Source organism: Hordeum vulgare, chromosome 5H, assembly GCF_904849725.1.
Source record: "Hordeum vulgare subsp. vulgare chromosome 5H, MorexV3_pseudomolecules_assembly, whole genome shotgun sequence".
In the NCBI taxonomy this organism is placed as follows: Eukaryota; Viridiplantae; Streptophyta; class Magnoliopsida; order Poales; family Poaceae; genus Hordeum; species Hordeum vulgare.
Genome location: NC_058522.1, coordinates 186,666,499 through 186,810,677, shown reverse-complemented (window position 1 = coordinate 186,810,677; position 144,179 = coordinate 186,666,499).

Here is a 144,179-nt window from a genome sequence, read left to right as displayed (position 1 = left end):
CGATATTCTTCTAATAACTCAAACTCCTCACTGACTTATAGAGCATCTGTACACTCACAAACATATCAGTATCTTAACCTATAAGTCTTCAATCCACCAAAATCACTAAGGGGCACTAGATGCACTTACATGGATACCCGTATTGACAATTGGGTATTCTATTGATTCACTTGATATATGTTATGTCATGAACTTCCGGATTCTGGTGACCTTGTGGATCTATGCTTAGGGGTTAATTGCATGTTTTCATACTATGTTCTCCGATAGGAATCCTCAGGTACTCTTTGAATTGCTTGGTGTCCTATTGAATCTGATGAATCTGAAATTGTTTGATGCATGTCCTATAATTAACCCACGGACACTTGAGGTGAAATTGGAGTATCTAGGTAACATTAGGGTTGATTGATATGTATCATGGGAGTTATTCTAGTATAAACTCCAGGGTTGTTTGTGACTTACAGGAATAGCCCAAAAGATTGATCAGAAGAATAACTTTGAGGTGTTCGCTGCCTACAACTATTTCATCTTATGTTCTGTGCTACTTATGAACTTCGAAGTGATTCTTTGTCGCACGTTGAGGGATGACCATATGTTTCTACTATGTTAGCATTATTGAGACATTGCACTAGTGTAAGTGTGGACCCCACGCCTTATTTTCAAGATTTTATAGAATGTTTTGCTCTCTATTCTCTACTTGCTACCTGATAACCCACAAGTATATGGGATCGCGATAGTTTTTGAGGCTAGAATATTCATCCCAAATTTATAGATTTGACACAAGGGGAGGCAACGAATATTTGCAGGCACTAGCGACTGAGTTTTCAATTCAACCACATTTGTAGATTTAGAGTCTGCAGCACACTGATCAGTAGCATATTAATATGATAGTTTTGAGAGCAGTGGTAACAGTAGCAGCAATAACGGTAACTCTAGCAGCAGTAACGGTATCAGTGATAGTAGTTTCCTAGCAGTTGTAACAGCGGTAGTAGCAGTAGTAACTTAGGAAGCATAATACGGCAAAAACTGAAAGGCACTGCATCAGCGATATTGCTGGGTAATATTCATCATATAACAGTCACAACATAGGGCGACACAGAAATAGAACCCATTCATCAATATAATGTAGGCATGTATTCCGTAAATAGTCATACGTGCTTATGGGAAAGAACTTGCATGCCATCTTTTGTGCTACCCTCCCGTGGCAGCGGTTCCAAAAGGAAACTAAGGGATATTAAGGCCTCCTTGTTATAGAGAACCAGAACAAAGCATTAACACATAGTGAATACATAAACTCCTCATACTACGGTAATCACCAGAAAGAATCCCAATTATTGTCACTTTGCGGCATGCGGATCCTTAAACGTAGTAAGTGCATATAACTTGCAAGATCAGATCAAGAACATAGATATAATGGTGAAAACATAAACGTTTTAGATCTGAAATCATGGCACTCGGGCCCTAGTGACAAGCATTAAGCATAGCAAAGTCATAGCAACATCTATTTCCGAACATTGTGTATACTAGGGATCAAGCCCTGACAAAACTAACTCGATTACATGATGAATCTCGTCCAGCTCTTCACCTACCAACAAGCCTACGAAGGGATTACTCACTCCCGCTGGAGAGCATCATGGAATTGGCGATAGTGGAGGGTTGATGATGACGAAGAACGAAGATTCCCCTTTCCGGAGCCCCAAACTTACTCCAGATTAGGCCTCCCAACGAAGAACAGGAGGTGGCGGTGGCTCCATGTCATGAAACGCGATGAAACTTCCTCTCTAACTTTTTCTCTGAAATAGGATTTTACTGCACTAGAATTAGGGCAGTGGAGCCATGTGGGCCCCACTAGGGGGGTTGGCATGCCCTCATGTCTAGTGGGTGCCTATGGCCTCCCCTCTAGTGGGTCTTGGTTCCAGTATGTTTCATTTATTCCGTAAATAATCTCCAAAAAGTTTCATTCCTTTCCAAGAACTTTTATTTCTTCACAAAATAACACCATAGTAGTTCTGCTGAAAACAACATCAGTCTGGGTTAGTTTCATTCAAACATGCAAATTAGAGTCCAAAACAAGAGCAAACGCGTTAGGAAAAGTAGATACGATGGAGACGTATCAACTCCCCCAAGCTTAACCCATGGCTTTTCCTCAAGCAATTCCATTGACAAACTGAAAGTGATAAAGCAAAACTTACATAAACACTTTTGTTCTTGTTTACATATACAAGCTTAGAGAGCACCCATGTTTTTAGCATAAATTATGACTAATCATATCAACAATAACCCTTAGAAACTATATTTACTCATATCAATGTCATGATCAACTAGCAAGCAATAATAAGATAACTCAAAAGCCAACACTTGGTCAAAACAATCATGATATAATATGACAAAAATGGTATCTCGCTAGCCCTTTCTGAGACTATAAAAATAAATGCACAACACCTCCAAAGTTCAAGCAACGACTAGACATTGTAATTCATGGTAAAAGAGATCCAGTCATGCTGCAAAAAACAACTAACTAGACATAAAACATGAGGATGACAACAGTGCTCTGAGGTCTGGTTCTTATTTGAGAAGGTGATGACTCAAAGTGGAAATAAAATAACATGAAAGTAAATAGTAAGTCCCTTTGCACAGGGAAGCAAGGATTTGTAGAGGTGCCAGAGCTGATAGGAAAAATAAAAGATAAGTTATTTTGGGAGGTGCACCCTTCGTGTCAATGTAATGACCAAGAGTTATAGATATCTTCCATGCTAAACAAATTAGCGGTGGTTCCCAAGCGGTAAAATTAAAGGTCCCTACGCATATAGGTAGGTATAGTGGACTCATCTGGAATAAGTTTGTTTCAAGGATTTTGATGCTCAAGTAGTATTCCCACTTAGTAAAGGCGAAGGCCAGCAAATAGATTGGGAAGTGACTAGCTAGAGAGCTAAGACGGTCATGAACATGCTTTATGTATAATTACCGTTGCATACTAGCATGAGTAGGATATAAAAACCATAAACATAAATACCATGGAGGCTATGTTGATTTTGCTTCAACTACATGCGTGAAAATGTGCAAAGTCAAGCCACTCGAAGAACCAGAGGAGGATACCAAATTATCATACTACATCACAACCATTTTAATGCATGTTGACATCCAAGATAAATAATTATCCACTCCTAGCTACTTAAGCATGGCATGAACAACTATAATCTCTAATTCTTATTGCATACATGTTTGGGCATAATACGCTAAATCATGGATACTAGTCTAAACATATTTACAACAACAAAAACAAGTTGAGTTCATACCCACTTCTCTTTTCCAAAGTCACTTCATCTTGTATCGTCATTATTGCCTTTCACTTGCTCGACCAAATGATATCAAAATAATAATAGTGCAAAAGTGCCATGCACTAAACTGGAATCTGCAACATTTCGTTCAAAAGGAGAAGACAAAGTGATATGGGCTCTTTATTACATTACTAACAATGCATATGAGTGCCACTCAATATTTTCATCGTGGTCTTTCCCTTGGGTATGACTCAAAGAAGGGAAAATAAATTTAGAGGAACACACTAAAATATTTTTGGAGTTTTTAGTTTTTCAATAGGATAGCAAATTAAAGAAGGAAAAACTAAAAAGAGAAAAACTATTTACACGGAAAGCTCCCAACAAGTAAAGGTAGAAAAGAGAAATATTTTTGGATTTTCTTTTAATACTACAAGTTAATTATGCTTGAAAGAAACACAGAAAAGAAGTGAGAAATAGTTTTTGATTTTCTGCAAGTTTTTGAAACACACAAGAAGAAGGCAAGAAAATAAATCTAACATGGATAATGCAGTGAAAGAGTGTGGACACCGACAACTAGAGTATGTAAGCATGAATGTAAAGTAGGTGGAAACACGTACTCCCCCAAGCTTAGTATTTTAGCCAAGCTTGGTAATTACCACCCGTAGTAGCGGCCTGGCCTCATTTCAAAGTGTTTGGGTGGCAGCACCAGAGAGTCCAACTCCTGGGGCTACTGCTCGGCAGTAGCTTGGGAGTTCCGGTAGGCAATAATGTCCCAAGCAAGATCCTGTATCCGTTCCTGGCAATATAATTAAACAAAGCATGTGCAGCTAACAAAATAATATCTTGGGTAACCTCACTAAAAACTAAGTTATACAAGAAGCTATCCAAAGAATCATTAGTGTCAATAAAATGATGATCAACCATAGACTGGCGATCTATATAAGCTTGTGGTAAAAGATAGTCATCATGACGAAAAGAGATGTTAAAGCATTTCGCTAAGCGGGTGGCATAAATACCACCATGGATTTTACCCTTAGATCTGTTATTATATAAACGCCGAGCAATAATAGCTCCCAAATTAAAGGTGTGATCATTATGGAATGTTCGGAGCAAAATGACATGGTCAGGAGGACTAAGGATACTAGCCTTCCCCCTAGCATTTAAACACTTCATGATAAATAAAGTAATATAGTGCACTCACACTAGTAGGAAAAACATTATAGGTACGAGCCTAGTAGTAGCGCTGGAAAATAGCATGCGCTGCTGCTACTTAGTACTAGCGCTGGAAATAGGACGCCCTACTCGTAACTACCGTAGTAGTAGCGCTGGTTGTAGTTCCAGCGCTACTGCTAAATGGGGCCCAACGAGGCCACCCACAATATCTATAGTAGTAGCGTGGGACTGTAAAACACGCTACTACTAAGTCCCATAGCAGTAGCGCTTTCTTCGAACCAGTGCTACTGCTAAAAGGGGCCCAACGAGGCCACCAACAGCAGCTATAGTAGCAGCGCTAGTTGGGGAAAAGCGCTACTGCTAAGTGCAATAGAAGTAGCGCTCCTGTGGCACCAGCGCTCCTGCTACACGTAGACAACTTCATTTAAACCCACACAACCCCCTCTCCCCCTTCCCCCCCTTTGCCATCCTTTCTCCTTTGCTCCTCCATTGTTACTTCTCCACCATTCTTGCCCTTCTTCTCTCTTTCTTCTACCTATCACCCACACACACACCCTCTCCCCCTTACTGCCCCATTTGCCCTATCCCCTCCTTTCTCCTTTCCTCCACCATTGTTGGACTTTCACCCACACACCCCCCTCTCCCCCTCGCACCCCTTTGCCCTATCCCCTCATTTCTCCTTTCCTCCACCATTGTTGCCCTTTCACCCACACACCCCCTCTCCCCCTCGCCTCCCCTTTTCCCTATCCCCTCCTTTCTCCTTTCCTCCACCATTGTTGCCCTAATTTCACCCACACACACACACACCCTCTCCCCCTTCATTCCCCTTTGCCCATATCCCCTTCTTTTTCCTTTCCTCTCTCTAAGTTCTCCGCCATTGTTACCTCTCCATTATTTAGCCATGCACAGTCTCTCTAGGGATATATATAGGTGAGTAAAAACTTGTGCTTTTCAATAATGGGGATATTTGTGTTTGCGATATGAAGGGATATTGTGTGAGTGACATGACCCGTGAGTTTCATATGTTTTGCTGAAATGTGGATTTATTTCCGTTTCGGCGAATTACGAGAAAACTCGATATGTCCTATTTTTAGGAAAGGTCATGCTAAATTTTTATATGCATGCATTTTTATCACCCTTTTGCTTGTTATATATACCTTGCAGTCATGAAGGTGAGTGGTAGGAAGGTTTACCGATACTTGTAATCCGCGGTTATGGACATGTATGAAAATAAACGGACTCAGATTAGATGTCCGTGTACAAGATGCAAAGGAGTAATTTTGGACGCTTTTGATCGTGGAAGTTTGAAGGCCCACTTGCTGATCAATGGTTTCATGGATGGCTATACTCGGTGGATGAGTGATGATGATGATGAGGACGTCCGCATGGCAGGGAATAACGACATGGGTCTACACGAAGAGATGATCGATCGACAAGAAGACGATGGCGCTGGACACGACGGTTGTGAAGAGTCCGGACACGTCAGCGGGGAAAAGTCTGGACATGGTGTCGGAGAAGATTCAGGACACGGCGAAGTAGCAGAGTCCGGACATGACGGAGAAGAGGCGATAGACACGCCGTAGACTTCGACACTACTAAGTTCAGTCGTGTAGGACCCTCATGTTTGAGACATCCTTCACAAGAGTGCGAATAGAGACACGGTTAATGATAGAGAGGAGGCCAAGCTGGCGCAACTTGAAATAGACTCGAAGACTCCATTATATGACGGTTGCGATCCCGAGGTTACTTGCTTGAGTTTCATGTTCGAACTTCTAAAGACGAATTCCCAAAACAAATGGACAAAGAAAAGCCTCGATGAGCACTTCAAGTATATACAAAATAAGGTTCTTCCCGCATGGAACCTGTGTCCTACTAGTGTCGATGAGGCCAACAAAATCGTTTGCCCTCTGGATCTGCCGCACATTAGATACCACACATGCACAAATAATTGCATCATTTATCAGGGAGAGCACGCGGAAAAAACCAGGTGTCCGGTGTGAAATGCTTCTCGATACAAGAATGCAGGAAAGAAAGCTCCTCAGAAAGTTATATGTTACTTTCCGATCGATCCTCGTCTGCGGCGGTATTTCGTAGATCCTAAGGAAGCAAAGCTCATGCGCTGGCACGCGGAGAGGAAGAAGCCTAATGATGGAGATGATCCGAAGCTGAGACACCTCGCAGATGGTAGCCAGTGGATAACACTCAATGCCGAATATCGTTTTTTCGAAGAAGATGCAAGGAACATCGTGCTTGGTATGTGTACCGATGGCATGAATCCATTTGGAAACACAAGCACTAACAGCATCACATGGTCCGTCTTTGTATGGATGTACAACCTCCCCCCATGGAAGTGCATGAAGACAAACTACATACAAATGAGCATGCTGATTCAATGGCCAAAAGAACCGGGAAATAATATTAACCTATGTATGGGGCTTCTGAAAGAGGTGCTAGACACGTTATGGAAATCGCTGGTCACGACATCGGACACCACCACAAGAGATTATTTCTATATGAGAGCTGCAGTGATGACAATGGTGCACGACTATCTCGGTTACGGGTACACCTCAGGCCAGGTGTGCCACGGATAGAGCGGATGCACGAGGTGCATCGATGATACAACGTCTCAGCAGCTTATCTCGATGAAAGATTGCGGGTCTGGGAAAATCATATACATGGGGCATCGTAGATGGCTCGAAAAGGATGACCCGTGGAGAAAACTTGGGCATCGTAGGTTTGGATGAGCATCGAGGACATCCACTTAAGAGGAGCAGCGCCAAAATCAACGAGCTGTTGAATAACTCGCAACAGTGCCCCGCGCCAGGAAAGATGGAAAAGGCGCCGGATCAGATACTTAAGGTATGGAAAACAAGCTGTGTTTTCTCAGACTTGGAGTACTGGCCCAATCACGACAAACCTCATTGACTTGATCAAATGCATATAACGAAGAATGTCCTTGAGAGCTTGCTTGGCACACTCATGAACATGGCGGAGAAGACCAAGGATGAGCCGAAGGCAAGGAAACACTTGGAGGATTTGGAGATCAGGGGGGATCTCCACATGCCCCGTAAAAAGTCGAGTCGACCGATGTGATGGCAACGAGGCCAAGAGGAAGAAAAGTCAACAAGAAGGAGCAGAATTGTTGCCCCCCTTCTTGCTTTACCTTAAGTCCGAAGGAGATCGATCAATTCGTAAAGTGCCTTACGGGAATCAAATTTAGTTCCGGTTACTTTGGGAAGATAGGCAGATTTCTATACACCAAGAAGAAATGGTTTAGTGGGATGAAGTCTCATGACTGTCACGTGATGATGATGCAGATACTCCCGGTTGCCATTAGAGGGATAATGGACAAGCACGACTGTGAGACACTTACTGGTCTCTGCAACTTCTTCGACGTTAACTCTCGAATGTCCAACAGTGTGAAGCAGTTGTGAAGGCTACATGAAGAGATCGTTGTCACACTATGTGTTCTTGAGATGTACTTCCCGCCTGCATTTTTTGACATCATGGTGCATCCGTGTGTCCACATCGTGGACGATGTCATCGACCTCGGACTGACATTCCTTCACAGCATGATGTCGTTGGAGAGGATAAATGGGGTTATCAAAGGATTCGTTCATAACATGGCCCGTCCCAAGGGAAGAATCATCCAGGGGTACGTGACCCAAGAGTGCATCTCCTTTTGCGAGAATTATATGGGGAAAGAAGACCCCGTTGTTGGTTTGCCCGTCAACAAGCACCTTGGGAGGCTCGGAGGAGAAGGTCACAACAACGGCCGGAGGGAATTGCAAGTGGACTACTCGGATCAACGGGGCGACTTTGACAGGGCTAACTTAGTAATGGTACAACACCTAGATGTGCTAGATGATTATGTAACACTGCACGAAGAAATCATCGCAAAGAAGTACCGTGATCAGGGGATGCGCAAGATGGACGACGAAGTTACTATAGAGCACAATGCCACTTTCTTGTGTTCGTTCAAAGAGCAGGTTCGTGTTAATCCCCCCGAAGAGGGTAATGCGGATGGGTTTCTCATACACGTCTTAGCATAGGTCCCTGCGCCGAAACGCGTGTCCTATGAGGCATATGATGTCAACGGGTACACATTCTACATGGAGGCAAAAGACATGGACAGTGATTACAAATACTCATGGGTGACGACTGAATGCGCGACTGACTCCAATAGCACAACTGAAAGATTCTACGGAAGGGTCGAAGAGACCTGGGAGCTTAAATATGCTGGAAAGCACGATGCGATGATGTGCCATGTTAGCTGGGCTAAGGTCATCGTAAGAGAAAAAAATATATTTCACTACCATGTCTATACCCGACACAAAGAGCGCTACCTTGAACGTTAACGTCATGGCCATGGATACATGCTAAGCATGTGACACAATGCTTCTTCATAACGGACCCGACCAATCCCAGTCGTGTTGTCGTGAGGACAGGCAAAAGGAACATCGTCGGAATGGATGGAGTCGCCAACAAGGAAGACTACGACCAATACGGCAACCCGATGAGGGAAGATGATGATGACGATGAAGCATACGTGAAAAGAAGAATCAAGACTACATTACCTAAGAAAGATCGTACTCCATGGTCCCGGAAATGAAGAATCAACACAACAAACAAGAAAGGAAAAAAACTCAATGTGAAACGTCTTCGACACAGCTGAGAAACAATCATTTATATATAGGTATGTATTTTTTATTCGAAATAATCATTTATATATATATGTATGTATTTTGTGTACATGGTTTCGGTAATATTCACGCAGTGTGGCCGGGAGGGAGAGGTTCTCGTCGCTGACTGCGTGTGCGAGGCCGTCGGGATAAAAACAAAAAGGAGAAAACAATACAAAAGAAAAACAAAAGTAAACTGAAAAGGAAAGGAAAATAATAAAAATAAAAGAAAAATAATAAAAAAGAAAAAATAATTAAGAAAAATAATAATAAGGAAACGCAATAAAGAAAATAATGTTATCAGTAGCGCTCGAACCAATCCAGCGCTACTGCTAACTTAGTAGTAGCGCTGGTTCTGGTCCAGCGCTACTGCTAACTATCCTAGGGCATTTAGCATCAGCGCAGGACCAGAACCAGCGCTACTACTAAGTTAGCAGTAGCGCTGCCCTAAATCCAGCACTACAACTATTGTTACTTAACCGGCCCGAAATTTTCCTCTTTGTGCACTCCCTCCACTCCTGCCTATTCTTCCTCCCGCTCTTGCAGTCGCCGCGGGACGCTGCCTCTCTCCCGCTCTATGTAGCCCCTGCCCTTCTCTCCCGCTGGTAACCTACTCTTGTTGAAGAAGATGAGGAGAACAAGAAGAGGAGGAGAGGAAGAGGAGGAGGAGAGGAAGAAGAGGAGGAGGAGGAGAACAAGAGATGGAAAGGAAGAAGAGGATGGAGAGGAAAAACAGGAAGGAGAGGAAGAATAGGAGGAACAGAAGAGGAAGGAGAGGAAGAAGAGGAGGAAAAAAATAAGAACAAGGGGAAGAAGAAGGGGAAGAAGAGGAAGAAGACGAGAAGGAAGGATAGATATTATGAGGGTTAGTAATATTTAGAATTAGGCTTTAGGTTAATTCTGTTTTAGAATTATTAGAGGAAGAGGAGGAGAGGAAGAAAAGGAGGAAAAGAAGAAGAATAAGGAGAATAAGAAGAGGAGGAGAGGGGAAGAAAAGGAAAAATAGAAGAAGAGGGGAAGTAGAAGAAAAAGAGAATTAGTCGAAAAAGAGGAGAAGTAGAAGAAAAAGAGGAGAAGTAGAAGACGATAAGAAAAGAAGAGGAGGAGGAGAAGAAAAGAAGAGAGGAGGAGAGGAAGAAGAGGAGGAGGAGAAGAAGAGGAGGAGAGGAAGCGGAGGAGAAGAAGAAGACGAGGGGAGTGGCCTATGTTTCGCCAGAATGTTGATTCATTTCCATTCCATTAAATTTCACGCGCACCATATGTCCACTTTTTAGCAAAGGTCATGCTGAAATTTTCCATGAATTTCGGCATGAGTAGTTCTAGAAACTAGGACCTATGGAGTGCCCTTGAATTTCCTGAAATGGGAATTTAGAGGAGAAGTAGTGGAAAAATAGAACAAGAGGAAGAGTAGAAGAAAAAGAGGAGAAGTAGAAGAGGAAGGAGAGGAAGAAGAGGAGGAGAGGAAGAAGAGGAGGAGGAGAGGAAGAAGAAGGGGAGGAGAAGAAGAAGAGGAGGAATTGAAGAATAGGATGGAGAGCAAGAAGAGGAAGGAGGGGAAGAATAAGAGGAGGAGAAGAGGAAGGAGAGGAATAAGAGGAGAAAAAGAAGAAGAAGAAGGAGAATTAGATGAGGAAGAAGAGGAGGAGGAAGGAGAGGAAATTTTGTTTTAGATTACTTATTTTTTGTTAGAATTATTTGGGTTAGTAATATTTAGAATTAGGTTTTAGGTTAATTCTATTTTAGAATATTGGAGGAAGAGGAGGAGCGGAAGAAAAGGCGGAGACGCATGGTGGCAGTGACACCAACCCCGACACCGATGCTGGCACCGCCACTGACAGTAACACCGACACCGACATCGAAAACCAAATGTTCTCGACACCGGACAAATCATGGTCACGGCGATGCACCCCACGAAATTAGAGCCAACAGATCCGGAGAAAGCACGCAAGTGATGCGGCAATCAACTAGGATGCATCCTCAGGGAAACCGTCAACATCAACGATGAAAAGTTGAAGAAGATACCACATATGGAGCAAATGCTCCTAACGAAGTTGCACAACAGGTTCCTGTTCCCCAGCCAGGATGAAGAGATAGAACATCCGTGGAAGGACAAAAACATGACAAAGATAAACAGCAAGGCAATGGTGACGTTCACCAATGCCTTGTCCGCCTAGAAAGTACGAGTGAAAAAAGCCATTCTGAAGACTGAACCGTGGTCCAAGATTCATGCTAACAATCCATCAATAACGGAAGAGGACGTTGAAAAAATCAAAGAGACTTGCGCTACAGAAGAAGCTGAGGAAAAGTCAGAGAAAATGAAGGGGCTCCAAGCCATGAAAGCGCCTGCCCACCGCCTCGGAAGCCATGGATACGAGGCGAAGAGGAGCACACGGGCCAAGGAGGATACTGAACATCAAAGTCACGGAATTCCAGACCCCTTGGCGGAGTTCACCGACCCGCTGGAGCGTGACTGGATCCGGGCCAGGCACAAGTGGGACCCCGTCAAGAAGATCTTTTACACACACCTGAATACGACGGAGTTCATGAGACTACTGGTAATTGTTGTATTACTACCTAAATTATATTAATTAGCTTCTAATTAATTCGACAACTAGTTTTGTCACATTTGTAAACCATCCACGTTCCTTCTGCAGAAAGAGCAGCAACAAAAGGCAGCCGAAAGCGACGAGTCGTCTTAGTCGTCAGCGAGGCCCAAGTGGGACAACCCGTTCAACTGGGTGGACAAACCTCCATCGGGTGGACGTGTGCATGGTGTCGGAGATGGCGCCTCTTGGAAGAAATGATACCACGATAGGCCGGAGGAAAGAAAGAAGAGATGGCAGCATACTCAAGTGACCATGGACGAGAAGGTTGCGCGGGCGGTTGATCAGACCAAAGAAAAGTTGACCAAGGTAGTCGACTAATAAGGTTAATGCAACTGTGGAAGCTTCCTTGGGCCAATTGGTTCCTGCAGTTTTTGAGTATGTGAGGAAGAACCCAGAAGCACGGGCGGATGACTTTCTACTACTGAGCTTTGTTGGGAGCAATTCGGCGAACATCGCACCACCAGCACCTGCTCGCGCAATCGCAAATGCTCCCATACCTAGTCTCGCTCCGGTTCATAGAAGCCCGTCCTCCGTCTTTGGCGTGCTCGGCGTAGCTTCATCTTTGGCTGAGCTCGACGCCATCACGGTAATTACGCGTCATACAGTAGTCACAAGCATATCTATATAGTCTTCCTTTTCAGTTGCCTTTCGGATGTCTGACGTCATAGTCATGTCTTCGCAGGCCGACGAAACCCCGTGCACCCTAGTGTATGATATCAACGGGGAGAAGGTGGATGTGGGAAAGGAAACAACAATCTAGCCGAAGGACCGCATGCTCCACAAGAAGCAGATGCCCCATGGCGTCTTCAAAGTTTGCGTGGCTAGTGTCAAAGCGGGCTTCGAGGATTTGGCTCTTCCGGCACCAGCCAGTGATGACGAGACCCCTCAACTGATTAGTGCATGCAAGAACTGGTTCTTACCTTGGCCGAAGACTCACCTTCGTGTCAAGGAGCCCGATAGCACACCAACGGCAACTCATCAACAAGGTATTAACACCACCCCACCTACCCAATTACCTACACCTGGCATGGGGGGAGATAGCGTACGACGCGGTGAGGGAGAGCCTCCATTAGTGCGAGATGACGTCGCCACATCAAAAAAGCAAATGTTGATGATGTCATGGAGGAGGATGATGATGAGGACCCTAACCAGTATATCAATACCGACTTTGACGATGCTAAGCAATATGACTCACACTATGAGCATGTAGATGACTAGATGTTGCCTGCTTTGCCGGAGCCGGAACGTCTGACGGCTGATTGCAAAAAGTCCCTCTTCGTGCGATCCTCGCAGGAGACGCCTCCAGATGCCGCCTCTACCCAGCAAGAACAACACAGAGGCCGTTCACTGATAATTAGCCCGACGACGCTGGGGGATGTGGTTAGGGAAGGTATGGCGGGCTCACTACCGCCACTCGCCAAGAAGAAAAGGAGGAGACTGGAACAGAAAGGTTGTAAAGGCACCAGAGCTTCTTCAAGCTGCCAGCCGCAGCCTCGAGAGGTAGACAGGATACCTATCGAAGGTACGGAGCATTTCCATGTCGTCGGCCACCCGATCCTACCTCAGAAAGCGGTAGAGAGCATAAAGAACAATGATCTAAGGAGACTTCATGATGAGTTGCTATCCACAGATAAGAAACTTCTCAGCTCAAAAAACCAGGATACCAGCTTTACCCGGTTCAGGTTCCGGGTGCGAGTGGATACATCGACACATGGCCCGCGGAGAAGTTCATCCTGCGATTTGACTACATCTACGACATGATCCACCTAACCAAGTTTGATTTTTAATTCATCCCCCTGTATGCGTTGCATCTCAATTACATCATCAGGTGCGAGAACATAGAATATATGTGCGTCGCGGACCCGCACTATATGCACGAGAGCTTGATGGCAGAGTGCTAAGAGCATCGGGATTCTGCGAGCAAATACATCAGCGACTTCATGCTCGCTAATAAGGACAAGGAAATGATTCACCCGCCTTATCATCCCACGTAAGTTATCCGCGAATATCCTTTCGTAAGTTCTGATCATTCCTTTGCAAGCATGGAGGCTAATTTGAGCTCTGCTTATTTTGCACAGCGGGGGCGGGGGGGGGGGCGTCCTCATCTGTTTGTACCCTCAATACTCCCATGCTCTGTACTTGGACTCATCGATGAACATCAAGAAGAAGGATTACACACACATAAAGAATGTTCTTGATAGTGCCATTTTCACCTACAACCTTACTGGTGGATATATCAAGGTGAAAAAGTACAGGAACAAAGCACCAGCTTTCGGCCATAAGACCATCTTCTGGTTCATCCAGCAACCAAACGGTAGTAGGGCTGATGGATTCTACCTCATGCATCACATGATCAAGTTCAAAAGGGATAGACAACGCCTTCGCATGTCATCTGATTCCGGTGATGCCGAGACTCTCAGCTGGGCCACAAGCATAGGAAGCACACCGGATCATCGAATCCGAGCTGAGTTTTATCACATCCAGTGTGAACTTGCCCAGGTGATCATGAAGCGGGTCATCAAACGAGGAGGGATGTTCTACCATGGGCCAATGAGGTGGGAGACTGTCCAAGATGTGCTAGTAGCTCAGAGTCATGAATTCTTTCAAGAAGCTCGGAACTTTGATGGGGAATAGTGATTGACGATGACAATGTGTGTGTTCAATTATAATTAATACTACTAGTCTTTATATAAACTACCATACATCGGTCTAGTTAATTAGTTTGTGTATGAGGAACTTCGTTATTTATATATGTTTACTGCTTGTGTTTCTCAAGTACATTATGTTGCATATTATATAACGTTGAATTAATCAACTTACGATGCAGGTACATAGATCGGAGATGGTGAAGGGCTGCTACGTCGTATTCATTGGCAGTATTCCAGGAGTGTACTACCACTGGCCAGACGCTCAGGCTCAGGTGGACAGGTACCGTGCGGCTAGCCACAGAGGGTTCGACAGCATGGCCAAAGAGGAAATGAGTTACTTGAGGTGGACCCTACAGAAAGAGGCGGAGCAAAACCGATGCCTCAAGAAGTACTACATAGTCGCGCTCTTGCTCATGCTGATCACCCTTCTCTTCTACATGATGGTTTAGATAGCGATGATGAAACTTGTGGGTGTGTCATGACTCGTGTGTATTGCTATTTTTTAGATTTGAGGATATTTGCGTTGGATAATGATAATGACGATGATGGTATAAATGAAGAGACTACATTATGTGTATGGCGTGATGCAAATTATTCATGTTTATTATGATATGATGAAACCACACTATAGAGCATGCAGAAATACGTAGGGGGACATAAATACGACGCGAATTAAATATTAAAAGCAGGAATATTAGCAGTAGCGCCGGAATATTAGCAGTAGCACTTTATTTATTCTAGTGCTACTACTAATGTGTATACCAATAGCGTTGAAAATAAAAGCGCTACTGCTAATACAATAGTTGTAGCGCGATCGCAGTAGCGCTGGCACAAGCGCTACTAGTAAGGGAAAAACCAGCGCTAATGCTAGCATTTCTCCTACTAGTGTCAAGGAAATTGTGGGCTCGGGGTTGTGGCTATCGACATGCCTCTCGTCTCACCGACTGTTAAGGTGAGAAGGAAATACTCAAGCTCAACCGGTTTGGGTTCTCGTAACTTCCCGTGTGAGGGAATTAAACATATCTCACAAAATTCAGTAAGAGGTATTTGGCATATTTTAGCATATAGTTTAAACCGCACTGAAGGTGGATCATACCTACTTAGAAAATAGAAATTTTGAACAAAGAAATTATTGAGGGTGTGTTATTGGTCACACTCATCTGTGATGAAGTTGTTCAACCGAACATTTGCCATGAATTGCACAAACTGATGGTGGAATCCGGCTTGTTCCATGAAGGTAGCGTGTGGCCATTCGCATGGACGGACCTCCGTGAATCGTGAGGTTATGAGTCCAACAGCACACGATTCACTAAGAACCCCCTTAGAATTCTTCTTGGATGAACTCCTCCCGAAGAGGTTCATATTCCAAGAACAAATTTGTGAAAAAATTTGGGTCACAAAATTAAGTTAACAAAACTTCACAAGAATCATAGAAACTACTCATAGGGATACCTAGAGACTAAAAAAGCATTCAAACTACTTTTAAATTCAACAATTCAACATGCAAGCTCATCTATAGCAGCACCTAGAGTATCTAATTAATTATAAGATAAACTAACTAAGAAAAAACTAATTGGAGGATCGGGGGAGTTACATACCAAGGAGCAATCCCCAAAAACAGTTTGTTTCTAGCAAGGAGATCAAAATCCACGGGTTTGAGAGCAAGAACACAAGAGATAGGGATGTAGGGATATTTTTCTAGAGGTAGGTGACAAAGTGAGCTGAAGGAATAAGTGAGGGGACCCCCGAGGGGCCCACTAGACATATCTCCGCGCTAGGGGGGTTGGCGCACCCTGGTATCTAGTTGCCACCTCGTACACACCGTGTAGTGTTTTTAGTGTCAGATATTCTCAAATATTCACAAACAATTGTGTGAAAATTTCACGTGGTTTGGATAACTTCTATTTTTGGGCACTTTTTATTGCACGGAAAAATTAGAAAATAGGATAATCATGACATTTAATGCATTAAAATAAAAATAACGGGAAAAGTAAAATGATTACAAAGAGTTGTGCCTACTGAATTCATCGACCTCACGCCTCTTGAAAATGATTCATTAATATGGTTGATCAAGTCTTATTAACAACCACATATGATTAACCATAATCCGAAAGAATTTTCATAAAGCACTAAGTTACCTCAATGGGGATGTGAATATCCCCAACAATAATTATCTCATATTTATTTTTGGCTATAGGTAGAGGTAGTTGAAAACTCTCAATGATGTAGTCAGAGATTTTTCAATAACATTACATTCACTTGAAATTGTTTCCTTGGGAAATGCACCATATGGTCTTTGCCATTTACATGAAAAGTGACCTGGCTTTTGTTGCAATCAATAACAACCCCTATAGTATTCAAGAAATGTCTACCAAGGATAATCCACATGTTGTCATCCTCTGGCATATCAAGTATAACAAAATTTGTCAAGATAGTAACATTTGCAACAACAATGGGCACATCCTCACAAATAACGATAGGTATGGTTGTTGATTTGTCAGCCATTTGCAATGAAATTTCAGTAGGTGTGAGTTTATTCTAGTCAAGTATTTTGCATAAAGAGAAAGGCATAACACAAACACCAACTCCTAGATCACATAAAGCAGTTTTCACATAGTTATTTTCGATGGAACATGGTATCGTTGGTATTCCTGGATCTCCTAGTTTTTTAAGTACTTCATCTCTGAAGGTATAATTAGCAAGCATGGTAGAGATTTAAGCTTCAGGTCTTTTTCTTTTACTAGTGATGATGTCTTTCATGTACTTAGCATGAGGGGCCATCTTAAAAAGATTAGTTAAACGAGTACGCAAAAAGACTGGCCTAAGAATTTTAGGAAAGCATTCAAATTCTTCATCATATTTTTTCTTAGTTGGTTTAGGTGGATAAAGCATGGGTTTTTGAACCCATGGCTCTCTTTCTTTCCCATGCTTTCTAGTAATGAAATCTCTTTTATCATAATGCTTATTCTCATGTTGTGGGTTATCAAGATTAACATCAGGTTCTATCTCAACATCATTATCTGGTTCTTTATCATTGTCAAGTTGAGCATCTACATGAGCATCATCATTATCATTTTCATTCTCATTAGGTGAATGCTCACTACTAGATTGAGGTTCAGCATGAGAGATAGAGATATCATTAGCATCATCAGAAGGTTTTTCTACTTCAGGTTCACTAGAAGTATGCAAAGTCCTATCATTTTTTTCTTCCTAGAAGGACTAGGTGCATCAACATTAATTATTTGTGAAACTTGTTCATTTATTTTAGGAGTACCATATGGATATAGAGGATCTTTAGTCATTGTTCCTCTTCTAGTTATTACTCTAACAACATGATCTTTCATATTATTAGTCATTTCAAGAAATAACTCACTTTGAGATTTAGCAACTGGATCTAGTTGGGTTTGAACCATAGAAACATGTTTACCTACACCTCTTACATGATTGGTGATTCTAAATAACAAGTCACTTAAGAGAGAAATCATATCATAGTTTTATTTCAATTGTTTCATGATATAGGAGTTGAAATGATCTTGCTTTATAATATAATAATCAAACTCATATAAGCATTGACTAGGATATTTACTACAAGGGGTGTCACCTTCATCAAACTATAGAAGATAATTTACCTCCACCACCTGTGGTGGTGTTTTGAGACCATGTATTTCTTTGGTAGGATGTAAGTTCTGAACATCTTTAGCTTTAATGCCCTTTTCTTTCATACATTTCTTTGCCTCTTGCATAGTTTCAGTACTAAGGAATAAGATACCCCCTTCTTTGGAGTAGGTTGAGGTGGTGGTTCAGGAAGTGTCCATTCCTCATAATTCTTTAATATATTAGTCAATAATTCCTTCGCTTGTTCGATAGTTCGTTCCCAGAAAACTCAACCAGCACAAGTATCTAGGTGTTCCCTAGATGCATCGGTTAGTCCATTATAAAATACTTCCTCCGTCCCGTAATAAGTGTACTTTTTTCCTTTTCTGTCAGTCAAACTAGTTGAACTTTGACTAACTTTCTTGAGAAAAGTGCTAACATTTATGACATCAAATTTGTATCAATAGATTGGCCTTTACATGAAGTTTTCAAATATATCATTTTCATGCCATATATGTTGCTACCATATATGTACATTTATTTCTGGATGGAGGGAGTATACCAAGTATTTCATTTGTCTTAAGAGGATGATCAGGCAAAGCATTAAGTAACTGGAGAAGCCTGCTCCAAGCTTCTGGGAGACTTTCTTCTTCAATTTGCACAAAGTTAAATATTTCCTATAAGGCAGCTTGTATCTTATGAGCAGGATTTTTTTCTAGAGAAGTATTAAATCATATCCCGGGGACTACGCACACAACTGGGAGGAAAAGTATTGTACCAAATCCTAGCATCACTCTTTAATGGGAACACAAATAATTTGAGGATATATTAGTATCAAATTTTTTCATCATTAGTAAATAGGGTGGCTATATCATTTAGCTTAGTGAGATGTTCCACAATAGTTTCATTTTCATAGCCATGAAAAGGATCAGCTTCAACCAAAGTAATTATCTCTAGGTTGGAAAACAGTTCATTATCCTTATGAGTAACAAACATAGGTGAAGCAGCAAACTTATGATCATATTTCATTCTAGCATTCAAGGATTTTTCTTTGAACTTGCATAGAAGTTTCCTAAGATGTTCTCTATCCTTACAAGCAAGAAAGCCTCTGGCAATTTCTTCATCCATAACATAACCTTCAGTTATTTCACGCATTTCAGTTCAAGGATAGTCGTGGCCAAAAGGTATTTCAGTATTTTCAGTTGCGATGAATTCATCAGTTTCACTAGTATCATCAGTTTCAGCATGCTCAATTTCTTTAGCTCTAGCAAGTTGTTCATCAAGAAATTCACCTAGTGGCACAGTATCATCAACCAAGGTACTAGTATCATTATAAGCATCATTCATAGAAGACATAGCATCATCAATAACATGCGAAATATCAGTATTAATAGCGTGTGGTGGTTGTGTTGCAAGTCTATTCAAAACAGAGGGTGAATCAAGTGCAGAGCTAGATCTACAAAAACCTAATTCTGTGGATTTCTAGGGTTTAAAAAGTTTACATTGTCAACCTTCCTTAAATGGGAGAAAAACTTGTGACCCCTATCATTTATGCCCATCATTTCATCTTGTTGAGTTTGATCCCCAATGGAGCACCAGAAGGAGCCCAATATATGATCAAAGACATTCTCCTGGGATCCTAAGTTCAATAATTGGGGCAACTCAAGTGTTCTCCTTGAGCTACAAATTTTACCACATCCCCTCCTCATCACGAGCCAATTCTAGTAGCAAGCCCAACAACAATCTCCATGATTGAGGGGGTGGAATCCCCACTTTCACCCCCTGGACTACCTTCTCCTCTCCCTCTTCCAACTTTTCGTTTCTCCTAGCCGGCACCTAGTGCATACTATGACCTTTCCAACTAAATTACTCCGTCCTGCAGCTTGTGGACAGAAGTGGCCGCGCGAGAGCGCGTTAGTGGCATGACCATGCCGGCCAAAAAGCCACTATCGAGCGTGCTACAGGACAGACCGAGGGTTGACTTTGCGATCTACCCATGCCCATGGCCACCTCGAGCCCCTGCCTTGCGCCAGTTGAGGTTCCTCGGTGTCCACGACACACTATCGTGTCAGGAGCCACCTCTTCACTTCTCACTAACCCTTTGTAGCGCACGCCCGCCGCCGCCCCTCTCCGCGAATGCATGATCTCGCACGCACGGGCACTAGGGATTCTCCCGCTCCTTCTCTTCCCTCCCTCTAGTCGTGGATGACGCCCTCGAATGCCCCCGATCCACTCCCTCTTTCTCGAGTGGTCGCCAGCGCCATTGCAGTGGAGGCCGAGCCCCCTCTCCACGATGTGTCGGCATACCTCCTAACTAAAGCCCTCCTAGATCAAGCTCTCTCTCCCCTCTGAAGCTCTTTCTCACCCCCAAACGCCCCCTGGCACTCTCCATTTTGAACCAAGAACCCTCGAGCTCGAGATCAAGCTCGGGTCCTTCGCATCGGGAGTGCCACTGTCCGACCAGTGTGAGCCTCGTCCGCCTCCCCTCTCGCTCGATCTAGAACCACAAGAGACCCCTGGTTGTTTCCCCTCTCTCCCTCGTGCATTTGCAGCTCGGAACCATCGGCGGAGACCTCTTCTCATAGCTCCCCCGCCACAGCCTCCTCGTCGCTGGAGACCCAGGCTTCTCCGGTGGCCATCTCGACCACCATGTGAAAGCCGTGAGCGCCAGGAATCCATTCTCGTCCTCGTCTTACCTCACCGTGGACGATGCTTACACCGGTGAGGTCGCCGGCCCTCTAGACAGAGGTTGATGATGACCCTCGCAAAGGGGGCCCGCACGTCGCCCTCTGCTTCTCTCTCGCCCATCTCCCTCTCTCTAACGCCTGGGGCCCGTGTGTGAGGTTTAAACCTACTCCGGCGTGCGCGCCCGGCTCGGCTGTGCTATTTTGGCTCTGTTCTGGCCCACCTGCTATCCAGCTCCGGCCCAAGGCACAATAACCATTCTTGTTTTCTTTTTCTTGTATTTTCCAAAATTTCTCCTAGATAAAATATAAGTCCAACTTTAATAATTCCACTTTCTAAAATTTTGTCACATTCCAATTATGCAATTTTGTAAGAATGTTTTATACACTATTTTTATTTAAAACCATGTTTTAAACAATTTTACTCTGTGTTACGCGTCGTCAAGCATGGCCGTCAGGTGACCTTTTGGTTTGTTCGAATCTAGCAATTCCCTGTATTTTGCATCGCCTCAAGCATGTGTTTTTTGGATATGTAACAAACTCTATTAATCTTCACTTGAGATGGTGTCGTTTGTCTAAATCTTAAACTCTGGTGTTTTGCAACATCGGGGGCTATCGCGCCTCTGCAACAGCGCTATGATGGTGCCATGGTGGGGGTTAGACACGGCATATCCGTTAGGACTTGTCCTCACAACACCGAGAAATCTAGGTGACCAAGCTCCCGATCAAGGGCTGGCCACTCGTGCTAGTCATGTCACCAAGGTCCTTAGTGTCACGCCCTCTCGAAGAACCTTCGCGGGCCGATGGAGGGAATGAGGCTTGGCTCGCGCTTTCGTTGGGCAGGCGGCTTGCCGCCTCCCATAACAATTCTCCTGGTGTTGGGCTTTTCCGTCCGTGCGGGGCGCGATTACCCTCATGTTTGGGCCATAGGGGCATGCTACCGCTCTCTTGTTGCCGCGTGGGGCACGATAATGCTCATGTTTGGGCCACACGAGTGTTGCATCATAAGCGTGCTTCCGCGCCGAAACGCGCGGAAGCACTTGAAGACCGTGTTAGGAACACCTGGGCCTTCTGCCTGGTGTGTCCGCCGAATTATCGGTGCATATGACACTCTCACGTAATAATGAGTTTGGGGATGTACACGCCCCGGAGCCTCCCAAGTGGAATCCCATGACGAGCTGCGTCGTGGCCTCAGTGGAGGGCTCCTGCCCACAACGAAGAGGAAGTCCCTATTCTCCGCCCTGGCGGATTGACTATCAAACCGCGACTATGTGCATGCTCAAGTGGAAGCCCCATTCACTGCACTTGGGGAAAGATCGAAGAAGATGCCCGCGGGGTGCAACTAACACCAGGCTGACCCATGCTGGATACGGCAGCCGCACTTCTTTTAGGCTGACCCGCACTAGTCATGGCAGCTGCATTTCTTTCTAGGCTGACACGTGCTGGACAGAAAGCTTGTTTTCTTCCCTTCCTTTTTGACTTTTAAACAAGCTCACTAGGCTGACCCATGCTAGACACGGCAGCTCCATCTCCCTCTTTTTGGCTTGCAAACAAGTTTGCGTGTGGTTTAAAAAAGATCATGGTCTTCTAGTTTTCTTGGAGTTTTGTTGGTTTTGTCTACCCTGTTTTGTACTCACGTAAAAATGAATTTGGTGATGTACACACCCCGGAGCCTCCCAAGTGGAAGCCCACGACGAGCCGCATTGTGGCCTCAGGAGGGAGCTCCTGCCAACGCATAGTGGATGCCCCATGCATCACACTTGGGAGAAGACACCAAAGAATTCCCACGGAGGCTGCACCACCTTTAGTTGGAAGGCCCTCGGTTCAGCGACCGCGGGCTTGCCCCCGCGGCATGCGCCCACTAGCTTTACCTTTGGCCTCATGCTTGTGGGGACTAGGCACGGTGCCTTTGCCATGGTCTACCCAGGCGTTGCTAGGAACCCACATAATTGGCTTCTGGCTCGAGGGCATGCCCATGCGCATGTCACGTCACCAAGGCCCATGGGGCCTATACTTCTCGCGTAATGCCCAAATGCAAGTAGGCAAGTGCACACCATTCGGAACAATGTGTTTTCTCTACAGGACTTCCCTCAAGCGGCGTGGCGAGGCGGGACCTACAAAAACAACCCTTTGTGTGAGCCGCTCGCGTCCTCAAGTCGAGCCCCTGAGTGTCGTGCTTCAGGAGCCTTCGTGCCAGCAATGGTTGAAGCACACTCTCGGGGGCTGGGTCTTAGCAACACATAGCATCAGGATGAACTAGGAGGGGGTGCAAGCTTAAGAAAGAGTATGAGGGAGAAGCTTGTTTTCGACTCATAGTAGCATTCGATTTGAAACATGAAGGACATAACCCATTTTACATGCCCCAATGAGGCCAACATGTTACATTACACGAAAGGGAAGACAACGTAAAATAAGAAATATTGGGCTCTCTAAGGACCACCACCGAGGACCCCAACGCTAGCGTCACCCGCACCTAGTGAGATCCCCCCTCTTTAACATGGGAGCTCGGGGAGCCGTCATAGCCGGTGTCGCCCACACTCCCCCAGAGGAAGAGTTGTTGCTGCCATTGGTGCTGGAAGGGCTGCCGCTGCATCTCCTATCACCTTTCATGTAGCAGTACAAGCGGCCACAGCTACTTGTTGAGCTTGCGTATGTTTTCCCTTGAAGAGGAAAGGGTGATGCGGCAAAGTAGATAAGTATTTCCCTCGGTTTGTTGAGAAGCAAGGTATCAATCCAGTAGGAGGAACAAGCAAGGCCCCAATTGTAGTACCTACACAAACAATTGAACACTTGCACCCAACGCTAAAAAGGGGTTGTCAATCCCTTAAGATTTATTTGCAAGGATGATATCTGATAGAGATAGATATAAAAGATTGTGGAAACAAAAGTAAATAAATTGCAGCAAGATATTTTTGGTTTATAGATCTGAAAGTATAATATGGAAAATAGACCCGGGGGCCATAGGTTTCACTAGAGGCTTCTCTCATAAAGGAATATAATACGGTGGGTGAACAAATTACCATCGAGCAATTGATAGAAAAGCGAATAAATATGACGATATCCAATGTAATGATGGAGGTTGGTGGAGGTTGCAAAAAAGGAGAAGATAGTCTCACATCAACTAGGCATATCAACGGGCTTATGACATGCCCATCAATAGATATCAATGTGAGTGAGTAGGGACTGCCATAGGTTTGACTAGGGCTATATGTGTATGAAATCTCAAAAAGGAAACTAAAGTCGTTATGCAAAAGATGTAATTCCACTATTTATATGGAAGTTACAAAATAGGAGACTCTCTATGAAGAACATGGTGCTACTTTGAAGCACAAGTGTGGAAAAAGATAGTAGCATTGTCCCTTCTCTCTTTCTCTCATTTTTCCTTTCTTTTTTTCATTTTTTTCTTTTTTTTTGGTGGGCTTCTCTGGCCTCTTTTATTTTTTATGTGCTTCGTTGGCCTATTTTATTTTTTGTAAAGTCTGGAGACTCATCCAAACTTGTGAGGGAATCATAGCCTCCATCATTCTTTTCTCACACGGGACAATGCTCTAATAATGCAAATCATCACACTTTTATTTACTTACAACTCAAATATTACAACTCGATATCTAGAACAAAATATGAATCTATAAGAAATATGGAAGTGATGGTGCGAGTCATAAAAAATGGGACGGTGGTGTTGCATGGCAATATATCTCAGAATGGCTATGAAAATGCCATAATAGGTAGATATGGTGGCTCTTTTGATGAAAATATATGGTGGCTATTTTGAGGAAGGTGGGTTTAATGTACCGGCGAAAGTTGTGCGGTACTAGAGAGGCTAGCAAAGGTGGAAGGGTGAGTGTGCGTATGATACATGAACTCAACATTAGTCATGACAAACTCACATACTTAGTGCAAAAGCCTATTAGTTATAGAAGCAAAGTATTAGACGCATGCTCCTAGGGGAAGGGTTGGTAGGAGTTAACCATCGCGCGATCCCAACCTCCACACAAAGGTTGACAATCATTAAACAAATCATGCTCCAACTTCATGACATAATGGTTCACCGTACGTGCGTGCTACATGAATCAAAAGCTTTAACACAAGTGTTTCTTATAATTCACAATTACTTACTAGCATGACTCTCATATTACCATCTTCATATCTCAAAACTATATGCAAGGAATCAAACTTTTCATCATATTTAATGCACTTAATATGAAAGTTTTTATTATATCCCTCTTGGATGCCCACTATATTAGGACTAAATTCATAACCTAAACCAATTACCATGTTGGTTAAAGAACTCTCAAAATAATATAAGTGAGGTACAAGAGTTTAATAATTTCTATAAAACAAAACGCCGCCGTGCTCTAAAAGATATAAGTGAAGCACTAGAGCAACATTGCCTAGCTCAAAAGATATAAGTGAAGCACAAAGGGTATTCTAATAAATTCATGATTCAACATGTATCGCTCAAAAGATGTGTGCAACAAGTATGATAGTGGAAAACTAAAAAGAAAAGAATCAAATCATAAAAGACCCTCCAAACAAAACACATATCATGTGGTGAATAAAAATATAGCCTCAAGTAAATGTACAGATGGACTGAAGACGAAAGAGGGCATGCCTTCCGGGTCATCCCCAAGCTTAGGATTTTCGGTACCCTTGAATATGGATTAGGGTGCCTTGGGCATCCCCAATGTTAGGCTCTTTCCACTCCTTATAACATAGTCCATTAAATCTTTACCTAAAACTTGAAAACTTCACAACACAAAACTCAATAGAAAACTCATGAGATCCGTTAGCATAAGAAAAATAAATCACCACTTTAGGTACTGTTGTAAACTCATTATTTATTTATATTGGTGTAATATTTACTATATTCCAACTTCTCCATGGTTCATACCCCCCGATACAAACCATAGATTCATCAAAATAGGCAAACAACACAAAGAAAAACAAAATTTGTCAAAAACAGAACAGTCTGTAGAAATATATAAACTAAGAATACTTCTGTAACTCCAAAAATTATGAAAAATTAGAAGAATCAGGTAAATTTGTATATAAATCCTGTGTACAAAATTCAAATCAAAAGCACGTTCCAGTGAATTTGCAAAATTCCTGGACTGAGAGCAAAAGTTTATATTTTTCAGCAAAATCAACTTGCAAACACCGTAGACCATCCGAAAGGTCTTACTTGGCTCAAACACTAATTAAAACAAGAAAACACAATTATTATAGAGGTAACAATCTATGCAGCAGCCAAAAATGGAAGCAAAAACAAAAGCATAAAAATAAAATTAGGTTGCCTCCCAACAAGTGCTATTGTTTAACGCCCCTAGCTAGGCATAACTATTTCAACGGTGTTCGCATAAAGGTAAAGAACTGAAACATAAACAGAGCAACATGAATCACACGACAAACATATTTAAGTCTAACCCACTTCCCATGCATAGGTATTTTGTTAGCTAACAAATTATGGGAACAAGAATCAATTAGCATAGGAAGGGAAAACAAGTATAACTTCAAAATTTCCAACACATAGAGAAGAAACTTGATATTATTGCAATATGTAAAAGCATATGTTCCTCTCTCACAGTAATTTTCAGTAGCATCATGAATAAATTTAATAATACAGCTATCACATAAAGAATTATTTTCTTGATCCACATGCATAAAAGTCTTAAAATCTTCCAAGTTAAAAATATGGGATTAACATTAACTAAACTCATGACCTCTCCAAACCCACTTTTATCAGAAAAATCATAAGATTGAAAACTCTCCAAATATGTGGGACTCTTTTTACCTAAAGTTGACACTATTCCAAACCCACTTTCGATATCATATTCATCAAGAGTATTAAATAAATTATCAAGATCATAAGAAGCATTATCACCCAATCATGATCATTGCAATAAGTAGTGGTCATGGCAAACTCATCAAATATAGCATCCCCAAGCTTGTGGGTTTGCAAATCATTAGCACAATTGATATTAATAGAATTTATAACAATATCATTGCAATCATGCTTTTCATTCAAGGAAACATCGTGAATCACTTCATCACAATTTTTCAGATTCACGAATCTCAAGAAAAACTTCACAGAGATAATCAAGTACACTCAACTCACTAGCAATTGGTTCATCATATCTGGATCTCTTGAAATGATTAGCAAGTGGATGAGGATCCATATCAATAGATTTTTAGCAAGCAAAGATGCAAGAAAATAGAAGGCACATGGTAATACAAGTAGACGAAAAGAGATCTCGCGAGAAAAAGGCGAGGCAAATGAAAAATAAAGTAAAAATAAGGTAAATGCAAGAGATGAGTTCGTGATGGGTACTTGGTAGGCTTGATCTTGCTATGTATCTTCCCCGACAACGGCGCCAGAAATCCTTCTTCCTACTTCTTGAACTTGCGTTGGTTTCCCCTTGAAGATGAAAGGGTGATGCAACAAAGTAGATAAGTATTTTTGTCAGTTTGATGAGAACCAAGGTATCAATCCAGTAGAAGGAACAAGTAAGACCCAAATTGTAGTGCCTACACAAACAATCAAACACTTGCACCCAACGCCCACGCCTCATCCACTACACCCTACACCCGTTCGCGGCCGCCTCATCCACTTTGCCCACGCCCGCGAACTTAGCCCCTCTCGCGGCTGCTCGGGATAGCACGAGCCGCCGGTGGGGAGCACCCGCGCCCCCCGAGAGGAGCCACAAGTGTGACAATGGGCATACGGGGCAGCCTTTTCCCCTCGTCGGCTGCGGTAAGCACGCTCGGCCCATCACTACTTTCTCTTTCTCGGCAGCCGGGGATCTCTTCACTGGTGCCATCACTACTATGATGACAAGAAATAACAAAGAGCAAGGGTGAGGAAATTGGGATAGGAGACCCTTCCCCTAGCCCTTATATGAGGCCTCCAAGTGGATGTTTTCCCCACGCCTCCTTGCCCGCATTCAGCGGGTGGAAGGTTAATGGGTGCAATAATGACCCCGCACCGCACAGGCTTTATGTCAGCACCGGACAGTTGTTGAGGCGTCATGGGGAAGTGGGAGCGCCCCAGGCCCTGTCGTGCGCCACGTGTCGTGCTTCACTCTCACACGGACGGGGCCCGCACCATTTCGATTCCCCTTACCACGAGAAGCACGCCCTTCACACGTCCACAGGCTTCTCTTCTTGGCCCACGGTCCTAGTGAAGCCTAGGCACGTCTAGTCACGACCTCGCGGCTTGTGTCATGTCTTGGTATTGGCCCACCACCAAGTTGCGCGGACAAGGCCCTCGCGAGGGCACCAGCCTCGCGAGGCTCGCGCAAGCAACCATCGTTAGGGGATTCATGGTGCTCCCGAGGGGCCGCATCAAGAGGCCGCCCCGTAGGACTTCTTGGGGCAGGATGGCCAAGGGAACGTGAATCACGCATGGTGCTCATGGCTGGACGGCTCCGAGAAGTGGGTCATGACCCACAGGACTGCCCTTTCAAGCGACATCTTGCCGAAGCCTTTGGCCTCTTCACCGAGACCCCCGGTGATGGGACCCTCATGCGGGGCCTGAGCGTGAGCTGAAAAGCGTAGAAGACTGGAGCAGGGCGCCCAAAGATAGGGCTCCCGGAGGAAGGCCCGACGCGAAGCAATAGCGTAGCCAGGTAAAAGCAAGTACTAAAGAGCTCCTGGGGCTATTTCCCCGAGGCCCCCGTAACACTTCAAGGATGGGAGCCTTGAGAGCCACGTTCTACGTGCCACTGCCGGCCTCGCGAGCCTCTGCCCCTGGCCAGGGAGGCCCGTGTGGGGTGATACCATGTGGACAACACAAGGCCAACTCAGAAAACGGGCCCCGGCCGGCCAAAGCGCAGGAAACACACGAAGGAAAACTGAAGACCTCACGGAAGGAACGAAGGCACCCATCCAGGGCCAAGTGGTTGTTGATGCAACATGGAAGAGATAGGAAATCTTAAGCCGTTGAGGCGTTGTCTTCGTCATGGCTCTCAGAGGCTTCGGCGCCAAGTCTGTCGCTCTCCTCGTAGGACGCCGCCTGAACGAACCGCCTGACCCGGGACTCCACATGCTCGTGCACCTCATCCCTAAGGGGGCTCCAGAGCTCCATGGGCACCGACTCCATCCCGTGGGAGAGGTAGAACGCGGGTCATGGTGGCATAGATTGGACAAGACGCGCGTTAGTGAGCTGTCATGATCGTGTGTGCTGGACTTGATGTGTTCGTCGACCCTGGAGATGCTCGACTCCAGCACCTCCTCCACCTTAAGGAAGAAGTCCTGGTAGCCTCCGTCGTCGTGCGTAGGCGACAGGGCAGGTGCGTCCCTGACGAAGCTGCGGATTGCATCGCTCGCGTGATAGGAAAGCTCCACAAATTGCTTGGCGCGTTGCGCCTCCAGATGACATGCATGCGTATTGTCGTCCTTGGACACGTGCACGTCATTGATGGCTTCACCAACTTGGGCCTGAAGCGCCATCACCTCCTCCTGGAGTGCATCACACCTAAGCTAGAGATAAGCTTCCTGCCGGGCGAGCTCGCTGTGATACTCCTACAGGGCAGCCTCCTGCTCTCGAGCCACCTTCACGTCCACATCGACAAGGGCTTCCCCACGCGTTGTCGTGAGGGCGGCCTCATCGGCATGAACGCGGCCTTCCAGTGCCTTGATACACCCATGCTCCACCTCCTAATTGAAGGCGGTCCGGGCCACATTCGCTTCCAGCGGGATGACGCCTACCTCCCTGCGGGCCAGATCTTCCTCGCTCCCAATGCTTCGGGAGGTGAATGCGGCGGCATGGGCCGCACACCCCAAGGGCTCCGACGTTTCCTCGGAAGGGGCCACATATTCTCTGGGCCTCGTCAGGCCAAGCGTGGAGGCAGAGGCCTCACCTGCGCTTGACAAGTGAGAGGGCACCCTGGTAGGGCATCCCTGCGCCTCTTGGGCGTGGGCGCCATGGAAAGTTCGGTGATCAAATATGTTGGGTTAGACAAGGTACGCAACAAAAAGTAATGGTGATAGCGCACTTACTCATTGTTTGCAGCCGAGTGCCAACGTGTTGGGGTCAACCTCGGAGGCTGTCTCCCGTTGCCACCAGGAGAAGATGCGGACAACTCCTTGCCGTCAGGGAAAGTTGATGGGGGGAAGAAGGCAACATTTGCAAAAGAATGACTGAGTAGCACGGGAGGAAGGCAGATGGAGAAGTTGTTTTGTGGCGGCTCCGCCCCTCTAGTGTGGAAGTTTTATAGGCGCGACCACAGTCCCCAAAGCGTCATGGTAAATGAAGGTGACGTGCGCTCCATCGAGCACCACATGCCATGCCTAGCCCGTGGACGGTTATGGCTCGCCTCGCCTCGTTCTCCCAAAATGCCACACCGTGCATACCACGGGCCCAGGGGCAGTCTTAAGGGAGAATGAAGAAATAGGGGATGGCGCTAGTCAAGTAGAGCAATGATTGCCAGCACTACATGTAGGCTTTACGTCAACTCAAGGTTGTTACCGAGGCGCCGTAGGAAGAAAGGGAGTCCCACGACCTGCCAAGCGCCCCGCGTCACGCCTGGCTTGCAAGCCATTGGGGCCCACGTAATTTCGCCCCTCCCATCAGGCGGAGTCGTGCACAACACAGGCCCAGGGGCTAATATAGGGACCGTAGAACCATGGGTACCCACACCCGTCGGCCCGCGGACTCAGGCGCAACACGTCACACATGCCTGACTCGGCCCGTCGACAGGCCCAGCAAGAAAGACCCTCGCGAGGAAAGTGCCAGAGGATCGTCGACAAGGACCACGTGAGGCCACTCTCTACAAGGACATGTCTTGAGGCCACTCCTGAGGCCCTCGCGGGGCGAACTTTTCAAGGGAAACCAGGCAGGGTCGTGTGGCCATGCATCTTCACGTGGGTGACGCAGGCCATGCAGGCGGCGCGGGAGCTATGCCAGCATGCACGGGCACAGAGGCTTTACACTTTTGTGCTACAGGAGCAGGGCCATCTTGCGGTATCCCAAAGCAACCCCCGAAGGTTTCCTACTTAATGCAAGGGGACCAAGGCTGGGGGCTCAGCAGGACGGAGGTCACCCCGAGTCCACCAGTGCGTCATGACAAAGAGCTTTGGTAGGGGAAGACCACCTTTGTCAGGATGGACCATAATTTTGTCCCTTTTCGAAATGGCCATTGTGACAACCCTTCCTGCCAAATGTTATGGGCGGAAGAGGACCAGGGCCTGCATAAGAGAGAGGCCCGGCCTCCGTAGAAGGACATCGACTCCATTAGGGAAAGAACTCGCCTCGTACTCTCCCACAAGCAACCCATACAAGCAGGAGTAGGATTTTACACCGTAAGGTGGCCCGAAACTGGGTAAACTATGCATGCGTTCTTGTTCATCTTTCCTAGCTGGAGCCATCGGAGAGTTGCCGTGAGGTTGATAGGTTGAAAAGGATAGGAGATCGAGCGCACCCGAATGTTTGAACCTTTCTGGGTCTGCGGAGCACCGATTCTGGCAGCTATCATGCTAGCTTCATTCAATCAAGACTCGAGCCTCGAAAGTCAGTCGTTATGTCATGCCATCAAAACTGGCATTTTTATACTCTCTTATCACATGCATACATCATCTTACATTGCATCATTGCAGAGAGCATCATATATACATATCAATATTTTTTTATGTTGTAGAGGGCCGGTCTTCAAACCGGGTTATAATGTAACTTCTGTAGGAACAAATAAATATTTGATAGCCAAAATGGCCAGAACTTCGCCATGGTTTATTATAACTAGTATTAAATGATTGGGTTTCCAAGCGAGCTCAAAATAAATGACTATTGTCGAAGAGCCGATCTATCACATATTGATGAGCTCGCATATTACATATTGCTGAGCTTGTATATTACATATTGGCGAGCCGGCCTATCACATATAATGCCGGGTCATTTAATTGACCAACTCTTGGATTTTGTCAACTCATGCTCTATAGTAAACTAACACACTTTTGGATTTCTCAAACATATATTTGTCGGGTTGCACCACAACCACAAGCAGGGATTTCATTCCAAGAAGAAATACATTATTCCATGATATTCGTATAGACAATAAATTACCAGGTTGCATTACAACCATGGTGAAGGATTCGTTCAAGTTCAAGAGAACTTCTAAAGTGCATAGATACTTTATACTATTCTAATAGTCCCACGTTGATGCATGCATATGACTCGGCACTAGGGGCTACATTGTATGTTGTTTTTCTTTTCTAAAGGGGAAGCACATGTAAGTCTCGAGTCATTGCAGGCAAACAACCCGGTCCTTGGGGGATACACTACTCAAATCAGGATCTACAAATTTCAGAAAGTCCCAACTCGCTACAGGCGTGCGACCCGGCACTTGGGGCTAAAATGTTGAGTTGTTTAAAAATATTACAAGGTCGAAATTAAAGATCAGGCACATCACATATCAATGAGCCTGTCCTTGGGGAATACTCATGTGAAAAACAAAAAAATCAGTTTATAAGTGGCGACTCGGATGGACAACTCAGATTCCTCCAAGCTATCTAGCTACAACATTCCAAACTAAGTTGTCAAGCCCCATGTTTTTGCAGGCAAAACAACCCGACGCTTGGGGGCTACACCGCCTGAAGTTTTTATAAGACAATTACAAGTCCTAGGCTGCTACAGGCAAGACAACCCAGGACATGGGGGATACACGGTCAAAATATTTTTCTATGCAAACCACCGAGTCATCATGAACTGTTAAACTCGGAGCTTGTGGCTACACGTAATATGGAGAAAAAAAGAAAGGAAGAACATCTTCAAGCTATCAATTTTGAAGTAAGCTAGATCTCATATTCTTGTTAGAGACTTTTTCAAAGTTTATCTCTTGTGAAGAAAGGCGAGAAAAGCTGGCTCAACATCATATGGTTTTCTTATTCTCAAAATTTTCATCAAGCGAAGGCATTGGAGGGTGACTCAACGGTAGATGTTCATTTTAATTCCCAATATTTTTCCTTCAAGGAACCAACATGAGCAAGTGGATTGTGAAGTGGGCTTATCGATGACAAAGAGGCCCAAAATGGCCGAGAGACAAATTACATCACTCGGCGACCTTATCCTCCATGGCCCAACAAGCTTGATGCTCATAGCTCGACAAGTTTTTTATCCACAATTCGGCAGTGATTTCATCCATAATTCGACATTTACTATGTCAAACGACTCGCCAAGAGCTCCATGTGTGAGGACGATGACATCGACATGTTGAAACATTTGAAAACCGGCTCAATAATGGATGGGTTATTATTCCCAATATTTTATTACAAAGGACACGGACCAGCAAGATGATTGTGAAGACGGCTCGTTGAATGAACAAGAATCCCGGATTTTCGAGGAGCCACTTTATTGAAATAAGCCGGCAAGTGGATCAAGCCGGTCTCTTAGCACATTTATTATTCTTATTTTAAGAGCTTACCATGAATAAATTCAAGTTGATGTGGGGGCTAATGTTGGGGATATTCCTCATGGTTTGACCCACCCAGGAGGTATGACCTGGCCCATCACTTAGCGGCTCATGGGTCATCTCGCTTCATCTAGAAATAGCCCTTGCCAAATATAATTATGTACTCCCTTCGTCTAGAAATACTTGTCGGAGAAATGATTAAAAATGGATGTATCTACAACTAAAATAGTTCTACATACATCCATTTCTTCGAGGACGAAGGGTGGGAGCAGTAAATTATCTATAGCACACATGAATACAAACTTTGTTATTGTAGAAGACACCACATGTTAATAGGTTACGAAAATTGTGTATTATCACATTACATGACCATATATAAGGTTAATTTTATTGGTATGTTTAATTTGATGGACACGTGTGTTGCACATGCACGATTAATAGTTGGTACAAAGGGAAAGATTACTTCAATACGAATCCAACGAAATTGGATTCGTTGGAAACGGACATATAACTAAAAGCGTATGCTCAGAATAAGTTTGAATATGAATGTGAATAAATTTCGAAATTTGAAAGTTGCAAAAAAGTTGATTTGATATATTCACTAGATAGATGACATCAACTAATTTGAGTGAACGGGTAAAGTGTTATGGCTATTTGAAAAATCAGCGTCTAGTTGTTTTAGACAAGGAAATATCTACGGCTACAAGAACTCTAGACTAATTTATAAATATAGAGACTAATTGATCATTTAATTGTTATACCATATACTAGTCTAGGTATGCTAGTCTAAAAATACTAAACTATAGAAGTATAAAAAAATATGAAGAGAATACCTTTAGAATGGAGAGAAGAGACAACCTTCAAAGAGGAGATGATTTCCTGAATTACCACTCGATAGAAGAAAATATTTTTACTTAACATACCTAGTTAAACGAATAGATTGATTTAACCCGAATTGAACGATTTTGTGATATTCGTAGGATCTATAGATGTATACGTGGGAAAGAGGTCTAAAGATCTAAAGCTACACAATGTGGGCTTAAACAAATACAAAAAGAGGAGAAAAGAAAGAGAAAGGCACTGTATGAAAGAGGATCTTTAGTTCCGCCGGCCGCGTGCGTGCATGTGGGTACCCCAACTTACGAGTCGAGATTGCCGAATGAACCTTCTTAGTGATCCGAGAGATCAATGCTCACCGAACACACATAAACTGAATAACAAGAGTTTTACATCCATACATACCATTTGATACAATAAATGACCTTTGCGGTAAAGTCATACATATATAGGGCCTGGAGGGCCAACGCACCAAACTTGACCAATAGCGGAAATATTGGTCGAAAGCGTGAACCCATGCCATCAGCCTTAACCTAGAGTCTGAGTGGGAAGCGTCTTCTCGCAGGAATGTCACCGAGGTGCTCATCACCATTTCATGTTCTCTCATACCTGGTCAATGAAATAACTAGTGGCAAGCCAATGAGTACTTTGAATGTACTCGTAAACAGCCCATGATACGGATAATGCAGTTGGTACAATAGTAGGTAATATGCAGCCTTTGTGGGAAGCAAGTTTTTACTTAAGAGTATGCATGGTCAATTACTTGTATGGATATGCATCCTAAGATATATGCTAATCATAAAACTGGTTCAGATATCAACATATCTGCTGAGGGTTGAACACTTCGGGTTCACCCTATATGCCAAGTCACCGAATTTGAAATTATCTTCTCTTCCAAATAACACTTATGAACAAACACACTCACACTTGGTTTATGCGAAAACAATTGGACATAGTTTAAGCAGGTTGACCCAATTATCCTCGACCGCGGACACGACTATTCGAATAGTTTTACACTCTGCAAAGGTTGTAGGATGTACCCACAAGATCCGGGAATATTATATCTCATTGATGACTCACGGTATATAACATACCCGAGGAAAGTACCCGATCATTGCCTTTCCCCTGATGATACTAGACAAAGAGTCCACTCGATTGGTACCAAGCCCACATGATCTACGTCTTACGAGCATCGACTCTAGACCGTATCATCCATGCGGGGACCATCTGTGTGCCCGAAACACGTAAAAACGACAAAACCGATCTACCTGGTACGACCCCGTCACGAGAGTGACCACATATCACTCCCACCACTAGTAATGTGGATCTTTGCTAGCACTGACCAAAGTAATCAACAAAGCCTTGTCCCATAAAGGGGTTATGTGGTCGTACATATAAGGTTGGGATGGTTGACACATCATCAATCTAATCCCATTTCCGAAACCACTCACGCAAAACATTCCCGGTGCACCACTTCTTTCACAAGTGGTCACCTAACTCTACATCATGACCCTCGGGCATTAGTGGCACCTTATGGGGTTTTCTTAAAACCTTTGATATCAAATTTGTGTTACCATTATCATGCACATGCTCTGTCTGTGCATAGCACTACTTACTACTTGTCAATATATTGTCAGCATGAACTTCATAGATGGCAGGGTCATGCTCAATGCAAGTGCTCGAGAGGAGCTACTGGAAACACCATGTTGGGGTGCACCGATCATCTTTAACTATATGCATCGGAGTAGAGTAACCAATGTGTCATGCATAGAAGTATTTCTTAGACATGGTCAAAGGGCTACTTGCCATTGCTCACATAAGTCCTCGGGGTCTTCGGGGTCTTCTGGTCCAACTCCAAGTACTCCCTCTACTCCGTCTACTCTGTCAACTATCGTCGGAAACAAACACAGTAAGCCACACAGCAAGCAGAAACAAAAGTGCTACATAAATAGGAGTTTTATTTTTCTTGGACCTATCTGGTCATAAGAAAAATATGTGAGGCTTGCTATAGGAGATTTGGACCATCAGGTATTTTTGATTGGATGAAATGAGGAATAGGTGATCCTTTATGAAGCTTACAGAAAACATTCTGATAAAAATGAGTGGAAGCACTCATTTAACATATCATGATTTTAGAAACAGTTAGGAAGTTGTTTCACTGGATTTGGTGTTGATATGAATATTCTAGGGATTTTCTAACATTGGATAAATAGCAAAAGGAGCTATTTATTTAATGCAACAGAAAAATGTCACATAAGAATGTTGACTAAGGCTTCAAAAATAGTGCAAGATATGAGGAGATTATGGAAACTGGAATCACTACATTTGGAGTTGATTTGAACCCCATAAGATTTTTGCAAGGTGGGGCTAAATACATTCAAATCTGCATTTGAATATCAATACCACAGAAATTTGCTCTGGAAAAATGTGCCATGCACACATATGGATAGATCTTGAATCTAGGAACCAGTTGAAGTTTGAATCATCAAATTTGGATTTCAAATGAATTTCCTATGGGTTTTTGAAGTTTACTGCAAAAAGAAAAATGTAAAATAGGAGGTCTACCGGGGACTAACTTGCACCCAGTGGTGTTGGGGAGGGAATGGGCCAGCCCTCTGGCTCGGCCTGGAGGCAGCAAATAGCCATGCCGAAGGCGTACTCCTGGAGGGGCGTTTTCTCCGCGGGAGACGGCGTCCGGCAGGGCGCCTCCACTTAACCGAGGGGACCCGTCCGGTGGGAGGCTGACCAGGAGACCCGCTGGTCAGGTCCTCCTCCCACGTCTCGCTCGCATGTAGGAGAGACAGGGGAGGCCGACCTGGCTAGTGCTCGCGTCCTCTTCGGTGGCTCCGTCCACGCCCAGCGGCATTCCAGCGACCGTTGCGTCCACGGCGACGAGGCGCACCCCCGTGGGTGATCTGCACCGGCTGGGTTGCATCGGGAGGTGCGGTGCCTTGGCCATGGCGAAGAGCTTCGATGGTGACGGGGGTGCGGCGCTGCGGCCACCGGAGGGAACAAAGTGGGGGTGGGGCGAGTCCCAGAGGTGGCTAGGAGGGCACAGAGTGCGAGGAGCGAGGGAGAGCCCGACCATTCCCGAATTGGAGCGAGGACCGGTGGGGAGCGCTTCGGCCATGGGGACGGATGGAGGCACGAGAGGGGGAGTGGAGAGGTCTGGGAGGCTCAAGGGAGAAAGGGGTAACGAGGTGAGGCAGTAGGGGGCTCGGGGGACAGAGGTATAGCAGTGGAGCTATGAGGCGGAGCTCAGATGCTCTCGGGTGCATGCTGGGGCTGGTGGTCACGCGTTCTTGAGCCACCTTGGTTGCATCGTGGCGTCGGGGAGTTGTTGGACTGGTCAAGGGAGACGCCATGGCGCACTGAGATGAGCTGCAACAGTTGGACACGTCCTAGAAGATGAACACAAGGTGCAGAGCAGCGTTCTTGCACGACACGGTGGTGGTCACCACCACCATTTAGTGTCCTCGGCCACCCCTTGTACTGGCCATGGTTTCAAGTATGCAAGATATGCGTGCCACGAAGCACTGGTGGAGTTTGGACACATGTGGATTTGTTTAGACTAGTGTTTGACTGCAATTAAGTTTGCATCAGCAAACTTAAGATTGGAAATGAGGGTACTTAATGGAGGATTCTGGGAATGAAACTATGTCTAGCAACTTTGTACATGGAAGGACTACAAGACTGCCAACTTTCAGCTCACGGGGATGAGTTTAGCTAGTAGTTGTAGTTCAAGGCTAAAATTCTGCAACAAATCAAGTTTCAGATGTGCTGCTCATTTTTCCCACATGAGCATGTTATATTTTGATATGAAATGGTGCATTACCATGCTAGAGATGCCCTGGTAGAATTGTATAGCAACAGGGGTAAAAATATTGCTGCGAAGGTAAAACGGAGAGGTAGCTACATGGAGTTACCCTCCAATAATTGACGAGTGGTCATGGCAAGGATAGTGGTGGTAAAAGAGAACTAGGGAAGGGTGTTTTAAAAATTTAAGATCAAAGAGATTAGTGGAAGGCCAAAGTAGCAACTTTGGTAAATGCACACAAGGTTTTTGATGGGTGTTAGGGCTACACAATGGATCCCAATTGATATGAAACTTAACAGGATCTCCTAATAGCTGATAATAAGCTTGGACACCAAATTTGGGATTTGTTGGAGAAGGGTTCCAATGTAGACTTGAAAAACCCATGAAATGGGAAGAAATGACTTTCTGTCTACAAAGCCATGCAAATAAATTCCCACAAATCTAGAACTTCGTGTGGGGGTATTATTTGAGCATTAAAGCATGCCCAAAACGTTCGGGATCAATTAGAGAAACTTTATAATCTAAAGTTTCCCAAGGTCAGAAATCAACCGAGTAGGTTTTGGGGGGTTTGGGACAAGTTCATCTATTCTCCTTCATGCACCACTGGGTGTGGATGCATTGTTAGAGTATCAGAACATGTCCACCAAATTTGCGCACAATTGGAGAAACTTGGTAATGTAGAGTTGCTCAAATTGGGATCTGGACAAATATGGTTTTAGAATAATTAAGTGAATCAAGTCAACTTGGAATGAGATGAAACTTGGCAAGATCATCACTTATATCATATGTGACATGAAAGAATTTTCCAGGAATTTATTGAGAATATTTCCTATAGAAATATTGCAAAAGCTTGAAATAGACACGAATGGTTTTGAATGGTTGTGACCAATATTTTGAACATGACCATGTGTTGAAACTCATATTTATATGGAATATATAGGTCCATCGAGTTTCCTTAAATTTTCTCAAATATTTTGAAAGCAATAAAAATAACTTTGCTTCATAAGGGACCATTTCTGCCATAAAAAAGGTATTTAAATAAAATGTAAAATAACCTTTTAAATAATAATATAGTGGTTTTGCAAAGACATTTTGATAATGGGATTTAAATAAAGGGTTTTTTTATTTCTGTGCCCCTGGTTTCTTAGCTCTACTCATTCATCCCCGCGCTCTTAACTTTTCTCAATTTTCCGCACTCCCTTGCAAGAAACACTCATAACTGGGCACAACTGACGTTGCCGTCGGGTCAAAGGCTTGACCGTTAACTCTAACTAGTGGGGCCACGTTGGACCGTGTCGTCCGTTCGACCTGACAAGTGGGGCCGCGTTGGGTGGTGTTGGTGTTCGACCGTTGGGCCGCTGTTTCATTGGGCCGTCCCATGCATTAAACGTCTGCGCCTGCCAACAGGATAGAAGCCTGCTATCCATGCACCTAGCAAACCCTGCTTGCATGCATCGATCGAGCATGCATGCGCCGATGCCACGATCCCACGATGCGCCGACCGAGCCTACATGCGCCGATGCGTCCGCCACGATGGACTGACCAAGCAGCTTTCTTGCATGCCAGCCGCCACGGATGCAGCGACGGTCACTACCGCTGGTTCCTCTCTTCTAGCTAGGTGGCTACATATTTGTGGATTGTGTAAAAAAGACCCACTCCCTTGCTTAGTTGTACTCATTAATCCCTACTAACAAAGCTTGTTTGCATGCACTAGGTGGTTGCTAACAAGGGAACCCTACTAACAAGCCGAGCTCTCTAAGAAAATAATCAACAAATATGTAGTACCAGTATGTAGATGGGTTCCCTATGTAGATAGGGCCAACAAGCCAATAAAGCGATCACATAGCTCAAACTAGGAAGAACTTAATAATATAATAGATAGAAAACTTAATAATAGAATTTGTGAGAAGTGCCAACAAGCCCATAGCAACTCCAACATAGTTCAATTACAACTTAACATAACATAGACTAAAAAAGATAGAGGGTTTAGAACCCTAGCCGCCACCTTCTCCACCTCGCTCCTCCTCCGGGCGCCCTTTTCACTGCTCCTCCGGAGCGTTGTCGATGGGGTACGGAAGAGTGTGCATGCGCGTTGCGGTGGGGAACATGTTTTGTACTCCGTGAACCTGTTGTGGGTGGTGAAAGCGATGAACTCGGAGCCACACCGAGGAGGTGGAAGGCGTCGAATGTGTTGGTGGAGTGGGCAAGGAGAGCAACCACCACCCGGTTTTGGATGACCTCCTTGATGTGGAACATCGTTGGATATCCCCTCGGGAGGTGGTGGTAGCCAGATGCGAGGAACAACTCGGTGAAGTTCCATGCGGTCTTCAGCCTTGATATCGCCCACACATGTAGTGTTCGATCAATGTACACGCCGGTAGTGTAGAGCCTCTCCCGCACGGTGGGTGGGAAGCGGTAGGTTGGTCCGGTGTACTGCATGGCTGAGGGATGTGCAAAAGACGGAGAAGGTGTCGAAGAGTGTCGGTGAATACTCACAACATATGCCATAGGTAGGCTAAAGTCGGTGAGAACCGAAGGGACAAAGGAGGGCGCTAGGACGAGGTTGGTACAAGCATGGAACGCACTTTATACCCAGGTTCAAGGCTCTCCATAAAGATAAGACCCATAGTCCTGCCGGAGTGTAAGATGTATATGGATGGATTACAAGGTTGCTCATGGAGCTGTGTTGAGGAGGAGGAAGAGGGGAGCACCCGGCTCCTCTCTGCCTCTCTCTATTTGGTTGGTGGGTGTGGAGTGTTGTTCGACCGACCCCCTGCATGGAGGGTGACCGAGGGTTTTATTGACGAACCCACCGGCCTAAAATATGGATAAAGGGTACAAGAGTGGGACCCGGCTGGCAGACTGGCCGGCTGACCAGGGGGCCCATGAGGGTCTTGTCTTGTCGCTTGAGGGGCCCGCCAGCTGCATGGTCTCGTCTGGCAGTGGGACCCGCCGGCTGGCCAATGAAGCTCTCGCGTAAGGTTGACGCCAAGCACGCGTTGTACGTCGAGCGTCGGCCAGTCAGATTCGTCATGGGCAGGTAGTACGACTGCCTCCACTGTTCCCCATGCGGAGTGCAGCAATGGAGTGGGAGCTTGACGGTCCGACACTATGCTAGGGGATGGATCAGAGCCGGGGTATGTCAGGGGCGTGGCTGCCGACGCTCGTACCTGTCGGGCACTCCGATCGAGTACCTTTGCTGACGCGTAGCTACCTTTAATCGTAAGGTCTCGTCATGACCTACGATCTGATGTGACTTGAGATCCCCGGCCGGCTAGCGTGCTTGGCTAGCCGGCTTGAGCTCGACCGCCTCGTTCCTAGCCGGCTGGCTTGGCCAAGACGGCCAGGAAGAGGTAGCTGTCTTGCTTCTAGCCGGTAGGGGTTGCGTAGCCGGCCAGAAAGTTGGCCGCCTCGTCCTCCAGCCAGCAGGCGCAACCTAGCCGGCCAGAAGACTTGGGCCTTGGGAAACTGTACTTGGTCATTCCCTTTGGGCAGGAAATGAAGGAGCAGGCTCGATCAGCCTACCCCAGGGTTATCCCCACGACAGTGGTCCCTGAAGCTGGAGAGGCCCGTCGTCTGCGGACTCGCGGCCTCACCGGCTTAATATTTTGTCTTGGTATTTTTGCCGCCATCCGCGGCAGGGAACGCCGGCTGGTTATTTTGTAGATCGCTCAGAATGCGCCACGTGCTAGGCCTCGCCTGACGTAATGATGGTTATTACTGGTGACGGGACTGGGCCTGGGCCCTGGGTCCCGCCACGACGCCCCCTTGGCCTTCGTGCGAGAGATCCTCGGCGGGTTTACTCCACGACGGTTGGGCTTAGGGAAGCGCTACCGTCCGTAATACACGGGGTTAGTGGGGTTCCACGCGCACCGGATCCCCTCCCCATGACGCTTCCTGGGGTTTAAATAGGATGCGGGGGTTCCGATGAGGCCATTGCCCCCCCTTCTCGCCCCGCATCGACGCCTTCTTCCTCCCTGAGCCCAAAGAGAAATAGCCCGCCCTCTTCGCCTTTGTCGCCTTCATCGCCGTCGAGCCACCAGCCCTTTCGAGCTCCAGCCGCCCGGAGCCATGGCCGACGGCTCCTCCTCGAAGAAGTCTTTGTTGCACGGAGCCTGGTTGGGCTGTGAGATCTGCCAGGGCCGTATTGATGCGCTACACCATCACCGGCTGCTGCCACCGGTTTCCCAGGTGCTGGTGCGAATCCCTGGCGCCGAGACCGCCCCAACACCTGCCGTGGGAGAGGTCGTCTTTAATTAGCATTTCTACAAGGGCTTTGGGCTCCCGGCGAGCTCCTACTTCTATGAGTGGCTTCATTTCTTTGGCCTGCAGCCGCATCACCTGGCGTCGAACGCCATTTTGCAGCTGTCGACCTTTGTGGTTTTGTGCGAGGGTTTCCGGGGGATCAAGGCGGAGCTTGTTCTTATTCAAGCAGCAATCCATTGCGATGGAGAAGGCCGAGGTGGAGAAGCTCGCCGGACCGCGCCCGATGACACCGTGCGGAGCCGCACTGGTGCATCATCGTTCGAAGTTCAGCTTCCACCAGCTGCTGCTGCAAGAGTCCATGAAGCAGTGACTGAGGGGCTTTTTCTACACGAAGAATGCCGACCCTCCCCAGGACGCCCTCAACATGCCTCCGTTCAACATCAATCCTCCAACGAAGTTGAACTGGGTAGCGAAGTCCCCCAAGGCGATTCCCGATGTGGTGCGGATCTGCACCTACCTCGACATCTTGGAGAAAGGCGGCCTCCTTGGCCGCGACCTGCTCACCACCACGGTGACCCACATGATCCTGCCGCTGCAGAGGAGGCCACACTTGGTCTGCCAGATGAGCTGCCGGCATGACCCCCGCATGATGTCTACCAAGAGATTCACCCCTAACACGGTGGCGCGAGGTGTGACCCTGATCTCCACCCCCCGCATGGACAACAGCGGGAGCTGGACATGGGGGATGATCCCCTACAACAGGTCCCGGCCACCTCCTGTGGTGAGTGTTCTTTTTTGTTCCTTGATGTTGACTCGCGACAGGCTGTCTCGGTGAGCCGGGTGTCGAACCTTCTGTGCAGATGTTCGAGAGTCTAAAGGTAGCCCTCCGCCCGCCTGCTCCCAACGTGACGTCGTCCGACGCCTCGGAGATCGAGGACGAGGGCATGATCGAGTCCCGCTCGGACTCCTCCGCAAGCTCGGAGAACGCGCTCGAGTCGGAAGGGAAGGAGCCATCGGGTGAGTATCCACGGCCCTCTGTCAGAGACTAGACGGATGACGAAGAGATTTCCTCATTCCTACCTGATGCATCCTTCGAGGAAGACTCCGACGCAGTGGAGGAGGTCACGAGCCCGCCACTGACGCGCGGCCGGCGTCAAAGGAATGGGGCAACCGCCGCTGACGAGGCGGCCGGGAAGAAGGGCAAGGGTGCCACAGCTTCCAGGTGGGCTCCTAAGCGCCCGACGTCGGGTCCTTCAGCCGGAGCACGGGCAGGCGGTGCCAAGAAGTGCCATGGCGCCGGCAAGAGGCAGGTGCCCATGGTCGCGGGGTAAGGGTTCCTCCCCCTTTTGTTCATTTGTCTTGTAGGAAGCCTTGTTCCTTAAGAATGTAGATCGACAGGGAGGCGGAGGATGTGGAGGAAGACACCGCCTCCGCAGCCGAGCGGGTCGGTTGGACAGAAGCCGATGCTGCCCAGCGGGAGCTTGAGGAAGATGGTGGGACACGGCCGCGGGGAAGACGGCCGAGGGCCAGTCTCGCCCTAGCCGGGCCGATTAGCCGGTGGAAAAGCATACGAAGGTTAGACATGACCCCTCTATGCATGCTCGCGTGGAGGAGCCAACTAGCGAGGCGGCTCCGAGGCACGCCCCTCCGAGCCGCACGCTTCTGCACCGATGGACCTGGAAACGATCCCTGACCCCCAAGGGCCGAGGCCGCGACTGACGCGCATGAACTGATCGTGGACGCGGCATACGCGGCCCCTGATGCGCCAGGGGTGACCATGGATGCGCCGGACGCGGCCCATCCACCTCCCGTCGAGGAGGCAGCGCCGGCCGCGACATCGGCGGAGCCGGCCGCCGCGCCGGCACTTGGATCCGGCCGCCGCGCCGGCACCTGGAGCCGGCGCCATCGTCGCCCCCAACCATGGTCCGGCTGCGCCGGGAGGTGGTGGCCGGGCGGGAGCCGACCTATGAAGTCGTGGCGGGTGGTGAATTCGTCGCGCGTGTGACTGCCCGCCGGGACTGCGCTCACCGACGCCCCGGAGCTGGTGTCGTTGTTTTCCAGCAGCCGGTCCAAGGTGGATCAGTCGGCCCGCGTGGTGGCCCGCGATTTGGAGCGCCTGGAGGAGCGCACCAGGGTAAGTGCCTCATCTTGGTCTTGAATTTTTTTTCGTTTTCTTCTTCTTGCGGTAGTGGGGGCGCGCCAGCGCACCCACTCGGTGTAGCCCGAGAATTGGGTCGGCCGAGCATCGGCCGGGCCGAATCTCTTTGAGCCTCTCTTCTTGTTTTGCTTCTTTAGTGGGGGTGCGCTAGCGCACCCACTGTGTGTAGCCCCCGAGAATTGGGCTGGTTATGACTTAACGAGGCAGAATCTTACTTCTGCTTCTTCTTTGCTTTTGCAGGATATTTATGATGCCCAGGTGCAGGCTTATAACGAGTTGCGGGCTCAGCACCAGGCGGCCGATGACCAGTTTGCCGGGCTCGAAGTCCGGGAGGGTGAAGTCGCCGTGGAGCGGGACGCCCTGCGTGACGTAGGCGACCGGCTCCAGGAGCAACTGGCACTTCTCCAGAAAGAGAACTAGGAGCTCGAGGCGGCCAGCCGGGTGGAGCTGGAGTAGGTGTGTGTCTCGGTGCAGGAGAAGGACGACTCCCATTCTAACGACATGGAATGGCTCGCATCGGCTCATCTCGAGGAGATGAAGCTCAAGGACGCTACCTTGACTGAGAAGGAGGAGGCCCTTGCCCAGAAGCAGACACAGCTGGCCAAGGCCCTGGAATCTGCGGCGACCCTCCAGGAGGAAGTTGCCCACCTTACTCAAGCGACCAAGGTTTGGGAGCTCGAGGTCCTGGAGAGCGTTCATGAGACCGATGGCGCCTTCCATGGTGAGTCTTCTTTTTATTTTGTCTTTAACTTTCTTGGCCGTCTCCTCTTCTTACCCGTTTTTGCACCGCTTTTCCTGTCTCAGGCCTCTTCCCTAAGACACAGGGGGCAGCCGACACAGCCGTCGAGGTGAGCCGTGAGGAGCGCCGCGCGGCTGGGTGGGAGGTAGATGCTACCTCCGGATGGAGCGTGGAGGAGATCAGAGTGGGCCTCAGGGCTCGGCACTAGGTCGCAGGCTCGTCGATGGTGGCGGCCTATGGCCGGATGGCATGGAGCCGGCATCGATAAGCCGGCTCGCCCGCTAGCTTGCGTTTGGCAAAGATCGTCTTGACGCCTGGTGCGCCTCGGCCGCGCGCGCTGGAGCCTACATGGTCCTCCGCTTGGCCAAGTCATGGTAAGGAAACCTAGACTTGTGCAATCTCGTCGTTTAGCCCGACGGCTCGGAGGCGGAGCTGCAGGCTCTGAAGGAGGCGTTGCGCGTGAGGGCCAGCGACATTGTCGAGTACTCTACCTGGGACGAGCTCAACTTGGAGTGGGGTGAAGGCGGCAATGTGATCCCTGAAGATCTACACGGCCTTAAGCCCTATGACGCCGATTAGCAGCTCCGACAAGACGACCCACGAAGTGGATAGTGCTGCCGCCTCCAGCGGTGCGGTTTATGCCGACTCCGGTGCGGACGGAGCCGGAAGCCCTCACAGAGGAGACGGCGCAACCGCCTCGGGATCAGCCGGCGCTGGGGAAGCCACCACTTCAGGAGCAGTAGCCGGGGCGACCGATGAGGCCGCAGCCCCGTAGCCGATGTCCTGTTTTTGTTGTTTGCAATTTTCTTTTCAGTCCGATAGTTCCACCCACTGGGGGGTGTAAGGAACCTCGGCCATGGGCCAATGCATTTCGAATGTATGTATTCAACATTATATTCGTATTTCCATGCGTGTTGTTTTATATCTTTATGTTTTGATTCCTGGTTGACTTCTTTTTTCTCCATTCCCTGTATCCCAAAGTTTCCACCTCGCCAGCCCGACAGCCGGGAGCCGGTCTCTGACTGGGTCGAGATTCTAGCCTTAGAACACAAGACATAGATTTTTCGAAGCCATCAAGACTTAAAGATTCAGACATAAACCAACAGAGGCCAGCTTGAATGAGATCCTAAAATACATCAAGCCACCCCGAGCTGGCAACCTTTTTTGTAGTCAAACATTGCATGCATCCGGCCTTTCCTGGCGTCGCCTCGCTAGCTGAGGGCCGGAGCCGGTCTGCAAGATGTTACGAGGTGACCAGGGATCGGTCCGGCGTACACTATGTGTTCTTCTACAACATAAGGAAGCCGTCCGGGCGGCTAGCGAGCCCTCGAGCTTATCATAGCCAGCAAGGTGCTTCGTAGAGTGAGCACTATAGATATGAATTTTAAAAAGAAGCATGAGGCATGCTCTTTTCATTGCATTCATTGGGGATCCCTGAAGAGGGAGAAAGATACATATGTGCATGCTCTTTCTGTGTTTGATACTTGCCTTCTAGCAGTAGAACGGGTGAAGCAACGCCGCGTTCCATGGACGTTCTGTCTCCTGGCCGGAGTCATCCCTCTTGCGCTTCTTTGGCTTTTGGGCATCGATCAAGTAGTATGCGTTGTTGTGCAACGCCCTAGTGATGATGAAGGGTCCCTCCCATGGGGATGAGAGCTTGTTTGGCCGGCGGTGCGCTGGATTCTTCTGAGGACCAGACCTCCCTCTCTGAAAGACAGGGGCTTAATCTTCTTGCTGTGGTAGTATCTCAGCTTCTGTTGATAGATGGCCGTCCGGCTCAAAGCGAAGTCCCTTGCTTCTTCGAGGAGATCCACACCATCTTCTCTTGCCTCCATCGCCTCCGTTTCCGTGTACAGGGTGACCCGAGGCGAGTCAAACTCGATATCCGTAGGAATAATAGCCTCGGACCCGTATACAAGGAAGAACGGAGTGAAGCCGGTGAACCGGTCAGGCGTGGTGCGGAGGCTCCATAATACAGCCGACAGTTCTTGGATCCAGCAGCCGGCCGACCTGACAAGTGGGGCCACCAGTCTTGGCTTGATGCCGGCCAGGATTAGGCCGTTGGCGCTCTCCGCTTGACCATTCCATTGGGGAATAGCCACTGATGCCAAATCGAACCGGATGCCTACCTTGGAGCAGTAAAGCACCAGAGCGCCTTTGACGAAGTTGGTTCCGTTCTCGGTGATGATGCTGTGGGGGACGCCATATCGAACAAAGATGTCCGTGATGAACTTGACTGTCGTGGGGCCATCAAGCTTGTTGATAGGTCTGGCCTCGATCCATTTGGTGAATTTGTCGACGGCTACCAAGAGATGGGTCATGCCACCACGAGCCGTCTTGAAGGGCCCCACCATGTCTAGCCCCCAGACGGCGAACGGCCATGACAGGGGGATGGTTTTGAGGGCTGAAGGCGGCATGTGGCTCTTTGCGCTGAAGAATTGGCAGCCTTCACATTTATCGACTAGATCCACGACCTCCTAGAGGGCCGTGGGCTAGTAGAATCCATGGAGGAACGCCTTGGCCACCAGGGTTCTAGAGGTGGCATGATGCCCGCACTCCCCCTGGTGAATGTCTCTGAGGGTCTCGTGTCCCTTTTCTGATTCGACACAGCGCTGGAACACGCCAGTCACGCTGCACCGCACCAGCTCGCGATTGATGATGGCGTAGGCTGCAGATCGGCGCTGGATCTGCCTCGCCTCCGCCTTGTCTTGAGGAAGCCCATGACGAAGTTGACACAAGGGCTGGCTCCGCCTCGACCTGACTGTTAGGGGCTTCTGCAGCCCTCGCACTTGACGAAGCAGTAGTCTTGGGCTCGAGACGAGGAGTCTCTGGTGCTGTCATGGCAGCTGGCTCGCCATCTACCTCCATGACGTCCACCCACTCGGTGTCGAGACGACATGATTCGAGGCAGGGTGGAGCCGGAGTTGTTGTAGTAGCCAGGGCCGCTATTGGAGTCGGCATGGCCAGCGTAGCCGGCACAAGAGCTGTAGCCGGCGTAGCTGGTGGAGCCGACTGTGCTTGCACCGAAGATTAAGCCGGTGCCGCTATTGGAGTCGGCATAGCCAGCGTAGCCGGCACAGGAGCTGTAGCCGGCATATTTGGTGGAGCCGACGACGCTTGCACCATAGAATCAGCTAGCACGAAGATCGATGCCGACTCTGGAGACGGGCTGATAGACGTCTTGTGGAGTTGCTCGAGGGAGACGCCGGTTGGGATAGCCTGTCTCCTGGAGCCAATTTTGTCCAGTGTATCAGCCGCCTCGTTGTCTCCTCTGGGAACATGGTGGAACTCACAGCCCTCGAAGGGGCCGCTGAGCTACTAGACGAGGAAGCGGTAGCTTGCCATGTGGTCGTCCGTGGCGTCCCATTTGCCAGAAACTTGTTGCACCACCAAGTCTGAGTCGCCGAAGCATATGAGCCGCCGGATGCCAATCTCCTTGGCGAGCCAGAGGCCATGAGCCAGTGCTTCGTACTCGACGACATTGTTGGAGGCAGCGAAGTGGATCTGGAGAGCGTACTTGAGTTGGTCTCCTTTCGGAGAAATCAAGACGATGCCTGCTCCTAGACCGGTCCGCATCTTTGAGCCGTCAAAGTGCATCCGCCAATGTGTGGAGTCTGGAGGTAGCGGCTCGCACTGGGTTTGGCCAAGTCGACTAAGAAGTCGTCCACAACCTGAGATTTGATGGTGGTGCGAGGCTCGTAGCGGATATCATGGTCCGCCATTGCGATGGACCACTTAGCGATCCTGCCCGTTGCATCACGGTTACCCATGATTTCTGAAAGTGGAGTAGTGCTCACCACAGTGATAGCATGCTCTTGGAAGTATTGGTTGAGGTGGTGGAAGGCTTCGTCCGCCTGGTCGTTCCACTCAAATTTCATCATCCTCTTCATGAGCTGGTAGAGTGGAAGGGTCTTCTCGCCGAGCCGGCTGATGAACGGGCTAAGGGACACCAACTTCTGCACGTCTAGGATTCGATCCGGCCGCACCATCCGCTTGATGGTGCAGATCTTCTCGGGGTTCGCCTCGATGCCACGAGCGGACACGAAGAACCCCAAGAGTTTGCCGCCTAGAACCCCAAGGACGCACTTCTCCGGGTTGAGCCGGATCTTGTACTCGCGCAGGTTGGCGAGCGTCTGTCGGGACCCCGATCCTAAGCCATAGGAATCTAGCCGGTAACACATCGCATCCCTTTGTGGTCTCACGCACGGTTAACTCCACGGCTGCAGCCTTACCTTAGCCGGGACTGTTTGCGTCTTTTGACTCACGTATGCGATAGTGTCGCTAGCAATCCAATGTCAAAGAACCCGGATCGACATGTCTAGTCATAAACCAAAGTGGCAGTACCGCACAAGGACAGGCATACATGACCCAACAAAGCAGGTGTCGGTCATCAGCGGATGTAGACGAGTCGTAGCATGCTACAGGGACTCCATTACATCGCGTGACATTTCCCCAAAGGGGACAGACACAGCAGCTAAGAAGGACACATGCCGGTCAACCAATGTGTCCGGAGCAGTAGCGAACTACCAAGTCTCATTGGATGACAAAGGGGCATTTCCTCGTAAGGAATGCTACTAAAGTTCACGACTAGGTAATCGAACCCCATACATATCAAGTACGACACACGTACGCATGGCATACGGATATGTATAGATACATCGATGGCATCATAACATAACCATAAACATACAAGCTTTATTCAAGAGGCTCGGAAGAGCCACACACATAATATTACACATTAAGGGTCTCACGACCCATAATAGCAGTCATTCAGTTACAAGCCAGCGGAAGAGTTATAAACTGTCTGAGTACAGACAGGGCAACTAGAAGGCACATGGCCTGACTATACTACAGATCCAACGTAGGGCCAGATCGTAGCTGGGACACCAGCTACTCGTCGTCGTCGATGTCTACGAAGAACCCTCCATTAGGGTCATTAGCAACCTCTGCAACATTTATTAAGCAAACATGAGTACGAAGGTACTCAGCAAGACTTTAGGAGAACTAACTACTCATGCAAGGTATCAACAGGTATTGTGGGGTTTCATGCGGAAAGCCAGCATTTGACTCGTGGCTAGACAACTTGCATTTTTAAATAATTTTGACAACTTGATTTCTCGCACACGAGTCCACTAACACCACAACAATACACTATCGTGGAATCTTTCCGTCTCCGTACGGAAATGCCGTCCACGACACTCACGCTTATCTTGACAATGTTATGAGTAGCCATTGAAGTTATCTATGAACAACATATGTCTCCAACTAGTCCGTATCCGCGGACGCGGCTATTCGAATAGATCATAACCTTGCAGGGGTGTACTTCGTCACACACGCTCTCGCCACTTATCGCCATGTGCATGTCATGCACCTCGGCAACCTTCAAGCGGAAGCCTAGCGAGGGAGTCGGCCATGACCGTTATCCACACTAGTACCTAGTCCAGGTTTATCGCCTATCTAAGAGTAACCCGTACGGATGTCCGGCCGAGGTTTCCGCCACGGCCTCAAACGATGTGCGCAGGGTTCCCAAGCCCACCATCCGGGTGCCACTTGGTACACCGTGCCAGTGCCGACCGCATCACGGTCCACCTCTCAGGTCAGCACCATGCTCGGCCTCCAGCATTACTATAAACACCAGAAACTACTTGCAACTCCTGGACCGAGTACTACACGATTAATAGGCCGAGCGGGGTCATATTTCAGGGCCCAGCATGTGGTAGTATCTAGTCTTGGATTACATACACGGAACTCAGTTCCTAGGGACGGTTCCAATGAAACAACCCGCCAAGTACTCCTACACAACCTTTCACCGGTACCTTTACCAAATCAAGTTCAACACACAACCTTTGCTCACCGAACACATTCTCACAATTATGTTCATCTCCCAGATGACAGACCATACACAACTCTAAGCATAGCATGCATAGCAGGTTAAGGCACATCATAGCTCAAGCAAGTACCAGGTATGCTAGGTTGCAAGGTTCGGCTATTTACTGTGACAAGGTTAGGTCATGCAAAGGAAGTGGGTTCAACTAACGTGGCAAAAGCAGTTGTAGCATTTGATCCTAATGCAAAAAATAAGTGCAGGAGCAAGAACATGGAATTATCGGGATGATCAAAAGGGTTGCTTGCCTTGTTGCTCAGAGGAGGAACGATATCCGTCGGACAGATATTCTGTGGAATCCGGGGGTGCGGAGCCTACCGAAATGAATGGCAACATTCAATAACAATCATATGCGCTCAAAATGATGTTGGAGCATGGCATGAGGATGCAAGGTGATAAGTTATTATTTTCAACATGTATTAGGTTTAGAGTTGATTTGAATCACATTCGAATATCAATTCAAACGGGGTATTCTCGGATACCGTTTTAATTGATTCGACCTGATGCTCAGATCAACTTGATGTTAGCTTGCATGAGATGTTATGTTATGGTACTGATTTGTAACTAGGACAGTGTGTGATCATTGCAATCATAATGAAATTTGAATATTTTTACAAATTCCATTTCAAAGGTAATTATGAGAATTGAATTATTCCTTATTCCACATTTTAGGGTTCTGTAACTTTTTCAAACATAGTTGAAAATAGCATAATCAGAATCCTTGAATTTTTCTGATACTAGGCTACGATGCACGAGAGAGCGTGGGGCGAGAGGGGAAACGACGTCGGGCTCACGGTGGTTCCGATGGTGCTGTTGAGGGGCTCGGGGATGTGCCGGAGGGAGCGAATCGACGGGAGAGGTCCGGCGGCCGGAGGTGGAAGACGACGGCGCTGGGGGCGATGCAGAGCTCGGGGAAGCTTCGGCTTCTGCAGAGATGACCAGGGCGACGAGGCGGATCTAACAGACTACTCGGAGGAGGGTTTCCATGGCAAGAGGTGTTGCGGCTCGAGCTCGAGCTCGGCTCCAATGGCGGCAGCATGAGGGGGGGCAGGATCCGAGAGGAGAGGAAGAACGGTGCTGGGGAATGGATAGAGGCGACCCTTGGGAGCTTATCCCTGGCCTTGCCAGCGCGAGGCGGCGGCCAGGCAGGCGCACAGGTGCGTGGCCGCGCAGGAGGAGGCGGCGGCCACCTCCTGCTCCTACTCGCGCGAGGGAGGGGACGAGCGAGGGAGATGGGCCGGGCCAGGTTAGGCGACAGTTAAGGGTTTCCCATTTTTTTTCTGTTTTTGTTTTTCTGTTTTGCTAACTATTGTTTTGCTATTTATTTCAGCTCCAAAACAAAAAGTAAAAACTATTTTAGACCTCCTGCAATATTGTTATAATATTCCTAACCATTTCCAAAGTTTTCAACATTTTTGAAATTTTATAGTTTCTGATTTCAAATTTAAAGTTTGAAACCACTGGCTTTTTGCATTAGTTTAAAAAGCTTAAAGTGTCAAGAAAATAGTTTTCTCCAATGCTCATTTACTTTCATGATTTAATAGAAAGTTTGAACATTTCTTGAGGCCATTTTCGGTTCATTGATTTTAGCTAGTTTGAGAATTTCTTTATTTAAAGTAGTGGCTAGGGTTTTTGAGTTTTTCCTTTGCCACTTTCTTGTTCTTGTTGAAAATTCTTAGATGCAAATGCAAAGAAGACATGAGCACAAGGCTAACTTGCTTAAGGGTTAGGGATGTGAATACTCACCCCCACTCAAAAGAATCTCGTCCCGAGATTTAGAAGTCGTCGGGAATAACGTAGGATACTCAAGTCGGAGACGATCCTCTCTTTCCCAAGTTGCCTCCTTTTCAGAACGATTTGACCATTGAACTTTAAGAAACTTGAGGTTTCGACGTCGAGTGGTACGCTCAGCTTGATCAAGAATACGCACGGGGTATTCTCGGTATGAAAAGTTATCTTGTAGATCAAGCGTTTCGTGGTCCACTTAACGGATAGGATCCGAAAAGCAACGCCTGAGTTGCGAGACGTGGAAAACATCATGAACCTTGGAAAGATGCGGAGGAAGTTCCAACTTGACTTCTCCTCGTTTGGCAAGAATGCAAAAAGGACCAATGTAACAAGGAGCCAACTTGCCCTTGATACCGAAACGATGGGTACCCTTCAAAGGTGTAACCCGAAGGTAAGCCTTCTCGTCAACTTCAAAGGTCACAGCCTTATGATGACGATCATATTGGCTCTTTTCACGAGACTGGGCTGTTTTCAACTTTTCAAGAATAATGCGAACCTGCTCTTCTGCATCCTGGATCATATCCGGGCCAAAGAGTTGCCTCTCTCCGGTTTCTGAACAATTAAGAGGTGTTTGAAATCTTCGTCCATAGAGAACTTCAAAAGGGGCTTTGCCCAAGCTTGATTGGTAACTATTGTTATAAGCGAATTCGGCGAATGGAAGACACTTTTCCCAATTCATACCGAATGATATAACACAAGCTCGGAGCATATCTTCTAGGATTTGATTCACTCTTTCTACTTGACCACATGATTGGGGATGGAAAGCAGTGCTAAAAGATAGGTGAGTCCCCATGGCATTCTGAAAACTTTCCGAGAAGCGAGATGTAAAGATACTTCCACGGTCCGAGTTAATCTCCAGGGGAACACCATGAAGAGACACTATTCGGGAGATATATAACTCTGCTAGCTGGCTAGCTGTTATACTCTCACGAACAGGAAGAAAATGAGCCACTTTGGAAAGACGGACAATGACCACAAAGATAGCATTATTTCCTTTCTTGGTCTTGGGAAATCCGGTAATGAAATCCATGCAAACTTTATCCCATTTCCATTCAGGAATAGCTAGAGGTTGAAGGGTGCCAGCAGGCCTTTGATGTTCTGCCTTAACTCGACGACAAACGTCGCAGTTAGCAACGAACTCAGCAATTTCCCTCTTCATCCTAGTCCACCAGAACCTCTGGCGTAGGTCCTGATACATCTTAGTACTACCGGGATGAATGGTGAGAGGAGAATCATGAGCCTCCTTAAGGATTGACAGCCTTAGATGTGGGTTCTTAGGAACCACTAAACGATTCTGGAAGAACACAACACCTTGATCGTTCATGGAAAATTCTTTAGCGTTTCCGCTAAAAATATTCTCCTTGATCCGTGATATACCCTTGTCACGCTTTTGGCCAGCTATAATTTGATCCTTAAGAGTAGGCTTCGCCACCAGAGTAGAAAGGAATCCTTGAGGAACAATATGAAGATTCAACTTCCGAAAGTCCATATGGAGATGTGGTTGACCTAGTTGTAGCATCAAATTGTTACAATAAGATTTACGACTTAGCGCATCGGCCATAACATTGGCCTTCCCCGGGGTGTAAGCTATGCCTAAGTCGTAATCCGAGATCAACTCAACCCACCATCTTTGCCTGAGATTCAAATCAGGTTGGGTGAAGATATATTTCAGACTTTGGTGATCAGTGAATATTTCGCAACGATTACCCAGAAGGTAATGTCGCCAGGTTTTTAGTGCATGGACCACAGCTGCAAGCTCAAGGTCATGTGTGGGATAATTATCCTCATGTGGACGCAACTGCCGAGATGCGTATGCGATCACATGACGGTCTTGCATGAGAATGCAACCTAATCCTTGTCGCGAGGCGTCGCAATAGATAACAAAGTCCTTGGAAAAATCTGGTGGTAGCAACACAGGTGCGGAAGTCACGCGTCTTTTTAGTTCCTGAAAACTATGCTCACACTGTGGTGTCTACTCGAACTTTTTATCCTTCTTGAGGAGTTCAGTTAGAGGCTTTGCAACCTTGGAGAAATTCTTGACAAAGCGGCGACAATAGCTCGCTAGACCAAGAAAACTCCTAACTTGTTTAACCGATTCAGGTTGAGTCCAATCAAGGACAGCTTGAACTCTCTCGGGATTGACAGCAATACCCTTACCAGAGATTACGTGGCCTAGATAGGTCACTTCTGGTAACCAGAATTCACATTTTGAAAATTTGGCATAAAGGCGATGCTCTCGAAGTTTCATCAATACCAGCCTTAGATGCTCGGCATGTTCTTGTTCATTCTTCGAGTAGATGAGGATATCATCGAGGTATACCACGACGAATTTATCCAAATACTCCATGAAGATTGAGTTCATCAGTCGAGAGAAGGTGGGTGGGGCATTGGTTAAACCGAAGGACATAACGGTGTACTCATATTGGCCATAACGAGTAACAAAAGCCATTTTTGGAATGTCCCCGTTCTTAATCTTGATTTGATGGTATCCCAACCTCAAATCCATTTTGGAGAAGACTGAGGATCCAGCGAGCTGATCGTACAAGTCGTTGATCCTGGGGAGCAGATACTTGTTCTTAATGGTGACCAGATTAACTGGTCGGTAATCTACAACCATCCGATCCGTTCCGTCTTTCTTCTTGACGAAGAGGACGGGACAAGCCCAAGGAGAAGAGCTAGGACGAATGAAACCCTTGTTCAAGGCCTCATCTAATTGCTTCTTAAGTTCGGCTAGCTCCAGGGGTGCCATCTTATATGGTCTTCTGGCTATTGGGATAGTTCCCGGAACAAGATCTATTACAAACTCTACATCTCTGTCAGGTGGAATTCCTGGCAGTTCCTCTGGAAAAACATCCGGAAAGTCACGGACTACCGGAATGTCTTCAAGTTCCGGAAGAGGGTTGGCATTTAGAGAATAGAGTTGGAATTTGGCAACTCGAGTAGAGACATTTACTATCTCACCCGAGGGATGGGTAAACTGGACATTTCTAGAGTGAGTATGAATCTTGGCATTGTGAGCTGACATCCAGTCCATGCTCAAGATGATATTAATATCTGAAGATTTCAATGCTATCAATGAGTCTAGGAAAACTAGCCTATCTACTAGAATTTCATTGTCATAGGTTATCCTAGAGGTTTTCCATTTACTACCAGGGGTTTGGACAACCAATGGGATTGGCATATCACAAAATGACATGTTAGGCAACTGTGCATAACTTTCTGAAATGAAGGAATGAGAAGACCTAGTGTCAAAGAGAACAGACGCTGGGTGATGATTAACAAGAAGCGTACCCAGCATGACGTCGGGATCCTCTGTAGCTTCTTCTGCTGACACATAGTTCACACGGCCACGTGCAGGAGTTGGCTTCACATAATAAGCTTTGCCCGACTTGGCCTGCCCGACGGACTTTCTGGGTTGCTTGGCACCCACATTATGAGGACACTCACGGGAATAGTGCCCTGGTTCTCCACACTTGTAGCATATCACCTGGTTGGCACGTGGTGCAGCATTGCCAGCTGGACCACCATAAGCTTTTGCTGGAGGGTTGGCCTGATTCGTCTGAGGCGCCACGTAGGATGGCATTGGAGTGTATCTTGGTGGCAGAGAACTGTTTGGAACCCACATCCTGCATTTTGGAAACGCGGAACCAGAAGACGAGCCGAAGTCACGGGAGTGCTTCCTGGTGGCTTCGAAGTCAGTATGACCAGTCTCGGCACTGATCGCTTTGTTGACCAGGGCATGAAAACTTGCACACTCATGGAGGCGTAGATCACGACGGAGCTCAGGGCTCAGACCCTTACGGAATCTTGCTTGCTTCTTGTCATCAGTAGACACCTCCTCTGATGCATAGTGGGTGAGGTTACCGAACTCGCGGCTATAGGCATCCACATACAACTTGCCCTGAGTGAAGGCACAGAACTCCTCTCTCTTTCTGTCCATCAGGCCCTCTGGAATATGGTGCAGACGAAAAGCTGCGCTGAAGTCTGCCCATGTGGCCACTGGTTCAGCGGGACGCATAGCTTCAAAATTCTCCCACCACAGAGTGGCGGGTCCTTCCAGGAAATACGCCGCGAAGGTCACCTTGTCGGCCTCAGACACATTCGCACAGCGAATCTTGCGTGAGATGCTGCACAGCCAGTCATCAGCGTCGAGGGGATCGACGGAATGATGAAACTTTGGAGGATTCAGCTTCACAAAGTCATTGAGGGACACTACAGCATTCCTAGGCTGTCGAGCCGTATTCTGCTCAATACGCTCTAGCAGTCGGTTGGTCTCCCTTTTGTTTCTTTCTGCCTCAAGCATCACTTCCACCAGAGAAGGTGGGTGAGGCAGGTCTTCCTGCGACGCTTGACTACCCTCCCCTTGCTCATGAGCAGGGGCATGGTTCAACCTGGTGAACACCATCCTGACAAACAAACTCATAGCTTAGACCAATATCATATCAATACTAGCTATGGATTAAGAATGTACTGAACACACGGAATGCGGAAATTAATATCCGAACAGCATGGTAACAAGCAACTGCTATATATACACCATGGTTCATACACACGCTTACATAGTTCAGTACACCCTTAACCGAAGAGCAAACTACTGAAATTGTGAAACTACTCATCAGAGGCTTACAAGTTGCCCATACATTATTTATCTAGGCCTCCGGAATTCATTTCACATTACAACCATACTTCACAAGTCACGCAGGACTGTGAACGTACGGCTACTACCATACTATCCTTCCGCTCACAGCTCAGGCATCCGCATAGAACATCTCATAGAGATTACCTCCATGGCCTGGAAGCTCAACCTGCGGATCAGGAAACACTCTAGCCTGAGATCCCTGGGATCCATAAGGACACGGATGTGGCCTTGGTCCCCTGACTGGTGGTAAGAGGGGTCCCCGAAGAGGTGTGACTCCTCCTATAGCTGGCCAGTCAATGTGGGCCGGAAGATGGGTCCTAACAGGGTTCAGCATCTCCATCTCTCCATACGCTGTCGGGACCCCGATCCTAAGCCATAGGAATCTAGCCGGTAACACATCACATCCCTTTGTGGTCTCACGCACGGTTAACTCCACGGCTGCAGCCTTACCTTAGCCGGGACCATTTGCGTCTTTTGACTCACGTATGCGATAGTGTTGCTAGCAATCCAATGTCAAAGAACCCGGATCGACATGTCTAGTCATAAACCAAAGTGGCAGTACCGCACAAGGACAGGCATACATGACCCAACAAAGCAGGTGTCGGTCATCAGCGGATGTAGACGAGTCGTAGCATGCTACAAGGACTCCATTACATCGCGTGACATTTCCCCAAAGGGGACAGACACAGCAGCTAAGAAGGACACATGTCGGTCAACCAATGTGTCCGGAGCAGTAGCGAACTACCAAGGCTCATTGGATCACAAAGGGGCATTTCCTCGTAAGGAGTGCTACTAAATTTCACGACTAGGTAATCGAACCCCATACATATCAAGTACGACACACATACGCATGGCATACAGATATGTATAGATACATCGATGGCATCACAACATAACCATAAACATACAAGCTTTATTCAAGAGGCTCGGAAGAGCCACACACATAATATTACACATTAAGGGTCTCACGACCCATAATAGCAGTCATTCAGTTACAAGCCAGCGGAAGAGTTATAAACTGTCTGAGTACAGACAGGGCAACTAGAAGGCACATGGCCTGACTATACTACAGATCCAACGTAGGGCCAGATCGTAGCTGGGACACCAGCTACTCGTCGTCGTCGGTGTCTACGAAGAACCCTCCATTAGGGTCATTAGCAACCTCTGCAACATTTATTAAGCAAACATGAGTACGAAGGTACTCAGCAAGACTTTAGGAGAACTAACTACTCATGCAAGTATCAAAAGGTATTGTGGGGTTTCATGCGGAAAGCCAACATTTGACTCGTGGCTAGACAACTTGCATTTTTAAATAATTTTGACAACTTGATTTCTCGCACACGAGTCCACTAACACCACAACAATACACTATCGTGGAATCATTCCGTCTCTGTACGGAAATGCCGTCCACGACACTCACGATATCTTGACAATTTTATGAGTAGCCATTGAAGTTATCTATGAACAACATATGTCTCCAAGTAGTCCATATCCGCGAACGCGGCTATTCGAATAGATCATAACCCTGCAGGGGTGTACTTCGTCACACACGCTCTCGCCACTTATCGCCATGTGCACGTCATGCACCTCGGCAACCTTCAAGCGGAAGCCCAGCGAGGGAGTCGGCCACGACCGTTAACCACACTAGTACCTAGTCCAGGTTTATCGCCTATCTGAGAGTAACCCGTACGAAAGTCCGGCCGATGTTTCCGCCACGGCCTCAAACGATGTGCGCAGGGTTCGCAAGCGCACCATCTGGGTGCCACTTGGTACACCGTGCCACTGCCTACCGCATCACGGTCCACCTCTCAGGTCAGCACCATGCACGGCCTCCAGCATTGCTATAAACACCAGAAACTACTTGCAACTCCTGGACCGAGTACTACACAATTAATAGGCCAAGCGGGGTCATATTTCAGGGCCCAGCATGTGGTAGTATCTAGTCTTGGATTACATACACGGAACTCAGTTCCTATGGACGGTTCCAATGAAACAACCCCCCATGTACTCCTACACAGCCTTTCACCGGTACCTTTACCAAATCAAGTTCAACACACAACCTTTGCTCACCGAACACATTCTCACAATTCTGTTCATCTCCCAGATGACAGACCATACACAACTCTAAGCATAGCATGCATAGCAGGTTAAGGCACATCATAGCTCAAGCAACTACCAGGTATGCTAGGTTGCAAGGTTCGGCTATTTACTGTGACAAGGTTAGGTCATGCAAAGGAAGTGGGTTCAACTAACGTGGCAAAAGCAGTTGTAGCATTTGATCCTAATGCCAAAAATAAGTGCAGGAGCAAGAACATGGAATTATCGGGATGATCAAAAGGGTTGCTTGCCTTGTTGCTCAGAGGAGGAACGATATCCGTCGGACGGATATTCGGTGGAATCCGGGGGTGCGGAGCCTACCGAAATGAATGGCAACATTCAATAACAATCATATGCACTCAAAATGATGCTGGAGCATGGCATGAGGATGCAAGGTGATAAGTTATTATTTTCAACATGTATTAGGTTTAGAGTTGATTTGAATGACATTCGAATATCAATTCAAAAGGGGTATTCTCGGATGCCGTTTTAATTGATTCGACCTGATGCTCAGATCAACTTGATGTTAGCTTGCATGAGATGTCATGTTATGGTACTGATTTGTAACTAGGACAGTGTGTGATCATTGCAATCATAATGAAATTTGAATATTTTTCCAAATTCCATTTAAAAAGTAAATATGAGAATTGAATTATTCCTTATTCACATTTTAGGGTTCTGTAACTTTTTCAAACATAGTTGAAAATAGCATAATCAGAATCCTTGAATTTTTCTGATACTTTTTCAGATATAAATTATTTTCATTGGAGTTACAGATTAATTTCTATGATTTTTACAAGTTTTAGCAATTTCCTGGAATTTGTTTTATACTGGAAATTCTACTTATTGCATCAGACTGACGTCAGCAGGTCAGCCGACCTGTTCAGGTCAAACCTGACAGGGGGGCCCCACTGGTCAGCCTCTCTGGGACTAATCCCGCGCTGACCAGTCCTAATTGAGGTTTGACTTGGCCTTGGGCCCACTTGTCAGCGAGTGATTAAGCCCTGAGCTGCTGGATTAGCTTTGCCACGTCGACCCCCACCGGAGGGTGGTCGCCGGCGACCAGGCCCGCGGCGGAGGGCTCGCCGGAGGCGACCTAAACGGCGCTGCACAGCACCAAAACGAACGTGGTTTGCAGCTACGGCACGCTGGCGAAGTGGCCGATCTGGCAGGGGCATCAGGGGAGGCTAGGGTCGCTGGGAGAGGCGCCGGCGACGAGCCGGAGCGGCGGCCGAAGCTCGGCCTTCTATGAGAGATGGCTCTAGGGCACGGGGAGGGCAACTGAGGGGCTCATCACGCTCCTGGAGGCTCCAGGAGCTCGAATCCTAGCTCAAGCGCGTGGATCGGACACCACAGCCACGGCGACGACATGGCCGGCGGCGAGGAGCTCTCGGCCTTGGTGCGGAACTAGGCTACGATGCACGGGAGAGCGTGGGGCGAGAGGGGAAACGACGACGGGCTCACGGCGGTTCCGATGGTGTTGTTGAGGGGCTCGGGGATGCGCCGGAGGGAGTGAATCGACGGGAGAGGTCCGGCGGCCGGAGGTGGAAGACGACGGCGTTGGGGGCGATGCAGAGCTCGGGGAAGCTTCGGCTTCTGCAGAGATGACCAAGGCGACGAGGCGGATCTACCAGACTACTCGGAGGAGGGTTTCCATGGTTAGAGGTGCTGCGGCTCGAGCACGAGCTCGGCTCCAATGGCGGCAGCAGGAGGGGGGGCAGGATCCGAGAGGAGAGGAAGAACGGTGCTGGAGAATGGATAGAGGAGACCCTGGGGAGCTTATCCCCGGCCTTGCCAGCGCGAGGCAGCGGCCAGGCAGGCGCACAGGTGCGTGGCCGCGCCGGAGGAGGCGGGGGCCACCTCCTGCTCCTACTGGCACGAGGGAGGGGACGAGCGAGGGAGATGGGCCGGGCCAGGCTAGGCAACAGGTAAGGGTTTCCCATTTTTTTCTGTTTTTGTTTTTCTGTTTTGCTAACTATTGTTTTGCTATTTATTTCAGCTCCAAAACAAAAAGTAAAAACTATTTTAGACCTCCTAAAATATTGTTATAATATTCCCAACCATTTCCAAAGTTTTCAACATTTTTGAAATTTTATAGTTTCTGATTTCAAATTTAAAGTTTGAAACCAGTGGCTTTTTGCATTAGTTTAAAAATCTTAAAGTGTCAAGAAAATAGTTTTCTCCAATGCTCATTTACTTTCATGATTTTACAGAAAGTTTGAACATTTCTTGAGGCCATTTTGGGTTCATTGATTTTAGCTAGTTTGAGAATTTCTTTATTTAAAGTAGTGGCTAGGGTTTTTGAGTTTTTCCTTTGCCACTTTCTTGTTCTTGTTGAAAATTCTTAGATGCAAATGCAAAGAAGACATGAGCACAAGGCTAACTTGCTTAAGGGTTAGGGATGTGACAGCGTCTCCCGTAGATCGTCGAGGAGGCTGAAGTGTTGCTTCGTCTTAATGACGATGTCATCCACATAGACGTGGATGTTTTTGCCGATATGTGGCAGTAGGCACTGCTGCATGCAGCGTTGGAACGTCGCACGAGCGTTATTCAGATTGAACGTCATGGTGGTGTAGTAGTAGGCCCCAAAGGGCGTGATGCAGGAGGTCTGCACGCGATCAGCTGGATCCAGCTTGATTTGTTGGTAGCCTGAATAAGCATCCAGAAACGAAAGCAGCTCGCAGCGTGCACTGGAGTCAATCACTTCATCTATCCTAGGCAACGCAAAAGGGTCTTTCAGACAGGCCTTATTCAGGCTAGTGTAGTCGATACACATTCGCCAGCTGTTGTTCTTTTTCAGCACCAGGACTGGATTGGCTAACTAATCCGGGTGGAAAACCTCAATGATGAAGCCGCCTGCAAGGAGCTGGGTAATCTCTTCTCCAATTGTGCGCCGCTTCCCCTCGGCGAAGCAACGCAATTGTTGTTTCACCGGTTTGCATCCGGTCGCACGTGAAGTTTGTGCTCGGCGTACTTCCTCGGAACACCCGACATGTCCTTGGGGGACCATGCGAAGATGTCCCGATTCTCACGAAGGAAGTCGACGAGCTCGCCTTCCTATTTGGGGCTGAGGCCAGCCCCGATGGTGACGCATTGCTTGGGGTCGGCAGGGTCGAGTGGCACCTGCTTGGTCTCTTTGGACGGCTTGAAGGTGCCCTCGCCGGCAGACTCGGACGGAGGAGAAGGAATCGTCGGCTGCTCCGTAGCCTGGGCCACGAGCCGGTCGATCTGCCACTCCTCCTCAGCGATCACCAGGGCATTGGCGAGGCGGCTACTATCTTGGGCGCACTCGAGCGACTTCTTGCAGTCGCCAGCAATGGTGATGAGGCCCTTTGGACCCGGCATCTTCATCTTCAGGTAGGCGTATTGCGGAATAGCAATGAATTGGGCCAGAGCCGGTCTGCCCAACAGCGCGTGATACGGGCAGCTGAGGTCCACTACCTCGAACCATATGGACTCTCGGCGGAAGTGAGCCTTGTCGCCGAAGAGGACGTCCAGCCGGATTTTGCCGATAGGCGAGCAGGACTGCCCATGCACGATGCCATGGAAGACAGTGCTGGTCGGCAGGACGTCCGTCTCCTTGAGCCCGAGCTTGAGGAGACTGTTGAGGTAGAGGATGTTGATGCTGCTGCCGCCGTCGACCAGCACCCGGGAAAACCGGCAGGTGAGCCTCTTGGAGGCAAAGGTGGGGTCGAGGACGAGCGCGTATGAGCCCGGGTTGGGCATCACCGCAGGATGGTCCACCAGGCTCCATGTGATTGGCCGGTCGGACCAATGCATGTACTGGGGAACCAGGGGAACCGTGGCATTCACCTCGCGACGTCTCTGGCGCAGGCTATGCTTGTCGTCGCCTTCACTAGTGAAGATGACGAATGCTCTGTCATGATGGGGGCTGTCATCATGGAGGCGGCCGTTGTCGCGAGGCGGCGTCGGTGGAGCCGGAGCAGGACCAGGAGTCGGTCCATGAGGCGCAGCCTGCGCACCTGGGGTATCTGGCACGCCATCCCCTTGCGACAGCCTGCGCGTGAAGCTGCACTGTCGAAGGGTGTGGTTAGACGGCTGTGCCCTAGAATATATCTTGCAGGGGGCATCAAGCAGTTGCTCGAAAGACTGCTTGGGCAGCCAGTTTGCGTTGCTTCTATTGGGACGCTTCCGTTGAGGGCCGGTTTGAGGAGCCGACGTCTCGCCCTCCATGCTGGCTACCAACTTGTTGCTGGAGTGCGAATCCATTTGATCCGCCTTGCGCTTGTTGTTGTTCTGGCCGCCTCGACCGTCTCCAGCCGGCTTGAGAGTAGTCGGCGTGGGGACAGCCTTGTCCGAGGCGGTCACCTTCACGTGCATTGCTGAGTTGGCCATGGCGTACTTGTCTGCCTTGGCCATGAGCACTGCCAGAGAGGTGGGCTCGGAGCACATGAGCTTGTGCTTGAGGAGGGTGCCTTATCGGCAACCATCGATGAAGTACTGGATGGCCTGTACCTCATGTACCCCCCACAGGAGTTACGAAGCTCCGTGCACCGGGTGACGTAGTCGCGAAGGGGTTCGTCGGGCCTCTGGACGCACATGGCCAGCTCACGAGGCCGGCCAGGGCGCTTATAGGTGCCAGTGAAGTTGCACACAAACGCCTCCTCGAAGTCCACCAAGGAGTTGACGCTACCGGCCGGAAGGCTGTTAAGCCAAGTCCGAGCCAAGCCGTCCAACGTGAGTGGCATGCAGCGGACTGCTACACGCTTCTTACCCCTTGCAATGCCGATGGTTGTGGTGTAGTCGATCAGCCATTCCTCTGGGTTGGCAGTGCCATTGTACTTGGGCGTGTCCCGAGGCAAGGTGAAGCCTCGAGGGAATGGATTCCCTCAGATCCGGAGGCCGAAGCAGGCCCGACCGATGGGACCGTCCTCCTCCACGAGGGCTGACTGGGCCAGGGTCACGAGATGCCTGCGGGCGTCCTGGTCACCCTGGGGAGTGGGAGCGCCGATCTGAGCAGTGAGAGGAGAGGCATCTCGCGAACCGGAGAAATGGGTCCTTCCCGGGGAGGAACCTCACATGCCGAATCGCTCTCGTCGCCTCCGCGATGCCTGCTTGAAGTGTGCTCGCTCTGGCGCTGCGAGCGCCGGTCTTGACTTCCCTCGCCCCTCCGGCCGGAGGTGCGATGCGAGGAAGATCCCTCCGTGTGGTGTTGACCACTAGGGTTGCGGCGTGCTTCGGGGTTGGGTCCCGGAGACTCTGACTGGGCCGCCTGCACCGCTCGCAAGTTGGCCGCAGGGGTATCGTAGTTGGGCTGGTTGCTGCCTAGGATCCCAGCAATGAATCGGCTGCGGCCGCGGACCGATCCAAACAGGCTTGGAGCCTCGGAAATCGAAGTGAGGCCGTATGTGGAGTTATACTCGCGCTGCCTGGCCTCCATCCGACGCTTTGCCGAGGTGACGACAATGCCCTCCTCCAAGATATGCTTGCGAGGCTCCTCAAGTGAGGCTCGGGTAGTTTGACGGCCTCCACTGTTCCCCATGCCGAGTGCAGTAATGGAGTGGTAGTTTGACGGTCTGACACTATGCTAGGTGATGGATCAGAGCTGGGGTAGGTCAGCGGCGTGGCCACCGACGCTCGTACTTGCCGGGGACTCCGATCCAGTACCTTTTTTGACGCGTAGATACCTTTAATCGTAAGGTCTCGTCATGACCTACGATCTGATGTGACTTGACATCCCCGGCCGGCTAGCCTTCTTGGCTAGCCGGCTTGGGCACGGCCGCCTCATTGCTAGTCGGCTGGCTTGGCCAAGATGGCCAGGAAGAGGTAGTCGTCTCGCTTCTAGCCGGTAGGGGTTGCCTAGTCGGCCAGAAAGTTGGCCGCCTCGTCCTCCAGCCGGCAGGCGTGGCCTAGTCGGCCAGAAGACTTGGGCCTTGGGAAACTGTACTTGGTCATTTCCTTTGGGCCGAAAATGAAGGAGTAGGCTCGATGAGCCTACACCGGGGTTATCCCCCCGACAAAGAGCAAGAAGGGCAGATGGATGAGGGATGGCAGAGGCAGAGGGTGGCTTAAATAGCCGTAGTGCTACCTGTTATTTGGTTGTGACAATAACAGGGTCAAATGTGAAGTTAGTAGCCCATTTTCAAACCCACCGCAACATGGGGAGTGTACACCTTGGGAAACGGTGGTTTGAAAAGAAGAAGAAAAAGAAGCTAATTGCACCAGTGGGAATCCGTGGTCAAACTTATATTATATGAAAAAAGAGACAATTTTTGAAGAGCTTGTGGCCATTTTGCATGATAACAATAAATTTGGCCCATAAAAATTTGGTTATTTTGCATGATAAAAAGAGATAGAGGGCTTGTGGCCATTATACAAATGCAAAATGACCCATTTTTAATAGTTTGTGGCCATTTTGCATGATAAGAATAGATTTAGACCTTATAAATTTGGTCATTTTACATTTTTATAGAACAAAAAAACTAAATTTTCTATGCAATATCAATTGTTGTGTAATTTCAAACGATGCAAAAAACCAATAGAGCCAACACATTCACAAAAACACAGAGCGAGCACGTTCACAAAAAAAACCGCGCGATTCGACGGCCCAACTAGAGCTTGGTTTCGTTTTCGGCCCAACACCACCATTTTTTTCACGGAGTCAGTGGTCCGCGAGCAGCCGAGCACAACCAACAGGATTGCCTCTCGCGGATTTCCCCACAATCCAACTATGCTGAGCAGTCCTTGTGATCCAACGGCATGGAGCCTGCACGCAGCCAGCCCACTGAATTCCTTCTAGAAGTCCACATCTGAGGGTTGTCGCTTGGCGCCAGGGTGTGATTGGACTGCTGGCGTTGGGATCCAGGGTTAGGCGAATCCCCACGGGGTTTAGAGGGGTTTTGAGCTGGTCAACGGGGTTACGAATGCTTTGACTGAGCATGACTGATTTTATAAAAATCGAAGAAATATGAAACCTTCGCCGTTCGTTGTTTTATAAGACAAACTAACGAGGAAAAAAATTAAACTTGTTCTATGGTCATTTTCATGAAAATACCCTAGCCGGCACGATCGAGGTCAAATGAGCAGCATTAATTTAATAAAAATATGAAACTTGCGCACAATGTTGTCTTATGTAACATGTTACCAACCTAACATCATAAACTTGGTGTATGGTCATTTTCATGAGAAAACCTTCTCACATACAAGTTATCACCTACAAGTTTTCATAGAGTTCAAGGAGATGAGGTAGGGTTACCTTCTGTTTTTGAAAAATTTACAAAAATCAAAAAAATCACCAAAGCTTCATTTCAAAGTAAATAAGAAGGATCTGAACTTAGTTTTACAATTTCTTATTTCAAACGTGTTTTTTACTAGTTTTTATATTAAAGCATATTTTTCAAAAGAAAATGTAAAAATGTGAAGATTAATTCAAAAAATAGTGAGACTTCGAAGCTACACTATATAGATTGAATAGGTGTTAATACAAAACATTTGGCTCATTTAGAGTAGGTCCAAAAAAATTGATTACAAATGGGCTGTTTACCCTAGCGTGGGAGCTCATTTCGAGCATTTTTGAATCTACACTATATAGATTGATGCAACACTGAAACAACATGTGTGATCAGCGAAGCAACACTGAAGTGATCAGTGAAGCAACACTGAAACAACATGTCTGATCAGTGAAGCAACACTGAAACAACATGTTTGATCATTACACCACCTAAACTCTAGTTCACAACATCTAAAGAGAACTAACCATACACCACAGGCAGATATAAGGACAGACAAATATAGATAGAATAATATGTTACTAGCATCACCATAGATTAAGTTCATACCATAAACTGACACATTAAGTTTACCATAAGTAACCGGACACTAAGTACCCAAAAGATTAAGATTCACTTCACATCATCACACCATCACAACTTCATCACATCACTTCACGCCAGAGTCATGGCCTTCGCGAGCGCAGCATACTGCCCCCTGATCTTTTAGTCCTCCTCGTGGATAGCTACATTTTCTGCATGAGACAGAAGGTGATCGAAGTGTCCATCCTTGGGCTTTGGCTTCGTGGCGTATTAGGGGCAGTGCCACTTCTTCAACTTGCGGTTGTAGAAGGACGCACATCCCTTGGCCTTGATCTTCTTCACCTCCTTGGCTGTGAAGGATGCGACGTTTCCCTTGTACACATCATCTCCAGAATCATACTGCACACATGAATGAATTGCATTAATACATTATAGATTCATATACACCATGTCAAAGGAACTAAATGAACAAGGGATAGGCTTACCTCATATTCAGAATCGTCACTAAATGCCCCCTCGTATGGGTCGTAGTTGGCCAGCTTCGTCTTTCTCCCCCCAACCATCATCCTCCAGAATATACAATTACATCTATCACTAGTAGCCAATTGAAAATTTAGATATGCACACATGACACATTAATCATAGGGCAAATATACTCCCAATATCATAAATGTTTTAGAAGTGGGGTTTATTATTTCTGTGCCCCTTAGCTCTATGCATTCAAAAACCACATCCATCACTAGTATATCAATGCATTAGATTTGTACACACATTGATCAAAAACCCTAATATGACATTCAAATAACACATTGATCATTCGTCATGCACACACACATTGAAGAACAGAGCTAATATAACTACATATTGTGGGCACATTTATATACTAATGAATCAACTTTACGTACTAATGAATCAAAAACCGCAATATGACAAATTTACACACATTGAATCAAATTTATAACTTCTTAATCAATGGATTCCATTTGGGCACCCCAATCTGAGTAGCATTCAAAAACAAATCTAATAGGGACCCAATGTAAGGCAACGAATCTGAGTAGCATTAAAAACCCCCATCTGTCAGCACTAAAAAGAAATCAAATAAGCATCATAGCATTAAAAACCCCAATCTATTCACAACATCTAGCATTTTTGCAACGAATTTATTCAAATCTAAAAACCTCAATAAGTGCAGCACTTAAAATCATAGTTCACAAAATAGCATTTTTGCAATGAATTTATCCAACAAACCCTAGTCAAAAAACCCCCATCCCCCCAACCCATACCCTACAAAAAACCTCGGCCCATTCGTCAAACCAACTACTCTAACCATCTGAATTACCGTATGAATCACAATCTAACCAATGCAACTAGGGGGAAATTAACTCTACAAGCTAAGCAAGTGCAAATACCTGTTCCTCCATGGCAGGCGGCAGAACGGAGGCATCTGTATTGGCTGCATCGCTCGACGCCTTCACCTTTTGTAGCGATGAGGCGCAGCCCGCCACATCTGCAGTGGTTGCGAGTTTCCCCACACCGCTATGGACGCCGCCGACATCCGCGATCACCGCGCCTGGACCCTCCAGCTCCACCACATCTCCAGCCGCTGTGTTGGCGTCACCACGAGCCTCGGCGATCTTACAGATGGAGGCGATGAAGGTGAGGAATAGGATGTAGTGGGGGATAGCGAGACGGTGCGGTGGAGGAAGTGGAGGAGAGCGAGACGACGCCGGTGGGGGAGAGGAAGACGATGCGGCAGGGAGGGGATTTGGGGGAAAATGGTAGGGGTGATGGAGGTGGTTGCGCTCTTTATATGATGGGACGTTTCGGGCATGTCCATGGACACGTGCTACCGCACGACCGTGGTCTCGCATGCGCCCATGTATACGCGTCCCCACTCATTATCTAACGGTCAAAGGCAGTGACCCGACGACAACGTCCGTTATAACTTGTTCTGAGGGTTTCGGGCATGGGAGTGGGGAAAAGTCATCAAAAATTAACAGAGTGGGGATGAATGAGTAGAGCTAAGGAACCAGGGCACAAAAATAAAAAAACACTTAAAGAAAATATTTGATGCAAAATAACTTCCCTAATTTGTGGACTTGTAGTACAAATCCTAACTGAGGGGTTTTTAAAAGCTTAACTGAAGGAAATGCTTTTTGGTGAAAATAATATTTGGTAAAAATAGTTTATGGTCCTATTCACATGGCATGATCATTAGGCAAGGGTTTGGGTCAAGGAGCTGAGGTTAGAGAGTAGCGGGAGCGTTGGATTCAAACACAAGCAATAGGCAAGCAAGCAAACATCACATCAAGCATCACAAGCATTCACAAAAAATTTAATTGGTCCTAATTTTCAAATAAGTTAATTCAGTTAGGAGAGTTAGACACAGGGTGTTACAGACCTTACCCCCTTTAGAAGATCTCGTCCCCGAGATTTCTAGGCTAGGTGTTGATGAGATACAAAATCTTGAGTCAGACGTTGTCTTCATGTTCGCATGTTGCTTCTGTGGGTCTTGAGGTGCTTGATGATACAACTTCGAATCTCCGCTCGTCCTTGCATGATTGTGAGCTGGGTTTTGATAGTAAGTTAGGCTTGACCGAGGGTCAAGGGCATGGTGCACTAAGTTCTCGCAAGTGTGTGACATGCATGTGTATCCCGAGGTTGGAATACGCGGCAAGCTAGTGTGTCTGGGTTGCTGGTCCTGGGGCTGCTCATGCCGATTAGTGACATCTAGATTCCTCATGTTCGATCATAAGGGTCAAGATTTGCGCGTAGCTCCCTTCTGACGGGGAAGTCCTTGACTCACTTAAGGCAGGCATGCTATGGTCGCAGTTGGTCTTCATCCTCGAGGGCGTTTCACTCGCCTTCGAGGATTTCTTGCAAAAGGGTCTGGGTTGGGTCTCGCCCACGAATCTAAGCTCGGAGACTCAGTGTTCAGAACAGGTTCCTTCACCTGGGAAGGTTTGAGAGGGGTACCGGGGCTCGACAGGCGGGGAATCACCTTTAGCAGGTTTTCACCATGATCCACTTAGGACTCTCGTCCTTCATTTGGGCCAAGATGAGGCCTTCTGATTTCTCTCACTGTTCAAAGCTTCATCAGCTTGAATCGTCCAGGCTTCTTGACATTGCTGATGTAATCGGCGTAGGAGCGGTGGTTGACTTCTATTGCTTCTTCTTCTTTGTCATCGTTTTCCCATCCATGGTGGTTCTTCGTCTCGTCTTAGGTATGACAGACTTCCGCTGTCTTGAGGTTGCTTCGAGATCCCACCTTCTAGAGATAACACTTTACTCTTGAGAGGCATAGCGATCGGCGTTCCTGGGGCTCTTCCAAATAGGACTACGGTGCCTTCCTCCTATTGGGTAAATAAGTATGTCATCCATGAGGATAACAACATACTTCCCCAAGCATCACATAAGTACTTCCCCAAGCATCACATAAGCACAGTGCTCATGCGACAGGTGAGGAGAGCGGGAACTTGCTACGGGCGGTCACTGGCCGAGGGGTTCGTGGTCCAACGTGATCTAGTCCTTCATGACAATGTTCGTCATAGACACGATGGGCGATGGTCAGGCGGATTACTGGCCATGTTTTAACAACTTAGAGCCAGTTCCTATGGTCATAATCCGATCACCTTATGGCTCGGTGAAGCTTTGGGGTTTCAAGGAACTGAGGATGTGAGTGAACATCTATCATCTTATCCTTAAGCACATTCCTTAGATGCCAATAGCCTAAGATCTATCTCCGAACAATATCACCCTATATCATCAAAAGTACCAACTCACACAAGTTAACTCTACAATACTGATGCTAGTCAACTTCGGGATCTGAGGGAAGACCTTAACCTAATCTCATAGGTATACTATAAATAAGTTACACATGCATCCCTATGTAAAAATTATCTAAAGAGCATACAAGCTTCTAAGCTTGAATTAAGACAACACAAATCCAAGTGCTCAGCTAGATCATCCAATGGGCAGGGTACTGCATTTCTATATTAAGGAAACACATAGTATACCAATCTAAGATCTTGTTTCCTTTCTACGAATCTGATCAAGTGGCCCATCAATCCGGTCGATCATCCCTGGACCCATCACTCCTACAACTCCAATACCGATGGGTTCTACATGATCACCTATATTCCTCATGTTCCACATATTATCGCCAGGATTACATCATAGTGTATCCACCAACTTTGAATACCATGGACCACTAATCTCCATGGCCATGCTTATACAGGTTCGTAAGTTATTTCTACAACTCCAATTACTTCTACTCGTTATCCACCGAGAAACATGGTATCATGATCGAGATCATCAGGCTAAATCCAATTTACTCCGAACCATGTGGCCTTATACATCATTGATACTCCATTAAGGTTACCTATTTAAATCCGAAACTCAAACCCAACAAGATCTCTTACTCGCTATTCCAAGTCATTATGGTAACATCATCAAATCATGCCAACTTCTTGATAAAGTCAATTTATTATACCACCAAGAATTTGTATCTCGAAATCATAATTCTCCTTCTAAATCCAATCTTACTCCAGGAACATGTAGGTTATGCTACTTATCAACTTATTCCACCAAGTTCACCTACCTTTATAAGGGTCTTACAATGCACCAAGTTAGTCTAGCTATATCCTCAAGACACCTATCATCATCACAACAAACCATAGTCTAATATTCTTATATCCAAGAATGGTCCTTCTTATGGCACGTGGGTTTTGGTGATAGCTTAAGATTGAAGGATACTTGTTCACCGTGATCACTTGTTCCATAATGAACCTAGTGCTAAGAAAGGGTTACTGGTGCTCAACGGGTGTTATGGAAAATCCGTGTATTAGACACGTGAGTAGAAATTTGAGCTCGAAAGCTTGTGAGGGTTAGTTTGGTCTAGAGAGGGGTTTCCAATCTTGAGGGAAAGCATCACTTCTACACGTCATGTCTAGTGGAGCACGTCATAGTCAGGGCCTTTGGTGTCAGTCGCCTGCTGAAGTGGATCCTTGGTGCATGTTGTCTTGCTGGCCTCTAGTTGTCGAGAAAGGTGGGAGAGAGATAAAGTAGCATAGAGGGAAGTGCCTACGGGGGTGGTATAGTGCAAGTGCAATCAAACAAGTGTTGAAAACTCAACACAATCATCAAGATGAGGCAGGTGATATAACCGCGTGCTTGGTGCCTAGAGAGAAAGTGCGACTTATATCAAAGCGCAAACAAACTTAAACAAGCAACACACAACATGGTCCCATCATAACCATTTCACCGACTGGACTTCGCATAGGGGATTCACGACTCATCCTACCCGAGGGGTTCTTGGACTCAACGGTCATGCTTGCTTCGTGTCTCGAAGAGGGTCTGCTTAGTCTTCTGGGTCTTCTCATGGTGTTGTCGTGTCTCTTGTTGTTGTTTACCAAAACGACTCGGGTTGGGCTGAAAAGAGTTCTTGATGACTTCTCGTGTGGTGAGCTGCCGACGAAGGTGGTTCCTCATGGATATCGTTGATAGGGTCTTCTGTGACTTTGAATTGTGAGGGTTTGTGAGTTCCAAGTGGACAACTTATGTGCAATGACATCAGCAAGGCATGATAGAGTTTCGACCTGTCAGTCACACTGATCACGATATCGACACCTATAGCTGGGGATGAAGAGAACCGTTTTCTTCATCACTAGGGTGAGGCGGACCAATTGGCGAGGTTCTCATCCACCGGTGGTGGTCGACACAACATTGATATTGATAGGGCCGCTCTATTAGTGATGCAGATCATGGTCCTGCACATATTACGTCCTGATCATCGTAGGTGAAGATGGCATAACTCCGGAACAGTGTCGGGGGTGTCACCATCTTCTGGGTCTCGATGTGTGTCCCTCATGGAGGTACTTATGTTGGTGTCGTCTGGTCATAGTGTTGCCATCCTTGTCTTCCAAGATGTAGGTGATCGCTCGGAAATGTTTCTGCCTTCCGAGTTACCCACGAGGATTCTAGTAATCCTGTGGTCAGGCATAAGGGTGCTAGCGGCCATCTGCAAATTTTGACGAAGCAGACGAGGAGTGTCAAGAGAATAAGAGTGGAAGTCCTAAGGCGAAACCTTTCTTCCTTTGAAAATTTAGGAGAGGTGAGAAAGATATAGGTTTTGCAAGTACTTTTGAAAGGTCTACAAAATAGTTTGTTCTAACTAACAACCGTTCTAACTAAGGCCTTCCTACAGTCAGGATGGCTCTGATACCAGCTCTGTGGGGACCCCGACTTATGAGTCGAGATCGCCGAATGAACGTGCTGAGTGGTCCCGGACATCAATGCTCACCGAACACACAAAAACTGAATAACAAGAGTGTTACATCCATATGTACCGTTTGATACAATAAATGACCTTTGTAGTCAAGTCTTACGTATATAGGGCCTTGAGTGCCAATGCAGCAAACTTGACCAATAGCGGAAATATTGGTAGAAATCGTGAACCCATGCCATCAACCTTAACCTACAGGCATTCTGACTGGGAAGCGTCCTAGCTCGCAGGAACATCACCAAGGTGCTCATCACCATTTCCTGTTGTCTCATACCTGGTCAATGAAATAACCAGTGGCAAGCCAATGAGTACTTTGAATATAGTCGCAAACAGCCCATGATACGGATAATGCAGTTGGTACGATAGTAAGTAATAGGTAGCCTTTGTGGGAAGCAAGTTTTTTACTTCAAAATATGCATGGTCAATTACTTGTATGGGTATGCATCCTAAGCTAGATGGTAATCATAAAACTGGTTACAGATATCAACATATCTGCTAAGGGCTAAACACTTCGGGTTCACCCTATAAGCCAAGTCACCGAACTTGACATTATCTTCTCTTCCAGATAACACTTATGAACACACACACTCACACTTGGTTTATGCGGAAACGACTTGACGTAGCTTAAACAGGATTACCCAACTATCCTTGACCATGGACACGGCTATTGGAATAGTTTTACACTCTGCAGAGGTTGTACGATGTACCCACGAGATTCGGGAAACTTCTGTGTCGTGCACGACTCGCAGTATATAATATGATGTAAGTACCCGATCATTGCCTTTCCCCTGACAATACTAGCCAAAGAGTCCACTCGATTGGTACCCAGCCCACATGATGTACGTCTTACGAGCACCGACTATAGACTGTATCGTCCATACGGGGACCATCGGTGTGCCTAGAACACGTAAAAACAGCATAGTCGACCTACTTGGTACGACCCCGTCATGAGAGTGACCACATATCACTGCCGCCACTAGTAATATGGATCTTTGCTAGCACCGACCAAAGTAATCAACAAAGCCCTGTCCCATAAAGGGGTATCGTGGTCGTACATGTAAGGTTGGGATGGTCGACACATCACAAATCTAATCCCATTTCCGAAACCACTCACACAAAACATTCCCGGTGCACCACTTCTTTCACAAGTTGTCACCTAACTCTACATCATCACCCTCGGGCATTAGTCGCACCTGACGGGGTTTTCGTAAAACCTTTGATATCAACTTTTTGTTACCATCATCATGCACATGCTCTTTCTATGTGTAGCACTACTGACTACTTGTCAATACATTGTCAGTGTGACCCTCATAGATGGTACAGTCATTCTCAATGCAAGTGCTCTAGAGGAGCTATCGGAAACACCATGCCGGGGTGCACAGATCATCCTTAACTATATGCATCAGAGTAGAGTAACCAATGTGTCATGCATAGAAGTATTTCTTAGACATGGTCAAAGGGTTTCTTGGCTTTGCTCACATAAGTTCTCAGGGTATTTGAGGTCTTCTGGTCCAACTCTGAGTACTTCGTCTACTCCGTCAACTATCATCGGAAACAAACACAGAGAGCCACACAACAAGCAGAAACAAAATTGCTACATAGATAGGAGTTTTATTTTTCTTGGACCTCTGTGGTCATAAGAAAAATACTGAAGATTGCTATAGGATATTTGGACCATCAGGGAATTTTGATTGGATGAAAGGAGGAATAGGCCATCCTTTATGAAGCCTACAGAAAACATTCTAATAAAAATGAGTGTAAGCACTCATTTAACAGCGCATGATTTTAGAAACAGTTAGGAAGTTGTTTCACTTGATTTGCATTGATATGAATATTCTAGGGATTTTCTAACATTGGATAAATAGAAAAAGGAGATATTTATTTAATGCAACAGAAACATGCCATATAAAAATGTTCACTAAGGCTCCAAAAGTAGTGCAAGATATTAGGAGACTCTAGAAATTGGAATCACTCCATTTGGACTTGATTTGAACCCCATAGGATTTTTGCAAGGTTGCGCTAAATATATTCAAATATGCATTTGAATATCAATACTACATAAAGTTTCTTGGTGGCTCAAGGAAGAAAGGGGAAACGAGATGAGATAGCACGGGGCTCAGGGGAGAGAGGTATAGCTGTGGAGCTACGAGGGGGAGCTCAGATGCTCTCGGGTGCGCGCTGGGCATGGTGTACACGCGTGCCTGAGCAACCTTGGCTGCATCCTGGCATCGGGAGGGGTTGGACTGGTCAAGGGAGACCCCATGGCGCATTGAGACGAGCTGCAACAGCCGCACACGGCCTTGAAGATGAAGACAAGGTGCAGAGGACCGTTCTTGCATGCCAGGGTGGTGGTCACCACCCCACTTACTTTCCTGGGCCACCCCTTGGCCAGGCCAAGGTGTCAAGCATGCAAGGCATATGTGCCATGAAGCACTGGTGGAGTTTGGACCCAAGTGGATCAGTTTAGACTGGGCTTTGACTACAATTAAGTTTGCAGCAGCAAACTTAAGGTTGGAAATGAGGGTACTTAATGGAGGCTTACGGGAACGAAACTATGTCTAGAAGCTTTATAATTGGAAGGACTACAAGACAACCAACTTTCAGCTCAGGGGGGTGAGTTTAGCTAGTAGTTGTTGTTCAAGGCTACAATTCTGCCAGAAATCAAGTTGAAGATGTGCTGCTAATTTTTCCCAGATCAGCATGCTATATTTTGATTTGAAATGGTGCATTAGCATGCTATAGATGCCCTGGAAGATTGTGGGGGCATTATCTTAGGCATAGGTATAGCAAGAGGAGTAAAAATGGTAGTGCCAAGGTAAAAAGGAATGGTAGCTACATGGAGTTACCCTCCAATAATTGACCAGTGGTCATGGCAAGGATACTGGAGGTAAAAGTTAACTAGGGAAGGTTGTGGTAAAAATTTTGGATCTAGGAGATTAGTGGAAGGGGCCAAAGTAGCAACTTTGGTAAGTGCACACAAGGTGTTTGATGGGTGTTAGTGCTATGAGATGAATCCCAATTGATATGAAACTTAACAAGATCTCATAGTAGATGAAAATAAACTTGCACACCAAATTTGGGATTTTGTGGAGAATGTTTCCAATGTAGACTTGAAAAACCCATGAAATGGGAAGAAATGACTTTCTGCCAACAAAACCATGCAAATAAATTCCCAGAAATCCAGAACTTGGTGTGGGTTGCATTATTTGAGCATTAAGGCATTCCCAAAAATTTTGGGATCAATTAGGGAAACTTTATAATGTAAAGTTTCCCAAGGTCAAAAATCAACAGAGAATGGTTTGGGGGGTTTGGGACAAGTTCATCTATTCTCCTTGATGCACCACTTGGTGTGGATGCATTATTGGAGTCTTAGAACATGTCCACCAAATTTGAGCACAATTGGAGAAACTTGGTATTGTGGAGTTGCTCAAATTGGGATCTAGACAGATAGGGTTTTAGAATAATTAAGTGAATCAAATCAACTTGGATTGAGATGAAACTTGGCAAGATCATCACATATATCATAAAGAAATATTCCATAAGTTTGAAATAGACAAGAAGGGTTTTGAAGAGTTTTTCCCAATATTTTAAACATGACCATATGTTGAAACTCATATATATGGAATATATATGTCCACTCAGGTTCCTTCAATTTTTCAAATATTTTGAAAGCAATAAAAATAACTTTCCTTCATAATTGACCATTGATGGCATCAGAAAAAGGAATTTAAATAAAATGTTAAAATAACCTTTTAAATAAAAATATAGTGGTTTTGAGAAGACATTTTGATGGGATTTAAATATAATATTTGATGCAAAATAACTTCCCTAATTTGAGGACTTGTAGTACAAATCCCAACTGAGGGTTTTCGAAAGCTTAAATCAAGGAAATGTTTTTTGTTGAAAATAATATTTGGTAAAAATAGTGTATGGTCCTGTTCACATGGCATGATCTTTAGGCAAAGGTTTCGGTCAAGGAGCTGAGTTTGGAGAGTAGCGGGAGAATTGGATTCAAACACAAGCAATAGGCAAGCAAGCAAACATCACATCAAGCATCATAAGCATTCACCAAAATTTTAATTGGTCCTAATTTGAAGATAAGTTAAGTCAGTGAGGAGAGTTAAACATAGGGTGTTACAATGAACAATGTGTGTGGCAACGCACAAGTTTTTTTTTTGGATTTTCTTTAAACAAAAATGAAAAAAAGTATTTTTTGAATATTCTTTTTCTAAAAATAGTTTTTTTGAAAAAAATGTCCTAAAAAGTTTTAAAACAAAATTTTAGATGAATATTTTTCATTCTTTAAAATTGTTTTTTGTTTCTTTAAATTAAATAGAACATATTTTCGAGGCCAAATAAAATACATTAAAAAAACAAATTCGTAACAGCTTGAGAAGGAAAAGGAATTTGTATTTCAAATAAATTGCAAATTGGTTCTATTTATCAAATTTGTATCGAAATATTGTCTCTGATTTTGGAGTGTCATTTTCTTCCTCTCATCTTATTTGTTTGGTAGACGGGTTTGAGGGGATGCAAACCCAAAATTGAATAGGGATTCAAAATTTAATAATTTGGGAAAGTCCATTTATTCCCTCTCATTAAATTTTCAAAAAGTTTCAAATTTCACTTAATTTCACACAATGAATCACACAACAACAAACAAACAACTATAAGTATTTAATTAATATAACATTCGAAAATTTAGAATTTTGGGATGTTACATTTTGAATCTCTAGATAGTCGGAGAAAATTTGTGGCGTGTGCACAGAAGGTTAGCCCCACTATCATGGTTTTGTCATGGCAGATGTGAAAGCACATATTCTCCCTTGGTGATTTTGATAATTCATGAGGACATACATTGTCTCTTGGGCTAACACTTATACCGAGTGTATTTCATGTGTAGCCCATAGAGATGATTGGCTAAGGATTGTGTGGAGAAGCCCCAGGGAAGCAAAGGAATAGGATTCTCCAAGCTTCAAGCTACAAGAATCTACATTTTATATTTGTGAGAAATTAAATTTAAGTCCATAGGAAAGACAATACTATTAAAAGGGGTGAGGTATCTATGATGAATTGAATTCTCAAGTGCTTAGAGATAGCCACAAAAAATACTCACAATTCTCTCACAAATTCTATGTCCAAAGTCTATGCATCAAAAATCAGTGCTACCAAGAACTCCATTTCTGCCGTATTGATTTTCCAGACATAGAACCTTTGCCACACAACCTTTGCCAAACCCTAAAATCTTGGTACCACCAACTTTTACTTCGGTGCCACAAAAAATTTGTGACTAACGTTTTGGTCTGATTTCAAGAATCGGCATTTCTGAGTTTTGAAATCGATCTCACCAAGATTTGGAAACTGTCCTAGGCCACTATATCGGTTCCACTAAGATTCCTAAATGGTCCCATCGAAAATTCGAAAACTCGGTAGCACTGATATTCATGTCGATGTCACCGAGTTAGGCAATAATGTAGTAATAGTTGGATTTTTGGAGATGCCTATATATACCCATCCACCACCTCTCAATTGTAGCGGAAGCACTCATAACACACACACACACTTGGCATATTCAATTTTCTAAGAGAGAGCCACCTACTCATGTGTTGAGATGAAGATATTCCAATCCATCCATTTGAAACTTAATCTTTAGACTCCCCAAATTGCTTTCCACCCAATCACTCTCTTCTACCTATGACAAATCTATGAGAGAGTGATTGAATGTTGAGGAGACTATCTTTTGAAGGACACGATCAAGGAATTCATCGTTCTACCTCATCTATTACCTTTTGGAGAGTGGTGCCTCCTAGATTGGTTAGGTGTTGCTTGGGAGCCTCCTACTTCATGTTGTGGAGTTGAACCAAGAAGTTTGTACATGCAAGGATATCCCTACTTCGTGAAGATTTACCCCGAGTGAGGCTAGTCCTTTGTGGACGTAAGCCATGGTGGAATAGACAAGGCTGATTCTTCGGGGACCCCTTGCGGGTGGAGCCCTTTGTGGACTCTCATAGTTGTTATAGTAACATCCAAGATGCGGCACTTTCCATATTTGGGGATGAGGCCTTAATATGGAAAGAGGCACATCTTAGAGTTTCACAAGTACGAAAATCTTCACAATACATGCAAGAAGAGATGAGTATAAGGAATGGATTAGACTCGCCACATGTCAAGTTACAAGCCACACAACATTTATTCCAAATCATCCATAAGAAGGGGTCTGACTACAGACAAGATAAATGAAAAAAAGCAATGAATCTGTCTTGCTAGACCAGGAGACGACCAATGAATGCGGCCACTGCCTTCATTGAACTCCCACTAAAGTTGGATAGCTTCAAACGCCTCTGGATCTGCATTACCTAGACTTGTGGTGTTGTAGTAATCTGTCAGCCACGGGAACTCATCAATCTTGTGACCATGATACCGAAACTAATCAAGTTATCGGGTGTGGAAGGTTATGTGTTTAGGTTTCATCCGAACTATGCATGTATGGTGGCTAACTTATGAGAATATAATGTAAAGTGAGTGATCTACGCATGACGATTGTGAGCTACATAGTGATCCCTAAGTCATCATAAACACCTACTTACGTCAGTCATAAACCCACCATGTCCTCAGTCGGAGAAGGAGGTTGCGAAAGAGACAGTCATGGTTACGCACACGGTTGGTATGCTTTAGTTAAGCTTACTTCATGTCATCTAGAACTGAATGTTAAACAAAGTTTCCAAGTTGCCACATAACCGCGGGCATGGCTTTGTGAAAGATATTAACCCTATAGGGGTGCTCCAACAAGTCCATCACAAACTACCACAAGCTACATAGAAAACCTCAACCTTGGGATAGCCCAAAGTATCCTCGAAGTCCCGATGCACAAGACACCTCAAGGAGGTGAAGACAAATCTAGAAAGACCGCCCGACGTCTTAACGAACACGATCGAAGCCGCATGTCTCGTTCTGAGGACACGACCGGAAGGGACTAGCTACGGGGACAACCAATCCTCGAGTTTCCTCGCCGTGGCCCTATAGGCAGACCATTTGGACCAACATTCATGAGGAGCACAAGCCATGGTAGTTTATTACGTATCCTTGGGTAGCTATTCCCTATGCTTTTTATTATTAAGTTGTTAGCAAATTGAGTACCAAAGTTGCATCTTGCCGGACAAATCTTAACCAAAACGAGTTATCAAGGGGGTCCCCTAACAACCCCAAGCGTGTTAGGAGCGCTCAATATGGAACATAACACCAGTAACCGGAACTAGGGCGGCAAAAGCAGAACAAAACACCTAACAAAAGGACAATAGTTCCACCTTTTACCAAATATATAGGTGCATTAATTAAGTAGCATAAATGAGATGATATTGAAAATGCCCATGTTATCACATGGATGAGCCTCCACCTACAAGTAGCAATGTTATAAGAGGGTTGAGTAAGTGATATCTTAGCCAATCAATATTTGCTAGGTTGTGGAGGGGTTAGAGGCATTTCATGTGAATGTTTGGAGGCTTATATTCAGGTGGTAGGCAACAATAAATAGCGATGGATACGAGTCATCTAGGCACAACAAAATTAGAGATGATATCAAGGTGACAATCATCTTGCACGTTGGTTCTTTTGACGGGTACAACTCTTGCTCTTTAGGAACGCACTCAATGTGATCCTCGCACTCATTTTCAGCTCCCGCTGCTACCCCAAGAAAATACGCATCCAAGGAACACACGGCAAGGTGCATTGCTTCAAACAACATGATGCATGCGTGTGGTTATGAAAGGAGCATGGCAATGCTAAGTTGTCATCATTCTCATGCATTTATTAAGTTGTTAAGAATTCTAGACAAATCCTCAAGTTTATTAATTTGGGAATGCATGAACATGTCATGAATTGATGCATCATGAGAAAATGGTGCAAAAAAATTATAAGTAACGCCAGAAACCGAGCTATGGAACTCTCAGAATCCACAAAACATGAAACGAAAGGCAACTATGACTAAACAACATTTGAGAGGGAGCTATGGGCATTTTCTTGGCATTCCGAGTATGCCACTGTATTGGGCACGAAATTCCATGTGGAATAGACAAAAGATCATGCAAAACAAAGGAGTACAACTCACGCAAAGCACAAAACAATTTAACAACCAATGTGTCCACAAACAGCAACATGCCACTTTGATCAAATGAAACTAGTAGCTACAACCACTCAACAAGTTCACCCAAGACATTAATATGAAGCTATCAAAGTTCACAACAATTCCTAACTAACAACGACATAGATAGGTTCATGAAACAATGGCAATCAAGCTCCCAACAAGGCAAGAAGTATCGTAGATTTGGACTTAGTGAAAGTCTTAGGTTATACTTGTAGTTTTTAACCTGCTGACATGTTGACAACAAGAAAACTCTACTCCATAGGAAGTTTCATGGAATGAAATTTATGAGGGTGATATAGGGAAACAACTACTACAAACAACTGTCACCGGGCATGAGATGGAACATCACGTAATTCATCATAGCATCCCCTAAACATGCCATGAAAACAACATCACAGTCACAAACTTAGTCAAATTTCACAAAGAGAATTGTATTAGTTTATAACCTCATAGCATATTTGACAGAAAGCAACTCCGAGGTGCAAACCCTATTTGACAAGTTGATGACACCATTTGACAGAGGGCAAAAAACACTACATAACATGGCACTGGACCAACCTCAAAGGAATAATATAATCATGGGAATCATCAAGACAACATGGCAAGAAAATAACAGATTCTAACGCTTGAAAATATTTGAGCATGTGAAACAACAATATTATCTTAGCATCTTTACAAAAATAAACCCACTAATCCACAAGCTTACCATGGCAAAGAAAATTACAAGGGCCTAGTACCCTCAAAACTCTACCACATTCATGTTGACAAGATTATCATATGATGCAAGACTTAAATCATGTGAAAAAGACAAAATGATAACTACACACAAAATAAAATTTTGCAAACTTGATCAACTGATAGAACAACATCACTAATGGATTAACAGTATTTTTCTACCCCAAATCCATATATCACACCCCTATGCTCCTACCACAAAATCCACACAAACCAGATGCACAAAAATCGCTTCCAAACCTATAATTCAAAACCTAACCTATTTGGTAGGTGCCAAAAATATCATCCAATGGAATAGCCAATTTCCAGAATTAGACTTGCCCTATTTGGCAGCCAACTGAAATGGACATAGACAAAAATGGAAATTTATCCTCAATGGAATAAACAAAACACTGACAAAGTTAAACAGAAATAAATCCTATAAAACAAAGGGGACACCTGGTAGTGGCTCACTGAGGGGGGCTAGAGGGTGCGCTCGGAGCTGGCCGAGGATTCGTGCGCTGCAGACGACGACGCAGCATGGCGACAACCTCCTACGGAGCCGATGTCGATGACGGGGATACAACCCTCGGCTCGGCTTCTCCGCAGAAATGGAGCAGACGAGGAGCGGCGGAACTCCGGGACCTATAAGGGAGAATGGGGCAAGTTAGGCCTGACGACGTGAGAGGGAGGAGCGGATGGAAATGGAGAGTGACTAGGGTTAGGGAGCCTCTAGGGGTTTTATACAGCTCGACCAGGAGCTGAACGACTATCTGCTCGACCAGGGAGGCAATCAATGGCTGCTCTCTACTTCGTACATGGATGACGAACATAGGAGGGAGAAATCAAGTCCAGATGGGTTGTGGGCTGGAAGTAGGGAGCTAAGTGGAACTCTCTCTCTCTCGGGTGGAAAGAAACGTTCCAAATTTAAATAAAACACCCTTTTGGAAAAACCTATAAAAAAATTAGGACTCTTTAGGATGAAAAAAAATTATATTTGAACTCCTAACAACATGAACTAATTTCTAAAATGGATTGGACATTTTTTTGGAGAAGAAAATAAATGGCCAAGTTAATTACCAAAGGAGTTGTTTTGCAAAAACCACAACATGAGAAAATACACACATCCTTTATTGGGATTAAGAGGGTTTCTTTGCATAGTTTTGTAAAAGTGTTGTTGGTTGGGGATCCACACTCACACTCACTTGCAAGTACACCATACAACATATCATTTGAAACACGCCATGATGCAAATTATGAAATGATGGTATGATGCCATGATGCAAATGATACAAATAATTTTTCTATTACTCAAACCACATGATGGCAAACTTGGAACGTTCAAACCTAGAATATATTAGAAATAAGGCAAGGAGATGCACTTGGGTTGTTATAGTTACCCTCCGTGTGTTGAAGTCTCCACTAACATGGACGTACGATAGCACCACCTATCGGAACCACACCAAAAATCACCGTGTCCATCTTTGCATTGGATATTCCTAAACTCTACTCCTTACTTACATGTGCAATGTCTTTACTTTCCGTTGCCATATATGCTGACTAGCATTTGTAGGGTGCACTAGACTTGTTAGAATTGCGAAAATATGCCAACAATTAATATTGGGAAAAGGCTAGATTTTAATATGCAAGTAGTCTATTCACACCCCCTCTAGACATCTGTTCTAGTGATCCAACAATTGGTATCATAGCTTTGGTCTCCATAGCATTGGTTTAATCACCATTGGAGGAAGATGGATGTGTCTGGTTTGGGGAACCTTAGTTGTAGAGTGCCTATTCTCAATGGCGAGCATTATAGACAATGGAAAGGTGACATGCTTGATATATTTAGGGAATTCCATTTGATTAAGTATGTTGAAAATCCCTATGTGCCTCCCATTGATCCCTTACATCCTTCTAATGATGATAAAGTTAATATGCTTGGCAATATTAAAACTACTAATCTTATCATTAGAGCATAGCCAAGAAAAGTTCTTAATCAAATGAAGAACTTTGAATGTGCTTATACTTTGTGGAAAGATTTGAAGAAAAGATATCCTAACTACTCCTTCACAAATCTTGATATAATTTTCCAAACAAACTATTGTCTTTCACAAAATGAAGCCCAATGATCCTAATTTTCATAGATGTCTATTAGAGCTTCGTGACCTCATGCGTGCTAAAGGATATGTCATTACCATTAACAACATAATTGTTGAATCCATTCACATGCATAAACATGAACATTGTCATAGTCGAAATTTTGATGAATCTGTTGATTCTTTTGACGAGGATATACCATCCAATAATGGCAATGTGGAGCATGGATACTACGATGAAGACAAAGAGCTTCAGGTCGAGTATGAGAAGACCATGAGGATCCTATGTATTATGGCAAACCTTAAAGACGACATGGTCGTAGGAATGGAGTGGATACTTGACAGTGGATGCACCGATCACATGACCGGATATAGAGACATGTTTCATGAGATCACACTAGACCATGGGCCTTGAATGTATGTGAATTTTGGTGACAACTCCAAGGGTAAAGTACTTGGTCTAGGTAAGGTGGCCATATCTCATGATAGTTCCATTCAAAATGTCATGCTTCTTGAATCCCCTGGCTACAATCTTCTTTCTGTATCTAGACTAGCAGACTTTTGTTTTGATGTGCTATTTATGAAAGTTGCCTGGCAAGTGTTTCTTAGTGATAATCAGAATATGGTCTTTACTGGTTTCAATAGAGGTGACCTATACATTGTCGATTTCAATCAAAGATCCAAACGCCATACATGTCTTATTGCAAAATCTTCTAAAGGTTGGTTATGGCATAGAAGGCTAGAACATGTTGGTCTGTGTAATATTCACGGGATTATCAAAGGTGATTATATTCGTGGTCTTAATGATGTTATCTTTGACAAAGATAGACTTTGTAGTGCATGTCAAGTAGGAAAACAAGTCAGTAGAAGTCATCCCGTGAAGTACATCATTACTACAAGAAGGCCACTCGAGCTGCTTCACATGGTCCCAATGCTTACAACAGCCTCGGTGCAAATTCTTATGGTTTAGTTATTGTTGATGATTTTTCCAGGTTTACATGGGTATTCTTTCTTGATGACAAATCGCAGGTGCAAAATATCTTCAAGAAGTTTGCTCGGAAAGCTCAAAATCAATTTGAAGTGAAGATCAAAAAAATTCAGAGCGAAAACGGATCGGAGTTCAGGAATACAAATGTGGATACTTTTCTTGATGAAGCAGGTATCTCACATGACTTCTCGACGACGTACACACGTCAAAAAATGGAGTAGTTGAGAGGAACAACCATACTCTCATAGAGATGTCTAGAATGATGTTTGACGAGTATAAGATGCCAAGAAACTTTTGGGCAAAAGTCGTGGAAATAGCTTGTCGTGCCACGAACCAACTCTACTTATACAAGCTTCTCGATAAAATGACATACGAGCTACTGACCGGTAACATACCCCATGTCTAATACTTTCGAGTATTCGACTCTAAGTGCTACATTCTTGATAAGCATCGTAATTCTAAATTTTCTCCTAAATCTCATGAAGGTTTCCTGCTAGGTTACGGATCAAACTCTCACACTTACCATGTCTACGACGACTTCATTCGAAAAGTTGAAGATACGGTATATGTGAAGTTTGATGAATCAAATGGTCCATAAGTCGAACAATTGCCAAATGATGTAGGAGATAAGGAATCTTCGGAAACCATCCAAGATCTACCCATCGGCAAGATTCGTCCATGGAGGTGAAGGAAAACACTTCATCAACTCAAGGGGAAGCTCCCACTTCGTGTCAAGGCGAATGACAAAACGACATGGAGGCATCCACAAGCGGTACACGACATGATGAAGAGGAGGAAAAATTACATCGTGATGCTCCACCTCAACCTTCCTCACCACCACCTCAATGAGATGACAGCTTCAATGACAACAAAGGATAACATGATGAGGAATCTCCACCATGCAACAAGAAAATCTGTCATGAGTTCGAGAAAGAGAGGACAAGGATCATCCACTGAATCAAATCTTCGTTGACATACAAACACGGAGAATGACTCGCTCTAAAACTCGTTTATCTAACTTTTGTTAGAATAACTCATTTATCTCTAGCATTGAGACTATGAAGGTAGAATAAGAACTTCAAGACCCAGATTGAGTGAATGCCATGCATGAAGAGCTACACAACTTTGAGAGGAATGAAGTTTGGACACTCGGGGGAAATCTCAAGGATGAGCACAACATCATTGTTACAAAATGGGTGTTCGGGAACAAGCAAGATGAATATGGTCAAGTTGTACTCAACAAGGCACGTCTCGTAGCTCAAGGTTACACTCCCGTAGCTCAAGGTTACACTGAAATTATGTGATGAATATCGTATATTCATGCCCATGTATACTTGTTGTGACATTGGAGTATCTAGGAGACCACCTTCGTCCTACGCCTCCCACGGATTGATAAACCTTAGGTCATACACTTGAGGGAAACTTACTATTGTCCTAGAAAACGCTGCGCTTGGAGGCCCAACCTCAGTCTACAAGAAGAAGGTTGTGTAGTAGACATCAAACTCTTTTCTTGCGGCGTTGCCGGGGAGGTGAGTGCTTGAAGGTATATCTTTAGATCTTGCAATTAAATCTTTTAGTTTCTTGTATTTTTCAATAGTTTGGTTTACAATAAAATGGAATTTATGTTGCCTCATATGCTTCATCTTTTCCATGTCTTTCGTGAAAATGATGGAATGGAAAATTGTACTCAAGTGTTAGAAGAAGAAGTTATTAAAATATTTCGCACTAAATCTTTGTATAAGGAGCATGATTGCAATGTTGTTAGTATGAATTCCTTGAATATTCACGATGCTAATGATATGCAAAGCCACAAGCTTTGATGAAGATGATATTTTTTGTCCCCCAAGTTTTGATGAGCAAAACTATTATATTGATAGCATGCCTCCTATTTATGATGATTATTGTGGTGACATGTGTGCTATAAATAATAGTGATAACCATGAAACTTGTCATCATGATTTTAATTTTCAATTGGATTATGCTTCACATGATAGTTATATTGTTGAGTTTGCTCCAACTACTATTCATGAGAATAAATTTGCTTATGTGGTGAATAGTAAAATTTCTACGCTTGTAGGTGATGAAAAAAATTCTTTATTTTCTGATTATATTGTGAAATTCCTTCAAGATGCTACTTAAAATTATTATGAGGGAGGAACATATTCTTGTAGGAATTGCAATAATATCAAGTTTCCTCTCTATCTGTTCACAATTTTGAAGTTCTGCTTGTTTTGCCTTCCAATTGTACTTGATTCTTTCTCCCATAAATTGTTTGTTCACAAAATCCCTATGCATAGGAAGTGGGTTAGAGTTAAATGTCCTTGTCATAAGATTCATGATTCTCTTTTGCATGTTATAATTATTATTCCTATGTGAGCATCACTGAAATCATCATGCCTAGCTACAAGGCTTTAAAGAGAAGCGCTTGTTGGGAGACAACCTAACACTTTTACTTTCTGTTTAAGCTACTGTAGTAATCTTCTTTTATAGCTTGTGTCACAATAAAGTGCCATGTAAAGCCTTTGGGATAGTGTGGATGATAGTCTATTTGATTCTGTGCAAAAACAGAAACTTTTGCTCTCGGTTGAGGAATTTTATAACTTCACTTGAAAGTGCTTTTGATCTGAATTTTTTATACATGATTGATATACCAATTTCCTGGATTGTCCTCATTTTTCAGAATTTTTAGAGACAAGGAAGTATGGTTACACTATAGATCTTCACAGACTGTTCTGTTTTTGACACATTCTATTTTGCATATATAGTTTGCTTGTTTTAGTGTTCCCATAGCTTATATTCAGTTATATAAATTATGGGAATAGTATAATACAGTTGGTATAATGTGGGAACAATTATGAATCTTGTCTTGACAGTACCTAAGTGAATGATCATTATTTATTATACTAACCCATCTCACGAAGTTCCATTAAGTTTTGTGTGATTGAAGTTTTGATATTTTGGGTGAGACACCGATATGAGGAGAATAAGGAGTGACAATAGCTTAAGATTGGGGATGCCTAAGGCACCCCAAGGTAATATACAAGGAATACTCAAGCGCCTAGGCGTGGAGATGCCTCGGATGGCATCCCCTCTTTCGTCTTCTACATTATCGGTATATCTTACTTGGAGCTACATTTTTATTCGTCACATAATATTGGTTTTGCTTTGAGCGTCATTTTATTTTGTTGTTCTATGTTAGGTGTTATTTATAATCTTGGTTTTCACTAAAAATTTCAAAGAATTGCGTTAGGATGCTTGCATTGCATGCTTTGACTGGTGATGTAGTGTTTGAATTTTAATATTTTACTCGAAGGTGGAAAGAATTTGAAATTTTTACACATGGTTTCCATATAAATTTTATAGCATGTCCTAAATTTTCATAATTTGTTGAGTTACATAAATACATTGTTTTCATAAATTGCTATAGAATATTCAGTTTGGACAAATTCCTATCATAATTTTGTCATCTACTTATCCTATAGATTCCATTGCCTATATTGGTAGATACAAATTGTGGAAATGATAGTATACAATATCTAATGTTATAAAATTATTATGCAACTGGTCTTTGAAGTACATAAAGAGTTGATTTATTATTATGTGTACTAACCTATATCACTAGTTCTTTCCGAGTTTTTTGTTGATGATGTTTTTGAGAATAGGTGAAACCATGATATGAGAGGGTTGAACGTAATTCAAAAATTCAAGTTTGGGGATGCCAAATGCATTCCAAGTAAATATTTCAAGAAGTCCAAAGTATCTAAGCTTGGGGATGCTACGCATCCGACCTCTTTTCGTCAACTATCGGTTAGCCTAGGTTGAGCCTAAATTTTTATTTGTTCACATGATGTGTCCTATTCTTGGAGTGCTATTTTTCTTTTGATTGTTGTTTAAATAAAATACTCAGATCCGAAAATATTTATTAAGAGAGAGAGTCCTCACATAGTTGCTTAATTGTTTGACTACTCATTGATCTTCACTTATATGTTTTGGAGTAGTTTTGTCATTTACTCTCGTGCTTCGCTTATATCCTATGAGTAAATGGTTGAATGAATTGAATATCATAAATCTGAAATTATATATGTTTTGTATGCTTATCCCATGGGGAGTAGAAGGATAGGTTGTAAAATTTATTGAAAGTTAACAAACACCGCATTGGTCACTTGAACAATTCATGAAAAAATATTAAAGGAAGAGAGATTTCACATCTAAATATACTATATTGGAAATCTTCTATGACAATGAATACCCATTAATTATTTTCAAACTTGAAATAATTAGTTGAAGTTGGACAAGGAAGACAACGTAATGAGTTATGCTTGGGTATATTTGTATAGAAGCTATGTTGTTATGGATCCTCCAACATGTGGTGCTTGCTTCAACCTCATACTAGCCAAAACTTCCGCACCAAGTAGAAATACTACGTGTGCATACAAATTCCCTTAAACCCAAAGTTGTTCCATATGAGTCCACCATACCTATCTATATGCGGTATTTACCTGCCGTTCTAAGTAAATTTGCATGTGCCAAACTCTAAACCTTCAAATTATATTCTGTTTTGTATGCCCGAATCGCTCAATATAGTGACTAGGGGCTGTCAGTATTTTCCATGCTAGGTGAGATATTCTCATGATATCTGTTGATTCACTATCATTCACGAGAAAGTGGTTGGTATTCGGGATGCCCAGTCCCATGCTCAAAAATATCAAATCAATATATAGTGAAACAAAAATCCCCCAGGATTGTTATTTGTCTGGATGGTACCTGTGGATTCGGCTTGCCGTGGAGTGTGATTGATTGGTGGAGGGGGAGTAAAAATAATCTTTTACTTTCTAGTAATTACTTTCTAGTAATTACCTTTATACAAGAATCATGGTGATTTTCACCACTTCCTATATCTTGCCTTTTTATCTTGGCAAGCATCATGTGGTTGGGAAAGATCGAAGCATATAGGGCCATTCAAATATATTTGATCATGAATTATTATTGTTGAGAATTATTTATATGATAAATAAGGTTTGAGGCAAAACTTTAAGCCCTTATCCTCCTCTGTGTTCGACAGATTTCATTTGCTCTAAAAATATGCTATGAGTGTTAGCAATCATGGAAGACTATATGATACTCCCTCCGTTCCTAAATATAAGGAGTATTATTTATTTTTTAAATCAAGCGTTGTCTATGTTTGACCAATGTTGTAACAAAATATATAAATATTTACAACACCTAATATATATAATATGAGAATATATTTCACGATGTATCTAGTGATAATGATTTGGTATTCCATGTATTGATATTTTTGTCAATAAACTTGTTCAAAGTGTGAGAAGTTTGACTTTTTGAAAAAATAATACACCTTATATTTAGGAAAGGAGGGAGTAGTTGAGTATGTCTAATTTGCTAAATCAAAAGCTCTTACATAGACCCTTACTAAAAATAAGATGAATTCCAATTGTTCGATGACTAGGATTATGGTTTGTTAGTTTTCAAGAAACGTTTTGGTCTATACTTCAACACGTGAATAGCTTGTTACTTGATCATGATAAGTTTTATGAGATGAGCTATTGTTTATGGTTTATATTGATGCTAGAAAATCTGATTGGAAGTATCATTTGTCAAACTTGTGCACTTGCTACCATTCACACTTCATAAATTATTTCTTTTATTACTAACCTACTCGAGGACGAGTAGGGATTAAGCTTGGGGATGGTGATAGGTCTCCAACGTATCTATAATTTATGAAGTATTCATGCCATTTTTACTATAATTCTATATGATTTTGGTATGATTTTATTAGCACTAACCCGGACTGACGCTGTTTTTCAGCAGAACTACCATGGTGTCGTTTTTTGTGCAGAAATAAAAGTTCTCAGAATGGGATGAAAATTTACGGTGATTTTTATAGTACCAAAAGAGACCCCCCGAAGCACCAGAGCTGGGCCAGGAAGTGGATGAGGAATCCACAAGCCCGCTGGGCGCCGCCAGCCCCCTAGGTTGCGCCCGTGTGGCTTGTGACCTCCTCGGGAACCTTCCCGACGTCAAACCGACGCCAAAAATACCTATAAATACGGAAACCCCATAAAGAAACCTAGATCGAGTGTTCCGCCACCGCAAGACTCAAGAGCCGCAAAAAAGCAATCGGGAACCCGTTCCGGCACCCTTCTGGAGGGGGAAACCATCACCACAGGCCATCTTCATCATCCCGACGGTCTCCATGACAAGGAGGGATTAGTTCACCCTCAAGGCTGAGGGTATGTATTAGTAGCTATGTGTTTGCTCTCTCTCTCTCGTATTCTTGGGATGGCACGATCTTCATGTATCGCGAGCTGTATTAATATAGATGAATCATATGGAGTTTTCCCCTCTCTATCTTCTTGAGATAAACTGAGTTTTCCCTTTGAAGTTTTCTTATTGAATTGAGTCTTTAAGGATTTGAGAACACTTGATGTATGTCTTGCGATGGGATATCTGTGGTGACAATGGGATATTCTATTGATCCACTTCATGTATGTTTTGATGATCAACTTGCGGGTTCGTTGACGTTGGAAATCTATGAATAGGGGTTGGCACATGTTTTCGTCTTGACTTTCCGGTAGAAACTCTGGGACACTCTTTGAAGTTCTTTCTGTTGGATTGAACATGATGAATCTGAAATTATGTGATGCATATCGTATAATCATGCCCATGTGTACTTGTGGTGACATTGGAGTATCTAGGTGACATTAGGGTTTTGGTTGATGTGTACCTTAAGGTGTTATTACAGTACGAACTCTAGGGCTGTTCGTGACACTTATAGGTATAACTCATAAGATTGATCAGAAAAGTTAACTTTGAGGTGGTTTCGTACCCTACAATAATTTCTCCGTTTGTTCTCCGCTATTTGTGACTTTGGAGTGAACTCTTTGTCACACGTGAGAGATTTATATAAGATTCATCTATGTTAGTATTGTTGAGAGAACTTGCACTAGTGAAAGTAAGGACCCTATGCCTTCTTTCCAAGCATTTATACAACATTTTGCTCGCTATTTGCTATTTGTTACCTTGTTGTTTTTATATTTTCATATTCCAAAAACCTATATTTCCCACCCATATTACACTTGTATCACCATCTCTATGCCGAACTAGTGCACCTATACAATTTACCATTTTATTAGGTGTGTTGTGGACACAAGGGAATCTTTGTTATTTGATTGCAGGGTTGCTTGAGAGAGACCAGCTCCATCCTACGCCTCCCATGGATTGATACACCTTAGGTCATCCCTTGAGGAAAACTTGCTATTATCCTACAAAACTCTGCGCTTGGAGGCCCAACACGAGTCTACAAGAAGAAGGTTGTGTAGTAGACATCAAGCGCTGAAGCAAGATGTAACTCCAAGCCGAGTGGTTGATCCCTCGGCTGCCAAGGTTCTGACTCCTGTGGATCGGGGGACTTCCTCAGCTCGTGTGTCATTCGGACCTGGTCTGTCTGCCACCTCGTCGCTTCCTCCCATGGACCGCAGCATTTTCCAACTGCACAATATCCTGGAGGACCAGGAAGGCGCATGCAAGGAAGCCATGGCTCAGTTGGAGGTCATGGTTGGGCGACTAAAGGAGGCATATGATGCCAGTGAAGCTGTGGCGAAGAGCATTTGGGTGAGTCATTTGTACACACACATTTTTTTGTTTCTGATCCTGTGTGGGTTTGCCCCGGGGCACACCCACTAGGAGTCTGTTTCAAGTGAGGGCGCTCTGAGCACACCCACTAGGTGTAGTCCCTGAGGCTACCATCAACTGAAGAAGTTGTTGGTAGTCTTAGTTCCTGTGTTGACTCAAGAGAGGTTCATGGGGTACGGGACTCTTTGTTCCTCCTCTTATCCTTCTAGTGGGGGCGCGCTAAGTGCACCCACTGGGTGTAGTCCCCGACTACCGTTGACTGAAGTAGTCGTCCATAGTCTTAGTTCTTCTTAGGCACCATGAACATACTCCCCAACCACTCGGAGTGGCAAACCTCACAGATGAACTGGGGAGCTAGGAGCCAAGCGATCCCTTCACCAATCGCCTTGCACTTCTCCACGGAGGAGCGGTGCATGTTCTCCTTGACGGGATTGACCTAGGAGTCCACTCGGAGGCGGTGCTCAGCTAGCTCCCTAGAAACACCCGGCATGTCAGATGACTTCCATGCGAAGATGTCCTTGTTCTCACAGAGGAAATTTTTTGATATGCTCGGCTTCCTATTTGTCGCCAAGTTAAGTAAAGATGTTCATCCCCGAGGCACTCAGATCCGTACGTTGGATGTGGACTTGCTTGGTCTCACCAGTCGATTGGAAGGTGGACTCAGTAGCCTGCCATTTCAACCTTAGCAAGTGGCAGTGTCAACTGCCTTCTTGTACCTTTCGAGCTCGGAAACAAGGACTTGCAGGTTGGCGATCTTGGAGCGCAGCTGGAGGCGGCACATGAATCAGCTTCTTTGTCGTTTTCCATACCGGACGGCAAATCCCTTTGTCATCCGCCGGCCGACGACAATTTTTTACACCTGCTTGCGTTTGTAAAGGGCCTTCTTTGCCATCTACCGGCATGCAGCGGATGGAAACGAGCTTTTCCATCCGTATGACATGACAATCAGATGGAAAAGTATTAAGACTGCACCCGACATACACCTACTTCGTTAGGTGGCTAACGAAGAATTTGTCGTGTGCCATTGATGGTGCCTTTGTCGTCTGCCATTGATGGGGCCTTTCCCGTCTGCCTGTGGCGGCCCTTTGCTGCTCCCAGGTGGTGGCCCTTTGTCCCCTGCCATTGATGGGTCCTTTTCCATCTGCCAGGCGCGATCCTTTGTCGCCTGCCAGGCGCGACCCTTTGACACCTACTAGGCGCGGCCCTTTACCGTCTGCCCTGGACTGTAGCAGACGACAAAGTGACCATATGGGTTAGCGGGCTGCCCCAAGTTGCACAGGTGGGTGCCACGTGCTGCCTTTGCCGTCATCTGGCCGACGACAAAGCCATTTGCTGTCCGCTGGCAGATGGAAAAATGCATGTATTACCATTGTTTTGTTTGCTTTTAGTTATTTACCTGAATTTATAATATACACAAATGATATATATAATTTCTAACACCCACATATAGTTTTGAACATCATATAAGAAGCATAGTCCATGTATCGAACGTCATATAGGAGAAAGACAACAAATAGGCGAGCTTCCAATACATACACATAGTTTCAATCATAATTTTGGAGAAGATGATTACAATACTTTTCTTATCTCCATGCATACACAAGGTTTCATATTGTTCATCAATACAAGTCGAAACAAAAAGTAAACAGTAGCAGTCCATCAATGCTGGCTTCCATGAATGCCAACTTCCTTGAAGTGAATAAAATCAGCAAAATGAGAATAAGAAAGTTAGAAGAAGAAGAAGAAGAATAAAGCTAGAATAAGAAGAAGAATAATATTAGAAGAATAATAATAAGAAGAAGATGATGAAGAAGAAGAAAGAGGAGAACAAGAAGAACAAAAAGAAGAAGAAGATGATGAAGAAGGAGAAGAAGAAGAAGGAGGAGGATAAGAAGAAGAAGGATAAGAAGGAGAACAAGAAAGAGGAGAAGAAGAAGAAGAAGGAGAAGTAGTAGTAGAAGAAGAAGGAGAAGAAGAATAAGAAGAAGAAGAAGAAGAAGAAGAAGAAGAAGAATAAGAAGAAGAAGAAGAAGAAGAAGGAGGAGGAGGATGAGGAGAAGGAGAAGAAAAAGGAGGATAAGAAGGAGAAGAAGGAGGAGGAACAGGAGAAGAAGAGGGAGGAGAAGAAGAACGAGGAGAGGATCATTACAATACATATCTTATTTTGAGATTATTATGTCATTTGGAGGATAATTAGCTAAGTATGTCTTTCTTGGGGAAAATAAGCTAAGTATGTCGCAGAACACTAGAGAAAACTTACCTCATCAAGGATGTGAATCACGGGGGTTGCTAGGGGCGGGTTCACTTGGAGAAGGGTTGTGCGATGCAGCTCGATAGTTATTTTGCTTCAAAGATATTTTGCAATGTCACGTTAGCATGATGATAATCAAATGTTAATACTAGTAACTAATGACCATTGAAATGAAACTCAATGTTCTAACCATAGAAATGTCTGGTATCGGCGGAGGGGTCTGACTGTTCTGGAGGCACATACACTACACATTTGGTTTTTAAGAGTCAGACATATCAGTTAGTAATGGAACGGATATTACATGCATGATTTGGGTAATGTGAAAAAGAAACTTACCACAAGAAGATCATACGTGGCCCGGTTAGCCGCCTCATTCCGTGCCCTCTCCTCCTCCAACAACCAAGTTCTGTTCTGCTCCTCGGCCCGAGCCATCTCTACTGCTACCAGGTCCCTCTCCACCAGAAGCTCCTGAATAGCAGCATGGGTTGTCGCTCTCTCTCTCTAAAGAGCGTCCTGCAACAACACTCCTCGTTTGCATCGTAATCATCGATGGCCACACAAACAATGTAATGGATGAAAGTTTTTTGAGTCTGTATAACTAACCTTGATGGCGAGATCAACTGGTCGTGGACGAGGCCTTATCTGAGGATAGGAGCATGTCTGGCATGCCTTGATCTCCGAAAGAGTGAGAGGACAATGTATCAGCCCATCTCCAATTACTATCGAGCCTTGGGGCCTCGCACCAACAGATATCATCACTAGCTCTGGATCCAAAGGTTCCTGGCTCGGGTTAAAGTCCTCCCCTTTACTCGCCTTTCCCTCCTCCTTGTATCTCACGAGCTTGTTGTGGGAGGAGATGTTGGTGAACTTCTCTGGATGATCGAGGTCAGACTCAGAGAATGCCTTGTCCTTCTTGTCGGAGGCAGTATGGGCCATGCCATAGAGGTCGTACAACTCTCGCACCTTCGTCTTATTGTGATGCGCCTAAAAGAGAGGAACAAAGTATTAGTAAAGGGCTCAACCTAGCATGAAGAATGAATTGCATGAATCATGAAACAAAACCACATACCCAGTTCCATCTGAGATGAAATAAGTTGGTGTTTCCTTGATGGTGTGGCACGCCAACCATTTGGGCACCCCGGTCCTTCGCATTGTCGTGGATGGCTTGACATTGGCTTGTGCACCACTCGTCCACCATCGTCTCCCAACAATCCATATGATCCGGACACCATCTCGGGGGCACCTATAAGTTAGTAAGGAGAAATTTCAGTGCTACGCCTACGAATCAAATCAAGAAAACTACCTAGAAGGCCTTAAGAATAGGTAATTACCTTCATGTACTCCTCCTTCTTCACATACTTTCCATGGCATGACTTCTTGTGCTTCTTAATACCAGCATGACATAGTAGTCTCGAACAGCCTACGACCAAGCCTCGTGGTATAAGTTCTCTAATAGCCGCTTGCACTCGCGCTCAATAACGTTGGCCGCCGCCTCCTCATATCCCTCCTAACACTTGTAGAAAGTCTACAATCAAACGAGACAACACGAATCAGTACAATAACTAGTTATATTGTTAATTATAGATTGTGTAAAGGAGAAATTACCCAAACCTGTTGATCACCATCTTGGCCCTCGTATGGCACAAGACACTATCGATAATCTCGTCCGGCGGGCCTAGGCAGCCTGGTAGTGGTCCAAGGTAAATCCTAGTGTAGAAACCTCACAAACCCCGTGAAATTTTGCCGGGAAAGCACACCAAGGATGGTGTTCGGCTTGCAGATTCCAAGGGGGTGATTCCAACCCCTGCAGTATGACAAGGTCAACACATTAGATATTTGAAGACACTTGAAGGCAAAATGTATAAAAATAGTAAATGCACTTGCTTCTCCCCTTCAAGCCTAATCATCGGCATCTACTCGTGGGTCGCCGACACGACCGGGAGACGTGTAATACAACGTTGGTACACGGTGACCCCCTGTACCACTTCTCCCTCACTATTAGTAAACTCATCCCACCACCATCAGAATGGCCACCCGGCCCCTCGTTTGGATCCCATCCGAATGTCTCCGCATTGTCCGAAACCTCTGGGGCGGGAGTCTCCTGGGACGTAACCCATGGTATAGGAGTGTCGTGGGCCAAAGCCTTAGGAACTGGAGTCTCATGGGTCGAATGCGCGTCAACCCAAGGCTCCTGGACTAGAGTCCCCATAGCATCCACCTCAAATGGGTCCACCATAGTAGTCCTCTGCTCGGGTGAATGAGCTGGGGGTGGCGGCGAGGACGGCGTAGCAGTCCACCTGCCTCTCCCGCTGCCACGTGCTATACCCTTCGCCTTCTTCCCTAGCCGACCTCCTCTCCTGGTGGAAACAACACCGACGAAGAAGCACCCGCGGGTGTCCCAAAATGTTGTTGGAAATATTCCCTAGAGGTAATAATAAAATATTTATGATTATATTTCCTGTTTCAAGATAATCATTTATTACCCATGCTAGAATTTTATTGAATGGAAACTCAAATACATGTGTGGATATATAAACAAAACAATGTCCCTAGTGAGGCTCTAGTTGACTAGCTTGTTGATCAAAGATGGTTAAGGTTTCCTAGGCATAGAGAAGTATTGTCACTTGATAAAGGGAGCACATCATTAGGAGAATGATGTGATGGACAAGACCGAAACTTTAAACGTAGCATTTGATCGTGTTATTTATTGCTATTGTTTTATGCGTGTCAAGTATACATTCCTATGACCATATGATCATGTAACTCATTGAAACCTAAGGAATGCCTTGTGTGTATCAAACGTCGCTACGTAACTGGGTGACTATAAAGGTGCTTTACAGGTATCTCTGAAGGTGTCCGTTGAGTTAGCATGGATCAAGACTAAGATTTGTCACTCCATATGATGGAGAGGTATCTCGGGGCCACTCAATAATACAACATTACAAACAAGCCTTGCAAGCAATGTGATTAAAGATTTATCTAGGGGATCTTGTATTACAAACGAGTAAAGAGACTTGCCGGTAACGAGAATGAATTATGTATGGAGATCCTCATGATCGAATCTCGAGCAAGTAACATACTGAAGGACAAAGGGAATGTTATACGGGATTAACTGAATCCTTGACATAGAGGTTCAACCAAAAAGATCTTCGTAGAGTATGTAGGATCCAATATGGGCATCCAATTCCTGCTATTGGATATTGACCACAGAGTGTCTCGGTCAGATCTACATAGTTCTCGAACCCGCAGGGTCTGCACACTTAAGGTTCGGTGATGTTTCGATATAGTTGAATTATTGACATTGGTAACCGAAGGTTGTTCGAAGTCCCGGATGATATCCTGGACGTCATGAGGGTTTCCAGAATGGTCGAGAGACAAACATTGATATATAGGAAGTATCCATTTGGCTTCCGGAAGCTTTTCGGGCATTACAGGTAAAGTACTGGGAGTAACGACTGGGTTCTAGAGTTCTGCCGGGAGGGCCACCCAAGGAAGCCTATTTCGGCCAAGTGACAAAAAGGAAAGGAGGGTGAGCCAAAACCGAAATGGGAAGGAGGTCTCCTTCCAAGTTGTATTGGAGGAGGACTGCTCCTCCACATCTAGGCTCGGCCGAACCCTAGGTCCTTGCCCTAGGGCGCCACCCCTCCCCTCCCTCCTATATATGGTGGAGGTGATAGAGGCTTTTGGCACCTCAAGCCAAGGCGTGGCACTCTCTCCCTTGATCACTTCGTGACACCCCGTTGTTAGTTCGGTACAGTACGACAAAGTCCTGCTGGAGTTCCTCCACCAGCATCGCCGCCATGCCGTCGCGCTGCAGAAAATTCAGCTACCTCTTCATCTCTCTTGCTGGATCAAGAAGGCGGAGATCTTCATCGAGCTGCACGTGTGTTGAACGCAAAGGTGCCGTCCGTTCGGCGCTAGATCGGGATGAAGTTCGTGGGACAACTTGCGATTTGGATCGCGGAGACTTTCGACTACATCAACCGCGTTTCTTAATGCTTCCCGCTTAGCGATCTACAAGGGTATGTGGATTCGATCTCCCCTCTCGTAGATGATCATCACCATGGATAGGTCTTGCGTGTGCGTAGGAAATTTTTTGTTTCCCACGCGCCTTTCCCCAACAAAGGTGTGCCAATACTCTATAGAGAAATAGGGGTGGAATGAAAGTACCCCTCGTGCGGGCCGTCGACGAAGTATGTACATATATAATTTAAGTTGGGATGCATACAAACTAATAATAGTCTTGTTGAATAAATGCATCATCGTGATCACTATCACACGTGTCTTCATGAATGACATGCTCATCAGGTTCACCGGCATCAACTTGTGGAAGGCCTTTCTGTAACTAGTCAATCATTGATAGGTCATCTGCAGCAGTAACCTCTTCTAGTTCCAGCTCACAGATGAAGTCGGCTTCACTGTCGCTGTGTACTTCCATGTTCTGGGTTGAAGTACAACGGTTCCTGAAACGTTTCTTCAAAAGACATGTTTCTTGTTAGAATTCTCTGTCATATGTGTCTCGGTTAATGTGAGGTTCACAATCCTCTTCATCTGGGGGAGGTGGTATAGCATGTGGTGGCTCTTCATAAACAACATCCCAACCATTCATATTCTTATTAGTTTGGCAGGCCCACCATAGATAGAAAACTTGAGTCGCCTGTTGAGCCATAATATAGATATCGGCAACATCTAAATGGGTGCTTTGATTTATTTCGACTAGCCTTGTATGTTCACGAGTCCTTCTAGTCTCCTTCGGCTGGAACCAATAACATTTGAAGACTATGACGTTCGGTGGGTTTTCACCATATAATTGAAGTTCATAAATTTGTTCAACTCTTCCATAATACTCGGTACCTCCTTCGCTAATAGAAGAGACACGGCGATTTGTAGATTTCAGGTCAGACATAGATATCTCTTTGCAAAAGGTATGAAAGCGATACCTGTTGATGTTTTATTTCTCAAATGTACGAACCTCATAGTCAAAACCATTAGTAGCTTGTCTCAATTTGGCGTCCATAAACTCTAAATTAGCCTACAAGTTTAATATGAAATGAATTTTGCATTAGCTACAAATTAGACCATAAAATAAAATTGTCCATTATTGGTAATTATTGTTTGTTTAAACCATGAGATGAAACCGGGATAGTCGCCTCCGTGCTTTGTCAGAAGCTCAAACTCTTCGACGGAATCATTTTAGATCACTCCTCCATCCAAGAATTTGCGAAATCGCTGGACAATCCAAATGAGTTAAAGTGATAAATTTGCAATTGAATGCATATTTATCGATGCAACCCTTTCGGACATGAGATGCCTAGGTAACGCAACTTAGCATGAAAATGAAATTTACTTACATGATTAAGATAGGGTAGAAGGTGCAGCTGGATTCATAACTCACCATCGGATGTAGAGGAAGTAGTCAAACAACGGCGGGATCACGGACCAAAAACTTCGACGACGATGACTATAAGGAGATGAAATAGCACAAAGCTTGTAAATTTTACCAAGTGAATTTTTTAGGACATCACATCACATAAATCATAGACAGTTGAAACTATGAAAAAATCACATTGCTAATGACATCGCCCCTTCTCCTCCTTTCTTCTTCTTCTTCTTCTTCTTCTTCTTCTTCTTCTTCTTGTTTTCCTTTCCATCTCCACCTCCTCTTCTTCTTCTCCTCTTCTTCCACTTCTTCTTCTTCTTCTTCTTTCCTTCTCCTCTTCTTCTTCTTCTTCTTCTTCTTTCCTCCTCCTCCTCCTCCTCCTCCTTGTTCTTCTTCTTCTTCTTCTTCTTCTTCTTCTTTTTCTTCTTCTTCTTTTTCTTCTTCTTGTTCTTATTCCTTTTCCTATTCTTTCTTCTCCTCTTATCCTCCTCTTCCTCCTATTCTTTTTCTTCTCCTCCTCCTCGTGCTCGTCCTCCTCCTCTTCTTCTTCTTCTTCATCCTTCTTCTACTTATTCTTCTTTTCTTCTTCATCTATATTTATATTTTTTCTACTTCTTTTAATTATGACTAATTAACTAAAACCTATCGATAATCTATTTTAATCTAATGTAATATAACCTAGGACTAAACTACATATATAGTTTAATCTAACAATTAAATGGAAAAAAGAACAAAAACAGGAAAAAAACTCACCTTGGCGCGGTCTGGCGCTGGAGCGGCAGGGTGCGGAGGCCGGGGCGGTGGGGTGCCGGCCGGTAGGGCGCAGGGGTGTCGGGGCAGCATGGGTGATGGGGCCGCCGGGGCCAGTGAGGTGGTGCCGGGTGGGGCAGGGACACCGGTAGCGTCGAGGGGTGGCCGCGGGGAGGATGGCCAGTGCAGCAAGGAGGTCCGTCAAGGAGTGTCCAGCCGCGACCATTTGTGGTGGTGGTGGAGGAGAAGGGGATCCGCAGTGGTGATGGAAAGGTTGTGCATGCTGTATGTGGGATGAGAGAGAGACGGGGTGAGAGAGGGGGTGCGTGGGAAAATGACCGTTATAGGAACTGCCCTATTGGCCATCAGCTAGCGGATGACCAGGGATGCCATCTTCTATGCCCTCTGCCGGCTGTTCTTTGCCGTCAGCTGGTAGTCGACAAAGAACTGGGTGATGGCAAATATAATCTTTGCCATTAGGCACCTCTTTGTCGTCTGCCTGTCGTGTCTTTGCCGTCAGCTGGCTGACAACCAAGAACTAGTTGATGGCAAAAATAATATTTGCCATCAGCCAGTTCTTTACCATCTGATTTTTGTAAGTTGATGGCGAAAATGTTCTTTGCCATCAGCTCGCAGATGACAAAGAAATGGTTGATTGCAAATCCTCTGATTCCAGTAGTGAGGCACACCTTAGTGATCTTCCAATTGCCGATTACCGTGATTACACTTTCAGTCCTGTCATCTTAAGTTTAAAATACATGTAGCATGGACGAGACATGAAACATGCGTAGGCAGGCCTACCCACCATGGCATATCTAGCACTTGCAGTTCAAGGCTACATTTCTGCACAAAAATTAGTTTCAGAAGGGCTTCTCAAATTTTCCACATGAGAATGCCATATCTTTACATTAAATGGTGCATTGGCATACTCGAGATACCCTGGAAGGAGTTGGGGGCACTGGCTTGAATAGTATTATTGGAAGAAAGTAAAAGAGGGGCTGCCATGGTAAAAAGAAGAGGTAATGAGAGGGAGTCACCTTTCAATAATTTACTAGAGCCATGGCAAAGTTACTAGAGGTGGTATAGGGCTAGATTAAGCTCTGGTAAAAGTTTGAGATCAAGGAGATTACTAGAAGGACTCAAAAACGCAATTTTGGTAAATGAGCAGAAGGTATTTGATGGGTGTTAGGGCTAGCAAATGGATTCCAATTGCTATGAAACTTAACTGGATCACATGATATGTGAAAACAATACTCGAAACCAAATTTGGGATTTGCTGGAGAAAGGTTTCAATGCAGACATGAAAAACTTTAGGAATAGGGAGAAATGCCCTTTTCATGGTAAACCCATGCAATTTAATCCCCACAAATGCACCACTTGGTGTGATGGCATCATTTGAGTATTAAAGCAATCCCAAAAAGCTTGGGATCAAGAGGAACTTTACAATGTAAAGTTTCCCAATTCTACAAATCACCAAAGAAGTTATTGAGGGTCCTGGGGCAAGTTCCTTTGTTCTCCTTGATGCACCAGTTGGTGTGGATGCATTATTGGAGCAGTAGAACCTGTCCATAAATTTTGAGCACAATTGGAGAAACTTGGCAATGTAGAGTTCCTCAAATTTGGATCTGTACATATGGGGTTTTGGGACATTTAGCTGAGACAAATCAACTTGGATTGAGATGAAACTTGGCAAGATCATCAGAGATACCATGTGTGACTTGCTAGAATTTTAGTGGAATATATTGAAATTATTTCTTATGGAAATATTCCAAAATCTTGAAATAGGTAGAAAGGGTTTTGAAGGATTTTGTCCAATATTTTGAAAAGAACATGTGTTTAAACTTCTATATATGGAATATACATATCCAGAGAGTTTCCCTAAATTATCTCAAATTTTTGGAAGCAAGAAAAATAATCTTCCTTTGTAAAAAACCATTTCTGGCCTTAGAAAGAGGTAGTTAAATAAAATATGAAAATAGCTTCTAAAATAAATATTTGGTGATTTTGGGAAGTATTCTTGATAATAGGATTTCAATAAAGTATTTGGGGCAAAACATCTCCCCCAATTTGAGGACTTGTAGTACAAACCTCAACCCAGGGGCTCTTTGAAAAGCTAAATTAAATAAATGCACTTTGGTAAAAATAATATTTGGCATAAATTGCTTTAGGTTCTATACACATGGTATGGTCATTGGACAAAGGTTTGGGACGACGAGATGAGTCTCGAGATATAGGAGGGAGATTTGTGATTTAAACACAAGCTGACAAGCAAGCAAGCAACAATCACATCAAGCATCACAAGCATTCACGAAAATTTTAATTGGTCCTAATTTTTGAGCTATGTTATTTTAGCCAGGAGTTAAAACACGGGGTGTGACATAGGGGTGGCAATGTGGGCTGGGTAGTCTGACCGATGGAACATGATGGATGTCTTATCCCAATCGAGGTACTTCGTGATAGTCGGAACCGCCATGTTCACCTCCCGATTGATGAGTTTCAATCGGCTCTTACTCGGAACTGCAGCAAAGATCATGAGGACCTTCTCGATATTCAACTACCCGCGGGTAGCCTCTTGGTCGTTCTGACCATCCTTGTCTCCGGAGGATTCTGTGCGCATCTCCTATCAGAGCAGGCGATAGTCTTGAGTCGTGTGCTTGGCAGAGATGATCTACCCATCGTCATCCTTCATGGCATGGATCGGACACATATGGTCCAAAAGGTGGATCTTGGACTCAGTTTTCTTTTTACATGCCCAATCTTTAACCTTATTTTGCTTGAACTTGATGTGGCCTTGCCCCTGGACAACACCTACTTCGACTTTGCCTAATGGGTCGCCCTTTCGCTTCTGCTTTTTCCCCGTGTTGACTGACCCAGGGGCATCGCTGGCTTGGCCTTTGCCGCTATGAAGGAATCTTCGTCCTCCCATTCGCGTACCGATTGGCAATCTCCATGGCCCGACTAAGGGTAGGTCCCCCGATTGACCAAACATGAGAATGAGCTCCTGATATCGAGTGCCTGCCTTGAAGGCGCACATGGCCTAATGCTCGGTGACGTTCTCCATGGTGTTATGCAACATGGTCCATCGTTGGATGTACTCTTTGAAAGTCTCTTGTTCTTCTAGACACATTGTTGCACTTCCGTCAAGCCACCTGGGCGCTTGTAGGTGCCTTTGAATGTTTTCACAAACACTCGGGCTAGGTCCCCACATCTTTGGATGCTACTGGGGGAAGCTAATTGAGCCACACCCTCCCTGATCCCTCCAGCATGAGGGGCAGGTGTACAATCGCGATGAATACATCACCACGGCCTATCTGCATGACCACTCGGTAATTTTCGAGCAACGTCTTCGGCTTGGACTCACCATTGAACTTGTCGATCCCCGTAGACAATCAGTAGTTGAAGGGGATCTCCGCTTCACGGATGTGTTGGATAAAGCACTCAAGACCAGATACTCCCCGGCCCGCCCACGATCGGTCAACCATGTTCCGTCTGATTATGGACCTCGCGTTGAATTGGGGAGCTTGATAGCCGTCATCCCCATAACCTCTGTGCTGATTGGGGCTTGGCCTGCAATCATATGGTCGATGTCCGAGTGAACCACTCCTCAGAGTACGCGTGCTGTTACGAACCCAATGATAACTACTCCGACCCCGTGCGGGCCTCTCAGAGGAGGAGGAGATCTTTTATGTCTTTCGGGCATGTCAGGGCTGTGAGCCGACTGCACCGTGTCCGCTTGCACGGACCTACTGTGGATACGGTACCACGATTACGATACCACGGAGTTTTGCTGCAAGGTAGTCTTCAGCAGATCATGCATCAACCAAATGCCTTCTCCAGCCATGGAATCACTCGGCTGAATGGAATCAGCGATCTGAGTGGCGGTGGCTAGGTTCTACAAAGGCGTCTGCATCACCTCGATGTTGCGTTGGCGGTTGTTCGGAAACAACTACCAGCAATTGCCTCTGGAACTGAGTTGGTCCCTTGCAGATTGGGCATCGAGTGATTGCCAAAATCACTTGAGCCGCTCGTGCTCGGCTAGAGTGCCTTGGCACGCATTCTACAGCGCTATCTCTTCTGGGGTGTTCCTACAGCGCTATCGCAGTAGGAATTACCCAATGATCGGTCGCCCGACGAAGGGAAGAGGCTGACGGTGGGCTCGTCCGAATCGAGCATGGCCACCTGCCCCGATGTGGCCTGATGGGCCACCGCGTGCTTGATCCATCTCTGTAGTCGTGAGTACCCGGAGCACTTGCAACGGACTGTAGCAGGACATGGGGGCACCTAGTCGTACGGTACCGATGTCTGTCGGATTAGGACTCCATGCAAAACCCCGCTGAAGTGCGACGTACCTCGAGTGAGAAGGGAATCCATGTCCAATAGTGCGTCCTGCAACCATGCCCAGTCATCGACGACGAAGTTGAGGGAGCCGAAGAGGATCTCTCCATCGAGTGTCATCATGATGACGAAAAAGGTTAAAACTCGAACTACGCCAGATTTGCTAAATGCACTGCCCCATGGTGGGCGCCAACTGTCGTGGGAGTGATCCTCACAATAATACCAAGGGTGCAAATGAAGGGCAGAATCTAGCTATGGCACAGTGGATACACTCGGATGTACGAGTTCGAGCCCCACTTGGGAGTGGTAACAACCCGACACCTCGAGCCCGGAGGCTAGCGTTTGGTTATGGGGGTGTGAGATTATAGAAAGCTCACCCTTGTTCAACATCTCGGGTGCTGCTTATATAGAGTGCGCCGCGACTAGCCGAGCGCCATTATAAGAGTGAGTTAATGCTAATAACTACAAATGTTACTAGTAAAAGTAGCTGTAACTCCATCGTTACTCGTAACGCGCGTCTTCACTACAGTTGTTCCAGTCCCTTCGTGGTCCACACCTTGCTGCAGCGTGAGTGTCGAGGCACGTCCGACTAACATTAGACGATTAGCGTGAGAACATGTTTGCCCGAGTTAGACCATGATTGCACCGGTGATCTTGGGGACATTGATGTCCATGTGGGGTCTTAGGTGTGCCCTAGGAGGCAGGTCCATGGGCGTACCCCTAATGTACAACCCCGTCACAACCAACTCTTCGGATCCCATTCTATAGGGATTCTTATAGATGGATCCTGCTCGGGCATTAGCTCAATGATGAACTGAACCTCGCGGTCAAGAGACATTCCAAGCATCTGTTAAGGAAATATATCTGGGTATTCTCATAGCACTAGCTCTTGATCCCCCTCAATTCCCGACAAACAATTGACCTGCGGGGCTTGAGTGGAGGCAGCGTTGGGAACATACTTGACTTCAACCCCTTGGCTACTGATCATGGTAACAGTCCGCTTTGCACAGTCTAGCAAACCTCGGTGCTTTGTCAACCAATCCATGCCAAGGATCACATCAAACATTGAGACTTTAGGATGGTAAGATGTGCTAGGAAGTCTATCATGTTGATGTTCATCGCAACTCCTTTAACCCTATCTTGGTCTTCATAACTGAACCCGAGGTTTGTAGTAACATATGAAAACCCAGAGTTGCAGGCTTCAAACTACTATCTAATGCAAACTTTTGGGCGCGGTGCATCTAGCGTCTTGTTAGGGCACTGCTTTGAGATGTGACCGAGCTGACCACGCCCTAAGAATTTCACCTACCCAAAGTTATTGGCCATGCCACCACAATTTTTATTAGGGTTGTTGTATATTGGCCTGGGGGTGGCATACCGCTGAAGCTAGTAGGTCAAACGAGGTCTAGGAGTCCTAGCCTACTGAGGCTGATAGTTTGACTTTGGTGGGGCTGGTTACCATGGGTGAGGCTTTTGGTTGGTGGAACTGCCCTTATTGATCATCTTGCGCTTGCGAATGTATTCCATGGCACGACGCTTGTGTTCGAGAATGAGGGCCTTGTTCCCCAAGTCGAAAAAGTCCGGCAGTCACAAACAACAAGATGATACTGCACGGCTTGCTAGAGCTCTTCCATGAAGTGTTCTATCTTGGTGGCCTTATTACTGACATCTTCTAGTGCATACCTCGATAGGAGGTTGAACTTCTGTATGTACTCCGTGACAGAGCCACTTCCTTGCTTCAGCACTCAAAATCCCCGCTTCTTGATAGCCATGATTCCTGAAGGAATGTGGGCGGTGTGGAATCCTTCCTTCAAATCAGCCCAGGTGATCACATGGTCACCTTGCATGACCTTAAATCTATCCCACCAAGCTCCAGCGGTACCTTTGAGGCAGTGAGAGAAGTAAAGAACCTTCTCACTATCACCATTGCAGTTGACCAATGCAAGGAGGTCCTCGATGGTGCGGATCCAGTCGTCGGCATCCAAAGGTTCAGCAATCTCGGTGAATGTTTTGGAGAATCCCTCATTAACTCCCATAGAGAGGAGCAACCATTGTTGTTCCTACCTTGTTCCTGGTTGTTCACAAGAACTTGAGCCATCTGCTTGATAGCATCTATGTTGGATTGGCGTTCCTCCTGGAGTGTTGGAATTATGCCCTAGAGGCAATAATAAATACAGTTATTATTATAATTCCTGTATCAAGATAATCGTTTATTATCCATGTTATAATTGTATTGAATGAAGACTTATATACATGTGTGGATACATAGACAAAACACTGTCCCTAGCAAGCCTCTACTTGGCTAGCCAGTTGATCAAAGATAGTTAGTGTCTTCTGATTATGAACAAGGTGTTGTTGCTTGATAACTGGACCACGTCATTAGGAGAATCACGTGATGGACTAGACCCAAACTAATAGACGTAGCATATTGATCGTGTCATTTTGTTGCTACTGTTTTGTGTGTATCAAGTATTTGTTCCTATGACCATGAGATCATATAACTCACTGACATCGAAGGAATGCTTTGTGTGTATCAAACGTCGCAACGTAACTGGGTGACTATAAAGATGCTTTACAGGTATCTCCGAAGGTGTTCGTTGAGTTAGTATGGATCGAGACTGGGATTTGTCACACCGTGTGACGGAGAGGTATCTCGGGGCCCACTCGGTAATACAACATCACACACAAGCCTTGCAAGCATTGTGACTTAGTGTAAGTTGCGGGATCTTGTATTACGGAACGAGTAAAGAGACTTGCCAGTAAACGAGATTGAAATAGGTATGCGGATACTGACGATCGAATCTCGGGCAAGTAACATACCGAAGGACAAAGGGAATGACATACGGGATTATATGAATCCTTGGCACTGAGGTTCAAACGATAAGATCTTCGTAGAATACGTGGGATCCAATATGGGCATCCAGGTCCCGCTATTGGATATTGACCGAGGAGTCACTCGGGTCATGTCTACATAGTTCTCGAACCCGCAGGGTCTGCACACTTAAGGTTCGACGTTGTTTTATGCGTATTTGAGTTATATGGTTGGTTACCGAATGTTGTTCGGAGTCCCGGATGAGATCACGGACGTCACGAGGGTTTCCGGAATGGTCCGGAAATGAAGATTGATATATAGGATGACCTCATTTGATTACCGGAAGGTTTTCGGAGTTACCGGGAATGTAGCGGGAATGACGAATGGGTTCCGGGTGTTCACCGGGGGGGGGGGGGGGCAACCCACCCCGGGGAAGCCCATAGGCCTTGGGGGTGGCGCACCAGCCCTTAGTGGGCTGGTGGGACAGCCCAAGAAGGCCCTATGCACCATAGGAAGAAAATCAAAGAGAAAAAAAAGAGGAGGTGCGAAAAAGGGGAAGGACTCCTCCTTCCAAACCTAGTGGGATTCGGTTTGGAAGGGGAGGACTCCCCCCCTTGGCTCGGCCGACCCCCTTGAGGGTCCTTGGACCCCAAGGCAAGGCTCCCCCTCTTCCCCCTATATATACGGATGTTTTAGGGCTGATTGGAGACAACTTTGCCACGGCAGCCATATCTCCACGGTTTTGCCTCTAGATCGCGTTTCTGCGGAGCTCGGGCGGAGCCCTGCTGAGATTAGATCACCACCAACCTCCGGAGCGCCCTCACGCTGCCGGAGAACTCATCTACCTCTCCATCTCTCTTGCTGGATCAAGAAGGCCGAGATCATCATCGAGCTGTACGTGTGCTGAACGCGGAGGTGCCGTCCGTTCGGCACTAGATCGTGGGACTAATCGCGGGACGATTCGCGGGGCGGATCGAGGGACGTGAGGACGTTCCACTACATCAACCGCGTTCACTAACGCTTGTGCTGTGCGATCTACAAGGGTACGTAGATCGAATATCCCCTCTCGTAGATGGACATCACCATGATAGGTCTTTGTGCGCGTAGGAAAATTTTTGTTTCCCATGCGACGTACCCCAACACGGAGAACCTGGAGAAACTGAGCTATGGTCATATTTCATGGTGGAGGTCGTGGCGGGGGAATGTCGCCTTGTGGCTTCTCCTGGTGATCTCCAGCTTGAGCAGACCTACCATCCCCAGCTACTGGGTAGAGTTACCAGTGCTGGGGTTGCCAAAATTGCTACTGCGGGTTTCAGTCACCATCTTGTTTGGAGCAGCCAAGTCAAACAACTAGAATAGGCAAGAGGGAAAAGCAACAAGAGGAACACTATAGGATTCAGGAAGTTTGTCGTCTGTCATAGCGGACGGCAAGGGCCTGTTGGAAATATGCCCTAGAGGCAATAATAAAATGGTTATTATCATATTTCCTTGTTCATGATAACCATCTATTGTTCATGCTATAATTGTATTAATAGGAAACAGTAATACATGTGTGAATAAATAGATCACAATGTGTCCCTAGCAAGCCTCTAGTGGGCTAGCTCGTTAGTCAATAGATGATCATGGTTTCCTGATCATGGGCATTAGATGTCATTGATAACGGGATCACATCATTGGGAGAATGATGTGATGGACAAGACCCAATCCTAAGCATAGCACTAGATCGTATTGTTCGTATGCTAAAGATTTTCTAATGTCAAGTATCTTTTCCTTCAACCGTGAGATTGTGCAACTCCCGGATACCGTAGGAGTGCTTTGGGTGTATCAAACGTCACAACGTAATTGGGTGACTATAAAGGTGCATTACGGGTACCTCCGAAAGTGTCTGTTGGGTTGGTACGAATCGAGATCGGGATTTGTCACTCCGTGTGACGGAGAGGTATCTCTGGGCCCACTCGGTAGAACATCATCATGAGCTCAATGTGATTAAGGAGTTAGTCACACGATGACGTTCTACGGAACGAGTAAAGAGACTTACCGTTAACGAGATTGAACAAGGTATAGCCATACCGACGATCGAATCTCGGGCAAGTTCTATACCGACAGACAAAGGGAATCATATACGGGATTGATTGAATCCTTGACATCGTGGTTCATCCGATGAGATCATCATGGAGCAAGTGGGAGCCACCATGGGTATCCAGACCCCGCTGATGGTTATTGGCCAGAGAGGTGTCTCGGTCATGTCTGCCTGTCTCCCGAACCCGTAGGGTCTACACACTGAAGGTTCGGTGAAGCTAGGGTTATAGGGAATTGTTATATGAGGTTACAGAAAGTTGTTCGGAGTCCCAGATGAGATCCCGGACATCACGAGGAGCTCCAGAATGGTCCGGAGGTAAAGATTGATATATAGGACGGATGGTTTCGGATACCGGAAGTGTTTCGGGCATCACCGGTAACGTACCGGGACCACCGAGACCACCGGAGGTGGCCCCGGGGGTCCACCGAAGGGGGGCAACGACCCCGGGAGGTAAGGTGGGCCAAGTGGGGAAGGGAACCAGCCCCTAGGTGGGCTGCTTTACCTCCCCACTCAGCCCAATGCATGGGGAAGAGAAAAGGGGGGCAAACCCTAAGCCAGGTGGGCCTAAGGCCCACCAGGTGGTGCGCCACCCCCTCCCCACCCTAGCCGCCGCCCCCCCTTTCCCATCTGGTGGCCTCCGGCCCCGAGGGAGGGAACCCTAGGGGTGGCGCAGCCCCTCCCCCTCCTCCTATAAATAGAGAGGGGTTTTGGCCTTTGGGAGACAGACTTCTCCCTCTCCCTCGGCGCAACCCTGCCCTTCTTTCTCCTCCTCTCTGCCGGTGCTTGGCGAAGCCCTGCCGGGGGACCTCGTCTCTCCATTGACACCACACCGTCGTGCTTCTGGAGTTCTTCCCCAACCTCTCCCTCCTCCTTGCTGGATCAAGGTGCGGGAGACGTCACCGGGCTGCACGTGTGTTGAACGCGGAGGTGCCGTAGTTCGGCACTAGATCGGAATCGCTGCGAGTACGACTCCATCAACCGCGTTCTAGCAATGCTTCCGCTTAGCGATCTTCAAAGGTATGAAGATGCTCTTACCCCTCTGTCATTGCTGGTCTCTCCATAGGAAGATCTGAGCCCAACAGTGGAATCCGAGCCAGGTTTTCTATGCGTAGATTCTATGCACGAGTAGAACACAAAAGTTGTGGATGATTTGTCAATTGGCTTGCCGCTACTAGTCTTATTCTTTTCCGGCGGTATTGTGGGATGAAGCAGCCCGGACCGACTTTACACGTACGCTTACGTGAGACTGGTTCCACCGACAGACATGCACACCGTGCATAAAGGTGGCTAGCGGGTGTCTGTCTCTCCTACTTTAGTCGGATTGGATTTGATGAAAAGGTTCCTTATGAAGGTTAAATAGCTTTGGCATATCATCGTTGTGGCTGTCACGTAGGTAAGTAGGCGTTCTTGCTAGAAACCCAAATCAGCCACGTAAAACTTGCAACAACAATTAGAGGACGTCTAACTTGTTTTTGCAGGGTTTGACATGTGATGTGATATGGCCAAAGTTGTGATGTTGCATGTATGATGTATGAGATGATCGTGTTATTGTAGTAGGTTTCACGACTTGCATGTCGATGAGTATGACAACTGGCAGGAGCCATAGGAGTTGTCCTAATTTATTGTATGAGATGCAATGCCATGTGCTTACTACTTTTACTTCATTGCTAATGGTTAGCTATAGTAGTAGTGATAGTAGTAGTTGGCGTGACGACATCATGGAGATACGATGATGGAGATCATGATGATGGAGATCATGGTGTCACGCCGCTGACGATGATGATCCTGTGATGCCTGAAGATGAAGATCGAAAGGGCGAAGATGATAATGGCCATATCATGTCACTATATGATTGCATTGTGATGTTTATCATGTTTTACATCTTATTGCTTAGAACGACGGTAGCATAATAAGATGATCCCTCTTAAAATTTCGAGAACATATTCCCCTAAGTGTGCACCGTTGCGAATCGTTGTCTCGAAGCACCACGTGATGATCGGGTGTGATAGATTCTAACGTTCGCATACAACGGGTGTAAGCCAGATTTACACACGCAAAACACCTAGGTTGACTCGACGAGCTTAGCATGTACAGACATGACCTCGAATACAAGAGACCGAAAGGTCGAACATGAGTCATATGGTTGAACACGATCAGCATGAAGTTGCTCACCATGGTCACTAGTCCATCTCACATGATCATCGGACACGGGTTAGTCAACATGGATGATGTATCACTTAGTTGACTAGAGGGATGTCGATTTAAGTGGGAGTTCATACTTAATTTGATTAAATGTACTTAATTGTCATGAACTTAGTCTAAAAGTTGTCTTTATAAATATTGTAGATGGCCAACGTCAACATCAATTTCAACGCATTCCTAGAGAAAAACAAGCTGAAAGATGATGGTAGCAACTATGTGGACTGGGTTCGCAACTTGAAGCTCGTCCTTGAAGCAGCTAAAAAGGCTTATGTCCTTGATGCGCCGCTAGGTGACCCTCCCGCTCCCGCAGCAGCCCACGATATTCTGAACGTCTGGCAAACGCGGAGTGATGACTACTCTCTCGTTAGGTGTGGCATGTTATAAAGTTTAGAAATGGGGCTCCAAAGGCGTTTTGAGCAACACGAGGCATACGAGATGTTCCAGGAGCTGAAGCTAGTTTTTCGAGCTCATGCCCGTGTCAACAGATATGAAGTCTCCGACAAGTTCTTTTGTTGTAAGATGAAGGAGAACAGTTCTGTTAGTGAGCACATACTCAAAATGTCTGGGTTACACGGTCGTCTGAGGTTGCCGAAAGTAGTCGAAGTCCCGGATGAGATCCCGGACATCACGAGGAGCTCCGGAATGGTCCGAAGGTAAAGATTGATATATAGTACGAATGGATTTGGATACCGGAAGTGTTTCGGGTATCACCGGTAACGTACCGGGACCACCGGGACCACCGGAGGTGGCCCCGGGGGTCCACCGAAGGGGGGCAACGACCCCGGGAGGTAAGGTGGGCCAAGTGGGGAAGGGAACCAGCCCCTAGGTGGGCTGCTTTACCTCCCCACTCAGCCCCATGCGTGGGGGAGAGAAAAGGGGGGGCAAACCCTAAGCCAGGTGGGCCTAAGGCCCACCAGGTGGTGCGCCACCCCCTCCCCACCCTAGTCGCCGCCCCCCCTTTCCCATCTGGTGGCCGCCGGCCCCTAGGGAGGGAAACCTAGGGGTGGCGTAGCCACTCCCCCTCCTCTTATAAATAGAGAGGGCTTTTGGCCTTTGGGAGACAGACTTCTCCCTCTCCCTCGGCGCAGCCCTGCCCTTCTTTCTCCTTCTCTCTGCCGGTGCTTGGCGAAGCTCTGCTGGGAGACCTCGTCTCTCCATAGACACCACGCCGTCATGCTGCTGGAGTTCTTCCCCAACCTCTCCCTCCTCCTTGCTGGATCAAGGTGCGGGAGACGTCACCGGGCTGCACGTGTGTTGAACGCGGAGGTGCCGTAGTTCGGCACTAGATCGGAATCGCTGCGAGTACGACTGCATCAACCGCGTTCTAGCAACGCTTCCGCTTAGCGATCTTCAAAGGTATGAAGATGCTCTTACCCCTCTCGTTGCTGGTCTCTCCATAGGAAGATCTGAGCCCAACAGTGGCATCCGAGCCAGGTTTTCTATGCGTAGATTCTATGCACGAGTAGAACACAAAAGTTGTGGATGATTTGTCAATTGGCTTGCCGCTACTAGTCTTATTCTTTTCCGGCGGTATTGTGGAATGAAGCGGCCCGGACCGACTTTACACGTACGCTTACGTGAGACTGGTTCCACCGACAGACATGCACACCGTGCATAAAGGTGGCTAGTGGGTGTCTGTCTCTCCTACTTTAGTCGGATTGGATTTGATGAAAAGGTTCCTTATGAAGGTTAAATAGCTTTGGCATATCATCATTGTGGCTGTCACGTAGGTAAGAAGGCGTTCTTGCTAGAAACACAAATCAGCCACGTAAAACATGCAACAACAATTAGAGGACATCTAACTTGTTTTTGCAGGGTTTGACATGTGATGTGATATGGCCAAAGTTGTGATGTTGCATGTATGATGTATGAGATGATCATGTTATTTTAGTAGGTTTCACGACTTGCATGTCGATGAGTATGACAACCGGCAAGAGCCATAGGAGTTGTCTTAATTTATTGTATGAGATGCAACGCCATGTGCTTACTACTTTTACTTCATTGCTAACGGTTAGCTATAGTAGTAGTGATAGTAGTAGTTGGCGTGACGACATCATGGAGACACGATGATGGAGATCATGATGATGGAGATCATGGTGTCACGCCGGTGACGATGATGATCCTGCGATGCTTGAAGATGAAGATCGAAAGGGCGAAGATGATAATGGCCATATCATGTCACTATATGATTGCATTGTGATGTTTATCATGTTTTACATCTTACTGCTTAGAACGACGGTAGCATAATAAGATGATCCCTCTTAAAATTTCGAGAACATATTCCCCTAAGTGTGCACCGTTGCGAAGGATCGTTGTCTCGAAGCACCACGTGATGATCGGGTGTGATAGATTCTAACGTTCGCATACAACGGGTGTAAGCCAGATTTACACACGCGAAACACCTAGGTTGAGTCGACGAGCTTAGCATGTACAGACATGACCTCGAATACAAGAGACCGAAAGGTCGAACATGAGTCGTGTGGTTGAACACGATCAGCATGAAGTTGCTCACCATGGTGACTAGTGCATCTCACGTGATCATCGGACACGGGTTAGTCAACATGGATGATGTATCACTTAGTTGACTAGAGGGATGTCGATTTAAGTGGGAGTTCATACTTAATTTGATTAAATGTACTTAATTGTCATGAACTTAGTCTAAAAGTTGTCTTTATAAATATTGTAGATGGCCAACGTCAACATCAATTTCAACGCATTCCTAGAGAAAAACAAGCTGAAAGATGATGGTAGCAACTATGTGGACTGGGTTCGCAACTTGAAGCTCGTCCTTGAAGCAGCTAAAAAGGCTTATGTCCTTGATGCGCCGCTAGGTGACCCTCCCGCTCCCGCAGCAGCCCACGACATTCTGAACGTCTGGCAAACGCGGAGTGATGACTACTCTCTCGTTAGGTGTGGCATGTTATAAAGTTTAGAAATGGGGCTCCAAAGGCGTTTTGAGCAACACGAGGCATACGAGATGTTCCAGGAGCTGAAGCTAGTTTTTCGAGCTCATGCCCGTGTCAACAGATATGAAGTCTCCGACAAGTTCTTTTGTTGTAAGATGAAGGAGAACAGTTCTGTTAGTGAGCACATACTCAAAATGTCTGGGTTACACGGTCGTCTGAGGTTGCCGAAAGTAGTCGAAGTCCCGGATGAGATCCCGGACATCACGAGGAGCTCCGGAATGGTCCGGAGGTAAAGATTGATATATAGTACGAATGGATTTGGATACCGGAAGTGTTTCGGGTATCACCGGTAACGTACCGGGACCACCGGGACCACCGGAGGTGGCCCCGGGGGTCCACCGAAGGGGGGCAACGACCCCGGGAGGTAAGGTGGGCCAAGTGGGGAAGGGAACCAGCCCCTAGGTGGGCTGCTTTACCTCCCCACTCAGCCCCATGCGTGGGGGAGAGAAAAGGGGGGGCAAACCCTAAGCCAGGTGGGCCTAAGGCCCACCAGGTGGTGCGCCACCCCCTCCCCACCCTAGTCGCCGCCCCCCCTTTCACATCTGGTGGCCGCCGGCCCCTAGGGAGGGAAACCTAGGGGTGGCGTAGCCACTCCCCCACCTCTTATAAATAGAGAGGGCTTTTGGCCTTTGGGAGACAGACTTCTCCCTCTCCCTCGGCGCAGCCCTGCCCTTCTTTCTCCTTCTCTCTGCCGGTGCTTGGCGAAGCTCTGCTGGGAGACCTCGTCTCTCCATAGACACCACGCCGTCATGCTGCTGGAGTTCTTCCCCAACCTCTCCCTCCTCCTTGCTGGATCAAGGTGCGGGAGACGTCACCGGGCTGCACGTGTGTTGAACGCGGAGGTGTCGTAGTTCGGCACTAGATCGGAATCGCTGCGAGTACGACTGCATCAACCGCGTTCTAGCAACGCTTCCGCTTAGCGATCTTCAAAGGTATGAATATGCTCTTACCCCTCTCGTTGCTGGTCTCTCCATAGGAAGATCTGAGCCCAACAGTGGCATCCGAGCCAGGTTTTCTATGCGTAGATTCTATGCACGAGTAGAACACAAAAGTTGTGGATGATTTGTCAATTGGCTTGCCGCTACTAGTCTTATTCTTTTCCGGCGGTATTGTGGAATGAAGCGGCCCGGACCGACTTTACACGTACGCTTACGTGAGACTGGTTCCACCGACAGACATGCACACCGTGCATAAAGGTGGCTAGTGGGTGTCTGTCTCTCCTACTTTAGTCGGATTGGATTTGATGAAAAGGTTCCTTATGAAGGTTAAATAGCTTTGGCATATCATCATTGTGGCTGTCACGTAGGTAAGAAGGCGTTCTTGCTAGAAACCCAAATCAGCCACGTAAAACATGCAACAACAATTAGAGGACATCTAACTTGTTTTTGCAGGGTTTGACATGTGATGTGATATGGCCAAAGTTGTGATGTTGCATGTATGATGTATGAGATGATCATGTTATTTTAGTAGGTTTCACGACTTGCATGTCGATGAGTATGACAACCGGCAAGAGCCATAGGAGTTGTCTTAATTTATTGTATGAGATGCAACGCCATGTGCTTACTACTTTTACTTCATTGCTAACGGTTAGCTATAGTAGTAGTGATAGTAGTAGTTGGCGTGACGACATCATGGAGACACGATGATGGAGATCATGATGATGGAGATCATGGTGTCACGCCGGTGACGATGATGATCCTGCGATGCTTGAAGATGAAGATCGAAAGGGCGAAGATGATAATGGCCATATCATGTCACTATATGATTGCATTGTGATGTTTATCATGTTTTACATCTTATTGCTTAGAACGACGGTAGCATAATAAGATGATCCCTCTTAAAATTTCGAGAACATATTCCCCTAAGTGTGCACCGTTGCGAAGGATCGTTGTCTCGAAGCACCACGTGATGATCGGGTGTGATAGATTCTAACGTTCGCATACAACGGGTGTAAGCCAGATTTACACACGCGAAACACCTAGGTTGAGTCGACGAGCTTAGCATGTACAGACATGACCTCGAATACAAGAGACCGAAAGGTCGAACATGAGTCGTGTGGTTGAACACGATCAGCATGAAGTTGCTCACCATGGTGACTAGTGCATCTCACGTGATCATCGGACACGGGTTAGTCAACATGGATGATGTATCACTTAGTTGACTAGAGGGATGTCGATTTAAGTGGGAGTTCATACTTAATTTGATTAAATGTACTTAATTGTCATGAACTTAGTCTAAAAGTTGTCTTTATAAATATTGTAGATGGCCAACGTCAACATCAATTTCAACGCATTCCTAGAGAAAAACAAGCTGAAAGATGATGGTAGCAACTATGTGGACTGGGTTCGCAACTTGAAGCTCGTCCTTGAAGCAGCTAAAAAGGCTTATGTCCTTGATGCGCCGCTAGGTGACCCTCCCGCTCCCGCAGCAGCCCACGACATTCTGAACGTCTGGCAAACGCGGAGTGATGACTACTCTCTCGTTAGGTGTGGCATGTTATAAAGTTTAGAAATGGGGCTCCAAAGGCGTTTTGAGCAACACGAGGCATACGAGATGTTCCAGGAGCTGAAGCTAGTTTTTCGAGCTCATGCCCGTGTCAACAGATATGAAGTCTCCGACAAGTTCTTTTGTTGTAAGATGAAGGAGAACAGTTCTGTTAGTGAGCACATACTCAAAATGTCTGGGTTACACGGTCGTCTGAGGTTGCCGAAAGTAGTCGAAGTCCCGGATGAGATCCCGGACATCACGAGGAGCTCCGGAATGGTCCGGAGGTAAAGATTGATATATAGTACGAATGGATTTGGATACCGGAAGTGTTTCGGGTATCACCGGTAACGTACCGGGACCACCGGGACCACCGGAGGTGGCCCCGGGGGTCCACCGAAGGGGGGCAACGACCCCGGGAGGTAAGGTGGGCCAAGTGGGGAAGGGAACCAGCCCCTAGGTGGGCTGCTTTACCTCCCCACTCAGCCCCATGCGTGGGGGAGAGAAAAGGGGGGGCAAACCCTAAGCCAGGTGGGCCTAAGGCCCACCAGGTGGTGCGCCACCCCCTCCCCACCCTAGTCGCCGCCCCCCCTTTCCCATCTGGTGGCCGCCGGCCCCTAGGGAGGGAAACCTAGGGGTGGCGTAGCCACTCCCCCACCTCTTATAAATAGAGAGGGCTTTTGGCCTTTGGGAGACAGACTTCTCCCTCTCCCTCGGCGCAGCCCTGCCCTTCTTTCTCCTTCTCTCTGCCGGTGCTTGGCGAAGCTCTGCTGGGAGACCTCGTCTCTCCATAGACACCACGCCGTCATGCTGCTGGAGTTCTTCCCCAACCTCTCCCTCCTCCTTGCTGGATCAAGGTGCGGGAGACGTCACCGGGCTGCACGTGTGTTGAACGCGGAGGTGCCGTAGTTCGGCACTAGATCGGAATCGCTGCGAGTACGACTGCATCAACCGCGTTCTAGCAACGCTTCCGCTTAGCGATCTTCAAAGGTATGAATATGCTCTTACCCCTCTCGTTGCTGGTCTCTCCATAGGAAGATCTGAGCCCAACAGTGGCATCCGAGCCAGGTTTTCTATGCGTAGATTCTATGCACGAGTAGAACACAAAAGTTGTGGATGATTTGTCAATTGGCTTGCCGCTACTAGTCTTATTCTTTTCCGGCGGTATTGTGGAATGAAGCGGCCCGGACCGACTTTACACGTACGCTTACGTGAGACTGGTTCCACCGACAGACATGCACACCGTGCATAAAGGTGGCTAGTGGGTGTCTGTCTCTCCTACTTTAGTCGGATTGGATTTGATGAAAAGGTTCCTTATGAAGGTTAAATAGCTTTGGCATATCATCATTGTGGCTGTCACGTAGGTAAGAAGGCGTTCTTGCTAGAAACCCAAATCAGCCACGTAAAACATGCAACAACAATTAGAGGACATCTAACTTGTTTTTGCAGGGTTTGACATGTGATGTGATATGGCCAAAGTTGTGATGTTGCATGTATGATGTATGAGATGATCATGTTATTTTAGTAGGTTTCACGACTTGCATGTCGATGAGTATGACAACCGGCAAGAGCCATAGGAGTTGTCTTAATTTATTGTATGAGATGCAACGCCATGTGCTTACTACTTTTACTTCATTGCTAACGGTTAGCTATAGTAGTAGTGATAGTAGTAGTTGGCGTGACGACATCATGGAGACACGATGATGGAGATCATGATGATGGAGATCATGGTGTCACGCCGGTGACGATGATGATCCTGCGATGCTTGAAGATGAAGATCGAAAGGGCGAAGATGATAATGGCCATATCATGTCACTATATGATTGCATTGTGATGTTTATCATGTTTTACATCTTACTGCTTAGAACGACGGTAGCATAATAAGATGATCCCTCTTAAAATTTCGAGAACATATTCCCCTAAGTGTGCACCGTTGCGAAGGATCGTTGTCTCGAAGCACCACGTGATGATCGGGTGTGATAGATTCTAACGTTCGCATACAACGGGTGTAAGCCAGATTTACACACGCGAAACACCTAGGTTGAGTCGACGAGCTTAGCATGTACAGACATGACCTCGAATACAAGAGACCGAAAGGTCGAACATGAGTCGTGTGGTTGAACACGATCAGCATGAAGTTGCTCACCATGGTGACTAGTGCATCTCACGTGATCATCGGACACGGGTTAGTCAACATGGATGATGTATCACTTAGTTGACTAGAGGGATGTCGATTTAAGTGGGAGTTCATACTTAATTTGATTAAATGTACTTAATTGTCATGAACTTAGTCTAAAAGTTGTCTTTATAAATATTGTAGATGGCCAACGTCAACATCAATTTCAACGCATTCCTAGAGAAAAACAAGCTGAAAGATGATGGTAGCAACTATGTGGACTGGGTTCGCAACTTGAAGCTCGTCCTTGAAGCAGCTAAAAAGGCTTATGTCCTTGATGCGCCGCTAGGTGACCCTCCCGCTCCCGCAGCAGCCCACGACATTCTGAACGTCTGGCAAACGCGGAGTGATGACTACTCTCTCGTTAGGTGTGGCATGTTATAAAGTTTAGAAATGGGGCTCCAAAGGCGTTTTGAGCAACACGAGGCATACGAGATGTTCCAGGAGCTGAAGCTAGTTTTTCGAGCTCATGCCCGTGTCAACAGATATGAAGTCTCCGACAAGTTCTTTTGTTGTAAGATGAAGGAGAACAGTTCTGTTAGTGAGCACATACTCAAAATGTCTGGGTTACACGGTCGTCTGAGGTTGCCGAAAGTAGTCGAAGTCCCGGATGAGATCCCGGACATCACGAGGAGCTCCGGAATGGTCCGGAGGTAAAGATTGATATATAGTACGAATGGATTTGGATACCGGAAGTGTTTCGGGTATCACCGGTAACGTACCGGGACCACCGGGACCACCGGAGGTGGCCCCGGGGGTCCACCGAAGGGGGGCAACGACCCCGGGAGGTAAGGTGGGCCAAGTGGGGAAGGGAACCAGCCCCTAGGTGGGCTGCTTTACCTCCCCACTCAGCCCCATGCGTGGGGGAGAGAAAAGGGGGGGCAAACCCTAAGCCAGGTGGGCCTAAGGCCCACCAGGTGGTGCGCCACCCCCTCCCCACCCTAGTCGCCGCCCCCCCTTTCCCATCTGGTGGCCGCCGGCCCCTAGGGAGGGAAACCTAGGGGTGGCGTAGCCACTCCCCCACCTCTTATAAATAGAGAGGGCTTTTGGCCTTTGGGAGACAGACTTCTCCCTCTCCCTCGGCGCAGCCCTGCCCTTCTTTCTCCTTCTCTCTGCCGGTGCTTGGCGAAGCTCTGCTGGGAGACCTCGTCTCTCCATAGACACCACGCCGTCATGCTGCTGGAGTTCTTCCCCAACCTCTCCCTCCTCCTTGCTGGATCAAGGTGCGGGAGACGTCACCGGGCTGCACGTGTGTTGAACGCGGAGGTGCCGTAGTTCGGCACTAGATCGGAATCGCTGCGAGTACGACTGCATCAACCGCGTTCTAGCAACGCTTCCGCTTAGCGATCTTCAAAGGTATGAATATGCTCTTACCCCTCTCGTTGCTGGTCTCTCCATAGGAAGATCTGAGCCCAACAGTGGCATCCGAGCCAGGTTTTCTATGCGTAGATTCTATGCACGAGTAGAACACAAAAGTTGTGGATGATTTGTCAATTGGCTTGCCGCTACTAGTCTTATTCTTTTCCGGCGGTATTGTGGAATGAAGCGGCCCGGACCGACTTTACACGTACGCTTACGTGAGACTGGTTCCACCGACAGACATGCACACCGTGCATAAAGGTGGCTAGTGGGTGTCTGTCTCTCCTACTTTAGTCGGATTGGATTTGATGAAAAGGTTCCTTATGAAGGTTAAATAGCTTTGGCATATCATCATTGTGGCTGTCACGTAGGTAAGAAGGCGTTCTTGCTAGAAACCCAAATCAGCCACGTAAAACATGCAACAACAATTAGAGGACATCTAACTTGTTTTTGCAGGGTTTGACATGTGATGTGATATGGCCAAAGTTGTGATGTTGCATGTATGATGTATGAGATGATCATGTTATTTTAGTAGGTTTCACGACTTGCATGTCGATGAGTATGACAACCGGCAAGAGCCATAGGAGTTGTCTTAATTTATTGTATGAGATGCAACGCCATGTGCTTACTACTTTTACTTCATTGCTAACGGTTAGCTATAGTAGTAGTGATAGTAGTAGTTGGCGTGACGACATCATGGAGACACGATGATGGAGATCATGATGATGGAGATCATGGTGTCACGCCGGTGACGATGATGATCCTGCGATGCTTGAAGATGAAGATCGAAAGGGCGAAGATGATAATGGCCATATCATGTCACTATATGATTGCATTGTGATGTTTATCATGTTTTACATCTTATTGCTTAGAACGACGGTAGCATAATAAGATGATCCCTCTTAAAATTTCGAGAACATATTCCCCTAAGTGTGCACCGTTGCGAAGGATCGTTGTCTCGAAGCACCACGTGATGATCGGGTGTGATAGATTCTAACGTTCGCATACAACGGGTGTAAGCCAGATTTACACACGCGAAACACCTAGGTTGAGTCGACGAGCTTAGCATGTACAGACATGACCTCGAATACAAGAGACCGAAAGGTCGAACATGAGTCGTGTGGTTGAACACGATCAGCATGAAGTTGCTCACCATGGTGACTAGTGCATCTCACGTGATCATCGGACACGGGTTAGTCAACATGGATGATGTATCACTTAGTTGACTAGAGGGATGTCGATTTAAGTGGGAGTTCATACTTAATTTGATTAAATGTACTTAATTGTCATGAACTTAGTCTAAAAGTTGTCTTTATAAATATTGTAGATGGCCAACGTCAACATCAATTTCAACGCATTCCTAGAGAAAAACAAGCTGAAAGATGATGGTAGCAACTATGTGGACTGGGTTCGCAACTTGAAGCTCGTCCTTGAAGCAGCTAAAAAGGCTTATGTCCTTGATGCGCCGCTAGGTGACCCTCCCGCTCCCGCAGCAGCCCACGACATTCTGAACGTCTGGCAAACGCGGAGTGATGACTACTCTCTCGTTAGGTGTGGCATGTTATAAAGTTTAGAAATGGGGCTCCAAAGGCGTTTTGAGCAACACGAGGCATACGAGATGTTCCAGGAGCTGAAGCTAGTTTTTCGAGCTCATGCCCGTGTCAACAGATATGAAGTCTCCGACAAGTTCTTTTGTTGTAAGATGAAGGAGAACAGTTCTGTTAGTGAGCACATACTCAAAATGTCTGGGTTACACGGTCGTCTGAGGTTGCCGAAAGTAGTCGAAGTCCCGGATGAGATCCCGGACATCACGAGGAGCTCCGGAATGGTCCGGAGGTAAAGATTGATATATAGTACGAATGGATTTGGATACCGGAAGTGTTTCGGGTATCACCGGTAACGTACCGGGACCACCGGGACCACCGGAGGTGGCCCCGGGGGTCCACCGAAGGGGGGCAACGACCCCGGGAGGTAAGGTGGGCCAAGTGGGGAAGGGAACCAGCCCCTAGGTGGGCTGCTTTACCTCCCCACTCAGCCCCATGCGTGGGGGAGAGAAAAGGGGGGGCAAACCCTAAGCCAGGTGGGCCTAAGGCCCACCAGGTGGTGCGCCACCCCCTCCCCACCCTAGTCGCCGCCCCCCCTTTCCCATCTGGTGGCCGCCGGCCCCTAGGGAGGGAAACCTAGGGGTGGCGTAGCCACTCCCCCACCTCTTATAAATAGAGAGGGCTTTTGGCCTTTGGGAGACAGACTTCTCCCTCTCCCTCGGCGCAGCCCTGCCCTTCTTTCTCCTTCTCTCTGCCGGTGCTTGGCGAAGCTCTGCTGGGAGACCTCGTCTCTCCATAGACACCACGCCGTCATGCTGCTGGAGTTCTTCCCCAACCTCTCCCTCCTCCTTGCTGGATCAAGGTGCGGGAGACGTCACCGGGCTGCACGTGTGTTGAACGCGGAGGTGCCGTAGTTCGGCACTAGATCGGAATCGCTGCGAGTACGACTGCATCAACCGCGTTCTAGCAACGCTTCCGCTTAGCGATCTTCAAAGGTATGAAGATGCTCTTACCCCTCTCGTTGCTGGTCTCTCCATAGGAAGATCTGAGCCCAACAGTGGCATCCGAGCCAGGTTTTCTATGCGTAGATTCTATGCACGAGTAGAACACAAAAGTTGTGGATGATTTGTCAATTGGCTTGCCGCTACTAGTCTTATTCTTTTCCGGCGGTATTGTGGAATGAAGCGGCCCGGACCGACTTTACACGTACGCTTACGTGAGACTGGTTCCACCGACAGACATGCACACCGTGCATAAAGGTGGCTAGTGGGTGTCTGTCTCTCCTACTTTAGTCGGATTGGATTTGATGAAAAGGTTCCTTATGAAGGTTAAATAGCTTTGGCATATCATCATTGTGGCTGTCACGTAGGTAAGAAGGCGTTCTTGCTAGAAACACAAATCAGCCACGTAAAACATGCAACAACAATTAGAGGACATCTAACTTGTTTTTGCAGGGTTTGACATGTGATGTGATATGGCCAAAGTTGTGATGTTGCATGTATGATGTATGAGATGATCATGTTATTTTAGTAGGTTTCACGACTTGCATGTCGATGAGTATGACAACCGGCAAGAGCCATAGGAGTTGTCTTAATTTATTGTATGAGATGCAACGCCATGTGCTTACTACTTTTACTTCATTGCTAACGGTTAGCTATAGTAGTAGTGATAGTAGTAGTTGGCGTGACGACATCATGGAGACACGATGATGGAGATCATGATGATGGAGATCATGGTGTCACGCCGGTGACGATGATGATCCTGCGATGCTTGAAGATGAAGATCGAAAGGGCGAAGATGATAATGGCCATATCATGTCACTATATGATTGCATTGTGATGTTTATCATGTTTTACATCTTATTGCTTAGAACGACGGTAGCATAATAAGATGATCCCTCTTAAAATTTCGAGAACATATTCCCCTAAGTGTGCACCGTTGCGAAGGATCGTTGTCTCGAAGCACCACGTGATGATCGGGTGTGATAGATTCTAACGTTCGCATACAACGGGTGTAAGCCAGATTTACACACGCGAAACACCTAGGTTGACTCGACGAGCTTAGCATGTACAGACATGACCTCGAATACAAGAGACCGAAAGGTCGAACATGAGTCGTGTGGTTGAACACGATCAGCATGAAGTTGCTCACCATGGTGACTAGTGCATCTCACGTGATCATCGGACACGGGTTAGTCAACATGGATGATGTATCACTTAGTTGACTAGAGGGATGTCCATTTAAGTGGGAGTTCATACTTAATTTGATTAAATGTACTTAATTGTCATGAACTTAGTCTAAAAGTTGTCTTTATAAATATTGTAGATGGCCAACGTCAACATCAATTTCAACGCATTCCTAGAGAAAAACAAGCTGAAAGATGATGGTAGCAACTATGTGGACTGGGTTCGCAACTTGAAGCTCGTCCTTGAAGCAGCTAAAAAGGCTTATGTCCTTGATGCGCCGCTAGGTGACCCTCCCGCTCCCGCAGCAGCCCACGACATTCTGAACGTCTGGCAAACGCGGAGTGATGACTACTCTCTCGTTAGGTGTGGCATGTTATAAAGTTTAGAAATGGGGCTCCAAAGGCGTTTTGAGCAACACGAGGCATACGAGATGTTCCAGGAGCTGAAGCTATTTTTTCGAGCTCATGCCCGTGTCAACAGATATGAAGTCTCCGACAAGTTCTTTTGTTGTAAGATGAAGGAGAACAGTTCTGTTAGTGAGCACATACTCAAAATGTCTGGGTTACACGGTCGTCTGAGGTTGCCGAAAGTAGTCGAAGTCCCGGATGAGATCCCGGACATCACGAGGAGCTCCAGAATGGTCCGGAGGTAAAGATTGATATATAGTACGAATGGATTTGGATACCGGAAGTGTTTCGGGTATCACCGGTAACGTACCGGGACCACCGGGACCACCGGAGGTGGCCCCGGGGGTCCACCGAAGGGGGGCAACGACCCCGGGAGGTAAGGTGGGCCAAGTGGGGAAGGGAACCAGCCCCTAGGTGGGCTGCTTTACCTCCCCACTCAGCCCCATGCGTGGGGGAGAGAAAAGGGGGGGCAAACCCTAAGCCAGGTGGGCCTAAGGCCCACCAGGTGGTGCGCCACCCCCTCCCCACCCTAGTCGCCGCCCCCCCTTTCCCATCTGGTGGCCGCCGGCCCCTAGGGAGGGAAACCTAGGGGTGGCGTAGCCACTCCCCCTCCTCTTATAAATAGAGAGGGCTTTTGGCCTTTGGGAGACAGACTTCTCCCTCTCCCTCGGCGCAGCCCTGCCTTTCTTTCTCCTTCTCTCTGCCGGTGCTTGGCGAAGCTCTGCTGGGAGACCTCGTCTCTCCATAGACACCACGCCGTCATGCTGCTGGAGTTCTTCCCCAACCTCTCCCTCCTCCTTGCTGGATCAAGGTGCGGGAGACGTCACCGGGCTGCACGTGTGTTGAACGCGGAGGTGCCGTAGTTCGGCACTAGATCGGAATCGCTGCGAGTACGACTCCATCAACCGCGTTCTAGCAACGCTTCCGCTTAGCGATCTTCAAAGGTATGAAGATGCTCTTACCCCTCTCGTTGCTGGTCTCTCCATAGGAAGATCTGAGCCCAACAGTGGCATCCGAGCTAGGTTTTCTATGCGTAGATTCTATGCACGAGTAGAACACAAAAGTTGTGGATGATTTGTCAATTGGCTTGCCGCTACTAGTCTTATTCTTTTCCGGCGGTATTGTGGAATGAAGCGGCCCGGACCGACTTTACACGTACGCTTACGTGAGACTGGTTCCACCGACAGACATGCACACCATGCATAAAGGTGGCTAGCGGGTGTCTGTCTCTCCTACTTTAGTCGGATTGGATTTGATGAAAAGGTTCCTTATGAAGGTTAAATAGCTTTGGCATATCATCATTGTGGCTGTCACGTAGGTAAGAAGGCGTTCTTGCTAGAAACCCAAATCAGCCACGTAAAACATGCAACAAGAATTAGAGGACATCTAACTTGTTTTTGCAGGGTTTGACATGTGATGTGATATGGCCAAAGTTGTGATGTTGCATGTATGATGTATGAGATGATCATGTTATTGTAGTAGGTTTCACGACTTGCATGTCGATGAGTATGACAACCGGCAAGAGCCATAGGAGTTGTCTTAATTTATTGTATGAGATGCAACGCCATGTGCTTACTACTTTTACTTCATTGCTAACGGTTAGCTATAGTAGTAGTGATAGTAGTAGTTGGCGTGACGACATCATGGAGACACGATGATGGAGATCATGGTGTCACGCCGGTGACGATGATGATCCTGCGATGCTTGAAGATGAAGATCGAAAGGGCGAAGATGATAATGGCCATATCATGTCACTATATGATTGCATTGTGATGTTTATCATGTTTTACATCTTATTGCTTAGAACGACAGTAGCATAATAACATGATCCCTCTTAAAATTTCGAGAACATATTCCCCTAAGTGTGCACCGTGGCGAAGGATCGTTGTCTCGAAGCACCACGTGATGATCGGGTGTGATAGATTCTAACGTTCGCATACAACGGGTGTAAGCCAAATTTACACACGCGAAACACCTAGGTTGACTCGACGAGCTTAGCATGTACAGACATGACCTCGAATACAAGAGACCGAAAGGTCGAACATGAGTCGTATGGTTGAATACGATCAACATGAAGTTGCTCACCATGGTGACTTGTCCATCTCACGTGATCATCGGACACGAGTTAGTCAACATGGATGATGTATCACTTAGTTGACTAGAGGGATGTCGATTTAAGTGGGAGTTCATACTTAATTTTATTAAATGTACTTAATTTTCATGAACTTAGTCTAAAAGTTGTCTTTATAAATATTGTAGATGGCCAACGTCAACCTCAATTTCAACGCATTCCTAGAGAAAAACAAGCTGAAAGATGATGGTAGCAACTATGTGGACTGGGTTTGCAACTTGAAGCTCGTCCTTGAAGCAGCTAAAAAGGCTTATGTCCTTGATGCGCCGCTAGGTGGCCCTCCCGCTCCCGCAGCAGCCCCCGACATTTTGAACGTCTGGCAAACGCGGAGTGATGACTACTCTCTCGTTAGGTGTGGCATGTTATAAAGTTTAGAAATGGGGCTCCAAAGGCGTTTTGAGCAACACGAGGCATATGAGATGTTCCAGGAGCTGAAGCTAGTTTTTCGAGGTCATGCCCGTGTCAACAGATATGATGTCTCCGACAAGTTCTTTTGTTGTAAGATGAAGGAGAACAGTTCTGTTAGTGAGCACATACTCAAAATGTCTGGGTTACACGGTCGTCTAACTTCACTTGGAGTCGAACTTCCGGATGATATTATAATTGAAAGAATCCTCCAGTCTCTCCCACCAAGCTACAAAGGCTTTTTGCTTAACTACAACATGCAAGGGATGGAGAAGACTATTCCCGAGTTGTACTCGATGCTCAAATCTGCAGAAGTAGAAATCAAGAAAGAACATCAAGTGTTGATGGTCAACAAGACCACTAGTTTCAAGAAAGGCAAGGGTAAGAAGAACTTCAAGAAAGACGGCAAAGCTGTTGCTACGCCCGGTAAGCCATATGCCGGGAAGAAGAAAAAGAATGGACCCAAGCCTGAGACTGAGTGCTTCTATTGCAAGGGAAAGGGTCACTGGAAGAGGAACTGCCCCAAATACTTAGCGGACAAGAAGGCCGGCAACGTTAAAGGTATATGTGATATACATGTTATTCATGTGTACCTAACCAGCGCTCGTAGTAGCTCCTGGGTATTTGATACCAGTGCTATTGCTCACATTTGCAACTCAAAGCAGGAACTGCGGAATAAGCAGAGACTGGCCAAGTACGAGGTGACGATGCGCGTCGGGAATGGTTTAAAGGTCGATGTGATCGCCGTCGGCACGCTACCTCTACATCTACCGTCGGGATTAGTCTTAAACCTTAATAATTGTTATTTAGTACCAGCTTTAAGCATGGTTTATTCTTGATGAATCTCGATCGTGATGTTACATATATTCATAGTGTGAGTACCAAAAGATGTAAAGTTGATAATGATAGTCCCACATACTTGTGGCACTGCCGCCTTGGTTTAGAGTCACCGTTAAGCGCATGAAGAAGCTCCATACTGATGGACTATTAGAGTCTCTTGATTTAGAATCATTTGACACATGCGAACCATGCCTCATGGGCAAGATGACTAAGACTCCATTCTCAGGTATAATGGAGAGAGCGACCGACTTATTGGAAATAATACATACTGATGTGTGTGGTCCAATGAACGTTGAAGCTAGCGGTGGCTATCGTATGTTATCACTCTCACCGATGATTTGAGTAGGTATGGGTATGTCTACTTGATGAAGCACAAATCTGAGACATTTGAAAAGTTCAAGGAATTTCAGAGTGATGTCGAGAATCAACATGACAGAAAAATCAAGTGTCTACGATCTGATCGTTGAGGAGAATATTTGAGTCACGAGTTTGGCACACACCTAAGGAAGTCTGGAATCGTTTCACAACTGATGCCGCCTGGCACACCGCAATGCAACGGAGTGTCTGAATGTCGTAATCGCACCTTATTAGTTATGGTACGATCTATGATGTCTCTTACCGACTTACCGCTATCATTTTGGGGATACGCATTAGAAACTGCAGCATTCACTTTAAATAGAGCACCGTCTAAATCCGTTGAGACGAGACCTTATGAACTATGGTTTGGCAAGAAACCTAAGTTGCCGTTTCTTAAAGTTTGGGGCTGCGATGCTTATGTGAAGAAACTTCAACCAGAAAAGCTCGAACCCAAAGCTGAAAAATGTGTATTCATAGGATACCCTAAGGAAACTATTGGGTATACCTTCTATCTTAGATCCGAAGGTAAGACCTTTGTTGCCAAGAACGGATCCTTTCTAGAGAAAGAGTTTCTCTCGAAAGAAGTAAGTGGGAGGAAGGTAGAACTTGATGAGGTAATTACACCCCCTCTAGAACAGGATCGTAGCGCAGCGCGGGAAGTTGTTCCTGTGGCGCCTACACCAACTGAAGAGGAAGTTAATGATGATGATCATGAAGCTTTGGATCAAGTTACTACTGAACGGCGAAGGTCCACAAGGGCACGCTCCGCACCAGAGTGGTACGGCAACCCTGTGATGGAAATCATGTTGTTAGACAACGGTGAACCTTCGAACTATGAAGAAGCGATGGCGGGCCCGGATTCCAACAAATGGCTTGAGGCTATGAAATCCGATATAGGATCCATGTATGAGAAGAAAGTATGGAGTTTGGTGGACTTGCCCGATGACCGGCGAGCCATAGAAAATAAATGGATCTTCAACAAGAAGACTGATGCAAACGGTAATGTAACCGTTTACAAAGCTCGACTTGTCGCAAAGGGTTTTCGACAAATTCAAGGAGTTGACTACGAAGAGACTTTCTCTCCCGTAGCGAAGCTGAAATCAGTCTGAATCATGTTAGCAATTGCCGGCTTTTATGAATATGAAATTTGGCAAATGGACGTCAAAACAGCGTTCCTTAACGGAAAACTTAAGGAAGAGTTGTATATGATGCAACCAGAAGGTTTTGTCGACCCTAAGGGTGCTAACAATGTGTGCAAGCTCCAGCGCTCCATCTATGGGCTGGTGCAAGCATCTCGGAGTTGGAACATTCGCTTTAATGAGGTGATTAAAGAGTTTGGGTTCATACAGGTTTACGGAGAAGCCTGTCTGTAAAAGAAAGTGAGTGGGAGCTCTGTAGCTTTCCTCATACTGTATGTGGATGACATATTATTGATGGGGAATAATATAGAGATGTTGGAAAGCATAAAGGCCTATTTGAACAAGAGTTTTTCAATGAAGGACCTTGGAGAAGCTGCATACATATTAGGCATCAAGATCTATAGAGATAGATCAAGACACCTCATAGGTCTTTTGCAAAGTACATATGTTGACAAGATATTGAAGAAGTTTAATATGGAAAACTAAAAGAAAGGGTTCTTTCCAGTTTTGCAAGGTATGAGATTGAGTAAGACTCAGTCGCCGACCACGGCAGCAGATAGAGAGAAGATGAGTTCTGTCCCCTACGCTTCAGCCGTGGGCTCTCTAATGTATGCCATGTTGTGTACCAGACCTGATATAAACCTTGCCATAAGTTTGGCAGGGAGGTACCAAAGTGATCTGGGTATGGAACACTGGACAGCACTCAAGATTATCCTTAAGTACCTGAAAAGGACTAAGGAAATGTTTCTCGTTTATGTAGGTAGTGAAGAGCTCGTCGTAAAGGGTTACGTCGACGCTAGCTTCGACACAGATCCGGATGACTCTATGTCACAGACCGGATAAGTATATGTGTTGAATGGTGGGGAAGTGAGCTGGTGCAGCAGCAAGCAAGAAGTCGTGGCAGCATCTACATGTGAAGCGGAGTACATAGCTGCTTCAGAAGCACCTCATGAAGGAATTTGGATGAAGGAGCTCATCACCGACCTTGGAGTGGTTCCAAGTGCGTCGGGTCCAATGACACTCTTCTGTGATAACACTGGGGCCATTGCCATAGCCAAGGAGCCAGGTTTCACCGAAAGACGAAGCACATCAAACGCCGCTACAACTCCATCCAGGACCATGTCCAGAGTGGAGTGATAGATATTTGCAAAGTACACACGGATCTGAATATTGCAGACCCGCTGACTAAACCTCTTCCACGAGCAAAACATGACCAACACCATAATGTTATGGGTGTTCGATACATCAAAATGTAACTAGATTACTGACTGTAGTGCAAGTGGGAGACTGTTGGAAATATGCCCTAGAGGCAATAACAAAATGGTTATTACCATATTTCCTTGTTCATGATAATCGTCTATTGTTCATGCTATAATTGTATTAACAGGAAACAGTAATACATGTGTGAATAAATAGATCACAATGTGTCCCTAGCAAGCCTCTAGTGGTCTAGCTCGTTAGTCAATAGATGATCATGGTTTCCTGATCATGGGCATTAGATGTCATTGATAATGGGATCATATTATTGGGAGAATGATGTGATGGACAAGACCCAATCCTAAGCATAGCACTAGATCGTATTGTTCGTATGCTAAAGCTTTTCTAATGTCAAGTATATTTTCCTTCGACCGTGAGATTTTGCAACTCCCGGATACCGTAGGAGTGCTTTGGGTGTATCAAACATCACAACGTAACTGGGTGACTATAAAGGTGCACTACGGGTACCTCCGAAAGTGTCTGTTGGGTTGGTACGAATCGAGATCGGGATTTGTCACTACGTGTGACGGAGAGGTATCTCTGGGCCCACTCGGTAGAACATCATCATGAGCTCAATGTGACTAAGGAGTTAGTCACAAGATGACGTGCTACGGAACGAGTAAAGATACTTACCGGTAACGAGATTGAACAGGGTATAGGCATACCGACGATCGAATCTCGGGCAAGTTCTATACCGACAGACAAAGGGAATCGTATGCGGGATTGATTGAATCCTTGACATCGTGGTTCATCCGATGAGATCATCGTGGAGAAAGTGGGAGCCACCATGGGTATCCAGACTCCGCTGATGGATATTGGCCAGAGAGGTGTCTCGGTCATGTCTGCCTGTCTCCCGAACCCGTAGGGTCTACACACTTAAGGTTCGGTGACGTTAGGGTTATAGGGAATTGTTATATGAGGTTACCGAAATTTTTTTGGAGTCCCGGATGAGATCCCGGATGTTACGAGGATCTCCGGAATGGTCCGGAGGTAAAGATTGATATATAGGACGGATGGTTTCGGATACCGGAAGTGTTTCGGGCATCACCGGTAATGTACAGGGACCACCGGGACCACCGGAGGTGGCCCCGGGGGTCCACCGAAGGGGAGCAACGACCCCAGGAGGTGAGGTGGGCCAAGTGGGGAAGGGAACCAGCCCCTAGGTGGGCTGGTGCGCCTCTCCACTCAGCCCAATGTGTGGGGGAGAGAAAAGGGGGGGGGGGGCAAACCCTAAGCCAGGTGGGCCTAAGGCCCACCAGGTGGTGCTCCACCCCCTCCCCACCATAGCCGCCGCCCCCCCTTTCACATCTGGTGGCCGCTGGCCCCTAGGGAGGGAACCCTAGGGGTGGCGCAGCCCCTCCCCCTCCTCCTATAAATAGAGCAGGGTTTTGGCCTTTGGGAGACAGACTTCTCCCTCTCCCTCGGCGCAGCCCTGCCCTTCTTTCTCCTCCTCTCTGCCAGTGCTTGGCGAAGCCCTGCTGGGAGACCTCGTCTCTCCATCAACACCACGCCGTCATGCTGCTGGAGTTCTTCCCCAACCTCTCCCTCCTCCTTGCTGGATCAAGGTGAGGGAGACGTCACCGGGCTGCACGTGTGTTGAACGCGGGCTGCGAGTACGAATCCATCAACCGCATTCTAACAACGCTTCCGCTTAGCGATCTTCAAAGGTATGAAGATGCTCTTACCCCTCTCTCGTTGCTGGTCTCTCCATAGGAAGATCTGAATATGAGTAGGAAAATTTTGAATTTGTGCTATGTAGCCCAACAGGGCCCACTCCCCGGATGGCAACGCCCTTTATCGTCCGCTGGTGGACGACAAAACTTCTACGTCTGCTTGCGTCGGTAAAGGGCCTTCTTTGACATTTGTCGGCAGGCAGCGGACGACAAAGGTCTTTGCGATCTGTCTGCCATCGCAAGCAGACGACAACTTATCTAGAAGGCACTCGACACACACCTACTCCATTAGGTGGCTAACGGAGTATTTGCCATTTGTTAGGGCACTCCTTTTGCCGTATGCCAGGGCACTCCCTTTGCCGCCTGCGAGGGCAGTCCTTTTCTCGTCTTCTAGGGCACTCCCTTTGCCGTATACGAGGGCACTCCCTTTGTCATCTGCCATGGCCCTCCCTTTACCGTCTGTCGGGGCCCTCCATTTGCCGTCTGTCGTAGCCCTCCCTTTACTATTTTCCGAGGGCGGAAGCAGACGGCAAAGTGACCATATGGGCCAGGCTTCCCCAGGTTGCACAGGTGGGTGACACGTGGCCCCTTTTGCGTCCGTTGGACGATGACAAAGTCCTTTGCTAACCACTGGCACATGGCAAAATGCCTTCATTGCCACTGCTTTGTTTGCTTTTAGTGATTTCCTTACATTTTTAAAATACACAAATGATATATATAATTTCTAACACGCACATATAGTTTCAAAATACACATATGATATAAGCAACATATATGCCATGTATCGAATAAGAGCAAGAAAACAAATAGGCAAGGTTCCAATACATACACATAGTTTCAATCACCATACATACACATACTTATCTTATCTCCATACATACACATAGATTCACACTTTCTATCAATACAAATCGAAACAAAAAGTAAACAGTAGCAGTCCATCAATCCTGGCTTCCATGAATGCCAACTTCCATGAAGTGAATCGAATCAGCAAAATGAAAATAAAAAAGTTAGAAGAAGAGGAATAATAAAACTAGAAGAAGAAGAAGAAAACTAGAATAATAATAATGAGAAGAAAACAAGAAGAAGAAGAACAACAAGGAGAAGAAGAAGAACAAGAAGGAGCAGAAAAAGAAGAAGGAGAAGATGATTACTTATCTTATTTTGAGCTTATTATGTCATTTTGGAGGAAGGTACACTAAGTTATGAGCTAACCAAGGTTGCTGTGCTATTTTTGACCTAACTGGGCTAGTTATGTCGTAAATGAATTAAATTAACTAATTATGTCATTTTGGAGGAAAATTAGCCTAGTATGTCATTTTGGAGAATAAAACTAGAAGAAGAAGAAGAAGTAGAAGTAGAAGACTAGAAGAATAAGCACAAAACAAGAATAAGGAGAAGAAGGACGCGAAGATGATTAGTTATCTTATTTTTAGCTTATTATGCCATTTTGGACGAAGATACGCTAAGTTATGAGCTAAACAAGGTTCTTGTGCTATTTTTGACCTAACTAAGCTAATTATGTCGTAAATGACCTCAATAACCTAATTATGTCATTTTGGGGATAATTAGGTAAGTATGCCATTTTGGAGAATAAAAATAGAAGAAGAAGAAGAAGGAGAAGAAGAAGACTAGAAGAAGAAGAAGAAGAAGCAGAATGAGAAGAAGAACAAGTAGAAGAATAAGAAGGACGAGGGTGAGGAGAAGGAGGAGGGGAAGGAGAAGAAGGAGGAGGAGAAAAAGAATAAGAAGGAGAAGAAGAAGAAGGAAAAGATGATTACTTATCTTATTTTGAGCTTATTATGTCGTTTGGAGGTAGATACGCTAAGTTATCAGCTAACCAATGTTCTTGTGCTATTTTCGACGTAACTAAACTAATTATGCCATGAATAAATTAATAAGCCAATTATGTCATTCGAGTGGATAATTAACTACGTATGTCATTTTTGAGAATGAAACTAGAAGAAGGAGAAGAAGACGGAGAAGAAGAAGAGAAGAAGAAGAAGGATAAGATGATTACTTATCTTATTTGGAGCTTATTATGTCATTTTGCAGGAAGATGCACTAAGTTACGAGCTAACCAAGGTTCTTGTGCTATTTTTGACCTAACTAAGCTAATCACGTCATAAATGAATTAAATATGCTAATTATGTTATTTTGGAGGATAATTAGCTAAGTGTGTCATTTTCGAGAATAAAAATAGAAGAAGAAGAAGAATAATAAGACTATAAGAAGAAGGAGAAAAAGACGAAGAAGGAGTAGAGGAAGGTGAAGATGATTAATTTTCTTATTTTCTGCTTATTATGTCATTTTGGAGGAAGATACGCTAAGTTATGAGCTAACCAAGTTTTTTTTCTTATTTTTGACCTAACTAGGCTAATTAATTCATAAATGAACTAAATAAGTAAATTAGTGTAGCCGGTCAAAAAAAAAGCAAATTATGTCATTTTGTAGGATAATTTGCAAAGTATGTCATTTTGGAGAATAAAACTAGAAAAAGAAGAAGAAGGAGAAGAAGAATAGTAGAAGAAGAAGGAGAAAACAAAGAAGAAGGAGAAGATGATTACTTATCTTATTTTGAGCTTATTATGTCATTTTGGAGGAAGATACGCTAAGCTATGAGATAAGCAAGGGTCTTGTGCTATTTTTGACCTTACTAACATAATTATGTCATATATGATCTTAATATGCTAATTATGTCATTTTGGAGGATAATTAGCTAAGTATGTCATTTTGGAGAATGAAACCGGAAGAAGAAGAAAAATGAGAAGAAAAAGGTGAAGGTGATTACTTATCTTATTTTGAGCTTATTATGTCATTTTGGAGGAAGATACGCTAAGTTATGAGCTAACCAAGGTTCTTGTGCTATTTTTGACCTGACTAAGCTAATTATGTCATAAATGAACTAAATAAGGTAAATATGTCATTTTGGAAGATAATTAGCAAAGTATGTCATTTTGGAGAATAAAACTGGCAGAAAAAGAAGGAGAATAAGAAGGCTAGAAGAAGAAGGAGAAAAAGAAGAAGAAGTGGAATAAAAAGGTGAAGATGATTACTTATCTTATTTTGAGCTTATTATGTCATTTTGGAGGAAGATACGCTATGTTATGAGCTAACCAAGGCTCTTGTGCTATTTTTGACCTTACTAAGCTAATTATGTTATTAATGAACTAAATAAGCTTATTATATTATTTTGCGGGATAATCACTAAGTATGTCATTTTGGAGAATAAAAATAGAAGAAGAAGAAGGAGAAGAAGAATACTAGAAGAAGAAGGAGAAAAATAAGAAGACGGAGAAGAAGAAGGTGAAGATGATTACTTATCTTATTTTGAGCTTATTATGTCATTTTGGAGGAACATGCGCTAAGTTATGAGATAAGCAAAGTTCTTTTGCTATTTTTGACCTAACTAAGCTAATTATGTCATAAATGAACTAACTAAGCTAATTATGTCATTTTGGAGGATAATTAGCTAAGTATGTCATTTTGGAGAATAAAACTAGAATAAGAAGAAGAAGAAGTAGAAGGAGAAGAAGAAGACTAGAAGAAGAAGAAGAAGGAGAACGAGAAGAAGAAGGAGGAGGAGGAGAAGAACGAGACGGATGAGAGGGAGAAAAAGAAGGGAGATGAATGCTAGAAGGAGAAGGAGGAGGAGGAGAAGGAGACGGAGGAGAGGGAGAAGAAGAAGGGAAAAAAGAAGAAAAAGGAGGAGAAGAAGGAGAAGATGATTACTTAACTTATTTTGAGCTTATTATGTAATTTTGGAGGAAGATACGCTAAGTTATGAGCTAACCAAGGTTCTTGTGCTATTTTTGACCAAACTAAGCTAATTATGTCATAAATGAATTAAATAAGCTAATTATGTCATTTTGGAGGATAATTATCTTAGTATGTCATTTTGGAGAATAAAACTAGAACAAGGACAAGAAGAAGACCAGAAGAAGAAGGACAAAAATAAGACGAAGGTGAAGATGATTACTTATCTTATTTTGAGCTTATTATGTCATTTTGTAGGAAGATACACTAAGTTATGAGCTAACCAAGGTTCTTGTGCTATTTGTGACCTAACTAAGCTAATTATGTCAGAAATGAACTAAATAAGCTAATTATGTCATTTTGGAAGATAAAACTAGAATAAGAAGAAGAAGTAGAGAAGAAGGATAGAAGAAGAAGGAGGAAAAGAAAAAGAAGGAGTAGAAGAAGGTGAAAATGATTACTTACCATATTTTGAGCTTATTACGTCATTTTGGAGAAAGATACGCTAAGTTATGAGCTAGCCAACGTTCTCGAGCTGTGTTTGACATAACTAAGCTAATTAGGTCATAAATAAATGAAATGATCCAATTATGTCATTTTGGTGGATAACTTCCTAACTCTGTCATTTTGGAGAATAAAACTAGAAGAAGAAGAAGAAGAAGAAAAAGAAGAAAAAGAAGGAGAAGAAGAAGACTAGAATAAGAAGAAGGAGAAGAAGAAGAAGAAGGACAAGAAGAAGAAGGAGGAGGATAAGAATGATAAGAAGAAGGCGAAGGAGAAGAAGAAAGAGAAGAAGAAGAAGGAGGAAAAGAAGGAGGATAAGAAGGAGGAGGATAAGAAGGAGGAGAAGAAGAAGGAGAACAAGGAGGAGAAGAAGAAGGAGAACAAGGAGGAGGAGAAGAACAAGGAGAATAAGATGGAGAAGAAGGAGAAGGAGAAGGAGAAGAAGAAGACGGAGAAGAAGAAGGAGAAGAAGAAGGAGAAGAAGAAGAAGGCGGAGAAGGAGGAGAAGAAGAAGGAGAAGAAGAATGGGTAGAAGAAGAAGGACAAGAAGGAGGAGAAGGAGAAGAGAAAGAGGAGAAAAAAAGAAGAAGGAGAATAATAAGGAAAAGATGATTACTTATTTTATTTTGAGTTACTATGTCATTTTGGAGGACCATACGCTAAGTTAGGAGCTAACATGGGTTCTTGTGCTATCTTTGACCTAACTAACTTAATTACGTCATAAATGAACTAAATAACATAATTACGTCATTTTGGAGGATAATTAGCTAAGTATGTCAATTTGGAGAATAAAATTCGAAGAAGACAAACAAGAAAGAGAAGAAGAAGACTAGAATAAGAAGGAGAAAAAGAAGAAGAAGGACAAGCAGAAGGTGAAGATGATTACTTATCTTATTTTGAGCTTATTATGTCATTTTGGAGGAAGATACGCTCACTTATGAGCTAACCAAGGTGCTTGTGCTATTTTTGACCAAACTAAGCTAATTATGTCATAAATGAATTAAATAAGCTAATTATGTCATTTTGGAGGATACTTAGCTAAGTATGTAATTTTGGAGAATGAAACAAGAAGGACAAGAAGAAGACTAGAAGAAGAAGGAGAAAAATAAGAAGAAGGTGAAGATGATTACTTATCTTATTTTGAGCTTATTATGTCATTTTGTAGGAAGAGACACTAAGTTATGAGCTAACCAAGGTTCTTCTGCTATTTGTGACCTAACTAAGCTAATTATGTCATAAATGAACTAAATAAGCTAATTATGTCATTTTGAAGGATAAAACTAGAATAAGAAGAAGGAGAGAAGAAGGATAGAAGAAGAAGGAGGAAAAGAATAAGAAGGAGCACAAGAAGGTGAAAATGATCATTAACCGTATTTTGAGCTTTTTATGTCATTTTGGAGGAAGATATGCTAAGTTATGAACTAGCAAAGGTTTTCGAGCTATGTTTGACCTAACTAAGCTAATTAGGTCATAAATGAACTAAATGAGCTAATTATGTCATTTTGGGGGATAATTTGCTAACTGTGTCATTTTGGAGAATAAAACTAGAAGAAGAAGAAGAAGAAGGAGAAGAAGAAGGAGAAGAAGAAGAAGAAGGAGAAGAAGAATACTAGAATAAGAAGAAAGAGAAGAAGAAGAAGAAGAAGGACAAGAAGAAGAAGGAGGAGGCTAAGAATGAGAAGAAGAAGGAGAAGGAGAAGAAGCAAGAGAAGAAGAACAAGGAGGAGAAGAAGGAGGAGGAGACCAAGGAGGAGAAGAAGAAGGAGAATAAGGACGAGGAGAAGAACAAGGAGAAGAAGGAGAAGAAGATGGAGAAGAAGGAGAAGGAGAAGGAGAAGAAGAAGACGGAGAAGAAGAAGGGCAAGAACAAGGAGAAGAAGAAGAAGGAGGAGAAGGAGGATAAGAAGAAGGAGAAGAAGAATGGGTAGAAGAAGAAGGAGAAGGAGGAGGAGAAGGAGAAGAGAAAGATGAGAAAAAAAGAAGAAGGAGAATAATAAGGAAAAGTTGATTACTTATCTTATTTTGAGTTATTATGTCATTTTGGAGGAACATACGCTAAGTTATGAGCTAACCAAGGTCCTTGTGCTATCTCTGACCTAACTAAGCTAATTATGTCATAAATGAACTAAATAACCTAATTACGTCATTTTGGAGGATAATTAGCTAAGTATGTCAATTTGGAGAATAAAACTCGAAGAAGACAAACAAGAAAGAGAAGAAGAAGACTAGAAGAAGAAGGAGAAAAAGAAGAAGAAGGAGAAGTAGCAGGTGAAGATGATTACTTACCTTATTTTCAGCTTATTATGTAATTTTGGAGGAAGATACACTTACTTATGAGCTAACCAAGGTTCTTGTGCTATTTTTGACCTAAATAAGCTAATTATGTCATAAATGAACTAAATAAGGTTAATATGTCATTTTGGAGAATAAAAGTGGAAGAAGAAGAAAGAGAATAACAGCACTACAAGAAGAAGGAGAAAAATAAGAAGAAGGATAATAAGAAGGTGAATATGATTACTTATCTTTTTTGAGCTTATTATGTCATTTTGGAGGAAGGTATGCTAAGTTATGAGCTAACGAAGGCTGTTGTGCTAATATTGACCTTACTAAGCTAATTATATCAGAAATGAACTAAATAAGCTTATTATGTCATTTTGGGAGATAATTAGCTAAGTATGTCATTTTCGAGAATTAAACTAGATGAAGAAGAAGAAGGAGAAGAAGAACACTAGGAGAAGAAGAAGGAGAAGTAGAAGAAGAAGGAGAAGAAGTAGAAGGAGGAGGAGAAGAAGGAGAAGAAGGAGGAGAAGAAGGAGAAGAAGGAGGAGGAGAACAAGAATAAGAGGGAGAAGAAGAAGGAAAAGATGATTACTTATCTTATTTTAAGCTTATTATGTCATTTTCGAGGAAGATACGCTAAGTCATGAGCTAACAAAGGTTCTTGTGATATTTTTGACCTAACTGAGCTACTTATGTCGTAAATGAATTAAATATGATAATTATGTCAATTTGGAGGATAATTAGCTAAGTTTGTCATTTTGGAGAATAAAAATAGAAGAAGAAAAAGGAGAAGATGAAGACTACAAGAAGGAGAAAAAGAAGAAGAAGGAGAAGAAGGTGAAGATGATTACTTATCTTATTTTGAGCTTATTATGTCATTTTGGAGGAAGATACGCTAAGTTGTGAGATAACCAAAGTTCTTGTGCTATTTTTGACCTAACTAAGCTAATTATGTCATAAATGAACAAAATAAGCTAATTATGTCATTTTGGAGGATAATTAGCTAAGTATGTCATTTTGGAGAATAAAACTAGAAGAAGAAGAAAAAGAAGAAGGAGAAGAAGAAGACTAGAAGAAGAAGAACAAGAACGAGAAGAAGAAGAAGGAGGAGGAGAGGAGGGAGAAGAAGAAGGAGAAGACGATTACTTAACTTATTTTGAGCTTATCATGTTATATTGGAGGAAGATACGCTAAGTTCTGAGCTAACCAAGGTTCTTTTGATATTTTTGACCTAACTAAGCTAATTATGTCATAAATGAACTAACTAAGGTAAATATGTCATTTTGGAGGATAATTAGCTAAGTATGTCATTTTGGAGAATAAAACAGGAAGAAGAAGAAGGAGAATAAGAAGACCAGAAGAAGAATGAGAAAAAGAGGAAGAAGTAGAAGATGAAGGAGAAGATCATTACTTATGTTATTTTGAGCTTATTATGTCATTTTGGAGGAAGATACGCTAAGTCATGAGCTAACCAAGGTTCTTGTGCTATTTTTGACCTAGCTAAGCTAATTATGTCACACATGAAGTAAATAAGCTATTTACGTCATTTTGGAGGATAATTAACTAAATGTGTCCTTTTGGAGAATAGAACTAGAAGAAGAAGAATAATACGTAGAAGAAGAAGACTAGAAGAATAAGGAGAAAAAGAAGAAGAAGGAGACGACAAAGGTGAAGATGATTACTTATCTTATTTTGAGCTTATTATGTCATTTGGGAGGGAGATACGCTAAGTCATGAGCTAACCAAGGTTCTTGTGCTATTTTTGACCTAAGAAAGCTAATTATGTCTTAAATGAACTAAAGAAGCTAATTATGTCATTTCGGAGGATAATTAGCTAAGTATGTCATTTTGAAGAATAAAACTAGAAGAAGAAGAAGAAGGAGAAGAAGAAGACTAGATGAAGAAGAAGAAGGAGAAGAAGAATTAGAAAACGAAGGCGGAGAAGAAGGAGAAGAAAGAGGAGAAGGTGAAGAAGGAGGAGGAGAAAAACTATAAGAAGAAGAAGAAGGACAAGAAGAAGACTAGATGAAGAAGAAGAAGGAGAAGAAGAAGAAGCGGAAGATGATTACTTATCTTATTTTGAGCTTATTATGCCATTTTGGAGGAAGATAGGCTAAGTTGTGAGATAACCAAGGTTCTTGTGATATTTTTGACCTAACTAAGTGATATGTCTCAAATGTATCTATAATTTTTGATGGTTTCTTGTTGTTATCTTGTCATCTTTGGATGTTTTATGTACCTTTATATCTTTTTTTGGGACCAACTCATTAATTCAGCGCCAAGTGCCAGTTCCTGTTTTTTATGTGTTTTCGGCTCTTTTCAGATCTAATTTTGGAACGGAGTCCAAATGGAACAAAATCCCCGAAATAAAATTTTTCCGAAGGGAAGAAGATTAGGGGGCTTGTGGGCCAAGCCAGGAGAGCTACATGGAGCCCACAAGCCCTGTAGCCGCCACCTAGGGGGGCGTCGGCCAGCAGGCTTGTAGCCTCCGTGGCGTCCCCTGACCTAGCTCCTTCGCCTATATATTCCCTAAAATACAGGAAAAAAAATAGGGAATCCTCAAAAACACTTTTCCGCCGCCACAAGCTTCCGTTTCCGCGAGATCTCATCTAGAGACCCTTCCCGGTGCCCTGCCGGGGGGGACTTTGGAGTTCGAGGGCTTCTACATCAACATAATCGCCGCTCCAATGACTCGTGAGTAGTTCACTTTAGACCTACGGGTCCGTAGTTAGTAGCTAGATAGCTTCTTCTCTCTCTTGGATCTTCAATACAAAGTTCTCCATGATCTTCATGGAGATCTATCCAATGTAATCTTCTTTGGCGGTGTGTTTGTCGAGATCCGATGAATTGTGGATTTGTGATCAGATTATCTATGATATATATTTGAGTCTTTGCTGATTTCTTATATGCATGATTTGATATCCTTGTAGGTCTCTCCGAGTCTTGGGTTTTGTTTGGCCAACTAGATCTATGATTATTGCAATATGACAAGTCCTTGGTTTTGGGTTCTTGCCGTGTGGTGACCTTTCCGAGTGACAGTATGGGCAGCAAGGCACACATCGTGTACTTGACATCAAGGGTAAAAAGGTGGGCTTTGTCGTAGATATGAGATTGTCCATCTACATCATGTCATCTTGCTTAAGGCGTTACTCTGTTCTTTCGGACTTAATACACTAGATGCATGTTGGATAGCGGTCGACGTGTGGAGTAATAGTAGTAGATGCAGAAAGTATCGGTCTACTTGTTTTGGACGTGATGCCTATAGATATAATCATTGCCATAGATGACGTCACGACTTTGCGCGGTTCTATCAATTGCTCGACAGTAATTTGTTCACCCACCATCTACTTGCTTTCATGAGAGAAGCCACTAGTAAACACTACGGCTCCCGGGTCTATTCACACCTTTCGTTTCCACATTCGCTTTTACTTTGCTTTGTGACTTTGTTGCTTTCAGTTCTCACTTGGCGAACAATCTATAAGGGATTGACAACCCCTTCATAGCGTTGGGAGCAAGCTATTTGTGTTTGTGCAGGCACTTGAGATACTCCTTCACTGGATCGATACCTTGGTTCTCAAACCGAGGGAAATACTTACCACCGCTGCGCTTCATCACCCTTTCCGCTTAGAGGGAACACCAACGCAAGGCTCCAAGGCCACAGGGGAAATCATTTGCATATTTGCCTAGGAAGTCCCTTAAGGCGTAGTCGTAGCAGAAGGATTCCTGGTGTCGTAGCACGTTTATGGCACCGTTGGAAGGTCTTATGTTGCAGTAGCAGAAGTATTTCTGGCGCCGTTGCTGGGGAAGGAAAGATCTATCCAAGTAGGTGTCACAAACTCATCTCTTGCATTTACTTTTTTTACCAGTTGCCTCTCGTTTTCCTCTCCCCCACTTAACATTTTCCGTTTTAATTTGCCTTTCTCCTTTGCCTTTTTCCATTGCCTTATTTGTTTGCCTTTTCGTTCACCCTTTTCTCTCGCTTGATTTCTGTTCGCCTGTGTGCCATGTTCCTTCATTATGCTTGCATCTTC